This window comes from Leptodactylus fuscus, chromosome 4 (assembly GCF_031893055.1).
Source record: "Leptodactylus fuscus isolate aLepFus1 chromosome 4, aLepFus1.hap2, whole genome shotgun sequence".
Taxonomy (NCBI): domain Eukaryota; kingdom Metazoa; phylum Chordata; class Amphibia; order Anura; family Leptodactylidae; genus Leptodactylus; species Leptodactylus fuscus.
The window spans coordinates 69,081,718-69,225,896 of record NC_134268.1 but is presented as its reverse complement, the minus strand read 5'-3'; the positions used below and the strand labels follow the sequence as shown (position 1 = coordinate 69,225,896).

At 42.1% G+C, this 144,179-nt stretch overlaps 1 protein-coding gene across 2 annotated transcripts; it reads left to right on the top strand.

The window, feature by feature from the left end:
- The first annotated feature begins 27,616 nt into the window (after window positions 1-27,616).
- Window positions 27,617-92,451, top strand: MIB1 (MIB E3 ubiquitin protein ligase 1). Of its 2 annotated transcripts, XM_075270612.1 has the most exons (22): window positions 27,617-28,070; window positions 32,285-32,456; window positions 36,151-36,280; window positions 40,505-40,609; window positions 45,798-45,864; window positions 49,267-49,471; window positions 50,625-50,808; window positions 52,536-52,680; window positions 52,802-52,935; window positions 54,213-54,320; window positions 54,904-55,101; window positions 58,746-58,897; window positions 75,194-75,326; window positions 77,347-77,433; window positions 78,756-78,917; window positions 79,165-79,346; window positions 80,426-80,618; window positions 82,102-82,180; window positions 83,483-83,596; window positions 86,925-87,025; window positions 88,191-88,324; window positions 88,804-92,451. In XM_075270612.1, the coding sequence occupies exons 1-22, from the start codon at window positions 27,842-27,844 to the stop codon at window positions 88,820-88,822; spliced, it is 3,033 nt and encodes a 1,010-aa protein (XP_075126713.1). In that variant the 5' UTR covers window positions 27,617-27,841; the 3' UTR covers window positions 88,823-92,451. The 2 variants fall into 2 exon arrangements, with proteins under 2 accessions (XP_075126713.1, XP_075126714.1); XM_075270613.1 differs by lacking the exon at window positions 88,804-92,451 and having other exon boundaries at window positions 88,191-88,775.
- Window positions 92,452-144,179: the final 51,728 nt, after the last annotated feature.

Below are 144,179 nucleotides of genomic sequence, written 5' to 3'. Positions count from 1 at the left end.
GAAGACAAGAAAAAAAAAAAAGGAATCATACAGCTATTGTCTGTAACAAGATGATTTTATTTTTCTAGAATAGGGTAGAAAATGATCTACTTGCCAGTTATGGGAATATTTGTATTCTGAAGAAAATGTTACAGCCTCACCCTAATATATGTGTATGTGCCAGCCACAGCACAGCTAATAATCATAGGAAGGCAGCATACACCCAACCAACGGTTCCACTGAATATGAAGTACAATATGTATGTTAGAGAGCAAGAGTCTGAGCAGTTTTATGTTGTTATATAAGTTTCAGCATGGCTTGTATTTTCTTCATGAAATCATTGCTCATCCTGCACCTAAGAGTCCAGTGGGTGGCCCATATGAGTTTGCATAGAGGAATAGCTGTCAGTCACCCATAAAGTGCTACCCGCATAACAAAACTATGTATCACTCTATTCATCTCCGGCTCTATAACATATGCCCATACATACATAACATATGCCCAGGTACGTACCCCCTGACCTCAGGCATCATCAGAATGGAGGTCCTCAAGTTCTTTGTGTAAATGAAGCTGCAAGACCACTTCTCGATTCATTTCTATAGGACAGAATAGCATCTGAGGATAAGTGTTACATGAGCTTTAGAGACACAATGCTCCCTATGTCACAGAACAGGCAGGACAACCCTTGCTGATCTACACCCTACAGTGGGAACTTGTAGAGACTTCATGAATTTTTGAGAGAGAGAAATGCCCACGAATTAAAGTAAAGGCAGTCTCAGCGCAGGAAACGCACACTGCAAAATGAGAGCGCCAACTACTAGCTCAGCCCTACAGGGATCCATTATAAGAATGGTACGTCCAGAATTGGAAGCTGTTTAACTGTTCTACCTCAAGTAAATACTGCAAAGTTATGCTGCTTCTACAAACCTCTTGTCTTCTGAGTTTTATTTGTGCATGACCATCAAGGGCACTCCAACCTCCCTCAGGTCAGGAAGGCTGAGCAACAAGAGCGTGCACTGGGGGAAACACTATCACCGCCATCAGGTACGCTGCAGGTCCTCTCAGCCCCGCACCAGCCCAGGAGGGGAACTAAAAGATTTAGTCATTGCAAGTATTACTACTCCAAGCCTCCTGCCCCCTTCCCTACAAAGGGTTGCTGCATATTGTGATCAATATTATATTTGTAAGCCAAAACCAAGGTTGAGACAAAAACCAATGACGGATATTGGGAAGAAGCGCACTTTAATTGTGGATTGAACTCAATTCTGATTTTTGCTTACAAATATTGATGCAACACATGCCTGTGTGAATGAGACCTTTGCTTGTCATTCATGGTGAGTATGGTTATTACTATTTTCATAGGGGGCGTTCACAGTACCGTCGGTGTCCGACATGTAGTGTCCGCTCCTAGTGTCCGCTCAAAATCTGTCACGGACACTAGGAGCGGACACTAGCTGTGTCCGTGACACCTGTCATTCACTTGAATGGGCATCGGGTGCGTTCTTTTGCACTCCGTGCCCGTCCTTTCCTGTCTGCAAGTGAAGATGTCCGACTTCTCAAGCGGACAGAAAAACCCTACATGCAGGGTTCCTCTGTCCGCTTGAGAAGTCGGACATCTTCTCTTGCGGACAGGAAAGGACGGGCACGGAGTGCAAAAGAACGCACCCGATGCCCATTCAAGTGAATGACAGGTGTCACGGACACAGCTAGTGTCCGCTCCTAGTGTCTGTGACAGATTTTGAGCGGACACTAGGAGCGGACACTACATGTCGGACACCGACGGTAGTGTGAACGCTCCCATAGAATTTATTTTCAGAAGTGTCTTGGAAGGTCGTTCATAACAATTTTGCTATCTAACATTCTAATAAGAGAATAGCAGTGAGTAAAGGGAAATGTAGTCAAGGAATAAATGAAGCTGCTCGCTGACTTAGTACCTTATTAGTGCCTAATATTAGTTGTGGCCATGGGTCAGACCATAACCAACTATCAGTAGCTATATCTGATGGGAGTACAGAATGTTCTGAGAATTGTGCTGTCTAGTGATAGTAGAAGAATACAATTGTAGAGCTGCTGTATAAATCTCAAAGTACAGTCTGCACAAGAAAGACTATGAAAGTTCAATGTCAGAACTAGTATCCCTTTGTTCTTATGTAGAGATGAGCGAACACTAAAATGTTCGAGGTTCGAAATTCGATTCGAACAGCCGCTCACATTATAGTCTATGGGGAACATAAACTCGTTAAGGGGGAAACCCAAATTCGTGTCTGGAGGGTCACCAAGTCCACTATGACACCCCAGGAAATGATACCAACACCCTGGAATGACACTGGGACAGCAGGGGAAGCATGTCTGGGGGCATAAAAGTCACTTTATTTCATGGAAATCCCTGTCAGTTTGCGATTTTCGCAAGCTAACTTTTCCCCATAGAAATGCATTGGCCAGTGCTGATTGGCCAGAGTACGGAACTCGACCAATCAGCGCTGGCTCTGCTGGAGGAGGCGGAGTCTAAGATCGCTCCACACCAGTCTCCATTCAGGTCCGACCTTAGACTCCGCCTCCTCCGGCAGAGCCAGCGCTGATTGGCCGAAGGCTGGCCAATGCATTCCTATGCGAATGCAGAGACTTAGCAGTGCTGAGTCAGTTTTGCTCAACTACACATCTGATGCACACTCGGCACTGCTACATCAGATGTAGCAATCTGATGTAGCAGAGCCGAGGGTGCACTAGAACCCCTGTGCAAACTCAGTTCACGCTAATAGAATGCATTGGCCAGCGCTGATTGGCCAATGCATTCTATTAGCCCGATGAAGTAGAGCTGAATGTGTGTGCTAAGCACACACATTCAGCACTGCTTCATCACGCCAATACAATGCATTAGCCAGTGCTGATTGGCCAGAGTACGGAATTCGGCCAATCAGCGCTGGCTCTGCTGGAGGAGGCGGAGTCTAAGGTCGGACCTGAATGGAGACTGGTGTGGAGCGATCTTAGACTCCGCCTCCTCCAGCAGAGCCAGCGCTGATTGGCCGAATTCCGTACTCTGGCCAATCAGCGCTGGCCAATGCATTCTATTAGCGTGAACTGAGTTTGCACAGGGGTTCTAGTGCACCCTCGGCTCTGCTACATCAGATTGCTACATCTGATGTAGCAGTGCCGAGTGTGCATCAGATGTGTAGTTGAGCACAGCACACACATTCAGCTCTACTTCATCGGGCTAATAGAATGCATTGGCCAATCAGCGCTGGCCAATGCATTCTATTAGCTTGATAAAGCAGAGTGTGCACAAGGGTTCAAGCGCACCCTCGGCTCTGATGTAGCAGAGCCGAGGGTGCACAAGGGTTCAAGTGCACCCTCGGCTCTCCTACATCAGAGCCGAGGGTGCGCTTGAACCCTTGTGCAGCCTCGGCTCTGCTACATCAGAGCCGAGGGTGCGCTTGAACCCTTGTGCACACTCTGCTTCATCAAGCTATTAGAATGCATTGGCCAGCACTGATTGGCCAGAGTACGGAATTCGGCCAATCAGCGCTGGCCAATGCATCCCTATGGGAAAAAGTTTATCTCACAAAAATCACAATTACACACCCGATAGAGCCCCAAAAAGTTATTTTTAATAACATTCCCCCCTAAATAAAGGTTATCCCTAGCTATCCCTGCCTGTACAGCTATCCCTGTCTCATAGTCACAAAGTTCACATTCTCATATGACCCGGATTTGAAATCCACTATTCGTCTAAAATGGAGGTCACCTGATTTCGGCAGCCAATGACTTTTTCCAATTTTTTTCAATGCCCCCGGTGTCGTAGTTCCTGTCCCACCTCCCCTGCGCTGTTATTGGTGCAAAAAAGGCGCCAGGGAAGGTGGGAGGGGAATCGAATTTTGGCGCACTTTACCACGCGGTGTTCGATTCGATTCGAACATGGCGAACACCCTGATATCCGATCGAACATGTGTTCGATAGAACACTGTTCGCTCATCTCTATTCTTATGTAATGTATTTCATACTTGCAATAGGGGAGATCCTAAAAATGACCCTCCAGCATACTGGAGTATTTGTTAGGGAAACAGATCAGTGGCGTAACTAGGAATGGCGGGGCCCTGAGGCGAACTTTTGACATGACCTCGACCGACCCCCTCCTACGCATTCCTGTGCGCTCTATTATGCCCCAAAGTGGCCCTTCACCCATAAACAATTACTATACTCTGGGGTCTTTTCAGACCCCAGAGTATAATAATCGGAGACTCAGGGGGAGAAAAACATAAAAAAAACTCTGTTACTCACCTATAATAATAATAATAATAATAAATTTTATTTCTATAGCGCCAACATATTCCGCAGCGCTGTACAATTTGTAGGGTTCAAATGCAGACAGATACATTACAAAGAAAGTCATTTCACACAATGGGACTGAGGGCCCTGCTCACAAGCGCTTACAATCTATGAGGTAGAGGGGGTGACACAAGAGGTAGCAGGGACGGCATTGCTTATACAGAGGTCAGACACTTTTGTAATAGAGGTGACTGTCATTACACAAACATAAAACTATATGAGCCGTCAACAGTCGTTTCCTTTAACATGTGGATGGAGCTTGGACCTATAAAGTTATCCTGAGATGACATCATATCATGTGGGGAAACGTGGGAGCGGGGACAGAGGAAGGTTAAGGGTTTACGTTAGAAATTGTGATAGGCTTGTCTGAAAAGATGCATCTTTAGTTTGCGTTTGAAGCTGTAGAAATTGGGAGTTAATCTGATTGTCCGGGGTAGAGCATTCCAGAGAAGTGGTGCACCTCGGGAGAAGTCTTGTATAAGAGCGTGGGAGGTTCTGATAATAGAGGATGTAAGAGAGCCTTGTGGATGAGAGTGATAACTTTATATTTTATTCTATAATGAATAGGCAGCCAGTGTAGTGACTAGCACAGACCAGAGGCATCGCTGTAGTGTCTTGCCTGATAGATGAGCCTGGACGCTCCTATCTCCCGTCTCCTACGCTGACGGCCTCCGAAGTAGTTGATCTTCATTGACGTCAGACGTCACATGACCCGGGACGCAGGCCGGGGTCATGAGACGTCAGATGACTAGGCCTAATGTCCCTGGCCCTGTGGCAGCTGCCTCTGCTGCTATGGCGGTAGTTACGCCACTGAAACAGATGCAGATCTGTTTCAAAAGTGAGAACCAGCACCAGATGCACTGATCAAAATGGCAAACACGGCATTGTGTGTCCAACACATCCCCCCCCCCCGAGCCACATCGACTCCAACCCCACAATGGTGTTCATCAGAGCCCCAGATGGTGGACTTGGCTGCACTGCTGGGTAGAGTGGTACGGGTCAGGAAATGCCAAACACACAGCGCACTACAAATCACAGTAGAAGTAGACACTGAGATCTCTTACCAGGAGGTGTTTCGGGTAGCGGTGTAGGTCCAGTGATCCAGAAGGCTGTGGCGAGTGGTCAGCAGGTGGCAGCAGAGAGTAAAAGTCGTATGGTCAGGGTCGTCAATAAGAGAGCAATGCAGTACAGAGGGAAATCCAAAAGGAACGTCAGGCAGGCCAAGTCTGTAATAGGAGAGGTAGAGCACTACAAAACGGTGTTCAGGAAGTGGAGGTCTAGAGGCAAGCCAAGGTCATAAACAGGAACAGGTACAGTATACAAATCAGGAGGCAAAGGCAGGGTCAGAAATCAAGGCAAGGAGTCAGAAACATAGGCATTCAGATAACAGGAGGAACGCTTACTACCAGGACATGAAGTTCAACTGCATAGCCAGCAGCGTTCCGGAGCCAGAGCTCTCCATAAATAGGCACCGGGCCACTGCTAGGCCAAAAGCTGAAAGCCCCGTGTCTGACTCAGGAGGAGACCGGAAACCCCTACACAACACTGCAGAGGTTCCGGCCTGACTCTAAGACCTGGAAGTGGGGAGCTTTAGAGTGCAGACTGGAGAGGGCCAGCAGCCTCTGCACAGCGCTGTGGAGACTCTGGCCCTGCTCCTGACAGTATTAAATATATTTAAGGAGGAATTCACCACCTTTATTATCTTTTTTTGGACCAATCAATATGTTGCAGTCTGGCTGTTACCCCAGGTCATGTGATTCGGAACAGCATATTACCCTTGAGTCTTTCCACCTCTTTCCTTCTCTCTCGTGTTCACAGGTAGTTACCAGTATTAGGGAGCCTTCACACAGAGTTTACGCTCGCTCATTCTGAACGTAAATTCGTTCAGAGTGAGCGGCGTAAAAAACAGATCCCATTGACTTCAATGGGTGCTGGCATACGCGCGCTACCCATTGAAATCAATGGGAGGCTTTTTTACCTATTGCTTTCAATGCGATATGCGCGTGTCACGCGTTTCATGACAGATATCAAGCATCTGTTATTTTTTAACATTAAACTCTATCTGTAAATGCAGCCTTCTTAGGCCTTAATCATTGACTTTAGTAACGGCCATCACACAGCCATTTTTAGGACACATTGGGGCAGATTTACCAATGGTGTTTTAGATAGTGCAAATAGTCTAGACTGTCCTAAACTGCGTCACCTCATACTGACAATGCATATGTCGTGTGTATGGGGAATTATACAGGAATTGTAGCTCCTGTCTGGTGTAGACTTTCTTTCTGATGCATGGGTATGCACCTGATTTATTAAGAAGAGCCTCTTAATAATACAGACAAACCTTGCACCAGCCAGACCTGGCATACAAAATGCCAGACTTTATACATCTGCCCTAGTATATCCATTATCCTCTTTGGTATCATGGAAAATTCTATTTGTGCTCTTTGAATCCTTGCTTGAAATGTTCATCTTGAGGCCTCATCTCATTGGAAATGCTCAAACATGAGAAGAGAGTTTTGTTTCTTTTTTCTTAGAATGAATGACATTGCAGTTCTGTATTATAAAGGAAGTGCATAGATCTCATGAAACAGAATAACTCAGAACTCCAGCATTTTACATTCAAAGCATGTACAGAAAGAGCTTTGTATGCGGCCCAGTGTGGGAATAAGAACCCAAGGGTCAGTGATACAAGTGGGTATAACAGCAGGGTCAGCAACATTTAACTGGGCTTAAAAGTATGGGGGGGGGTTTCAAATAATATTAAAAACCTGTAAAATGAGAACAAACACATAGAGAACAGTACTAGTGTTTTTTATTATGTGGACGTGAAGCTAGCAAAGCAAAACAACATTAGAAACTTAAGAAACAAGTTTATTAAAGACACAATAATTCCCACCTGTTCATGTTTCATGTTCCATGCCGGTGGAGGAACTGTTATAAATATCCATACTCATATTTTGAAAAACAAGGTTAAGATACAAATTTGAAGATGTTGTCACGGGGTCTAGTCCAGTGGAAAATGCTGAGAGCAGCGTAAAGTTGCATAGAGCTCTAAAAGTTGTGCCTAAGCGTTTACCTGGATTCCCACCGAAACTGTGGTTAGGGCATTGTTGTGGCTTATGACAGTGTGTGTAGGTCCAATGGGCTGCAATACACACTATATGGGCAACATTACACAGACACACCCCTTCATCATTGAAGTCAAGAGTTTCTTTTAGGCTAAGGGTTGGTTCACACTAGCGCTTGTATTCCTTCCACAAGGAGTCCGCATGGAGACCCCCCCCGAACGGAATACCAACGCTAATGCAAGCGCTGTGCAGTTAAGCACACGGAGCCCATAGACTATAATGGGCTCCGTGTGCTTGCCGCGCACTGCCCGCACAATTCATTTGTGTGGGGAGTGCGCTGCAAGCACACGGAGCCCTTTATAGTCTATGGGCTCCATGTGCTTTGCAAGCACATCGCTTGCAATTGCGATTGCATTCCGGCCGGGGGGGTCTCCATGCGGACTCCTTGTGGGCGGAATACAAGCGCTAGTGTGAACCAACCCTTAGACCCCATGTTGCAGAACATAGCTAAAAAAAAAGTAGAAACGCGTCACGTTTTTTCCCCACAGCATTTTCTTTGTGTTTTTCCCTACAGTCTTTCCTCACTTTCCATTTTTCTATAAGGAAAAACAAGCATTTGTGCATATGAAATTGACATGTTGTATTTTTCAAAAATATTTTTGTTTTTAAAACAAAAACAAAACATAGGTTTTCCTCAGTGATTTTTTTTTACCCGCAATGTATGGATGGGATCAGCCAGAATCTCATTCTACTCATTTTACTGGTACTGTAAAATGCAGCATTTATTCTGCTGTCTTTCTGCAAAGTGGGGCCTCAGCCTTAGCCCCGTTGCCACAGGTCACAAAAATATTGGGTGAACAAACCTACTGCTACATTAGAATGGTACAAAGTCAGTGTAGGACTAAACACATAAAATATAACTTTTAGTAATAACACTTAAAAGTTTATGGCCGCTTAGGCTAATAAATGAATAAACCTTTGTTAGGAAGGAATTATGTTGTCTACAAGTGCAAGGTCCCCTAGGCAATAGACTTTGCATATTAGGTGTACAAAGTGTGCAACATAGTTATGATAAAATTACAACACTCAGCAAGATCAACTATATTCAGGTGATGTTGATCTCTGTGGTGAGTATGCAATCAGATAATAGTTATAAAGATGCAGTATTGAGTTACGCTAGGTTCACACCTGTGTTCAGGGTCTCCGTTCTGTGGTTTCCGTCTTCTGCATACCAGAAGATGAAAAGCACAGACCGGGTCCGGCCGTGAGCGGCGGTGAGCGTTTTGTGCTCTCCGCCGCGAAACCGTTTTTTTAAAATCCGGACACAGAGTACTACATGTCCGACTCTGTGTCCGGATTACAAAACCCGGTTTCACGGCGGAGAGCATAAAACGCTCACCGCCGCTCACGGCCGGACATCTTTCTCACCCATTCATATGAATGGGTGAGAAAGACTCCTGCAGGTTTCCGTCTCCTGCTCTGTTTTATGCAGGAAACGGAAACCTGAACTACGGAGAGGAGAACGCTGATGTGAATGAGCCCTTACCAGTGTGGTTAAACCATATGATCACTTATAGGCAAAATCCTAAATAAATGTTAGATAGAGCTTAAGGAATATACAAAAGCCGCCATACAGTATCCTCTATAGATGTACGGGTAGGCTAGACTCTAGCTTTTAAGTGTGTGTGCTATAGCCTGCGTAAGGCCACTGTAATAACTGACAATGCTATGTTCTGCATTTGTCAAAAGAATCTTTGCTTTTCTCTTCACATTTTCCGCCCTTTTTGGGTGGAAACTGAGCGGCAACCATAAACCGAGCGGCAGCCATTATAGTCTATGGGATCTGCAGGTTTCCTTAGCTAACCACTTTTTATGCTGATTAGGTTTCCATTCGGGGGTCCCCAAGTGAACCCCCTGAATGGAAACCTGACACAGATGTGAACCTAGGTTTAGCCCATGAAGGTTGCAGTAAAAACTGCAGTTCCTGGTGTCATCATGGTGGACAACAGTACTGAAATACCTGTCAGGTGTATAAAACCCGTACCCAGCCATGCAGTCTTTTTCTACAAACATTTGTAAAGTATTGGGTTATTCTAAAGAGCTCACTGAATTCTAATGTGGCATTGTAAAAGAAAGCCAAATCAGTTTGTGAAATTTCTTCCCTTTAAGATATTCTATGATCAACTGCTTAGATGTCAAAGATGTTCTTCTCTCCAAAAGACACCCCCCCCAGGAGGACTTTAGGAATGGAAGCCATAATGGGGGCAGGATAGAGTGGAGCATGATGAAGACTACATAGACTCTTATTCAGACTAGTGATCAGGAGGACGGAACACTAAAAGTGTCCCCTAAAGCTTCCTTGTGAATAGAGCGCCAGTGTGCTTTTGTTACTGGCACTCCATTCACTGCTATGGGCTGCTAGGACTGTAATCTCCGGCAACACCTGCAGCCTGATAGAAGTGAATGGGTCATTGGTCATGCAAACATACAGTATACGTAGGTTATGGTCATCTGAATAAAACTGTTTTTCCTCTTGTGACTTGGTACTTCCACTGCTTAACTAAAGATATGAGCAGGTTCACTCTCATTGCTTCAAAGGGCTCATTTGCACATTGACAAAAACATGGATATATTGGCACTGGCTCACAAATGGAAAACACTGATTCAGGTGACCCAAACTTATCTATCTGCAGGGGAGGGTTGATATGCAGCATTCTCACCTTAAGGACCAGATGCATTTCTATTATGTCATGATATATATACCTTCAATATACTTTAGGCTGGTTTCACTCTACAGTTTTTCTGTCCATTTTTGTAATTCATCAGAATATCACAACTATAGACATTACAATGGCCAGAATGATGGATACAAACAAATGACTTTCCATTGTATCTGCCATCACATACTGCAATGTCAGAATATAAACAGCAGGTCCCTTCTGCCAACTTTAGCTAGTTGTGTTGCCATTGCTAACAGCTACAAATTTGGTCTGATGGAGCAGAACAACAGACAGAAAACCAGTAGTGTGAAAGTAGTCTTAGTTATTTATCTTTACAAAGTTAATGAATATAATGTTATGTCATTATATGTCAGTAGGTAGCTGTGCCTTACACTATCAGTAGCTGGAAATTCTGCATTCAGAATACAGTGTGTATACAGTATATGTACAGATAAGTTATCACAAACCTCTACACAGTCAATATATTTTGTGCTGTTGGACTTCAAAGGTTGATTTGTATAGCTTGTCCGCAACTTTACATATACTATATCTGCCTTGCTAAGGCCATCTCATGATTTTGTCAGTAAGACCAAAGTACATTTGTTGTGCAGATTATATGAGAAACTTGCAGTATATGTCTAATGCAGGACAGAAGGGATATTAGACTTTCCAATTCTGGCATGAGAACATTATTAGATAGCAAATAGAAGGTTGGCGCCACATGGATGCAAGTAACCGCAATGGATCTCAAAATGGCACATTAATTGGCCACAAATGAAGTCGTATAAATTAATGATGCTATTTATTGTATCACAGATTACTATATTTGTTACTGGCTGATGAATGTGCACATATAATACAGAAGTTTTGTTACATTTTTTATGTTCAAGCACGAGGAGAGTTTCCACCTTGGCATTTTCCAAGTTTCCACCATCTTATAGCTCAGTGATGGTGTGTTTCTTCAAACATTTCACTCCATGTCTTGGAATGGTGAGAACTTCATTCTCAGCCATTTAACCTCAATAGCATCTGTGTTACCTATGTGGTTTTTATAGTTTATGTAAGCCCAGTTTAACCTGTTTTTTTCTTATTTCTGGTTCCCTCTAGGAGCAGAAAACCAAAAATGATAGAGTATTGGATTTATCACCCAACACAATGATTCTGTCTAGCAACATTTTGCCCATAGAAGTCTATGGAAGGGGGAGTGGGTAAGAGAGGCAGATGGAAACACATAAACTGTTAAAAGCTCCAGTAAGTTTAATAAGTAAAGTTACTCCAGCACACCCTCCGAAGTGTCATCATTGTGGGCATAGCACACAACTGAGCAGTCTTACTTGAATATAGCACTGAAGTAAGGTGGAAAACCTACTAGAGTAAACAGCAGGGTTTCTGTTTGTATCTACCTCTCTGTACATAGGTCCTTATCTTCACTCGTACTATTGATTTGTGCAAAGTTGTTAATAATATGAGGTACATTTTTAAAAACACAACATACAAAAGACAAACAATAATTGAGCTATTCTAGTAATACATAAAGAAAAAAAAGCTGCAACCAAATGAAAAACATAAACCAAAAATCTAATTTATTGTAAGTAGAAAATATGATGGAAACGTTCATAATCTAAACCAGGGATACTCAACTAGTGGACCCCTGCCTCCCAACTCTTTCATAAGACACCAGTGACTGTCTCTCTGCTGTCTCAAATATCATGTCTTTGCTCTATCTGAAACTAAATCTCTCTAAGACTGAACTTCTACTGTTTCCACCATCTAATAGATCTGTCCCTGATATATCCATTGCAGTCTCAGGCCTTACTATAACTCCTAGGCAGCATGCCCGCTGCCTCGGGGTCATGTTTGACTCAGACCTTTCCTTCACCCCTCATATTGAATCACTCGCACACTCATGTCACCTCCACCTCAAAAACATCTCTAGAATACGCCCTTTCCTCACCAGAGATACACTAAAGACACTTATTGTCTCTCTGATTCACTCTCGCCTTGACTACTGTAACTTTTTCTAATCGGTCTTCCCCTCACTAAATTCTGCCCTCTACAATCTATTCTGAACGCAGCAGCCAGGCTCATCTATCAGGCTAGACGCTACAGCGATGCCTCGGGTCTGTGCCAGTCGCTACATTGGCTGCCTATTCATTATAGAATAAAATATACAGTTATCACCCTCATCCACAAGGTTCTCCATAATGCTGCACCTCCCTACATTTCCTCCCTCTATCGCCCAACCCATGCTCTCTGTTCACTCAATGACCTAACACTTACATCCTCTATTATCAGAACCTCCCATGCTCGTATACAAGACTTCTCCCGAGTTGCACCACTTCTCTGGAATGCTCTACCCCGGACAATCAGATTAACTCCCAATTTCTACAGTTTCAAGCGCAAACTAAAGACGCATCTTTTCAGACAGGCCTATCACAATTCCTAATGTAAACCCTTCCGTACCATCATTAGAATCCCTAAAATTAACCCTTCTCTGTTCCTGCTCCCACATTACCCAACATGATATGATGCTGTTTCAGACTACCTTTATATGTCTAGGCACCATCCACATGTTAAAGGACACGACTGGTGACGGCTCATAAACTTTTATGTATGTGTAATGACAGTCACCTCTATTACAAAATTGGCTGATCCCTGTATAAGCAATTCTGCCTCCAATGCCACCCCTGCTACCTCTTGTGTCACCCCCTCTACCTCATAGATTGTAAGCTCTTGAGAGCAGGGCCCTCAGTCCCACTGTGAGAAGTGACTATTTTGTTGTAATGTATTTTTTTGTCTGTACTTGAACCCTACAATTTGTACAGTACTATGGAATATGTTGGCGCTATATAAATATATTTTTTTTTTAATTATTATTATTATTGTTATAAGACAGCAGCCAGGATAAGTCTTCATCTCTCACCCACTGTCCCCAAGCTCCAATCCCTTGTACCAGTTGCAGCAGGGTCGGTAATCATTCCTGTTGCCTTCACATGTGAGGGCTCTTGCACAAGCAGCAGAATAACCTGTCGCTGCTGCAGGTAGTGCAAGGGAACGAAGCCTAGGGACTGTGGGAGATGAATGTTCCTCCTGGCCATTGTAAATATTAATGATATGTTGGGAATAATGGCCTATCATACTGGGAGCCATTAAGAAGCATTATACAGTGGGTGGGGGGAACTAATGACCAATTATACTGCGTGGGGGGTACTAAAGAACATACTATGAGGAGGCACAAAAGTGGTGCATTATACTGTATGTGGGCACTGCACCCAATGCCTGCATGCACCCAGCGTATAATACTTCTTAGTATCCCCACCCACATTATACTGCTCCTCAGTGCCCCCATGGAAACAATATAATGCTCTTCAATGCCCCCACTGAAACAATATGCCACATTAGGAAATATTTTTTCCTAATTTTATTTTGTGTGTCTTACAGTCAGACACGTACTTTTGTCCAAAAAATACTGTAAATACTGGACATGCTCGGCTCGGACCTTTACTTGATGGTCAATGGACCTCTGCTAAAAGTAGTTGAGTTCCTCTGATCTAGACAATAACTATTTCTAAAGCTTGACCTGAACGGCACTAGAGATTGAAATTACTTAGAGCTGCTTTACTTTGTGCCACTTTCTAGAATGAATTATGGTAACCCTGTTGATCCCATGGGAGGCCGTCTGTTAAAGGGGCTCTATCATTGGCAAAAGTTATTTTTAGATAAGTACATCCTTTAGAAAGGCTATTCCACACCTGCCTTTTCTATGTAAATTGCCTCAGTAGATTTAGAATAAGTTCGTTTTTATTCATGTGCTAATGAGCTTCCACTGTGCTCTGTACTATACACATAGAGCAGACAGTATCTGTGTGCACAGCCTGCTCTATATGTATGTATAGCAGAGGCTGCTGTGCTGAAGACTCATCTCTGCTATACATACACATAGAGCAGACTGTGATCACAGACACTTCCAGTGCACGATGGAAGCTTATTAACATGTGAATAAAAACGGACTTATTCAAAATCTACTGAGGCAATTTAAATACAAAAGGTAGGTGTGGAATAGCCTTTCTAAAAGCTATGCAAGGATGGGCTTATCTAAAAATGACTTTTCCCAATAATAGAGCCCCTTTTAATCTGCCAACTCTAAGTGAAATTAAGTGAAATCTTCACAATTTTCTTGCCAAATGTGGGAACAGGCTAAAATATCACAAACTTAGGGTGCATTCAGACTACGTAACGCCGGGCGTGTATGAGAGCCGTACACGCCGGCATTACGGCAGACTGCCGAACACTTCCCATTCACTTCAATGGGAGCGCTCGTAACAGCGGCGTTTACGAGCGCTCCCATTGAAGTGAATGGGAAGTGTTCGGCAGTCTGCCGTAATGCCGGCGTGTACGGCTCTCATACACGCCCGGCGTTACGTAGTCTGAATGCACCCTTAAGGGCAAATATTGTGTACACCAAACATCTACACAGGCACAAATGGCATTTTAAAGTCTTTGTTGGTTATTTAACACGAACTTCCTATTATAATAATCATCATCATCATCATCATCATCATAATCATAATACATATCAATAGTAATTTTACATTTCCATATTATAACATTTGTATTAACATGACATTCTAACTCCAGAACCTGACATGTAGTCATCAGAGATGTATTGTAGTACACAGAGCTAGGAACAGAGAGATGGCAAAGTGATGCAGTGTAGAAATCTACCAAAGTTTTACTATACAACAAATAAGCTTTATTTGCTAATACAGGAAAACACCAATGTTTCAGATTGCTGTTAAAAGTTCCAATAATGACCCAAGTGGCAAGATGATTTTTTGCTACTAATGTGCGTTGTATGAATACATATATGTATGTAATGCTCTGGTGCCACCTACTGACCACTTGTGGAAGTACAAAAAATAACATTTTATTTGCACCCCATTAAACACTTGGTAACAAATACTGGAAAAACGCTACATTTATATCTGCTATACTATTTGTCCAAACACATTCAGGCTAGGTTCACATTTGCATTCGATCACAGTTCGGGGATTCTGTCCCCCATTCCACTTGAAAAATATGGAGAGAAAAGTCCTGCTCATCCCATTATAGTCTATGGGGTCAGTGGGTTTCCATGGGTAACCACTTTGTAAGTGAATTGGGTTTCCGTTTTTCGGATCCGGATCCCCAAGTGGACCCAAAGAATGGTAATGCAAGCACAGGTGTGAAGCTAGAGTAAGCTGCCCATACAAATTAGATGATTGTTAGCCAAACCCACTGATCTCTGCGGGGCTGCCTGAGTGTCTTATGTGTATGGGGCTTCCTGATTCTCCCCTGATGACAAATATTACGGGAGATAAGAATTGTTTAGTTGGAGTTCCAGAGGTGTCTGGTCAAAGCTTTCTCCCTTCTTCCAGTTCAGTGCACATTCTTGGTGTGGCCAACAGGTATTTAAAGTGTATGGCCAACTTAAGATATCTGGTAGGCGACACTTACTCCCTCATAACTATGCAGTATGTGCTGGTATCAGATTATTATTATTAGTTATTTATATAGAACCATTAATTCCATGGTGCTTTACATTATGAGCATGCCTGTATAGGGAAAGGGAGATAAATTACTGCAAGAGTGTAGCGCTGGCAACTTGCGACCATCAACGTATGCATATATCGCCAGTCTCTTCTTCACTACTAGTTTGGACCTCTGAAATACCCCAGGTGCACTCATGTCCGGAGTGTACCCTATGCATTCAGGTACCTGCTGCTGTCCCTCGCATTGTCTTAAAGGGCCAGCACATCACTCTGCTAATGTTTCCATAGCCAGTCCCTGAGCCTTCTGGGATATTTAGGTTTTCTCAACCCCCTCATCTGAGTAATTAGGTTCCATTAATTGCTTCTAGGCTTTGACCATTGTTTTTTCTCTTGTGCTTCTTCATGTATTCTTATGTTTTGACCCTGGCTTGTTCCTGACCTTGCTCCTGTTGTGTTGGATTTTTCTGGCTGACCTTGGCTTTACCTTAACTACCACACCTACCTGAATGCCCTGACTCTTTGGCCTGTCCTGCACTACAATTCTGCTTAACCCCTTGGTATACAGGTTAAAGGGTGAACATTGTGAGGATTGCTTCAACAATGCCCTTGGGAGTAGGCCAAAGCCAAGCCAGTTAACCAGAGTGTGACAGCAGATGTGAGCATAGCACTAGATTCGATTACATCAGATAATCGTGAGATTCCACCAAAGCCAGTCAATATTCATCTATCATGATATATAACCTGCTTAGCATTTACTTCTAGAGTTCATTATGCTACAGAATATATTACAATAAATCTAAGTACTGTTACATAAGCAAACATTATAAGCAGGATATGATAATGCATACCTCCCACCTTTTGAACAACAGAAAGAGTAGGTGCAGCACGCATAGCTGCGTGTTGTTGGTGTCGATGATCTGCCTATATTCAGCAAATTGCTGCCGTCGATGGTTTGTCTGCTCCGGCGTTTTGGCAGCACTCAAGTTGCCCTGCTGCTGCACTTGCTCCTCACGCCGTGCCTGTGATTGTTCTGGCATCTCAGCAGCTCGCTGGGACGCCATATAATGAGCGTGTTGTTGGCGTTGATGATCTGCCTGCTCCGGTGTTTCGGTAGCTCTCAAGCTGGCCTGCCGCTGAACTATTTCCTCACCCCATGCCTGTGATTGTTCCGGCATCTCAGCAGCCTGCTGGGACGCCATATAATGAGTTTGTTGTTGGAGTTGATAATCCCTCTGAGCTCCGCTTGAGAAGAACTCTGTTACTTCTGACAACCTTCATACTTCTCGTTGTTTTAGAATTTTGCTACAAATTAGATTTTCTTTTTCCCAGCATATTTAAAATTAGCAAACTGCCAATTTGGATTAAAGGTGCCAATTTGGATTAAGTGTGTCAGCATGTAGCCTGGAGCTGATCAGATAATATGCAAATGCATGTACACAATCCACTGAGGATTAGCTGAGTGCTTACATAGAGAAATAGCAGACCTGACTTTATCAGAACCTGAGATAAGCTGCTGCCAAGAGCAGTTTAATATAGTATGTGAACATAAATTCATAACAGTTGTGATGTCATGTCATTTACCGGGATAAAAAGTAGCCTATGTGTTAATTGAGGTTACAATCTATTTATGTGCCAAATTTCATCCAAATCCAGTCAGCTGTTTTTGTGTGATTGAGTAATAAACATCCAAACACACAAACTTTCACATTTATAATACTACTAGTAGGACTAGTAGGAGTAGTAGGATACAACAACAACACGCAGACAGAGACTATTATATATATGCATATATGTATATATATATATATATATATATATATATATATATATATATATAGGATATATGTATCTCAATATGATATATATATATATATATATATATATATATATATATATATATATATATAGGGTTAGGCAGGGAGGTATGGATGATTTGAAATAACAGTTAGACACTCATTTTTCAACGAAACACAAATTTAATTTTTTCAACGTGTACCTTGGATGTTGCCATTACAAATATCGTCAGTTATGTTTTCCAACATTGTTTCTGCAAATCTGAATCGTCTTTCATAGTCGCTTTGCTGCAACTGTTGGACAACCATCAGCTTATAGGGATGAAAATGCAGGTCCAGGTGTAAAATCTGGTGAACCTCCTCGTGCAGTTCCGGGTCTCAAAGAACCTGTTCATTGAAAGTTATTCACCCATTTCATTATCATGTCAAACTTCGGAACACGACCATGATGGCCAACATTGAAATGATTCTGGAAACGTCTCTGTGTTTGAATGACAGTACGGCCCATTTCAATAAAGGTGTTGTACACGAACACACGATGCTCTATCTACCACGTTTCCATTGCTACTAAAATGGCAGCTCCTGACGGGCAGATACCCCCACTCTTTATCCACCAAGGTTATCCCCACCTTGTGTGGCGCCCCGTTCTAATCATCCATACCTCCCCTCCTAACCCTATATAATATATATATATATATATATATATATATATATATATATATATATATATCATATTGAGATACATATATCCTATTAATATTATAAAGGTGAAAGTTTGTGAGTTTGGATGTTTGTGGGTTTGTGTGTTTGGATGTTTGTTCCTCAATCACGCAAAACCCGCTCCACCGATTTGGCTGAAATTTTTCACAAACATAGTCACTACACTCGATTGCGCAATAGGCTACTTTTTGTCACAATAGCGCACATACGTTTTTCCCAGGACCCCCACAAAACCCAAACTCACATCACTATTTATGCAATCTCACACACTTTCGACCATACGATTTGGCTGAAATTTTCCACAAACATAGTCACTACACTCAATTGCGCAATAGGCTACTTTTTGTCACAATAGCGCACATACGTTTTTCCCAGGACCCCCACAAAACCCAAACTCACATCACTATTTCTGCAATCTCCCACACTTTGGACCATAGCAAGCCACAAAATTCATATTACCCTCTACAGCAGAGGTCAGCATGCCAAGAGTGGCACTCCTGCCATATTTCACTGGCACACCAGCAGCCCAGGACCTGCAAGAGTTAAATGAAGTCCGAGTCTCTTCAGTGGGCTGCTAGAGCTCAAGCATAAGGACACTCCCCTTTGAGAGGGGTGCAGGAAACCCAGGGGGTGAAGCTTAATCGCTCAGGTCTGTGCCTGCTATAGTGGTCTGCATCCTGCAAAAATTCCCCGAGGAGAAGAGGAAGCTGCTAGCAAAGTGACACTGAAAAACACACAGGTACATAGGATTACTGTTCTCATTAATGTCCGGCATTATTAGTTTAGTGTTAGTAACTCCATGTGCCTCACATTAATAGGAATAAACCCCATCATGTCCCTCATATTAACCCCTGTGTGCCTCATATTAATAGGAATAAACCCCATCATGTCCCTCATATTAACCCCTGTGTGCCTCACATTATTAGGAATAAACCCCATCATGTCCCTCATATTAACCCCTGTGTGCCTCACATTATCCTATCCTATTAATATTATAAATGTGAAAGTTTGTGGGTTTGTGAGTTTGGATGTTCGGATGTTTGTTCCTCAATCACGCAAAACCCGCTCAACCAATTTGGCTGAAATTTTCCACAAACATAGTCACTACACCCGATAGCGCAATAGGCTACTTTTCGTCACAATAGCGCACATACGTTTGTGCCACGACCCCCACAAAACCCAAACTCACATCACCATCTCTGCAATCTCACACACTTTGGACCATAGCAAGCCACAAAATTCATATTGCCCTCTACAGCCTCGCCCCTAACCCCACACAATCACATATACATATACTTTACCACTTTGCCCCTCACCTTAACGATACTCCAGGAGGCGCTCTTTAACGCCCCGGAGCAGCCATATTTGCCCACCCCCACCGCTCTGACAATCTTCGACACCGCCCACCCATGTCAAAACCCCTAGGCGGTCTAATAAATGCAAAAAAAAAAAGTTTATAAAAAGTAAAAAAAAATAATAAAAACAAATAAAAAGGATTAAAAATTCAAATCACCCCCCTTTCCCTAGAACACATATAAAAGTAGTTAAAAACTGTGAAACACATACATGTTAGGTATCCCTGTGTCCGAAATCGCCCGCTCTACAAAGCTATACAAATATTTTTCCTGTTTGGTAAACGCCGTAGCGGGAAAAATGGTCAAAAGTGTCAAACCGCCGTTTTTTCACTGTTTTGATTCTGATAAAAATTTGAATAAAAAGTGATCAAAGCAATAACATTTCCCGAAAATGGTACAACTACAAAGTACACCCGGTCCCGCAAAAAAAGACGCCCTATACATCCCCGTACACGCACGTCTAAAAAAAGTTACGGCTGTCGGAATATGGCGACTTTTCAAAAAAAAAATTTTTAACACAATTTTGGCATTTTTTTAAGGGGTCAAAAGGTAAATAAAACCATAGAAATTTCATATCCACGGAATCGTAACGAAACACAGAATACAGGGGACATGTCATTTGGGTTGCACAGTGAACGCCGTAAAACCAAAGCCCGTAAGAAAGTCGCAGAAATGCATTTTTTCTTCAAATCCACCCCATTTTGAATTTTTTCCCTGCTTCCCAGTACATTATATAGAATAAATAATAGTGGCATCATGAAGAAAAATTTGTCCCGCAAAAATTAAGACCTCATATGGCTCTGGGAGCGGAGAAATAAAAAAGTTATGGGGTTTAGAAGGAGGGGAGTCAAGAATGAAAAATGAAAATCAAAAAATGCCATCGGCGGGAAAGGGTTAACTTCAAATACTTCTGTCCCAAAGTCACTATGTAAAGTTTCTCACAACACCGTATATATAGCAGCTCAAATACAAAGTAACTTCAACACAAAAGTCTCACGTATTCTCTGAATTACAGCAAAAACAAGATACACAGTTACATTTCATATCCCATACCTTATACACAGTACGAAAACCTTACCCGCGCCTGTATATACCCACTGCTACAATCACCGCAGACAAAGTCGCGGGTACCAGCTAGTTAGGAATAAACCCCATCATGTCCCTCATATTAACCCCTGTGTGCCTCATATTAATAGGAATAAACCCCATCATGTCCCTCATATTAACCCCTGTGGGCCCCATATAAGGGTTACTAATAAACCTCAATAATGAAGATACTTAACTAACAAATCATACAATGTCGTATATTGAAGTATATTAACCTGAAATACCTCTGTCCCAAAGACACTATGTACAGTTTATACCAACACCGTATAGCAGCTGAAATACAAATTACATTCAACACAAAAGTCTCATGTGCTCTCAGAATTACAGCAAAAACAAGATACACAGTTACATTTCATATCCCATACCTTATACACAGTACGAAAACCTTACCCGCGCCTGTATATACCCACTTCTACAATCACAGCAGACGAAGTCGCGGGTACCAGCTAGTATATCATATATGTGTATATATACATATACACTCACTGGCCACTTTTTTAGGTACACCTGTCCAACTGTTCGTTAACACTTAATTTCTAATCAGCCAATCACATGGCGGCAACTCAGTGCATTTAGGCATGTAGACATGGTCAAGACAATCTCCTGCAGTTCAAACCGAGCATCAGTATGGGGAAGAAAGGTGATTTGAGTGCCTTTGAACGTGGCATGGTTGTTGGTGCCAGAAGGGCTGGTCTGAGTATTTCAGAAACTGCTGATCTACTGGGATTTTCACGCACAACCATCTCTAGGGTTTACAGAGAATGGTCCGAAAAAGAAAAAACATCCAGTGAGCGGCAGTTCTGTGGGCGGAAATGCGTTGTTGATGCCAGAGGAGAACGGCCAGACTGGTTCGAGCTGATAGAAAGGCAACAGTGACTCAAATAGCCACCCGTTACAACCAAGGTAGCCAGCAGAGCATCTCTGAACGCACAGTACGTCGAACTTTGAGGCAGATGGGCTACAGCAGCAGAAGACCACACCGGGTGCCACTCCTTTCAGCTAAGAACAGGAAACTGAGGCTACAATTTGCACAAGCTCATCGAAATTGGACAATTGAAGATTGGAAAAACGTTGCCTGGTCTGATGAGTCTCGATTTCTGCTGCGACATTCGGATGGTAGGGTCAGAATTTGGCGTCAACAACATGAAAGCATGGATCCATCCTGCCTTGTATCAACGGTTCAGGCTGGTGGTGGAGGTGTCATGGTGTGGGGAATATTTTCTTGGCACTCTTTGGGCCCCTTGGTACCAATTGAGCATCGTTGCAACGCCAAAGCCTACCTGAGTATTGTTGCTGACCATGTCCATCCCTTTATGACCACAATGTACCCAACATCTGATGGCTACTTTCAGCAGGATAATGCGCCATGTCATAAAGCTGGAATCATCTCAGACTGGTTTCTTGAACATGACAATGAGTTCACTGTACTCCAATGGCCTCCACAGTCACCAGATCTCAATCCAATAGAGCATCTTTGGGATGTGGTGGAACGGGAGATTCGCATCATGGATGTGCAGCCGACAAATCTGCGGCAACTGTGTGATGCCATCATGTCAATATGGACCAAAATCTCTGAGGAATGCTTCCAGCACCTTGTTGAATCTATGCCACGAAGAATTGAGGCAGTTCTGAAGGCAAAAGGGGGTCCAACCCGTTACTAGCATGGTGTACCTAATAAAGTGGCCGGTGAGTGTGTATATATATATATATATATATATATATATATATATATATATATATTAGATTTAAAAAAAAAAAAAAAAGTATATATCTACACTCACTGGCCACTTTATTAGGTACACCTGTCCAATATATATAAGAATGATATATATATATATATATATATATATATATACAGGGTGGGCCATTTATATTGATACACCTAAACAAAATAGGAATGGTTGATTATATCAATTTCCTGTTCGTGGCACATTAGCATCTCGGAGGGGGAAAACTTTTCAAGATGGATGGTGACCATTTTGAACTCGGCCATTTTGGATCCAACTTTAGTTTTTTAAATGGGAAGAGGGTCATGTGACACATCAAACTTGTTGAAAATTTCACAAGAAAAACAAACGGTGTGCTTGGTTTTAACACAACTTTATTCCGTCACTAAGCTGCAGTCCACCAAATTGCATATTTCACTAGCACTACTAAAACTCTTCATGTAGCTCAAGCAAGGCTATACCTACAGGAGTAATCCTAGCTATCTCTATGACTGAGCGACAATTCATTTGCATACAGATGGATAACATTGCACACAATTTCCAATATGCAAATAATGCAAGCAACCTTTTTTATCTCCTCATTCTGGGATTTGCAGGGAGTTTCATCACATTTCAGCAACTAAAGACGCTACAGGACTCTTATAGGACAATATGGCCTATCTTATAGATAGGTAATCAATTTTTAGACCGGGGCACCACATGGCATGATTGCCACAGTTTGCCCACGACAGAAATGCAGTGGAATAAAAACGTGGCATTTTACAGTCCTTGCAAAGTGAACATTGCGGGAAAATACACGCTGAAGACACACTGTGATTTCCAAAACCGTTGCATTTTTGGAAAACGCAGCTTGCCGATTACACCTACAGAAACGCCAGCGGTTTTCTTATAGGTATAGCAGGAAACCTCTGAGAACTCTCTGTGAAAAGCAATGCGATGTGTTGCCGCCGCTGTTGTTTTTCTTGCAGTGGTTTTGCTGCGGCATGCTACGTGGGGCCTAAGCCTAAGGCTGGTCTTACACGACCGTAGTTTAAGACCGCAAATGGCCCGCAATTGAGGGTTTTCAATTGCGGACCATTTGCGGACACATTATACTCAATGCGGATATTTTATCCGTGGTGTGCGGGCCGCAACCGAGGTCCGCACTCTTTAGAACATGTCTGTAATGGCCACAATTTACGGCACTGCATGGACTCGCCCATAAATCTCTATGGGCGAGTGCGGCAGTTTACAGGCATCTGTGGAGTGTATGTTGCTGATCAGCAACATGTGGACCGTAAAAGCATTACGGTCGTGTAAGACCAGCCTTAATGTGGGATAAGAGTCCTGTAAGATGCCTAAGTAGCTTTTCTCATGAGCAATGCCAGTTAACTTTATCAAGCATGACAGACATTAGTCACTAGTCCATAAACTGCTGTGATGGCAACAGATTATATCAGACATATAGATACTAGCCATATATCATTCATCATGACTTCTGTATTAACTGAATTTATGAACCTTTTTTTCCCCAAAATTCATTAACAATAAGTCAAAAAAGCAAAGTCAAAAAGGAAAATAACACAAGTGTGAACAGAGGCTTAGCAGAAACTGCAATCTGTACATAATTATCTGTAATACATAGTTCGGTAAATTTATTCTGGTCTGTATAAAATGCAGTTTCTTGAGATTATGTTTGTGTTACTTCTGTGGTTGTAGCACTCTCTAAAATTTCCTAACTCATTATAGTGACAGCCTGGAGATTAATAAATGCCCCAGTGCTTTCTTGTTACATCCTTTTTGACGGGTCTGATTAATATTTTTTCCTCTAATGCATAAATAAAAACAAAGATCTCCTGGAGGGACAACAAGCATTAAAGTTTTATTAATACAAAAAAGTTGCAAAACTGAGAAAAATGAATAAATATAATAAAAAGTGTTTGTTACATAAAGGATATTGGTTATCCGTTTTCAGACTAATATTATTGTTTGTGTAATGGAGAGTTCTACAATATTCTAATATAGTTTCTGTATCAATTCCTCAGTTTTCTAGATCTCTGCTTGCCTTCATTTATTCTGCTTACTTACAGTGCATACAAATCAGTCCATGGTCATGTGATCTACAGTCCATGGTCATGTGATGAACACACAGGTGCACAGCTTACGGTATTACCAGACAGATGTCTGATTACTCTGCTGTGAGTATAACGAGTTGTGCACCTGTGTGTGCATCACATGACCATGGACCATATATCACATGACCATGGACTGTATATCACATGACTAAGGACTGTAGTTCACATAACCATGGACTGTATATCACATAACCATGGACTGTATATCACATGACCATGGACCATATATCACAAGACCATAGACTGTATATCACATAACCATGGACTGTATATCACATGAGCATGGACCATATATCACAAGACCATAGACTGTATATCACATAACCATGGACTGTATATCACATGAGCATGGACCATATATCACATAACCATGGACTGTATATCACATGAGCATGGACCATATATCACAAGACCATAGACTGTATATCACATAACCATGGACTGTATATCACATGAGCATGGACCATATATCACAAGACCATAGACTGTATATCACATGACATGGACTGTATATCACATGAGCATGGACCATATATCACAAGACCATAGACTGTATATCACATGAGCATGGACCATATATCACAAGACCATAGACTGTATATCACATAACATGGACTGTATATCACATGAGCATGGACCATTGGAGTTGAGCCGATCTTGAGATTTCAGGATCGTTTTTAAAATCCGATTTCCGATCATTTTCCATTTGAACCCGATCCCAATGCAAGTCAATGGGATTTTTTAAATAATCGGAGATCGGATTTTAAAAATGATCCTATTCACTACACAGCGTGGAATCCAAAAATTGAACACTTTAATTTTTAGACTCCACTCTGTGCAGTGATTAAAGAATCCCCCGGCTACTTAAAGTCCCCCCTGCTGTCCACTTACCTGCACAGAAGCGCTGCTGCTCCACACTGCTCTCGCTCCTCTTCTTTCTACTGTGTATGTCTGCAGAGCACCGTATGTGCCCCGCCTCTCAGGCTAGTGTTACTGATGCTGGGAGTAGGCAGGGCTTGTTGTGGCTTAGGAGAGTGTGGGCGGGTACAGTACCCACCCACACTCTCCTAAGCCACAAGCGCCGCCTTCTTCCTAGGTCTGTAACACTAACCTGGAAGCTAGGGGCGCGCACGGACCAAGAAGAGGCGAGAAGAGAACAGACAGGGAGTGGCAGCGGATCTGTGCAGGTAAGTGGACTTGGCTATCGACTCTTCTGCTTCGTCCCTGCTTTATCGTATACTCAGCTCTGCTACATCTGAGATGTAGATCTCAGATGTAGCAGAGCTGATGAGTATACAGTAAAGCAGGGACGAAGAAGAAGAGTAGATAGACAAGTCAATGTACAATAATGCAGAGTCGAGGATATGGCACAGCAGAGAGGAAACAGAAGATTAGATACCATCTACTCTTCTGTTTCCTCCCTGCTATGCCGTGGAATGAATGGATGCAGCCGGCGCGCAGGGGGATAAGCGGTCGGACGCCGGCACAAGCTGTGTGCCAGCGGCATCCATTCATTCCTAACATTGTTAGCTTTTCCAGCTAACAATAGCTGGCCAGTAGCAAAGCATTATGGGAAATAACCTTCAACCTTGATCCTGCCTAAAAAGATCGGGATCGGAATTCCGATCGTGATATTTACTCGATCGCCGATTGGAATTCAATCATTTCTGATCCCAATCACAAGACCATAGACTGTATATCATATGACCATGGACCATATATCACAAGACCATAGACTGTGTATCACATAACCATGGACTGTATATCACATGACATGGACTGTATATCACATGAGCATGATTTTTATCTACTGGAAGTAGACAGAGTGAAATACAGCAAGCAAAGATAAAACAATAACAAAATTAGTAGTGGAGCACATCAGGTCTGTGCTTCATTATTTTGCTTTCAACTGACGATGTCTCACACCGCTAATGAGGTGAGGCAGCCGCCTCAGGCAGCACTTTCGGTGGGGCGGCAATTTGACCATTTTTATTTTTTTTAACTTTTTTTTTTGTTTCTAAACTAGCCCAAGACAGGCAGCTCTGAAAACAAAACTGAGTGGACCTCTGCTGGCCTGGCTTAGACCTCTGTGTCTCAGCAAAGGTGGCAGCTGAGATGCAGACGTCTTATGCACGGCCAGGTGAAGAGGCAGCATCGGTGGCAGCACCTGCATCAAAGGATCGCAAGGTAGGGGAGTGAGGATACTTTTTTTTTTTTAATAGGCTGCTACGTGCTGGAGTATCCCCATCAGCTAGCGGCCTATTTACCTACCTCCCTGGTCCTGTCCATGGCTGCCCCCCCCCCTCCCATTTCCCCTTCTGCTATAGGACTCATAAGAGGGGAGCAGAAGTGGCTGTGAGCAGGGCCTGCGAACCCCAACATCTACCGCTATGATTATACTCGAGTATAATAATCAGAGAACCAGGGGAGGTGAAGAAACAAGCTTCGGGCCTTTATGGTAATGTACTTTGTGATCTACTTTCCTATCCGCATGACTTGTGTGGGCAGCGTGCAGAAAGCACACAGACCCCATTATAGTCTATGGGGTCTGTTTGCTTTCATTGCTCACTGCTTGTCAGTGTGTTCAGTATTCTCTTCAGGGGGGTCCCCAGAATTCTGAGCGCAGATGTGAGCCAGGGGTTAGGCCCCATGTTACGGAAAAACAGCTTTCTTTGTTTCAGATTTTGCTTTGCTTTTTTGAGCCAAGGCCAGGAGAGGATTGAGCAAACAATTGACGTATAAGTGCTGCCTGTATATTTCCCATTGCATTTGTAGAAATTCTTGGCTTTGGCTAAAAAAAAACCGCAACAAAATCTGCAACAAAAAAAGTTGCATTTCCGCAACATGGGGCCTTAGCATAAAAAGTGTATAGACTAAAAAAAACAAAAAGTGTTCATGAACTAGGGAAAAGGAGATAAAGCAGCCCCCGCTTTCCTCCCCAGATTGTTGTCTGCTTGGCAGAGTGCAGGTACTGGGCCATATTCACATGGCAGAAATCTTCCTAGCTGAGAACTGAACCACCTTATGGATTATGTACATGAGAACAGCACAATGAAGATGCTGCCATTCGCTGATAGGGCGCCCCCCTGGTGAAGCCTGCAGCCTGGGGACTAGCAGAGAGTCCTGAGCACAGTGCTGCGCGCTCCCGCGCCTCCTTCCCTCCGCGTCCCCGCCTCTGTCCGCGCAGTCGCCGTAGTAGTCGGGTGTTAGCAGCCGCTGGAGCTCTGGCCTTGTCCTCCTAATTCACTGTCTGAGGGAAACTTTCCTCCGTGCACACCGCGGACCGCTGCAGGGACTCCGCGCTCTTTTCTCACTGCTCCGGTACCTGCTCGGTGCTGGGTCGGCCAGAAACCAGAGGGAAAGTGAGGCAACCGGGGCCTGGGTGTCTGAATCCCTCCCGGGGGATGAGCGGCTCTCGCAATAACCGGGTGATGGTGGAGGGGGTGGGGGCCCGAGTGTCTAGAGGCCCCGACTGGAAATGGGGGAAGCAGGACGGGGGAGAGGGCCATGTGGGCACCGTGCGCAGCTTCGAGAGCCCAGAAGAAGTGGTGGTGGTGTGGGACAACGGGACGGCTGCCAACTACCGCTGCTCCGGGGCCTACGACCTGAGGATCCTGGACAGTGCGCCCACTGGTGAGTGCCCACACACCGGACACGAATGTGCGACTGCAGGGGAGGCCTGTGTGTATCATACGTGTCATCATGTGATGTGTGTGTCATGTAAACATATGCACTGTCATGTGTATCATATAGTGTGTGTGATACATCATGCCCATAGTAACCTGTGTGTGTATATCATAGAGCATTTGTGTGTACTGGCTGTATCATGTCCATAGTCTTCTGTGTACTATTTCCATAGTCTCCTGTGTGTCATGTCCATAGTCTCCTGTGTATCACGTCCATAGTCTTCTGTGTACTATGGCCATAGTCTCCTGTGTATCACGTCCGTAGTCTTCTGTGTACTATGTCCATAGTCTCCTGTTTATCATGTCCATAGTCTCCTGTGTATCACGTCCGTAGTCTTCTGTGTACTATGTCCATAGTCTCCTGTGTATCACGTCCTTAGTCTTCTGTGTACTATGGCCATAGTCTCCTGTGTATCACGTCCATAGTCTTCTGTGTACTATGGCCATAGTCTCCTGTGTATCACGTCCGTAGTCTTCTGTGTACTATGTCCATAGTCTCCTGTTTATCATGTCCATAGTCTCCTGTGTATCACGTCCATAGTCTTCTGTGTACTATGGCCATAGTCTCCTGTGTATCACGTCCATAGTCTTCTGTGTACTATGGCCATAGTCTCCTGTGTATCACGTCCGTAGTCTTCTGTGTACTATGGCCATAGTCTCCTGTGTATCACGTCCGTAGTCTTCTGTGTACTATGTCCATAGTCTCCTGTGTATCACGTCCATAGTCTCCTGTTTACTATGTCCATAGTCTCCTGTGTATCACGTCCGTAGTCTTCTGTGTACTATGTCCATAGTCTCCTGTGTATCACGTCCATAGTCTTCTGTGTACTATGGCCATAGTCTCCTGTGTATCACGTCCATAGTCTTCTGTGTACTATGGCCATAGTCTCCTGTGTATCACGTCCGTAGTCTTCTGTGTACTATGGCCATAGTCTCCTGTGTATCACGTCCATAGTCTCCTGTGTATCACGTCCGTAGTCTTCTGTGTACTATGGCCATAGTCTCCTGTGTATCACGTCCGTAGTCTTCTGTGTACTATGGCCATAGTCTCCTGTGTATCACGTCCGTAGTCTTCTGTGTACTATGGCCATAGTCACTTGTGTATCACATCCATAGTCTCCTGTGTACCGTGTCCGTAGTCTCCTGTGTATCATGTCATATGTGTATTTATCTTCTAGCATTTGCGTGTACCCTAGGGATTGTGGTTTTCATGTACATAGTAAACATATGTGCTCATTGTGACATACTAGCAATTCTGAGTACTGTATAATATCTGTTGTGTGCATTGTGTTATGTGTATCAAAGATCATGTATATAGTAATCATGTGTGCATTGTGTTATGTCATATAGCACTTGTGTGTATCATAGGTCATGTGTGATCTTGTAAATGGATGTTATGTCAAGCTTGTAAGATGGAAATATTGACCATGTGTGTAATGTTCTGCTTGTGTACAGACGTGTGGAATGTGTGATGTATGTGTATGAAATAGTGACTGTATCATTGCGGTGTCACATGTAAACATTGTGTGTATCGTGGCAAGTTTGTATTAGGAAGCCAGTTGTGCGTATGAAGTAAATGGTAGTTTGTGTACTGTATAATGCTGTCAGTGTGTACTATGGGGGTAGATGTGACTTTTGTTTGTACATTTTGTATGTCTTTGTTTGTACATTTTGTATGTCTTTGATCTCTGCCTATACTGCTGCTCTTGCAGCTCGACCATGACATATGTCACGGATGTAGTCCTGATATATGCCCGCCATATGTACACACCTCCCTCAAGTGGTACGTGTTGGTCACTCAGGATATGTGAGGAGAGTTGTGTGACAGCGACTTCTCATGAACTCAGTAGATATTTGCACAGTTTGTAGTGTAGCTTTTATGACATCTGAGGTTTGTAGTGCATGGACGGCAGGGTTATAGTAGACACAGCCATTCATTCAGTTCTTTTGTATTTGGAAACCTGTCGGAGCGCTTGTGATTCTGTCATCGGCCAGCACCATGGAGTAGGCCATGGCATCATGTGTCATATTGTGCTAGTCTAGTATATTTCTCAGATGTCTTATTACAGTATATACATACAACCTCTAGGACTATGACTGTATAGACTGTCTACTAATCCCATTAGTGTTACATGTATCCCAGTTCTTGTATCTGAAGGCACAGTATATAAATAAACAATAATAATAAAAAAGTATTCATGCTGTATTTAGGAGCAGAGACTTTCCCTTAGACCTATGAAGGTGACTTCTCCTTATTCTGTAAATGACGTGTGACATTAGGTGTACAGAACACTAAAGTGTCATTGTAGTCTATTCAGTGGTCAGCCTGCATTAGTACATGGCCTAGTTGTCCTGAGCACACAATAGGGACTGTATGACCCCTGAATATGAAGATTTGCTGTACAATTGGAATAATTCAGATGGTATTACTCATCCAGACCTCGGACACTCGAGTGCCAGTCTATGAGAAAAAGCCTTGATCGACACTTGTTGGCCTTATTGCAGCGGCTGATGCCAACTAAATGGGGTAGAGTCATTCCCCCTCCATCCGGCTGTATGGATTATCGGCAGCGCTGCTCGGACTACACCGGTGATGTGTTCCCGATAATCTGTATCTTCTATATTGCCTATAAGATACGATTATCTAACCAGTGAGTGTTAGCTGATCTGCAGCTCTACTTAGGCGGCATTTTTATCGCCAGTAATGGCCCTGAATATTGGGCAGTCTTGTTAGGACCTTTAGGCTAAGGCCCCATGTTGCAGATTTTTGCTGCTGAAGGGACAAGTATGAGAACTTTCTTTATATTTCGCATTCATTCTATTGCGCCACTTAGCCTTGGTTCCAAGAATAAAAATGCAGCAAAATCTGCAACCAATATTACTTTTCCGCAATACGGGGCCTCAGCCTTAGTGGTGAGAAGATGAACATCCTTGTAAAGTTATCAGGCGTGATCTAGTTGTCTTATCGATTGGCACCTTTTGGGCAGAAAACAGAAATTCCTTGAATACACCTTGACAAATACCTCCTGAAATGGGTTAACACTGCAGTGAAAACCAGCGACATGAATTGCCATGCTTTGTCATGAAAACCTACAACACAAGTCTTTTTATGCGTCAGGTTTTTTTTGCTCAGTTTATATATAATATTTTCGGTACAGTGGGGTGCTATGGCAAGGTCACGTTGAGTAATACCCTGTGAGTACGTCCCTTGTGGACAGATCTTTATGAGTCCCGTTCTCTTTGGTTAGTATATACTGTATGATTCTTTGATGCATCTAGTTTGTAGGTGATCTTCTATACACCTTAGGTTTGTACCGTTTACATGGTTTCTGCAGTTGCTTGTTTTATGTATAAATTCATCCAGGTCTCGGCCTATAGCTCTAATTCACTGTAAGCTTGGGATTATGGGATGGTGCTGTGCTTAGGGTTGCAGTCTCGTGGCTTTATCCTCTCCCTCCATGCTATGGATAGGAACAGCTGGCCGCTGCTTCATAGGGAACAATGGCTGCAGTTTGAATTGTAATGACCAATCCTGTGTGAGCAGCCGGGGACGCCGGCAAGGATGTCACCTATTGTCCTGCTCACGGCACAGTGTGGGGGAGGTGGGGGTTGAATATGTAATGTAATAAATCCTTGAATGTGGGTTATACAAGGAGTCAGGATTATTAAAGATAACTCAAGTTTTCAATGAAGTTTGCAATCGTATTACTAGAGTATTACTAGGGGAGTAACATTTTTTAGGTTTAACTTCTGACAAAGGCATTTGAATATGATTGAGCTTCTCCTATACTTGGCACTGTCCTCCATTAGACAGCCATAGAATGGTTGCTATCTGCATTATTTTAGTCCATTCTTCTGTTCTGTCAGAGAAATGAAAGAACTGACTATGAAGGTGGATTGGTCTAATGACGGACGGCGTTGCAACCTGAGGGACCCCATTAACTGTATTGGGCTCCGTCATGTCTGAGCACGGAGTTGCCAAGTGAACACACAGTGCGGTATAAATATATGCAGGATATAATCCTACTTTTCTGTGTGTAATACATAGCCATTGATAGGGGTTATCCAATTTTCACAAATGACTGACCTATTCTTAAGAATGTCTTGACATATGATGCCATTGTTTAATCTCATTTATAAGATTCCATTTTTGTTTTAAAGGTGTCAAACATGATGGGACGATGTGTGATACATGCCGACAGCAGCCCATTATTGGGATCCGGTGGAAGTGTGCCGAGTGCACAAACTATGACCTGTGCACTGTTTGCTATCACGGTGACAAGCATCACTTAAGGCATCGCTTTTACAGAATTACAACTCCTGGAAGTGAGCGGTAAGATCAGTTATTATTGATAGGAATTATTGGCCTTCTTCACAATAATAATTATGTTAGGACTTTATGGGGGCACACGTTCTGGTGTTTGAAGCCAAACCCAGACAGAACAGGTAAAGATTAGAGATGAGCGAGTACTGTTCGGATCAGCCGATCCGAACAGCACGCTCGCATAGAAATGAATGGACGTAGCCGGCACGCGGGGGGTTAAGCGGCCGGCTGCCATCAAAGCGGAAGTACCAGGTGCATCCATTCATTTCTATGGAGCGTGCTGTTCGGATTGGCTGATCCGAGCAGTACTCGCTCATCTCTAGTAAAGATTCCTGATTTGAATCCACCTCTGGTTTTGGCTTCAAAACATGAATTAAAACTGTGAATACGTATCCTCCCCTTAAATATTAAAGCTTATTTTTTAGAATAAGCCTTCAATGATTGATTGGTGGGGTTCCCCCTCTCAGGGCCCCTCATTGTACTGATTGGTATAGGTGCTGTTAGACTGAGTCTCTGATCAAACTAAAGATAATCATATCCTCAATCTTTTGGTCCAGGAGAGGTTTTCAGATGTAACATGGACTGTTCACAGACACTTTAAAGGGGCTTTCCAGATTTAAAATACTCATCACCTATTCTAAGGATAGATCCTCACACTCAGTTCTTAAAACGGAGCAGGAAGCAGACAGCTCTAAACTCTGTGCCATGGCTGAACTGAGTCACTGCCACTTAGCTTCTGTTCATATGAGTGGAAACTGATGTGCAGTACCTGTTCTGGCCACTACATAGAGGACTGAGCTGTCTGTTTCCTGCTCCATTCTGTGTATCAGCTGCTGAGAACAGCTGACTGTCGGGAATGCCGGGTGTCTGGTCTCTGCCGATCTGATATCAATGACGTGTATGTATATGTGTGTGTATATATATATATATATATATATATATATATATATATATATATATATATGATAAGATATTGATGTTTTGAAATTCAGTTTTCCCTGTCTGGTTTACTTTTAAAGGGATGTTACCGTATTCCACTTATCTGCAGCAGCAAGGGTATGGAGGAATCGCTGACCCCACTCCAACTGTGAATGGCTTCAGCCATCACTTCTATGGGTAAAAAAAAGCTATTCTGCCCCCATACACTTAGGGAGAGTAGTATGAGCTGCTACCAGACACCTCTGGTGGCGACTTATTCTTTCCCCAGCACCATTTCTTGGGGGAAAGTCAAGAAGTGCCTATACACATAAGGTAGGTGGCTCGTCCCGGTGATCAGCAGGTTTTTTTATGTGTATAGGTTTTTTTTCTTGTGTATAAGGGCTTTATGGATGTTAGTTACAATCAAATGAGCTCACTTGGCTACTTCCCATAGAATTATATGAAGGCACAGCAAGGTCATTGAGCCAATACGCCATAAAACTATCTGGCGGTCGTGACGGAGAGTGACTCAGGATAGTGATCAGTGAGAGTAAAGTCTGTGTAGGCAACGGAGTCTGACTAAGAGATTTTTTGTGTGTTACAATAATTTCTTAATATATGACATTCATGAAGTGAAGTTGGGGTCAATTTTCGGTGATGTTGGAAAAACGTTACCGGACTCAGCTTCAAACTAATTTTATCATTAATTTTATAGAATTGATTCAATGCAGAGTTTGTTACATGTTTTCTTTCTTTTTTAGAAATTCAATCATTTGATACTTTGTGAGTTAGAGGATCTGTACTGCTTCTGTATGACCATGGCTGCCAGCCATTTACGAAGGAGTCGGAGTCAGGCTGTGGAAATATAGGAGTTGTTGGTTTTGCCCACTGACTACACAACCTAGTGAGATGAAAAATTTGTCTAAGGCTGGATTCATATCTGGGCAGAAACTGCCGTAAATCAGGGGAGAAAAAAGTCCTGAACGGAGGACCTTTCTCTCCATCGCTTTCAACAGCAGACATTCGGAGGACACCATTATAGTTGTGTTCGGCCAGTGTCAATGATTAGTCGCTGTTTTTTCAGATCCCTTGGCATAACCGAATGATGGAGAGCCCGGGGCAGATTTGAACCTAGCATCATTTTACCTAGTTAGCTGAACCAAATTTTTTATGTTCCATGCATCATTGTGATAAGCTTAGTACTGTTGTGGCTGTTTGATGCTTGCCACCAGAGTATTGATAAACTAGATAAAGCACGGATTGTGTTTGGCTGCATATACTATTTTCTAAGTGGCACATGTCCAATAGTCGCAGATGCAGTCACTTGGGTATCTATTGTTTATATTAACAGTTTATAGTTTTTTTTTGTTTGTTATGAAGTAAATAATCTGTAAGGTGATGCTTGTAAAGGTAACGATAAGTACTGTAGGGCTGGCCATATCTACTGCAGCGTCTGAAACCCCCTCCCCTGCAGTGGGTCAGTGGTTAGCATGGGTGAACAGGGCTGCCGAGACAACAGTGGATATGGTCGGCGTCAAGTTGTTTCGGAGTCTGCAGCAGAGACTCCCACAAATGTGGATGTTGCCTGACTCCTATTAGGGGCTTCTGTTTATGTTTCTGACGTTTTAAAGGGAAGTGGTCAGCAGGAAAGTTGGTACCAAATTACTGATAGTACCTTGTATCGCGGATTCTACACTTTTTGAAGATGCCTTTCGTATTCTACATTGCAGCTCTATTTCCATGAAAATCTGCGTCTTATTCTAAAGCAAATTGGCTGCAATGCAGAATAAGAAAATCATCTTTGGAAAGTGTAGAAATTTACTTACAAGGTACTAGTATTAGGGTTAGTTCACACGTGGGCAAAGGGGAGGTTTTTGACAGCGGAATTCGCTTCAAAAACCGCTCCTTTAACATGGTGGTCTATGTAGACCACTAGCTTTTTTTTTCCTCCTAGCGTTTTCCGCCTGAAAAAGCGACATGACCTTTCTTCAGGCGGAAAACGCCTGAAGAATTGCATAGAAGTAAATGTGAGGCGAAAACCGTGCGGTAAAAAACCGCGCGGTTTTTTGCAAAAAACCGCGCGGTTTTCGCCTGCGGTTTCTATAGCACATATAGGAAAAAAAAAACCTAGCGAAAACCGCGTCAAAAACCTCGTCAAAAACCGCGTGGAATGCAAAAAACAGCGTCAAAAAAACTCCCCGAGGTTTTTTACCTCGCACAAATAAGCTAGGCGGTTTTCACGTGTGAACTGACCCTTAGTCTGATACTGATTTTTCTGCTGACAGTTCCCTTTAATGGAAAGAAGAGCGATGCTTGCTGTGCTAGTCTTGCCTTCAGAGGTGGCTGCCTGCACAGGTGTGAACGTAGGCTAAGAAATTGGTTAAAGTGTTTTTACAATCCATCGGAGAAGCCAAATGTTTAAGGATTTGTGCACACATGAGTGTCAACATTTATTCTGGGTGTAGAAATATGGAATTGTCAACTATAAACAATTTATAAACAATATCATAGGGGCCACACGGTGGCTCAGTGGTTAGCACTGCAGTCTTGCAGCGCTGGAGTCCTGGTGTTCAAATCCCGCCAAGGGAAAAAAATCCATCTGCAAGGACTTTGTATGCTCTCCCCGTGTTTGCATGGATTTCCATCCCATAAAAGACATACTGATAGGGGGGAAAAAAAAAGTACATTGTGAGCTGTATGTGGGCTCACAATCTACATTAAAAAAACAAAAACCTAAAAACAATTTATTCCTATCATTCAATACACATTATTCATCAAATCGTAGTGTCCTTCTGGAGTCCCGACGGAAATCAAAGAAGATAACAGCAAGAGGAATCTTTGCTGGCGCTAGAGTAGTGCGAGGCGTTGACTGGCAGTGGGAGGACCAAGATGGTGGCAATGGCAGGAGAGGCAAGGTAAGCTTCTTCCCTGATGCTGCTTTCTTACTGTACCTTTATGTGCCCCCCCCCCCCTCTCCTTTTACAAATTGGTAATAAATTGGGATAAATGACATGATGCAGATCAGATGGGATCATATAAAATCCTGTTTGGAAAGTGTGAGCAGAAGTTGTGTGATTCTTGGAACATGAAATTTTGTTTGGAACCGCAGTTTACCCTTGTTTTCCATAAAGTACTTTTTTCATGTTTGTGATGGCAGATTTTTGTGTTATTTCTCTCTTTAGACTGAATTTTAAACATTTGTGTCAATGCTTGGATACTTCACTTCATTTCTGTAAAACTTCTCAATGCCCATATGGTTGTAATCTCTTACACTTAGATGACAGGTTAATGAGGTCAGGGAGTGACAAAAATTGGGATATTTGTGACCACTATCATCATTGCCCATAGCAACCAATCACAGCTTTTATTTCTTCTATTGCTTTGTAAAATGAGCTGTGCTGTGATTGCTTCCTATGGGCAACTGTTTTCAGAAAACTGCCCCATTGTGTTTAAAATGGGTCAGCATGGTGGAAATAAAAAAAAGGCCTCACCTGCACCCCATTACTCCCAGTTTTTCGATTGGTTGCAGCGGTTTCTGTCACCATCTTACACCTGTTGGTGGACATTGGTGAATATTTGATGCCATTGGGAAATATGTAACCATAGCTAGGTCTTGATTCTGTTTATTTTTAAAGAGGACCTTTCACCACTTTTGGGCACATGCAGTGTTATATACTGCTGGAAAGCTGACAGTGCGCTGAATTCAGCGCACTGTCGGCTTTCCCGATCTGTGCCCGGTGTAAAGAGCTTACGGTGCCGGTACCGTAGCGCTTTACAGTCAGAAGGGCGTTTCTGACCATTAGCCAGGAACGTCCTTCTGCCTCGCGGCGCCAATCGCACTGTGCTGTGGAGCGGGGAGGAACGCCCCCTCCCTCTGCTCACACAGCTCGTCCATAGACGAGCATTATCAGGAGAGGGAGGGGGGAGTTCCTCCCCGCTCCACAGCACAGCGTGATTGGCGCCGCGAGGCAGAAGGACGTTCCTGGCTAATGGTCAGAAACGCCCTTCTGACCATAGAGCACTACGGTACCGGCACCGTAAGCTCTTTACACCGGGCACAGATCGGGAAAGCCGACAGTGCGCTGAATTCAGCGCACTGTCAGCTTTCCAGCAGTATATAACACTGCATGTGCCCAAAAGTGGTGAAAGGTCCTCTTTAATAGTGATCTCTTGACCAGATTAAAAACTTTTTCGACTCAGTTTTGAGGCATGATTCTATTAAAGGAGATGGAGTATATTAATGAGAAAACTGCTTGTGAAGTTCCTCCTTAGCATAGTGGCTGAAGTTACTGTACATGCACAGGCTTTTTCCTTCCTTTGCGTGACCAACATCTACATTTCCTATTCTGCTGTATGGCAGATCATTGGGCCAAATTTATTGCATTATCATTACTGTCATCTCTGTATTATTGCAGTGGCAAACACTGCTGTGGTGTATGACATCAATTGATAGATCAATCAGGATATAAGAAAGTGTACTGACCTAGTGGCAGCTAACAGAGACATTGTTTTCCTAATTAGATCCTGGAAAACAGATTTGCATATTCCCCAGAATCCCCCAGTGGAGCATAAATGGCTTGTAAATCTCCATACACCTGCAAAGGTGGCCTGAAAAGGTGCTCTCCTTAAGGAGTTTTCCTAGTCCCTTATGTAGAATGGTAGGCAAACGTGTGCGTCATGGGGTTACTTTGTCTGTGATTCACCGTAAATAGTAGTGAAGGATTCATGCTCCTCATTTTAATTCATGGCATGCAGACTGACTACGCTGAGATGAGGTATTTGTCTACTCCAAGATATAGGATATGTACAGTCCGGATATTATAACCCTGCACTGTAAAAGGCACATGACCTTTGCAGACACAGGACATCAGCTCGCTGTGTTGCTTTCAGTCTGTGTTTCAATGACACAGTAAAACCTCAAAAAATCTAGTTAAAAATGTCCCGTATGGTTTAAACTGCCTGTAATCTCCTCCTATGCTACATGGCATTCTACATTTTTACTATTATGTTGCTGACTTGTCAGGCTAGGACGACACAGTGACCTTGACTGGCCAAACCTTACTCGACCAAAGTTCAGTGTAGCGCTGCCATTTTTGGAAGTGATGAAAGTGAAGGTAGGCGACGTGTAACTCACAAGTCATCTCAACATGATGATTGCAAGAAACTCATCAGGTTTGGATTTCTTTTGGCCATCTTCCTGTGGCACTTGCCAGTTGTAATGTGATGAAGGCATCGCAGTCTATGGACAACCCATGTGTCATGGCGGAACTGGCTGTGTAGCTCTACTATTACACAGATGCAAGTTACAGTGGATTAACATCTGAGATGTTTTGGTCTTTTTGTTCCTTGTTTGCCACCTTTACTGGTATAAGGAAAAATATCTTTGTACCGTGTTAGCCAGTGGATATGAAATATAAAAAAATTAAGATCCTTCAGTCGTTGGTACCTTTTTTTTAATGGCTAACTAAAATGATGACAGATTGCAAGCTTTCGAGGCTCTAGGCCTCTTCCTCAGGCATAGTTTAAAAACAATTTCTGAAGGCATGCGTATTTACGGTATGCAAAAAGATAAAATATGAATCCTTCAGGAATTGTGTTTAAACTATGCCTGAAGAAGAGGCCTAGAGCCTCCAAAGCTTGCAATCTGTCATCATTTTAGTTAGCCATTAAAAAAAGGTATCAACTACTGAAGGCTCTTAATTTTTTTTAATATACCTTTAATGTTTATGGGTTTTGTCAAAACTCAGCCGCCCCCCTTTTCTTGCACTACTTCCTGATTTGCTATTGCTACCTCTGAGATAAGGCAGTGTGTGAGCTGTCTGCGCACTTCTTATTGACATACATTTATACACATTTATGACAAGACCATTAAACGTTCCCTGGCCGCCATCTGTCTAGCAAGGTGTGTGTCAGTATGACAAGTAATCTAATAGCCTTTCTAGAAAGTCTTTCTGTCCATGCTTTGTGTTAGCATTGTAGCACTTTTGTTTGTTTCATTGAGATGTAGGCGGCAAGTCTGGACAGAAAAGGAGGTCTTTACATTGTTCTACACATGGGAGTAGAGGAAGCCAAGACCTCAGAATCAGATTCAGGCGGCCATGATAGGGAATAGAGCGCTTTGATGTTTATTTCCATTGTGATAAATATGTGCTTTATTGGGGTCCTACTAATTTATAAAACGAAGCGGCAGCCTCTTTTGTCTCGCAGCTAGCAATATGCCATGATTGGTCTTGTTATAAGTAGAAAAACCTTGTATTCATGAGTCCGTACGGCTTTACTTGCCTCTTCTTCCGTCTCCATTGCTGAGTACGGCTTCAGTCAGTTAGCAAGGCCGGAGATTGGCTAAAGCTCTAGTAGTTGTCAGGCTGCTGTGCTGCCAACAGGGTTTGGTGAGGAGCACCGGAGCCTCCGCTCTGCAACGCAGGAGTAAATATAGCTGCATTTGTATACTATACTAGAAAAGTAAGACCCTTACTTATGATCAGAATATAATGCAGTGTTTTCACTGTGACAAACGTTTACTTGCAGGATGGAGTTGAACAATAAAGGGTTTTTTTTTCCTCCAATTGACAGCTAAATCCTATGTAGACTGACCGTATAAAGGTTGCTGTACACCTTAGATAGTTGTGAGCTATTTCTTCCAACTTACCCCCTGCACGTGGGCACTTAACTAATCTAATCGTGCGTGTGATCTATCAAGTTTACTAGCTGATGCACTGATATTATATGGAAAGGGTCCCCCTGCATAGTTTGCTATTTTTGTACAAAATAGATGGTGTATTTGTCTTTGCTTAGTCTGAGATATACCAACCACCCCCCTTCTGTCTGCGATCTTCAGACTGGCAAACACATTGGTAGAGCAGAGTCTGCTGATCTTTACAGCCACAATTCAAGTGACAACTGACACGTTGAAGTAGAATAATACTTTATTAATCTTGATCCCCGAGGGGAAATTGGAGGGTTCCACTGCCATGTATTGGACGCAATAATTATATGATACATAGCAGTGGCAAAAACAGTCAAAATGATGACAAATATATAGTATCCAGCATCTTATCTATGTTATGTAGCTCTAGCTATCATTCTACTACCATTCAGCTGATCAATCCACATTTTCGTTTTATTGAATGTCATTTTAGGTGACTGAGATCCAGGACTGGAGTGCATCAAGCCCACACAGTGCAGCCTATGTCCTTTGGGACAATGGAGCTAAAAACCTTTACAGAGTTGGATTTGAAGGCATGGTAAGTAGCTAAGAATGGAGAATTCCTAGAAGAAGGCAGGAGCAGGGGTGACAAGGTCAGGAGAATGCCTTCTTTTTTAGCATCTTTCTTTTCACTCTTTTGTTTTGTGCATGTGCAAGCCCGGGTGATTTAGTAAAGCTCTTTTGTGACACATCTGAGGCCATGATGCATTGACAAAAGGGAGGAATTGGTGTGTATTGGTGCATTCTGACCCTTTCCAGCTGTTCCAGTGTTACTTTTGATCTAATTCCAGGCCTCTCTGGTTACAGCCACATATTATATGTGCAGAAAAAGCACGCTTCCTTTTAATGTATTCAGGCTCTAGACCATCAATAGATGGCTCATTGTTATACAGTTTTTTTTTTTCTGTTGGCTGTCGCCTGCCTGTACGTAGCTAATTGAGACTACAATGCTGGATAAGAGAAGTTGCTTCCTACTTAGGCTTCATGCACATGACTGTTGTTTTCAGCAGTGTGCTTTATTGTTATTATTATTATTATTATTATTATTATTATTATTATTATTATTATTAGTCACTATGGGGTCCTTGTGTTTAAGGCAAAAAATTCAGTCCAGATTATATTTTTGTCCATTTTGCAGCTGAGGATCATACACTGTGTGACTCTATGACACACATACTATCCATGAACTGTCTGCGTTTTGCAGATCCGCTATTGTGGCCATAAGATAGACACAGTTGTGTGTATGAGGCCTTATTTTATGCAGCTTGACATAATTGCATTATAACTTTTTAAATTTTTTTTATCTTTAATAAACAAGGATGTAATATTAAATAACTAGCACATTTTCTTAAAATAAGTCATTTTATTTATTTCAATACCACATTGTAATAAACAGTGTTTATAAGGGAAGCCACAGCACTGTACTAAATCCATCACACAACAGACAACTGTGGTGCCCCAGAAATCCTAAATTAATAATGGAGTCTGTGGGTTTGTGCTCACTTGTCTGTCGTTTTGATGGAAAACTAGTGTTGCTTGCAGTGGAAAGTGTCATGGAGATTCCTAGCAGATTCTCTGATGCATGTATGAATATGAGCCTAAATATTTGCATAGCAGTCAAAAGAACCAAGTAAACTGTTTGACCTCTAAGGGTAAGACCGAACGCAGTCTGGTACCTTGGCCAATTTGCTTAAGATTATAAAGGTAATAAGTGACAAAAATATAACGAGTGGCGCATGGACCGTATAGCATGGACTCAGGACATGAACCCACTTATCTTCAGTGGGTGCTGGCTGTGTTATACAGATGACACCTGCCTGCAGCGGCCAGGATTGGAGGTAACCATCATCCTATCAGTAGCCACTGTACCATCTGAGCGAGGGGCCTGAGGGATTGTCATGGCAGCTGGAAGCCTAGTGAAAGCCCCTAGGCCTACCAGTAACATCCTAAAATAGTAATTGGCCACCTCTAATTCCATAATGTTAATTTTGATAAAATGAGAATGTTCATCTCCAGTAGTGAATCTTTTATGCAGTGTTTGGCCTGCTAACACTTACCAAGTGTTCTGCATTAGATCCACATAAAGCACTGTGTGTATGATCTTTAACTGAAGACCAATTGGGGCAGAATGTATAAAGACTAGAGATGAGCGAGTAGTGAAATATTCCATATTCGTTTCGAGTAGCCCCTCAATATTCGACCGAATATCGAATCCCATTATAGTCTATGGGGAAAAAAATGCTTGTTTCGGGGAAACCCCAATTCGACTAAGGAGAGTCATCAAGTCCACGATGACACCCCAGAAAATGATGCCAACACCTCTGGAATGCAACTGGGACAGCAGGGGAAGCATGTCTGGGGGCATCTAACACGCCCAAGTCCCAGGATTACCCCAATATCACAGCCTATCAACTAGACACTTTCCACACTCAATAGAACCTCTATGAAATGGAAAAATACTTGGAAACCTTCTTTCCTCCCCAATTGTATGGACAGAAACACAAATTTAAAGCTAAAGAAACATTAGCATGCACCCAGAATAGTATTGAAATGGTTAACTCACCATACGGCTTTGGAATGCTTCGGAGTGTGAGACCCTGGCTTTGGGACTTGCAAAGCTTGATAAATCATGAGAAAAGAAGTAGGTATCTTCTACGCCCGGCTTCCATAAGACTTTTATTCCATTTGCAGATTAAAAATTATAAAATACAGTGCAAGAAAAAAGAAGAAAATACATCGTGGGACAGACAATAAAAAATCTCAGCTCCAAGCTGACGCGTTTCGGGTTACATATGAACCCTTATTCATAGCATGGCTACAAGACAATATGCTGCGATTTTTTTTTTTTTTATTGTCTGTCCCACGATGTATTTTCTTCTTTCTTTTTTCTTGCACTGTATTTTATAATTTTTAATCTGCAAATGGAATAAAAGTTAAGTCTTATGGAAGCCGGGCGTAGAAGATACCTACTTCTTTTCTCATGATTAGCATGCACCCCTTTAAATCACGTTGCAGATGACAACCACAGATGGCATAGGCAATGGGAAATCCCACAGCCACCACCCTTAACTGTCATTGTTCATGTGTGTGATGTTGTGAGACCTCCAAAAATTACTTTTCTGGCCCTTCACGTGAGCCCTTCCAAATTAAGTTAGAGGCTCTTAAGCTGAGCTACCAGCAGAGATTGAGGCCCTTTAGGTGACTTCAGCCTCTTACCAGCAGAGTTATAGGCCCTTTAATTTAGTTCAGCCTTTCACCAGCAGAGTTTTTTGCCCTTGGGGTGAGTTGAGCCTTTAAACAGCAGAGCTTTCCTTTTTGGCCCTTGGGGGAGCCCTAAAACATTAATGTTTTTTTTTTTTTTTTTAAAGGGGTATTCCCACCTCTCATACTCATCAGTCTTCACTGCTGTAAAATCTTCTTTCTTCCTGGTTTCTTGCATCATTTGGTGGGCGGGGTTTCACATGCAACCTGCCGTTTAGCTCCGCCCCAAATTCGCGTGTAGCTCCGCCCACCCATATTGGACTATGAAGTACAGGCAGGAGCAGCTCCATTCTGTGTTACATACAGAGACTGCCTGTCTCTGCCATAATGAACACAATTTAATTAGCTAGCCTGATAACTGGGAGAACAGGAGAAATGAAAGCAGCTCCTCTCCCCTATCTGACAGCAGGACCTAGGTCACATGGTGCAGACACAGGAATAGCTAGAAACACAGGCTCGCTCCCTGCACTTAGCCCCTTCTCCCTCCCCCCTCAGAGCAGCAGATTGACTCATGAGCAGCTAAGTCAGGGCTGTGGCCACAAAGAATTGAATAAAGTAAGATAGTGGACAGACAAAGCAGTTTTGCTGAAGCAATGTATTTAGGAAAAGTCTTACATCCACATTAACAAGCAGTATAGATAGGATCCTTGTGATGGGACAACCCCTTTAACTATTTATTTATGGTGAAGGTGGTGGTGTTGGAGGAGGAGGACAGGGAACTTGTGTGCTGGCACAGACACATGGAACTGTGTCTCGTCAGTACTGTGTACTGGACATGCTGGTTGCAGGTCCACAATATCTGTTATCCACCCTGGTATAGGTTCCTGGTGCTTGGGCCTCGTCAGCACTACACCCTGCACCCCGGTTGATGTTGTGGCACTGCTGGCTGCCCCTCTCCAGTATATAATTGGAATCGAGCTACTGCGGCCTGGATCCCCAGCTGGATTTCCTCGTCCACTTCTGCTACTGACGAGTGGCAGGCCCTCTCCAGTAGCTGGACTGTGGACTGGATCTCCAGCTGGATTTCCACATCTATGTCCTCGTCCCATTGTTTGTTTTTTTTTTGTTTGGTTTTTTTTGTGGAGGAGGGGAGTGGCACCCCCCCCCCCCCCCACGCACACCATCCATCACCACCCGCCTATATTGTTTCTACACAGGTTAGTCAAACATTAAAGCCAGATACCCTATTATGTCTGGTATAAAACTGTTACAAGGATTTACATTAGGGTTATAAAAGCAACTGGTTATTCTTGTGAGTTTATTTCAGGGTGACAACCAACCTGCCACAAGTCCAGAAAAATGTTATTTGCTTCCCTGAAGGTTTCTCTCTGTTACCATGCATTACATGTGCAGTGTGTTTTATGTTTCTCGTTTCTAGTTACATGCAGACGCTATATAATAGGTGTAGCATGTAGATGGGGATAACTCCATGCCTTATTACTAATCCTGGAGTATATATAAATTTATATTCTGTTCTCTGTCGCAGTCTACGCTGTACTTCATTGTATGTTCAATAAAACGAGTTTAAAAAAAAAATGCATATGTCACACAATTAAACCCAAATGAAGAGCATGTGATGGTAAAGTAGGGGGAAAAGTGGGGTGAAGCTTCTGTATTGTGTGCGGAGCTTCAAAAATAATTCTATTATATGCTTAAAATGACCTGTCTGTCGGTATTTAACATGTCTAACTTGTCTTGAGAAACTGTTGCATTTCTCACTTGAAGGGAAGCTGCTCTTCAGTATCTTGGCACAGACACTACACAATGGATAAAGTTTTCTGCTTTTGGCTTCATTCACTGAATAGTTCAGGAGCCAGCTGCTGCTGAGAATAGCTGATCTGTGGAGGTGCTATCAGATCCTCACAGATCTGATATTGATGACCTATTCTAAGGATTTCTCATCGGTATCAAAAGCCTGGAAACGCCATTTACACTTAAGTGACAGGTCAAGACCTAAACCCATAAAAGATGACATGAAATTAACAGATTGCTCGAAAACCTATATGATACACATGACAGTGCATATGTTTACATGACATACACATCACATGATGACACGTACGATACACATAGGCTTCCCCTGCAGTCGCACAGACGTGTCCGGTGTGTGGGCACTCACCAGTGGGCGCACTGTCCAGGATCCTCAGGTCGTAGGCCCGGAGCAGCGGTAGTTGGCAGCCGTCCCATTGTCCCACAACCACCCACCACCACCTTGTACATTACATCTTTACATTGTGACATCTGCAGTAACAGTTACATATACAGTTGTGGCAATGTACTATAAGCGAACAAGAATCCCCTCAATGTCTTGTTCATTTGTCTGAGTATAGTACGTACAGAGCATATTGCTTGTATGGTTTACATTAAGTAAGTGTGTGTGTATCTTGTCATTCTGTTATATATTATAATAATCTAGATATTATTTACTTATATCATGCATTTACTAGATGTAATATTTATTTTAGTCTGACCTGAAATGTGTGCAAGATGCCAAAGGAGGTTCATTCTACCGAGACCATTGTCCTGTTCTGGGTGAGTATTCTGGTTATTTTCTGTTGATATGTTACTATTGGGGAAATATTTAACAAGAAATGTGCCTTTTTGCTTTCCAGCTGCTCATGTGCATAGGCTTTCTGCACTGTTGGCTCCTCTTCTGGCCTGTAGACCACAGGACGGACTCTATGCAGGCTCCATTACAGACTGTGTCTATAGTTAGAAGCTGTTCACATGTACACAACCCAATTAGGACTGTCAGTGGTGGAATCCTGACCTTACATTTCCAAATGACATAATACTCTCAATTTTGGAAGGATTATTATCAAACACCTTGATTGTTTTAATCCAAGGACATGGGAACTGTTTTTTTTTTTTTTTTTTTTGTGATTTAAGCACTTGTGGGATTTTTTTTTCTTTTTTAGCTGAGTTGTATTTTTGACAGACTACATGTAGGGGTAAATATATCTTTTTGGTTAAATGTACAGTAAATACTCTTGGTGGTATGAAGGAAAAAAAAAGATACTCTGTTTAATTTAACCCTTTATTGCCGTCTTCCATACTATTACAGCAGATGTTGCTACTTAAATTGGTGCCTGCCAAGAACCAGGCACCATAACACCAGGTCTCTGCCATTTCTGGTGGTAGTGCCCACGATCAGAGTCTCCTTTATTATTGCCTCTGGTGCCGCCTCCACCCATTGTTTCACTTATATTTTTATTTTACTTTCTTAAAGCCAGGGGTCCACGTGGCATAAAAATCGCAGCATTTTACAGTCAGTCTAGTGAATCCCATGCCCACTTTGCAGTAAAAACTGCGCAGCGAAATCTCAGCATATCAATTATACCTACGGAAATGCCGGCGTTTACCCCATAGGTATAAATGACACAGTCTACAGAGGAAACCTCTGCAAATTTTGTCTAAAGCACCACAGGAAGAACCGTGATGCGTTGCCACCGTGGTTTATTCTTCAGCGCTTTTTTTTTTGCTGCGGGACGCCCCATGAGGCCTTAGCCTAACAATGGGGAGCTATGTTATGGCTCGCAGACCTGTCATAGTATTGTATATGCTAGTGAGCCTGCCTTGCCTGTAGCAAGCACCAGTAGATACAAAGGCATTTTGTCATTGACCAATACTGTTGTATTGCAGGCTATGGTACAAGTGATTAGTTGATCACGGGTTCAAGACCCTTAGGGTGCTTAAACTTAATTTTTTAACTTTTTTTTTTAATGAAAGTTATAAGAAATATATATATATATATATATATATATATATATATATATATATATATATATATATAAAAATTGAGTTCAAATCACCCTACCCTTCCTTTCCTCTAGATCACAAATTATGCATCACTTCATCTGAAATTGCTGAATTATAAACATAAAAATTATTTTCCCCCATACAGTCAACAATGTATAAGGAATAAACATCAAAATGGACGAACTGCTCTTTTTTTTTTTTTTTTTTTTCCCCCGTTTAAAACATAACAAGATCTATATAAATTTGTTATCCCTGTAATCCTAGCAACCTCCAGAATATAGGTAATGTGTGAACACAATGAAAAAAAAACAAGAAAAGAACATGGAGCAAATGCTTTTTTTTTTTCGAAATCTTTCCCTATTCTGAATTTTTTTTTATTTTTTTTTTGACAGCTATCAAGTACAATGTACAGAATAATAAATATCACACTTACAACTCTGTGAACGAAAATGTAAAATAGTTATGACTTTTTTTTTTTGTAGAGTGTGAGCCCCACTTGGGGCTCACAATGTACATTTTTCCCTATCAGTATGTCTTTGGAGTATGGGATGGAAATCCATGCAAACACGGGGAGAACATACAAACTCCTTGCAGATGTTTTTTTTGCCCTTGGCAGGGTTCGAACCGAGGACTCCAGTGCTGCAAGGCTGCAGTGCTAACCACTGAGCCACCGTGTGGCCCCAGTTATGACTTTTTTGGAAGAAGGGGAGTAAAAGAAAATGAAAACTTGGTCAGTGTGTTGAGCAGATTTACTGGCCTGAAAAATTTTCTGGGAGAGGGACTCCTGGCAAAACGGTTATCTATGCTGTTAGGAGTCCTTGTACTATAGTTGGTGTGGGACATATGTCACTGGTGAGCAGGGACTCTGAGCATCATAGATAACTGTGTTGCTAAGAATTCCTGTCTGTAAATCCAGCCACACATGGACCGAGTTTCATGGGTGAATGCGGGTTTAATGTGGGAAATCCTTTTAGATGTTCACTACTGATCTTGGCAACTAAAGGGTTAAACACCTGGAATCCTTATACTGTAGCTTGCATCACAGGTGTTTGCAGAGTGGACACCTGTTAGTAATTTCGGCTGTTTATATTCTGAGTGGGCGCCATGTCCATAATAGTATGTCATGGCAAGTTGTTCCGTAATGCATCATGCCATACCATTATGTTACATGAAGACCCGGTTCATATTTGCGTTCGGTATTCTGTTCAGGGGTACCCAAGCGGACGCAGTTGTGAACCAGGCCTAATACGTTAATTCTATGTTTTTGGTTTTTAAGCTTCCCTATTGTATGCAGTAGCAAAACATGAAACAACAACTTTAATTTTGCCTTTCAGATTTTATAAATGACTCCTTAAGGTGGTTTTCCAGCCTTTTAAAATCAATGGTTTATTTTTAGGACAAGTCTTCTATATTAGATTAATGAATAGCATAACACTGCAGTACCCTGCACTGCTGCTACAAAAGGTACAGTGTACATGCATGAGACATTGAAGAGAATGTAGCCCCCTGACACAACTGGTTGCTGGTGTTGCCGTGAGTCAGACCTTCACAATCTAATATTGATGGCTTATTTTAAAGATGGCCCAGGTGGCCCAACACTACTAAATGTAATAAAATAGTAAAAGAAGTTATGCTTATCAGTTTTCTCCTCTGCCACTTCCAGCTTTGCCCTTCAGTTCTCCTTACTGGTATTTGTCTTATCCTTATACACCACAATGGCGATGCAACCAGTCACTGGCCTCATGTGCCATTGTGCCTTGTGTAATTGGCTGCACAGTGGTCTACATGAGCACATCGTCGCCCTAGGACTGGATATGGTACTGAAAGTGATGGAGGAGAAAACAGGTCCTAAATGTCTTCTTTTTTGTGATTTTATCATGTACATCATAAACCCCCTCTTAAAAGGTAGTCTGTCCCATTCATTTGAAAGGGAACCTATCTGCAGTAACTTGGGGTGGCCACTGTATAGTGGATGGATAGTGGTTATTCCTAATCCTGATACTCAGCTGGTTAGGAGTGTGCTGAGTGTTGAAACCCCCCCCCCCCCCACACCGATCTGCCACTGGTTATCAAACCTAACGATAAGTCATCAATATCTAAGCTGAAAAAGTATTGCCCTTAAAATAAAAATCGTACAGTTGTGAGGATTGTGTAAATATTTGTTATGTTGTTTAGGTGAGCAAAATGGTAATCGTAACCCTGGCGGCTTGCTTATCGGAGACCTCGTGAATATTGATTTGGAGTTGGAAATCGTCCAGTCATTGCAGCATGGCCATGGTGGATGGACCGATGGCATGTTCGAGACATTAACAACCACGGGCACTGTCTGCGGCATTGATGAAGATCATGATATTGTTGTGCAGTATCCCAGTGGAAATAGGTGAGTAAAGTCATACAGAATATTTAACATCTCATGGAAACTGAGACTGAAACGCAAAACTGTGAAGATGGCCACAGATATAAACGTTCTTATTGGTGTCAGTCCTATGGCCAGTGTTTCTTAGTCCTTAAGATCACAGGGACATATGGAAAACGAATGAATGAACAGGTTGAATGAGGCAGTGGTCCGCATTGGTGCTCGCCTCCTTCTTCTATAGGCCTCCAAGGACTTTGATCACAGGCAGTAGAAGTAAACAGTCATGTACTAGTTCACCATTGCTCCAGTCACATGGGATATTCTTGGGTCTGCAAATTCTTGTTATGGGTAAGGGTCTTGATAAGCAGGCATTTATTTATATAATTTTTATAGAAGGATCAGCAGGCAGTCTCTTGTCTATGGAGATGGCGTATTACTCGATTTGGGGCCGTTAAATTTTTCATTTGTCATGTGATCCTGAAAAATATAGAAATATCACTGGTTAAAGTGGAGGTGCATATACTCGTACTTTCGGTTTAACTGGCGTGTAGGAGAACATGTGCAGCTGACAGGGAAGTGCAGGGAGAGGAGAAAATGAGTGTTATTCTCCTGATAACTCAAAGGTAGGGGACTTTTGCTCATAACATCACCCCCAACCCCCCCCCCCCCATCGTCAAAGTGATTCGTACTTGCCATTTAGCCCCCCTATATTTTTTGGCAAAGTCATTTTACAGAAATAAAATAAAAATAGACTTTTTTTTTAACCTTTTTTTTTCGCCTCCTTTTTAATGAGAAAAAAGAGTCATATAGCATTGGCAGGCCTGGGAGGCATCAGAAGGCTCCTGACTGCTGTAGCAACATCTCCAATAATCTCCCACCAGGAGAGCCCATCCATAGCCAAACAGGAGGCTGAAAGTAAAAGTAACATCTCAGTTGCCATTGTCAGTATTGACTGCAGCATTTAAGGGGTTAATTGTCCGTGATTAGAGCTGTCTCCAATCACTGAGACTGCTGCCAGGTCCTTGCTGTATAAAACAGCAAATACCCAGTGGTTGTGCAGCTCTGGTGCAAAACACCATGCAAAAACTTAAAGCCTCTTACTAAGGGACATATATATACCTCGTACTTATTGTGGTTTTTAAGTAATTAATAAAGTGATTTACAATTCATTTCTTAGATGGACTTTCAATCCAGCTGTTCTTACCAAAGCCAATGTTGTCCGAAGTGGGGACGCTGCACAAGGTGCTGAAGGAGGAACTTCACAATTTCAAGTGGGGGATCTTGTACAGATCTGCTATGACCTAGAGAGAATAAAACTACTCCAAAGAGGTCATGGAGAATGGGCAGAAGCCATGCTTCCTGTAAGTCATCAAAATATTCTGTTTTGCCTATTTATTACATTTTTGCTTGCTTTTTGAATAGTACTACTAAGAAACATGTTGACAATGGTACTTAAGAGAGTTATTCTTCAAAAGTTATCAAAATGATGATCTGTGCCAGATTATACAGTACTGAGCGAAAGGTTTGAGCAAAAATAAGAATACCTTCAGAAACAGAAGTGTTAAGTTTGTTTTTGTCAGTTAAAGAGAACCTTTCACCACCTGGGGCACATGCGGTTTTATATACCGCTAAAAAGCTGACAGCACGCTGAATTTGGCTTTCCCAATCTGTGCCCCTGGTGAAGAGCTATCTTTGTCGGTACCATAGCTCTTCACCGTCAGAAGGGCGTTCCTGACAGTCTGTCAGGAATGCCCTTCCTCACAGCAGCGCCTATCGCACTGTACTGTGAGAGCGGTAAGGAACGACCCCCCTAGTACTCGTTTATGGACGAGTACTATCAGGAGGGGAGGATTCTTCCTCACAGCGCTATAGGTGCTGCTGTTAGGAAGGGCGTTCCTGAATGACGGTGAAGAGCACAGATTGTGGAAGCCGAATTCAGTGCACTGTCCGCTTTCTAGCAGTATATAAAACTGCATGTGCCCCAGGTGGTGAAAGGTCCTCTTTAACAATTTGGAGGAGTCCTAAAAAAATTATGATATGGCAGAGCCCTGATCTCAACATCACCCAGTCTGTCTGGGATTACATGAAGAGACTGAAGGATTTGAGCAAGTCTACATCCACAAAAGGTCTCTGGTTAGTTTGCCAACGTGCCCAGAGAAACTTCCCTGTTGAGTTTCTTTAAAAACTCTATACAAGGTTTTTTGTTTTTTTTTCCTCTAAAATCACCAAATGAAAATTTCAGTCTTGCAGGAATTTTTTTGTCCAATGGATGGCTCTAGTCCGGAGGAGGGCGTGTCTTCAGGTCGAATCGCGAGGCGACTCGGCCTGAAGAATGAGCATGTCGCTTCTCTTTGCCGGGAGCCGGAAGAAACGGCACCCGGAAAAAAGAGCTGAGCAACTCCCATTGATTTCAATGGGAGCCGTCTTTGTGGTCAGGGTTTTGAGGCAGATACGGCCTCAAAACCCTGACCAAAAAAACGTGTGTGAACTTACCCTTATAGTTTAGAAGGCATGTAATTATTATTTTTTTTTATTTTATTTGGTATTGTATAAGAGGGTTTGAACATTTTCTTAACCTATTTAGCAGTAAACAGACTAAGGGGGCATTCACACTACGTATACTGAAGCTTATTCTGAACGTAAAACACGTTCAGAATAAGCGGCGTATAAAGCAGCTCCATTCATTTCTATGGGAGCCGGCTTACGAACGCTCCCCATAGAAATGTATGGGCTGCTTCTTTCACTGCGAGCAGTCCCATTAAAGTGAATGGGAAGTGCCGGCGTGTACGGCTCGGCATGAGCAGAGCTTGCCGTATACGCCGGCACTTCCCATTCACTTCAATGGGACTGCTCACAGTGAAAGAAATGAATGGGAAGTGTTCGGTAGCCCTGCTGTAACGCCGGCGTGTACGGCTGTGATACACGCAGGGCGTTACGTAGTGTGAATGCAGCCTAAGGTTGTAACATAAGTTTTGCACATAATACACAAACACACCATATAACTTGAAATAGTATGTTTGATCTGTTTCAGTAAATATTTTTTATTACTACTAATAATTTGGTACTTTCATGCTTTTGTGTTATGAAGACTCTAGGTAAAGTTGGAAGAGTTCAGCAGATTTATTCAGACAGTGACTTGAAAGTGGAAGTTTGTGGAACATCTTGGACGTACAACCCAACTGCTGTTTCCAAGGTGGCTTCTGTAGGATCGGCAATCAGTAGTGCAACTGGAGGTAATCCTGCATGGCTTATTGTCAGCTCTGTTCTCTAGCCTCCCTGGCCAAGGTAATGACTATAATACATCTGCACTGAGCATTATTAAGTTTGACACTCCTAAATCATTCATTTCCTTAGAGAGACTGTCACAACTCTTGAAGAAACTGTTTGAAACACAAGAATCTGGAGATCTTAATGAGGAACTGGTGAAAGCAGCTGCAAATGGGGATGTCGCTAAAGTAGAGGATTTGCTGAAGAGGCCAGATGTGGATGTAAGGAAGTTTTATTTTGGACTGTGTTTCACTGGCACCATTGACACTATTGCATACAGTTTTTAATTACAATTCTGAGTAGTGCGTTTCTACTATGCCGGCTAACCAAAGATTTTCAATTTAACCCATTTAAATAAGGCGACCACTGTTTGGTGCTGATACCCCCAATCAGTGTTTGCACTGATCATTGGCATTAACTTCAGGAACGCCATTTTTGTAGTAGTGCATGGGTGTTGCCATTTTGCCATGTATCACCAGCCCCCAGAATGAGATCCAAGGATGGTGATCTGTTGTCAGTTCAGTCAGGAGCCTATGAAAGGTTCCTAGGCTTGTCTACCATTTATTTGTATCACCGCCTGCTCTATACTGCCTGTATTACAAATGTCAATATTTTGTAATGCATTAGTGACCAGACCCGCTGGGGTTTAAGGCCCCTAGGTGGTCTAATAATTACAATTAAAAAGAAAAATTAAATTACAAGCACTTCCTTTTCCCTAGAACATATATAAAACTAAAAAAAACAAAACTACGTGAAACACATATATGTTAGATATTCCTGTGTCCAAAAGCAATCGGGCCACAAAGATGTTTAAAGGAGCCGAAGCTGTTTTTTTCTCTCTTTTGCCTCATAAAAATTTGAATAAAAAGCAATAAACATTCCCCAAAATGATAAAAATAAATATAAATCTGGAAATACAACACCTTACACATACACAGAAGTATAAAAATGTTATAGGTGTCAGTTCTTTATTTTGCAAGTTGTAGGTTGTTTTTTCCGGGGGGTGGGGGGGGGGAGGTTTAAATGTAATAAAATAAAACTATGGGGTTTGTAAGATGGGGAGTACCTCTGGCCCCCATAAAAAAGACGCTTTATGTTTCCCCATGCACTGAAATTTTAAAAGGGTACGGAGACCAGAATATGGCGACTCCAAAAGTGTATGTATTTATTTATTTTTAAGTATGGGGAATTTTAAAATGTAAAAAACAAAACCCTGAATAGTTTTGGTATTGCTGTAACTGTACTGACATTAAATGATACAGTATAATAACTATTTTTCTATGTTGAAGCCTTTTTGGTTTATTGACCTGATGCCATCAGATACGATGTAGAACTGCTGACATGGCATTGTGTGCAAAGTGAACAAGATTTTACTAAGTCTTGTACACAAAGTGTAGAAAAAGTGCAGTTATTCACTGTATTGAGTGCTATATTATTATTATTATTATTATTATTATTATTATTATTATGATTTATGTGTGTTTGTCATTTTTAATAGGTGAATGGGCAGTGTGCCGGACATACAGCTATGCAAGCAGCAAGTCAGAATGGACATGTGGACATTTTGAAGTTGCTTCTGAAACACAATGTAGATGTGGAAGCTGAGGTAATGCCGTAAAAGTGTTTTATGCTATTATACTGCATAACTGCGACTCTTACCTAATTCTTAATATAACATACTTAGAAGTGTGTGTTATTTTAGTAAGGTGGTTGATTAGTAGTAAATGCTGTTAGTGTCAGATCGGAGTTTGTTTCTATGCATATGGCTTACAATACCAAGAGAAGGCTTCTTGTATGCAAGGTATAGGAGTAGTGCTACAATTCCTTTGAACCACTGCTATAGAGTGGATAGGGCTACAGCGCTGCTCTATTACTTGAACACGTCCACTATAGCAGCTTCAGGCGTCTGATAGATGTCAGAACAGTTGATCTGCAGGGGATCCAGATATTAGAATTCCACATATCACATGCTGTGGATAGATCATCAGTATGAAAAATACATTTGGAGCCGGAAAACCCTTATAAATGATATTGTACCTTTAGCCACCACTAAGAAGCTTCTTTCATATAAATGTATCTAATGAACTTCCTTTGCCTAAACAGTCAGCCTGCCTTTTCTTTTATCATTTTTTTTTATATTTTAATATTCTTTGATGTTTGTGTATTGACATAATTTATTAATCTTATAGGATAAAGATGGAGACCGGGCAGTGCATCATGCAGCGTTTGGTGATGAAGGCGCTGTTATTGAAGTCTTACAAAGAGGTGGTGCAGATTTAAATGCCCGAAATAAGCGCAGGCAAACGCCACTCCATATTGCTGTGAACAAAGGCCACTTGCAGGTTGTAAAAACGCTGCTGGATTTTGGTTGCCATCCAAGCCTACAGGTAATTCATTTTTACTTATGGCATATTTTGCCAAATAACTTTGAAGACATTAAATAACTGAATGGTAATCGTTTGTATTTGCAGATTTTAAATCTTACTCTGTGCTTTATATGTATATACTTATTATGTATTTCTCTCCTCAACTCAAATTTTTTTTAAGAGGAGGATAGAAATGGAGGCAGACATAAGTGAAGGCAAAATCTACGCCAGACCGTTCTACTTTGTTTTGTTTTTTGTCTTTTTTTGGATGCACTGCAGTTCTGTACATATGCAGGGTTATAATATCTTTTGCTGTACTTTGTCAGCAGCCTGTCTCATAGAAATTGATGGGATGAGGAATTCCTCTTCGTTTTCTGCCGACAGCATTTTCGCTGCAGTCTAGCCGTGACAGGATTCTGATGTAGCGCATTGGCATCCCTGAATAGGCCTAATCTGCAGGGAGTCTTGAGTCACTGAATCAGCAGCGGTATCCACAGCAAGATTAAGCAGGATGCTTCTTTTTTCCGCGTCCTACTGTGATCTTTGCCTCCCATTGAAAAAATATGAAAGGTGGACTCTGAACGATGCACATTTTCATAACTCTGATTGGCCCGGGGCCTCGCCCATCTTCACACCCATTCCCTACAGGAAACTGACGAGAGTGGAATAAAACAAAAAAGTTGCAAGTCTGCCCTCTCACCCAAGCATATTCATCTTTCACCACTTCATTACAGACCACATTTCAGTGATGGACAATATTCCTTTACTGTGTATGTCACATTTGTAGGTTTGGAGAAAACCAACTTTGAAGTCTGGGAGTGTTGCTGTTATTACTTAAGTAGGATGGGTGATGTCAAAGCAGTAGGAGAATTCTGTCTTACTGCATGGGGTGGCGTGCAGGAAGGAGTCTGAGTGGCAACTGCCTCATTGTTGTTTTCAATGTTGTTTTTTTTTTTTTACAAATCTGCAAATGCAATGTATATAAGAAAAGTATAATGTTTATCATTGTAATGTGCTCTGTAACATGGTGCTTGGGGGGTTGAAGTTTGCCTTTAACCCCTTCCCGACATCCACCGTAATAGTACAGTGGACGCCGGGTGTTTAACTATGGTGGCCGCCATAGCTGCCGGCTGTCTACTGTTTTACACAGTAGACACCCCGCGCTAATGCCTCCGGTCGGTGCCCGCACTGATTGGGAGGCATTAACCCCTCAGTCAAAGCTGACCGAGTCGCCATTTTTCCGGCGGCGCATGGGCGCCGCCATTTTGCCGTTGATTATGCTCCAGGGCCGACGTCATGTTGGCATGACAGCCAGGATCCTTGTAAAGGATCTATGCAGCCTGCAAAAGAAATGACGATTTTTTGCAATGTATTGAAATGCATTAGCATTGTAATGCATTGCATTAGTGATCAGACCCCCTGGGGTTCAAGACCCATAGGGGGTCTAATAAATGTAAAAAATTATTTTAAATTTTTTTTAAAAAAAATATAAGAAATTAAAAAGTATTAAAACTTCAAATCACCCCCTTTCCCTAGAACACGTATAAAAGTAGTTAAATACTGTGAAACACATACATGTTAGGTATCCCTGTGTTCAAAAACGGCTGCTCTACAAAACTATAAAAATATTTTTCCTGTACGGTAAACGCCGTAGCAGGAAAAAAAAAGTAAAAAGTGCCAAACCGCCATTTTTCACTGTTTTGCCTCTGATAAAAATTTGAATAAAAAATGATCAAAGCAATAGCATTTCCCCAAAATGGTATAAATAAAAAGTACACCCTGCCCTGCAAAAAAAGACGCCCTATACATCCCCGAACATGGAAGTATAAAAAAGTTATGGGTGTCAGAATATGGCGACTTTTAGAAAAAAAAAAAAATTGGCACAGTTTTGGATTTTTGTTAAGGAGTTAAAATGTAAATAAAACCATATAAATTTGGTATCTGCAGAATCGTACCATAACATAGAATACAGGTGACATGTCATTTTCACTGCACAGTGAACGCCGTAAACACGAAGCCCGTAAGAAAATCGCACAAATGCACTTTTACTTCAAATCCCCCCATTCTGAATTTTTTTTTTACCAGCTTCCCAGTACATTGTACAGAATAAATAATGGTAGCATCATGAAGAAAAATTTGTCCCACAAACATAAAGACCTCATATGGCTCTGAGAGCAGAGAAATAAAAATGTTATGGGTTTTGGAAGGAGGGGAGTCCAAAACGAAAATCAAAAAATGCCATCGGTGGGAAGGGGTTAAAGAGGCATTTCTGTCTGGTTCTTTTATGGCTACCGTATTTTCCGGACTATAAGGCGCACATAAAAACCTACGAATTCCTCAGAAATCGTAAGTGCGCCTTATAGTCCGGTGCGCCTTATATATGGATGGAAGCGGCGGCAAAGTCTGTGTGCCGCTTCCATACATACATAAAAGGCACCGTAAGGGTGCATTCACACTACGGAACGCCGGCGTGTATCACAGCCGTACACGCCGGCGTTACAGCAGGGCTGCCGGACACTTCCCATTCATTTCTATGGGAGCCGGCATGCGAGCGCTCCCCATAGAAATGAATGGAAAAAAGCAGTCCGGCAGCCCTGCTGTAACGCCGGCGTGTACGGCTGTGATACACGCTGGCATTCTGTAGTGTGAATGCACCCTTAAAAGTTATATTAAACTACCCCCCCCGTTTTAAAATAAAACCCTGAAACAGAATGTGAAACTTACCGAACGGTGCAGGGTGGGCGGGCATTCAGGCCTCCTCTTCCTCCGATGTCCTGACCACTTCCTCCGGCGATCGCAAACTGATAATGGCCTGGACGCATGCACAATATCATAATGCTTCTACTACGGCTACTGCGCATGCGCCCAGGCCATTATCAGTTTGCGAGCGCCGGAGGAGGAGGACGGAACATCGGAGGAAGAGGAGGCCTGAATGCCCGCCCACCCTGCACTGTTCGGTAAGTTTCACATTCTGTTTCAGGGTTTTATTTTAAAACGTGGGGGTAGTTTAATATAACTTTTACGGTTGGGCTCTATCAGCATGATTTTGCTGATAGAGCCCCTTTCACTCCTCGCCTGCCGAGCGCTTCCAATAGAAGCGACTGGCACGCGGGGGGTTAAGCGGCCACTGGCAAAGTCTGCGTGCTGCCGCTTTCAATAACATATAATGCGCAACGGACTGCACCTTATAGTCCGGTGCGCCTTATATATGAACCGAGATGGACTATAAGGCGCTCATGGGCAATGCGCCTTATAGTCCAGTGCTCCTTATAGTCCGTAAAATACGGTAATCCACAGGATATGATGTACGCGTCTGACAGATACAGGTTCCACCTCTCGCAGCCACTGTGAGTGAAGACTTACTTAATATTGGAGCCATGGATCTGCTCCCCGCTCTTCAGACGTTTGGGCATAAACCACTCTATTTTAATTGCATGATAAACGTCACCCAGAATCCCCATGCAGGCTGAAGTACTCGCGGCAGATGGATGTTTCTAGCTTCAGAAGATTTCAATTTCTGTTTTTACCAAATTAGTTTCTATTGAATATTTTGCAGTTCAGTATTTTAGTTGGTAGCTTTCTTTCCTTGTTACTATTAAGCACTTTCCAAAGTATGTAATGGTAACCGTAGCTCACTTACCAATACTGTGTTATTTGGTTTTAAGGATTCGGAAGGCGATACTCCTCTGCATGACGCCATCAGCAAAAAGCGGGATGATATTTTGGCTGTATTGTTAGAAGCAGCAGCCGACGTCACCATTACCAACAACAATGGATTTAATGCCCTTCATCATGCTGCGTTGAGAGGAAATCCCAGGTAAGGTCCCAGACATGAATTCCTCTGGTATTGTGAAGTGTAATGGTCATGCACATGGCTGTGGGGATTCGAGGGTTGAGCAGGAAATAGAGATGTATTATGCCAATTTACCAACCACTGTCAGTGATTGCAAAAGGAAATGGAGCTATTGATGTTTTCTGTGCTATATCACGGAGCAATGTAGGCCTATGGATTATGTTCTCTTTTAAGATGATACGTTTTTAAGGACTATGAAGTCGTAGTCACGGAGTTGGGCCAGGTTTGGGTGGTTAATAGTTACAGATTCAATTTATTTTTACTCTTTGTATAAATATATTAAAATTGTATATTCATTAGATGCATTGATTGTTTCTTATTAACTTTCATAGGAATAAAATAAGTAGACTTTTCAGAAATTAGCGGAGCGTTAATCCGTCTGACTGACATTGGCTGTTAGTTGTGTATGAAGGAGTCTAAGTCAAGCTGTGGAAAAATAGGATTTGGAGTTCTGTGGTTTGGTCTACCAACATACCAACACCACAGCCTTGACTGGGCTATAGCACAATTTTTTCATGAAGGCGATTTTCAATGTTGCTTTACTTTTTAGTTTAACTGCATTGGTGGGGAAAAATGGTCTGCAGAGGTGGACATGGCCTTTAAGCAATGTCGATTCAAGAGTGTCTATGCTAATCTTTTCTCATATATAGTAGTGTACAGATGGTTATAGATGGTTTCTCCCTTTATGCCACGAAAAGTATTTGTCCTCTTTCTACAGGATAGAAGATAAATTCCCGATTGGTGGGGGTCTAACCACTGAGGTCTCATTGGTCTTTGAGAATGGCGGGTGCTTTCCCCCTGATTGCACATTCAGTCTCTTCACAGCCAGGCTGAAAGTAGGTGTGACTGGTGGTGGATAGTATTCCCACTTATTTCTCAGGCAAAGTACAGCATCAGCACTCCCTTTGAAGTGGCGCTATCCACCACCAGACATGTCTGCATTGAATATGGCTGCAGTCAGACTGAATGCACAGTGGAGTAAAAGGACACCCTGTTTTCAGGATCGGTGTGGGTCTCTGCAGTTAGGCACCCACTGATCAGGCATTTATTTTCTATCCTATTGATAGAAGATAAAGAGCTTAGGCCACAAACAGTATTTAAGATAAGGGCTACATGGTGACTCTATGATGACAATGCTGTGCCACTTTCCTACACATAGGTAATGTGGTCATGTTTCAACGAGGCAAGTTGTCTTAACCACTACTTTGAGAAATCCAAACCTGATGTATTTTTATTGACCATTTTTGTGGAAGCTGCAACTTAGAAGTCACAGCATGACCACATTTAATTTTGTTTCTTGCAAGTAAGGCAGTACCACACTACGATCTTTATCCATGTGACGTGTCCTGGTCAAAGTTGCCATGTAGCTGATGCCTGAAACTGCTGGATTTCCACCTATCTTTATGTTTTTGCAATTATATATTTGAAGATAAATATTTTTATATTTTTTTACCTTTGGAAATTGTACTTTTAACATTTTCGTATATTATATGAATGTGGTATTTAAAGGGTTTTTATCAGGAGATATGTTGATGAAATGTGAATTTGCCTGATCATTCGAGATCACTTTTGGCTCATCTAGTTTGAGCTACAATTTTTGTGAGTTGCCTAGACTAGTGGATTCAGGAAAAGAGAACATGACTTAAATGTGACAAAATCTGCTCAAATTGTGCCAAAATTTTGGTGTAAAATTCTGGTTCAAAATAAGCCAACTAATAGGTGGTATAAACTTGGACTAGATACACCTGATTTATCATCCAGCATTAGTCACTGTGGTGAATCCAGCACATTTTCAGACTTCCTGTCTAAGTTTACACTGAAGCTGAGTGATTTTCTAGAAATGTAAAATCTACTGTGGATGACGGCTCTGATGGAAGGTACATAAGAGATCGCAGGCATGAGCTCAGGCATCTCCACTGTAAGAGATACAGCGGAGATGCCCTCCGGAGACATCCCCCCCCCCCCCAATAAAAAAAAAAGTTTAAAAATAGCCCCGGGATCGGTCCCCACCGGCCCCATACCTTTAAAGCTGCAGGCTTCAAGTCCCCTAGGTGGGACTAAAAAAATATAATAAAAAAATAAAATAGAGGCAACATGGTGGCTCAGTGGTTAGCAACATTGCAACGCTGGAGTCCTGGGTTCAAAGCCTGCAGAAACAACATCTGCAAGGAGTTTGTATGTTCTCCCTGTGTTTGTGTGGATTTACTGATCGGAGAAAAAAATGTACATTGTGATCCCTATATGGGGCTCACAATGTACATACAAAAAAAAAAAATCTAAATCACTCGTTTCCCTAGAATACATATAAGGGCGGGTTCACACCAGCGCCCGATCTCCGTTATGCAGGTTTCCATTTTCTGTCGGCAGAAGATGGAAACCGATATTCACTGTCCGCCGGTGAGTGCCTTCTGCTGTCCGCGGATAAACCTTTTTTTATTTATATATTTTTTTTTATTTTAACCAGACACAAAGTCCTGCATGTCCGACTTCTTGTCCGGTTAAAGAAAAAACTGTTTCGCCGTGAAGAGCAGAAGACTCTAACCGGCGGACACATTTCAAACCCATGAATGGGTTTAAAACTACCTGCTGGTTTCTGTCTCCTGCCCAGTTTCTCGGGCAGGAAACAGAGACCTACATAACGGAGATTGAGCGCTGGTGTAAACCCGCCCTCAAAGTAGAAAATGACTGTGAAACACATACACATTAGGTATCCCTATATCTGAAAGTGCTCGGTCTACTGAATATAGGGGATCTGCAGTGCTCCTATTCCGTCGGGAAGGGGTTAATAGGAGCACTGCAGATACCCTATATTCAGCCAGACTGAATTCCAAGTGGGGGGGGGGGGAATCCAGTCCTCAAGCTCATGGAAGGGGCAGACAGACAACCAAAACACCCCCTCCCCTTCCCCAGCACCTACTCCACCAAAAATTCTGGCCATTTTAATTTTTGAAATTTTCCAGTAGCTGCTGCATCCCCCCCCCCTCCCCTGCTTATACTCAAGCCAATAAGTTTTCCCAGTTTTTTGTGGTAAAATTAGGGGCCTCGGCTTATATTTGGGTCGGCTTATACTCGAGTATATACGGTTTGCAATATTTATATTTGTATTATATAAAATATTTCTTTTAATTTGAGGAGGACTCCAAACTTTGCTAACACTTAATAAATTTGAGTCAGTGTCAATACTCATTTGCATCAGGGTATCGTTGTTCTGGTTCATCGCAGGAGCAGAAGAACAGAACAGACACCAGTGGATCCCGACTTGCCAATAATGGGGTCTGTCGGTAGTCTGGTGTTTTTTCTTTACAGATATCGCCGGACAAAAATTTTCATCTGGATGTTCTGACAGACTCTCCAAAAGGAGTCTCTGATATACACGCGTATGTAGTTTAACGCAGCGCTATTCAAGTGACTCATCTCTCGGTGGCGCTATATTGGAAAATACTTAATAGGCCATAGCAGTGAATTTGATGGTCCATGTGCCATTAAAGACACTTATGCCAAATCCACAGGACAGGGGATCAGTGTCTGTTTGTTGGGGGCCCGACTGCCGAGTCCCCCAGTATCATGTGTGTGCTTGTATTGCTGTAATAACTAGCACATTCATGCAGACGTGTTCCCCATAACTGATGTATGAGTAGGACCGATCTTCTTGTAACGTAGATATGAACTGCAATAAAATATTCAAGCGTAAACTACATTTTTGCTGCATGTAGGAAGTATGTATAGAGAGGTCTCCCACTGTATACCTCTAAAAGATTAGATATATTCTAGGGTCCACAGCCACCCCTTCTCCAAGTTACCTGCTGAGGCTGTAATACTACTGTGACGCTATCCAAGGGGTTTATTTAAAGGGCGTCTTCCACCTCCCCAAACACATTCATCTGCTATCACTGCATTACAGAGCACATTATACCTTTTCACTTATGTCCCTTTTTTTATAGATTTTGAGAAAGAAATACTTTGATGTCTTATACAGATTAGGCAGCTGGTGCACTGGGGGCGGGCCGGACCTTCAGGAACCTGGAGGACTCATCTTGTTGTTCAGATAAGATGGGTGATGTCATAGCAGTGGGTGGATCAACCCAATGGCAATGTTGCTAGGTGGCAATGGACTATGGACATGCTTACTGGGTTTGTCAGGAGTTTTCTTGGTGTACACTTTAAGTGTCGGTTCACATTAGCGTATGTATTCCGTCCGGTTACAGTCCGCATGGAGTCCCCCCGAACGGAATACAATCGCAATTTCAAGCGCTGTGCAGTAAAAGCACACGGACCTCATAGACTATAATGTGCTTGCCGCGCACTGCCCACAAATAAAAAAAAAATTAGATGTGAATGTAGCATACGCTTATGTTCACACAGTCAGAAAACGTACATTGGCCTATGACAAGCCCTAAGGAATCCGCAACCGAAATCTGAGGCTGCTGCTGTGAATGTGCCGGTAAATCCACATGAGATTTACCCCCTGATTGTGAATACAGTGGGTCAGATGCAGTCTGGTCATTTCCACGCAGAATATTTCTGCTGCACCTCATGCAGATCAGATGTCTAATACCTTATTTACTTGGCATGGATACATTGAGGGTTTTGGTGTGGAATCTGTGTCTGAATCCTCATCAAAACCTGAAAGTGTGAACATAACCTAAAAGTCCTTAGTCTGGAGATGACAGGTTAAGAAAGAAGATTGTAAGGAAAGCGCTTCTATTGCTGTATCGATTTTGATATGAATTCAAGAAAATAAGCTAAGCTTAACTAGATTACGAGCTAAAAATTGGATTAACCCTTTCACGGTAGGGTTTGTATTGTACAGTTGGGGAATGAGAAGGCAGGAGAATCCCAGCAAGCCGCGGTGAGTGTACAGATCGTCCCTGTACTATGCCGCATACATGTCTTAAGCAGCCATTTCCTTGTAGGCATATATATTGACGTTGATCACTCATGTGAGATTGCTTTCCATTGTAATTAACTTTTTACAGCTATGAAGATGTGTCACTGAAGACACATTTAGAGGTTGTAAACTACTCCATTGTTCCCGTAGATTAGACACTACTTAAATTGGGTAAATGTTCATTTAAAGTGACCACGTACCATAGATGCATGGTTGCTCAACTAACGGCTATTCCTCCTGAGCGACCCATACATGTGCACACTTGGCTCAGCTTGTGTTCTCAATGAAGGTAGAGGGGAATAAGCCTCTGAGACTCACCTGGCTATGGTTTATCTCCCATGAGAAATCCAACATGTCTGATCTTTCTTGCTGTCAGGTAGAGTAAGAACACTTGCATACATAATGGCTGGTTGAGTGGATTTGCCAGCATGCATCCTCACTGTCTGGGCATGTTGAGGTTTTTCTTAGTGTTGTTTGGAAACTCCAAAATGCTCTCATTGTATAAATGAATCTTGTTTTGTGATTGCTTTAGTTTTACATCTTGTTCCTTTTATCCAGTCTTAGTAATTTTCATTCTAAATAGCTGTATAAGTTAGAATCTCAATAATGGAGCTACTGTATAATGTATCCAAGCGCGCACACTCTCACTGGTAGATCATGTATACTATACCTGATGATGCAATCCACAAAACAAGCGGAGCAGAAATATGTAGATACCATATAAGTCATGATGGTTTTACAATCTCCTTGTCTCCTAGACGTCTGTATACCTGCCGGGGCCGTGTGGTGCTGCAGTCTGGCCACATTTTGCATGTCTTGTGAAAACCTGCTCTTCTTGACCCATTAAGACCTGATTTAGTTGCAAGCTGTCAATATATTTGCTGCTCAAACCTGGCCATGAGCTAATAGTATTCTCATAAAGGCACCTCCAGGTGGTGGCGGCTCAGCAGGGGAGCCATAGTGGTACAAGGCAAAACAGAACATTAGCCTAGGTGTTGTCAGAGGGAATAGAGGTTCTCTAGAGCCGACCTATGCTTTGACGTTTGCTAATAATAAGGATCTTGCACTTGTGAAATGTTTTTAATAATACTGCAACATAACCACTTGTAATATTTGTGTATTTCTGAATGTTTATCTGCATCTGTTTCCTGCTGTTATTGAAGCCACTTTCCTTGTCTTTAAGTAATCGTCTAATATGGGATGTCTGTAATTGGCGTACTTACTGCTTATTGTGAATGTCTTTTATTTGCAAGCTTTCATTTTCAGAATTTAGTCAGTGTACGGTAAACACAAGTCAGGTTATTTATTCATCAACCGATTTATCACTTATTTTGTAGTAATTTGGGATTGTATTGCTTACAATATTGCTTTGTATTAATAGTGTATTGCTTAGAATATTTTTTTACAATTTACCTTACATATGTTTGTGATCTACTGTATATAGGTGTGTTGTTGGGATGCCACACAGATTGCTTTGTAACTTAGTGTTTTACTTTGGGGCATCAGAGGGGTAATATAAGTAGTAATATAGAAATGTAGATGATCCTGCATCCCTTGGTGTCCATGGGACATTGGATTTATTTATTTATTTATTTATTGTCTCTGAGTACATTGATAAAATGGGAGGGAATTGATCCTGAACCTGTTATCAGGTGACGGCTTTATAAGACTCCTTTCACACTGTGAACATATCAGACGTATTCATTCAACAGATCTCCCTGAGGCATAGGCTCCTATTGAAAGAAAAAAAGAAAATGCAGACTGCGCAGTATACTTTTTTTTTTTTTTTTTAAAAAACCCTGGGATCCTCTGCATAGAATGGCTCCATCTGCTGCACTCTTCCATACCCCTGACGTATACTGACCACGAGGACTCTGGTAAATAGGGGCCTATGGATCTGTTTAATGTATGCACAGGGAGATTCTCAGTTCATGCGGTAAACACAGACTGCAGACTCGGTGCTGTGTGCTGCTGTGATGTTCGGGTACGTGAATGGCCTGCATCATTTCTAGTTGGGTCCAAGAGCCGTTTAATTCTTAGCAATGTCCAGGTCATTGGCTTTCATTATTAATAGCTATATGATTGAGGTAATGTGTGTGTATAAGATATACGTACATATATATAGTCTAAGGGAATATACTTCATTGTTCACAGTCTACCTTCATGTATGTGGAGTGAGAACCATGCAGTGTAGAAATGGATATGTATGTTTAATATTTGTCTGATAACAAATAAAAGAACTTCATGTTAATATTAAATAGACCAGTATTCTATGTCTGATAACCTAGTTTACACACCAACACTCAGATTATAGGATGCAAATGTCTTAATTCATATTATTATTGTTATTACTATTAATGATATAAGAAATGACTGCTACATGACTGATATATTGCAAGATTTTATTGCATAATTCACATTAAAGTTACAAATCACATTTAGATGGTAAAAAAAAATAAAAAATAATCCTCCAAAGAATAATGAATTCCACTGCAGTATATTTCCCTAGCAGGCAGCATTTCTTGGAAGTTGTAGTCCTCAATGCAATCCTACAGCTGGTTGAAGGGGACCAAATCCATTGAAGAGGTGATTTGGTTCCATTTTACCAGCTTTAGCAAAGCATTGCAGCGCAGTGGGAGAAAGCTACACAGAGCGAGTGTTCATCAGGAGATGTACTGTACGTGCAGCCACATATAGTCTTTGATGGTCGCGGCAGGGAAAAGAAGAGACTGTATATATGCAGACTGCAGTATCCAGACTTGAAATGTGTGTGCTGGAAAACAGGCCCTGCCTACTATCATTAATACAAGGAGATTTTTTTTTTTAGATAATCTACTTTTTCCTAATATTTAAGACGGTATACATAATATAAACAGCATAAAATGTAATAAGCACAAATGGGTGTCTCCTCTATTTCCTCTAGGTACATTATATAGTGTATGATAGGCACAAGGGCAAGAATTGTGGGTAAATGTTGGCGTGTGGCGTGTCTCCTGCAGTCACTTTAATTTCCGTGTAATAAATTATGTTGCAGTTTGCTGGGCTTCTAATGATTTCTATGATACACTGCAGCATATGGCGCTCGTCTACCAGACTGTGACCACGATCATGTAAATCTATTCCTTACACCATACAAGTCCTAATAGAAACATAGCAGGTGCTGCCTCTCCCTGAACCCAGCCATAAAGTCACCACTAAAACTGGCGGCTATTTATACCAGTTATATGTGAACTCTTCTGCAGATCCAGCTGCTCAAGTGTGCTCTTGGATGGCAATTCCTGTTCATGCATTTGCCATATCAGGGCAAGAAAAGGCCATGGAAAAAAAGCACTGCAGCATTTGATAATGTCAGCATCTGTTCCCCATGTCAGTCAGGCGTTGGAAATGTTTGAGTTACGACCATGTCAGCACATGCTCACAGTTCACACTGTCCTGGGTTTAGAAGGGAACAGCTGATCTAAGTGATGGATTTGACATTCTAGAGTGACTCAATGTTCGTCCGGCCCGAGGTCTTGTCAGTTCACTAGCCACTGCCTCGACGTGTGCACCCCATCACTTCAGTAACTCTCCTCTACGTGTAGGTTACCCATTGAATGTCTGCAGTTCGTCCATTAGTGAATGTAAAGCCTCTCTGGCAGGAAGTGCAGACGCTGCTGGTGAAACACTATTCATTACACTTCCCAGCATGTTTCTTTAAAAACCTCGGCAAGGACTTTTGAGACGCTTTATACCCCTTTTAAGGGAAACTCGAGTTTAATTTGTTTTACACGAAGCTTAACTAAATAATTCTGTGTCAGATGTGCCCATCTGCGTCTCATCAAAGGTACATAATGTCCATTTATAGTTTTGCTCCTCTGAATACTATTGTTTTGCTCTGTTTAACTCTGTGAGTGCTGGCTTTGGCCTGCAGCAGTGCTGTGGTGTCTGCAGATTTCTGCTATAAGGACTGGTGGTGTAGTCATGGACAGAAATTTTAGATGGCTATGGCGTGTAATGTGGCCTAATAGTTTGTGCCAGTGCTGCATTTTACCGAGGAGGAGATTTATCAGGTCATTTACAATATCTGTGTGTGTATATATGTGTAAAATATATATATATATATATAATGTGTGTGTGTATATAGGTACTGTCTTATCAGTGTTCACATTAGTAGTTTGTGTCCCTTATCTAAGGCAGCATATGTGATTTATATAAGCACTATATGTATAATATATGTATGTGTGTGTGTGTATATATATATATATATGTATGTGTGTATATATATATATATATATATATATATATATATATCCTATTTGTTCATGTAGCATTAGAACATCGTACCTACAGTATGACAAAAACAAATGTAGAACATAGCCAAAGAAACATAAACTATTATACATAAATATAGTGGTAAATGTCACAAAACACAAACTTTTTTCTTTCTTAAGTAATAAGCTATTCACGCTAGTCACACATATATAAGATGAGCAGAGGGCATATTACTTGGCATCTTAACCTTTCTTTGTACCTGTCTGCAGTGCTGTAAGTCCAGTAAATATTGCAGCGTAAGGAGGTGACTTTCTTGCAAGAGGAGTTTGCACCTGGTGAAAATACATACTTCTTTACATTCCATAGCATTGTATGTCCATATGGGTACATAAAGAAGTATGTACTCGACACAGGCTTGTCCACAGAAGAAGCTGGAAGGGAAGAACTTTTGCACGGCTATAAATTCAGAGCAGAAATTGTTACATGTGGCCTAATAGTGCTGCATTGCCATATAATATCTGGAGTAAGAAAGAAAGGCCTAAGACACAATGTAAAGTAAGATTGCTTAGTAAATAGTTAAATCTTAGGTAAAAAAACAAACAAAAAAAAAAACTAAACTAAATAAAAGGAATATCTGTTACATAGAACTTAGCTGCAAGCCTAGCAGTGTTTAAATACCTAAACATGCAGGTAAATCGTGTTAAAGCTGTAGTGTTTTACACCACAAGGACATTGCTGCTAAACTTCCATACAATGTGAGCATAAGACAGGCCGGGTCCACATATGCAGCTGCCGGTGCCAGCCTTATTATTAATGATCCTTGTGACTTACCTCCACCTGCCGCCACATAGCACTCAGCAGTCCTCTCCATCTTTATTGATGACTGCAATTGTTGTATGTTAGCCACGCTCACCTAGACCCCGACTTGCATTCAGTAATCTCAGAGGCAATGCAATGACCGGAATGATGTCACACTGCTGGTGAGCTCTCCTTTCATCTGGGTTTCGTGGAATTAGTGTATTTGCAATGCAGAGAACAGGCTCCTATTTCTAGAAGACTCTCACAATTCGCAGCACCCTTGCTTAGGTGTCCCGAGAAAAGGAAAGATGAGCCAAAGTAAAATTCCTGCAGAGCCTGACAAAGCTAGTGCATGCAGCTGATAGAGAGCAAATCAGAGAGTAGCTGGTGATATAGCACAGTAATACAAGGAAAAACAGCATTGCAGCATTACTATTACAGCATACACTGTCAGGATTAAAGAGTTAGCAAACTACACAGGCTGCATGCTCTGCCCACACAATGCAAGTCCCATTTCTCTTTGCCATAAGTTAGCTCATGGCTTAAGGTTGTGTAAAAGGGAATTTATTGTTAAAGCTGATTGTTGGAAAGCCTTTGTGCAGAACCTTCCGGTAGCTAGAGCTGGAAAGGTTTGTGAATTACATGTACAACTTGTATAATTCCAGCTGGATATCCCAGTCACTTCTCATGTTAATATTCCAGCATGCATTATAGTGTTAGTACGGTTAACTCTGTCATTGCCGTCTGTCTGTATAGCCTGAAGCACGCATTTGCACATTTTTTATAGCATTGTATATGTTATAGCACTGAGCAGTAGCTTTTATGTTTTAGGTCACTTTTTAGTAGCATTTTAACTGAGCAAGGGAAGCACACAATAACTCACCTTCTGTAAGTGCTATGGATATAGATATCTAGAATATAGATGGAGCAGGTGCACTGCTGCATTAACCTATACGCTGCAAGTGCTTTGCTGTAAAGCCAGACTGGATGCTGTCAAAAAATTCAACAACTTTTCCCATATGGACATGAAATGCATGGGAAATATATAAAAAATAAAAAAAAAATTAAAGAAAAAAAAAATATAGATAGAGAAATGTCTTTCCTTGTGTAACAATGCATCTGTCCTTGAGGATTTTCCTTTTGTTGAAGTTCCCAGACAGGACTGCAATCACATCTGTGGCAAGCTACTTCTCCTTCCTTAGGGTCAATAAAGCCCAATATGAGGTCAGGACTCCCACTTGCAATTATAGAGACGAGCCATATCCCCCCACTCAAAGGGCACAAGCTAAACTGTAAGAGCTTTATAGGCAGCTAAGCATTTGAAACATGCAATCCCAGGCAAACGTTCCCTCTAGTGCCTCTCTCTTCCCTGACCATATTTAGTCAACCATAGCAAAAAATAGTCTCTCAGCTGTCGATTGTCGATCCCAGAGCTCTGGGAGCTCCTATCATGCTTTCTGCTTATTGATTGTTCATCCTGCGAGCCCCAACACTGCTTTGCCATTTGTTCAGCTATTTTTAGCCATGCCAAATAAAGCGGTCTCTCATGTTTCCACTTATATTACCCATATTTTCAGTGAACGAGCGCTCCTGCTCCCGGAGCCTGTTGTGGCTGTCACTATACTTAGCAATTTTGTAGCGAAAACTCCAAGCCTGCCCTGATATGAAGCCAAATAACCTGACACCAATAGACATTCTGTGGAATCAGATGGGTCTATTTACCTTAGTGCTGTGCTCTTTATGATCACTTTTCTGGTTACACTACTGTCCTACTGTATACAGTTTGCATTTTATGTCAGACTTGACCTTATTTTGCAGTACTTGCATACAAAGCCCCGTTTGCTGTGTACTTACACCCCCTCCCCCAAACCGGTGGTTAATCATTACCTGATACTTTGTAGGCTGCCTAGGACAGATGGGATACTTGCAGTGTTATAGTAGTTTTCCTGTGTCCTTTCACATTCTGTAGGCAAAAGGCCACTTAAAGGGACAGGGTCACAAAAAAATTGTGTCAGATTAATCGAATTTTGTAATTTAGCCCTACTATTCTGTACAGGCTGATTATTTATTTTATTTCCTATTCTTATAGCAGCACCATATTTATTACTGATTTCCCCCAAAAAATGTCTAAATAATTTCAGTATTTCTGATTTTGCATCCTGTCTAGTCGATTCTTGTTCTGTATATAAGTATGCTGAATATGTTCTCTAAGGATACAGGGAAGCTCTAGTATGTACTGTGAGACAGGGGCAAGACAGACTTCCGAATGCGGTGTCTGGGGTTTGGTTATTTTTGGTCCAGCCAGCAAAGAAAGGGTAAATGAGCCCCTCAGTCATGCAGGGCTATGAAGGAAGTGAGGGCAGCTGGCACTAAGCAAAAGCACAGGTTAAGACCTCTCATTTCACAAGATCCACACTTAGATATAGTATAAAATCTCTTCAGGGCACCTACAGACCATATCATTCTAGAAACATCTATGAGCACCTGCTATATTATAGCTAACTATGCAGTGAATGGGTTTGGCTGCAGGAAAAGAAATTTATTAAAAGAAACAATTTCTGGGAACTTTCCATTCCAATAGTTTCAACATTTACCTGGTTTTGGCTGGTCTCCACTTCATGGTCCCATCCAATGGTTTGGCTGAGTAGCCATTTCCTATGTGTGGAGAGCAGAGGAGCCTTGTATCATTACAATGGAGTGGCAGGGAATCGCTGAGGTGAATATTCATTATTTTAGGTTAAACCCACTCGAAGACTGTTTTACATTTGGGCCACATGTGGGATAGAAGCAGTGGGTTAGCTGTCAGCTAATCCGCTGCGATATACAATACCAGTATAGTGGAAACGCAACATATCAATGTCTTTCTGCAGGTTTGGTGCAGTTTTCAACTATTATAATGTAAAGGTTAAAAATCAGCCAAGCTTGGCTGGGGAAAACTTTCCACAAAAACATCCAATTTCAGCTGCATTTTGTCCACTGCCATATGATACTCACTGCAGCCTTGTTATATGAGCTGTGAACCTCAGTACGGGAAGATGGACAGACCTAGCATTATTATAGTTATGTGATTCTCCCCATGAAATACTGTCCCATACTGACCGTACCGTATAATGCTAGGCGTCTATCACTGTATACTGCGCAGACATCTGACGTATCACTGGTTCACTACCATGACTCAGTCATGAAGATAAGCCCTCAGTCTTCTGGTGACAAAAACTGACAGAAAACTGAAAATAAAAGCAGCATGAGGTGTGCATGAGGCCTAAGATGTAAAATGTTTCCCCAGCTGGACAGCCTCTGTAAAATAAGTAAAATATATGCAACCATTGTTCGATCTTGAAGCTGATCGCTCTGTCATGACACAGTTCATACCCATACCTCCAACAGTAACGCAGTATGGCCTTCATTTATTTTTTATTTTTTTTCAGCTAGGCTATACTTTTCGGACAGTGTTGATAAATGAGATCACTTTATATAGAGGCGCTCCAAAGTGATGGATGAGCGGATGTAAACCAATGTAGCACATCCAGTCACCATCCTGAAGATCTCCACTGCATGTAGACAGTGTTTCCGCAATGTTATTGTCAGGTTAACTGCTAGGGCCACATCGCGACTGTTTCTGAAACTCTAACTAAATAGTAATCAGAATATTAATACAGTTTCATATTTATTTGTTTTCCTAAATATCCATTTATTTATTTTTTTAATTCGCAGCTTCTCATTGCTCGCACTGCCTTTACAACACACTAGTAAATAGGGGGTTAATGTGCACATGGGTGAGATAACTTGTGTATATTTGTCCCTGTGTCATTAGTATAGGCCATGGCGCAGGGGCCGGGGGGATATAAATAGAAGTTTTAAGCTACACCTCTTTTCATTACACATAATGTGAACACTTTGGTTAGCAAGGTCCCAGTGTCACTCTGAACATCTGTCATTTTCTATAAGTATACATGTAGGGTTTGTGTCTACATACTGCAATGAGATGTATGTGTACATAGTAGAAAAACACGTCAATGGCTTCTGTCCTATGTGCATGCATTGTGGAGTACTGGTCATTAAAATAGGGAAAGTGCTTGGTGAGCCATTCCTTGAAGGACTGAATGTTATTTCATTGAATAAAATATAGTAGAATGTAGAATTGGAAATGCCTATGTACAAACTCCTATATACTATTCAAGTCAGAATAAGGCTAGGTAAGGAAGGGGACACTGGCCAAAAATACAGCAGGAGCATCCATTTCAGTTCTTGGGTCTCGTACTCCACCTGACCACCTTCGTAGAATATATGGGATACGCATATGGTTCTCTTTACTTGAAGTCTGGTGTGTGTGTGTGTGTGTGTGTGTGTGTGTGTGTGTGTGTGTGTGTGTGTGTCAGAATCGGTGTTTGACATACCCACTCCATAGTCTTGTGTAAAATGGACGTGACATTGGTGATTAGTGAATTTTTAACTTGAAAGTTGACATGTGTATAAGAGGGGGACCCTCACAACTAAGGGCTCGTTCACATCTGCGTCGTCGGTCCTTATTGCAGGTTTCCGTTTCCTGCATAAAACAGATGCAGGAGACGGAAGCCTGCAGGAGACGGAAGCCTGCAGGAGACTTTCTCACCCATTCATTTGAATGGGTGAGAAAGCTGTCCGGCAGTGAGCGTTTTGCGCTCTCCGCCGCGAAACCGGGTTTTATAATCCGGACACAGAGTCGGACATGCAGTACTCTGTGTCCGGATAAAAAAATCCGGTTTCGTGGCGGAGAGCCTAAAACGCTCACCGCCGCGCACGGCCGGACCCGATCTATGGTTTCCGTCTTCTGCCATGCAGAAGACGGAAACCATAGTACGGAGACCCCAGACGCAGGTGTGAACCCAGCGTAAGAGCCCACTCACTTATAACAGTGGTTACTTGCAGACTCCATAGACTATAATGGGGTTTATCAGGTTTCCGCCGTTTTTGTACTGAAACTGACAGAAAAGTCAGACCTTCAGGACTTTTCTCTCTTCCTATTTTCATCGGATTTTGCAGCAGATGCAGATTTGAATCTACCCTAAAAGAAAAGAACCACACACGTATGTGGCCACCTGTCCACATCCTATTGCTAAACTTCCCATATATATAAAGTGACTACTCGAGTATAAGCCGAATTTTTCAGCACAGTTTTTGTGATGAAAAAGCCCCCTTGGCTTATACTCGAGTCAGCAAAAAATAAATAAAAATCCGCAAATAACTATGACCAGCCGCAATATTAATGTATAGAATTTCCCATAAAATAGTGGGGAAAAAAAGAAGCTTTAAAAAAAATAAAAGTTGTAAATCCCTCCTTTCTCTAGAAGACATGCAAAAGTAGAAAATGACTGTGAAACACATACACATTAGTTATCCCTGTGTCTGAAAGTGCCCGGTCTACTGAATATAGGGTATCTGCAGTGCTCCTGTTCTGTCAGGAAGGGGTTATCTCCGACCATTTTAATTTTTTAAATTTTCCAGTAGCTGCTGCATTTCCCTCGGCTTATACTCGAGTCAATAAGTTTTCCCAGTTTTTTGTGGTAAAATTAGGGGCCTTGGCTTATATTCGGGTCGGCTTATACTCGAGTATATACAGTAATTGGAAAATCACAGGCCTTATAAGGGAGCGTTCACACTACCGCCGGTGTCCGACAGCTAGTGTCCACTGCTAATGTCCGTTCAAAATCTTGTGCGGACATTAGCAGCGGACACTAGCTGTGTCCGTGACATTTTGCATTCATTTCTATGGAGATCGGGTTCGTTCTTTTACTGTCCGTGCCTGTCCTTAACTGTCCGTTTCCAAACAAGTCCAACTTTTCAAGCTGGCAGCAAAACCCGACAAGTAGGTTTTTTCTGTCCACTTGAAAAAGTTGGACATCTTTGGGAACGGACAGTTAAGGACAGATACGGGATGTAAAAGAATGCATCCAATGTCCATTTAAATGAATGCAGAATGTGACGGACACAGCTAGTGTCTGATGCTAATGTCCGCACAAGATTTTGAACAGACATTAGCAGCGGACACTACCTGTCGGATACCAACGGTAGTGTGAACGCCCCCTAACAGATATAAAAGCTGAATGTGGCCTACATAGTCAGTCGCATGGTGAGCAGCTGGGGGCTCATGATCTGGTTACGACTGAAACAAACTGATTGAAGAACCAGTTTAGGCAAAGATGATGGGTAATGATGGTGCTGGAGCTGTGCGCTCTTCCCATAATTCCACTGTTATAAATCCTCTATAGTAAAAGCTTTTATGGAAGACTGAAATGACAGTATAATGTATTTTAAACATGTATGGATATTTTTTTCTCTCCTAGTGCCATGCGTGTGTTGCTTTCAAAACTGCCACGGCCATGGATAGTTGATGAGAAGAAGGATGACGGGTACACCGCATTACACCTGGCAGCACTCAATAACCATGTGGAAGTGGCAGAACTTCTAGTTCATCAGGTATGACCTCACACTTACTGGATTGGTTTTCTAGACAAATGACATTGATGACCTATCTTTAGGAGCGGGGTCCAATGCAAGAGACCTCCTATTAGCTGTTCTCAACACTATACAGAGAACGCAGTCAGAAGCAAATAGTTGTGTCCTGTGTAGTGTCTGCACTGACTTACTGTGCTCAGATCCTACACTAGAGCTGCAGTGACTCAGCACAGCCACTACACGGAGAGCACAGCTCTTTACTTCTGACTCTCTTCTGAGAAAAGCTGAACTCTTACTGATGACAAATCACAAGATTAGGTCATTCATATAGTTTGAGAAACCCCTAAAACATTTTTAAAACTTGATTTTTTTTTTTTTTTTTTTTTGGAGGGGCGGTCAAGTGATGGATATATTATATTTCAGTTCATCTGGTCTTAAGATATAATAGGGGGGGGGGTTATAATTGTTCAAACGTGGACTTAAACTTTCATATTCTATAACATCTAGTTAGTTGTCAAATCGTATAATGCTCTCCCCAGTGGTTCCCCCTAATACATTATGCTCTCCCCATTGCCTCACCCCATAGTATATATAATGCTTTACCCGGTGGCCCTACCTTTTATAATGCTCTCCAATCACGTAGACCAAAAATATACAGTCAGGGAGGCTGCGCTGAGATCTCCTCCATTATAGGTGTGTGATATGAGCTGTCTTATATTAGCAGTGGCTATAGCACTGGTTGACAACAGATTTTGTCCCCGTGAGGACTGTCTGTGAAGTACAGTCCATGCTATGAATCCTACAGAAAGGTCTTGTACCCATCCCATTCCCACAGGACTCTCTGCAGCTCTCCTCCTTTTGTCTCCACCTCCAGAAGGCCTGCCCGGATTTGCAGAAATTACTGGCAAATGCCTGAATAGCGGGGCAGAGGCAGCATGGTGGGGCTAGCCGCAAATAGCACCAAGATTAAAAAAAAAAAAAAATTGTTCTGGTAATTTTTGGTAGCAGTTGGTCACAGTAAAACTGTAGTTTTTCTCCAAAGAAGAAAAAGTTGCAGTGACTTGACAAAAATGAAAGCAACCTGCATGTTCTCTTCATTGCTGTGCAGTAGTTATATATAGTTGTATAGTAGTTCTATTAACCTGCGCCTTTGCCATGATTATTGTGTGCATTAGAGCTGCCATAGAGCCCTAGCTTATTGGTCTTCTCTCCAATTCTGTACTTCATGCACTCACAGTCCACTCATGAGCAGCGCTTGTAAGATCAAGTTGTTTACCCATTATCTCTTATTGGTTGTTTTGAATATTTTTCATATTTTCCTTAGAGCTTTATATACCCCTGACTCTCGTCACCTCCCCCTCCCATACACATGTACGCTCACATGTCTGTCCTGCTATCTTAGTTACGCTTTGTTCCCTGTCCCTTAGGGTATGAGCACGCTACTGTTATTAATGTCCATTGCTATCATCCATCATAGTTGACACATAGGTAACTGTAGCAGAGTAACACACACAGGCGAGGCACCCCACAGTCTATTTCTGTTTCCATTGACTCTGATGTAAACAACATGACGGATGCTATCTTCCGCCATGTTTGCTTATTTTTGTAACGGAAAGAAAAAAAAAAAGTCCTGCATGCATGACTTTTTCTTCCATAAGAATAGTAGAAAACATGGAGGAAAACTTCATTCCTGCTTTTTACTTTGGGATGAATGCAGACAGACACCAGACTGAGGGGGTCCATGTGCACCTGTCATTTAATGTCCATTGCTCCCATGCTGTGACCGATGACCGCAACGGACATTAACTGCAGAAGTATGAAACTACTCTTAGGCTCTATTCAGATTTAAAAAAACTGGTCTGAATGGAGCCTTACACTGTCCAGTAACACATACACGGTAAGTTTGTGAACCAGTAATATGTGTATGTTTACCTATTTGATATCTGCAATGATTGATGCTGGAATATGTTTATACAGAGGACTGAATTTTAGTGAGATAGTTCCTGTTGAACACTGATATCAAATTGTTCTTGCCTTTCAGGGTAATGCAAACCTGGACATCCAAAATGTAAACCAGCAGACGGCTCTTCATCTGGCTGTGGAGCGTCAACATACACAGATTGTCAGGGTAAGATCACCTCAATGCTCAGGTCCACCTAATTTTTTGACCACAGTTCTTTAGGAATCCAGTAGTCAAGGATATCTACTATCTGTAAATGCCTTCTATGTGAGTGGTTGGGTTTTTGCTCATAAGCAAGAAATAACCACATCATAGTGACTACAATTCCGCTAATAGTTTGCTTCCACCATTATATGTACCAGGTTATTGGAAATGTTTGAAGAAAACAGATCTGTACCTCCCGAGCGGTGGTGCCCTGGAATAAGCCCTAAATAACTATGTGTTCATTATTCATAGCCTTTCCAAGTGTCATTTATTAGGTGTAACTACCTTAACCTAGCTTTTGGTGGGGATGGCCCAATTGTCCTGTGATTTGGCTTCTGAGCATATACCTGTCCCTTTGGCCTATCCTTGACATAAGTACTTTGTATTAATAGTGTTTTGCAGGTAGACTGATTTTCTCCATTAGTTCCTTTATACTAATGGCATACAGCAGGTTACCTCTATCCTTAATAATCCTAACATCTGCAGGACTCTGTGCACCTTCAGTAAAGTCTGCCATCATTTACATTACAAAAGTGGCTTAAATGGCGTGGATTCTTAATGATGTGTTTAGGTAGCTCGGTAAGCCCTTTGCTATCAGACAGCATTGCCATACAGCCTCTATCCCTTAATGTTTCCTCTATGGCTCAGACTGGTACTTGGCATTATGGCCAGCATTAGGTGGCAATACCTGCTTCTTCTCACAACCTTCAAGAGTCTTAACTTGTTGAAAAACAATCACATCCCTAGCCCATCCTCAAGGACAGCTCTCCTGACAATGTTGTACAACTTCTATCTCCTCTGTGTAACTGAGTTATTTGAAATTGCTGTTCTTGTCCCTGTAGCTACGTAGTACATCCGAGCTCGCCCTGTGGACGCCATGAATAGATTGTTTAATGATAAACCCCAACAGTATCTCTGCAATAGTCCCATTTTTTATTTATTGAGCATCTAGTGATGGTTAAATTGGCCTTCTGTAAAACGATGAGCGCCTGTATTGCACATCGTCCCTTGTGTGTGAAAAGCACATTACAAATGTTTTGGCTTTGTCATTCACTTTAGTTAGAAAAGCTTTAACTACATGTCTGAGTAAAATGACAGCAGTGGTGATGGTGGCACTATGTAGGTGTGCCCGAACAATGACAGCAAGATAATGATTATATTTATGCTGGATAGCTGACTTTTAAGCTTTTTTTCCATTGGCTATATGTTGTTACAGCCCTACATAGCTAAGAAATGAGGAGATTAGATTTTCCTTAAATTGTTTTACCTTTGTTTTTCTTATTAAGTTGTTAGTTCGTGCAGAGGCCAAACTGGATATTCAAGACAAAGATGGCGACACCCCTCTTCATGAAGCGCTTAGGCACCATACTTTGTCTCAGCTGCGCCAGCTACAAGACATGCAGGATGTTGGCAAGGTAGACACTACATGGGAACCATCAAAGAACACTGTAAGTATCGCCAGAAATTAAGTTGTTTTTTTTTTGTTAATTTTTTTTCCCTTCGGTTGTATTTCTATGGATGTAAACCTCTCAGGCATGTTTTCATAGATGCATGAAATATGTTTTATCCAATGTGCATATATGTATCTAGTGATAAGTGGCCAATATTAGCTGCATGTGTAACTTCAGCAGGACTTTTCTTCAGACTCAATTCTTAGTTTTGAAAACTCTACAAAAGATTTTTCTAATATTTCAGCTCATTATGGGACTGGGAACTCAAGGTGGAGAGAAGAAGAGTGCAGCTTCTATAGCCTGCTTCCTTGCAGCTAATGGAGCCGACCTCACCATTCGCAATAAAAAAGGCCAATCTCCTCTCGATCTCTGTCCTGACCCCAGCCTGTGCAAGGCCCTAGCGAAATGCCACAAGGAGAAATCAAGGTACAATTCAATATATTTTTCTTTGGATTAGTTTATAATGCACTATATAATGTAACAAACTTAGAAGACTTTTCTGTATTCGTTGCAGAGATATCTGTGATTTTAGTTTGGTAACCATTATTACTATGCTATGAAGTGGGCCGTCTGTCCAGTTCTCCATATCCCAGCAACTGCCCACCTTGACAGTATAGTGATATCTGTATCCAAGCTAACAGCACTGATATCTATGCAATAGGGGCAGCTACTGACAAAATAAAAACACCTGGGAAGTTGGTGGAGCAGTTGAAATCTAATGGCGTACAAAGCTTAAAGAGGTTGTCCGGGCGAAAATAATCTTTTATTAAATAGGTTGTGAGAAGCGAAAAAATAAAATCATACTCACCCGTGCCTGGTGTCCTCCCAGCGCAGTATGGTCCTGCTGCTCATCTGTCTTCTTGAAATTCTTTGCCGGGTCCCTTCCACTAAATTCACGGATTGGCCTCAGTGGTCACGTGACTGTTGAAGCCAATCAGTGACTTTAGGAAGGGAACTGAGACGTCACAAGACGTGCGGTGAGGACTTCCACCGAACGACAACGGACCGGCAGAACAGGACCACGCTTGGAAGCATCAGGGACAGGTGAGTACGATTTTTTTTATTTATTTTTTGTAAACCTACACTGGCCTATTTAAAAAATAACAATTTTGCCTGGACAACCCCTTTAAGTGGTTTGAAGATATGGTGTGACCCGTATAGAATCTGAGCACATTAGCGTAAGTTCATATTCATGCAGGAAGTTGCTCTGTTATTTCAAAGGGAAGTTCCATAGGAAAATAATAGAAATCCGCTTTTAGACTCATGACAATTATATTTGTGGTTACTTTGATATTCTTGATGTGACATCACCACTGAGATGTAGATACCATACTGTCAGGCTAAAACATGAGTATTTCTACAAATGGTTTCCCTGCAAAAGCTAGAACTAGTCCCAGGAACTTCTTCAAGCTACTGCTACAGATAACCGCCAGCAACGTCTTCTGCGCAGTCTTCATTCTGATGACACCCTTTTGTTTCCTAATTTATGTTTTACTCTTGTCTAGTGGTCAAGTAGGGTCTCACAGTCCATCTATGATTAATAATGACTCGGAGACTCTGGAAGAGTGCATGGTGTGTTCAGATTTGAAGAGGGATACGCTATTTGGTCCATGTGGCCATGTAGCAACCTGTTCATTATGTTCTCCTCGTGTGAAAAAATGTCTCATCTGCAAAGAGCAAGTACAGTCTAGAACAAAGGTAAATACAGAAATAAATAAATGCCTTTTACATTATTGTATAACACCGTGTAGCCATGTAATACAAACCACTATATCAGGGGTACTCAACTACTTTTAGTAATTGTCTGTTGAACGGGGTCTGCCATCAAGTAAAGATCCTAGCTGAACAGCAGCTGAACATCTCCAATATATACGGTATTTTTCGGACAAAAAGATTCGTCTGACGCACAAGTAAAATAGGAAAAAATATTTCCTAATGTAATGCATTATACAGTGTGTGGGATCACTAAAGAACATTATACTGTGAGTGGGGATACTAAGGAGTATTATACTGTGCGTTACGGTACTAAGGTGCATGATACTGTGCGTGGGGGCACTAAGGAGCATTATACTGTGCATGGGGGTACTAAAGAGCATTATACTTTGGGTGGTGGGGGCAGCACTAACGAGACATTAGTGCCCTCACACAGTATAATGCCTTATGCTTCCTCGTGGTATGCTCCTCACCACCTCACAGTATAATTGCCCCTTAGAGCCCCCACACATAAATAATAACAATGGTTGGAAGAAACCTTCATCTCCCATCTGCTGTCCCCAAGCCCTGATACCTTACGCTAAGAGGCAGTAGGGATCGGTAATTGTTGCTGCTCCGCAAGAGCCCTCGCGTGTGAAGGCAGCAGAAATGATTTCCGATCCCTACTCCCACTAGTGCAAAGCATCATGGCTTGGGGACAGTGGGCATGAGATGAAGGTTTCTCCCAAACATTGTCTTAATGAGAAGGCCGAGAGGCAGAGCTTCGGACAGTGGTCCACCCGTTGAGTATCCCTGCACTGTACGGTCTCTGATTTCACCACATAGGTGAACACATAGGACTTCTCTGTGTTGTTATGAAATCTATTCATCTATCTTCTGGTGATTGAGGGGAATCTCAATTCAGTTTAAAGCAATGACCAAGTGATTTTTTTTTTTTTTTCTACGAGCTTTTCTGCACCTTTTTGAAAGTAGCAGGTATCCAGTTCTTTACACATCTATTATGTCGCTGGTAATTACTTCCAGTTCACAATTAATACATCATACATAGTAATAAAATGCCCGTTGCTCTTATTTTTCTTACTGGCCCTTCTTCATTTTGTGAAATGGCCACCAGCTTTTTGGACTACTGCATGCAAAGCATGCTCTGGTAGTTGAAGGACCCTGATTTTGGATAGACCGACTAAGATGGGGCATGTCTCTCAGACTACTAAAGAATAGTTTGCGTGGGGTAGTCTAAGATGGTGGTGGCCCCTTTTCTCAGAAACTAGGTGAGGATGGGAATTGGAGGAACTGTGCCAAAAGATTAAAAAGGAGACGCCGGGTATTTTAACTATGCATTATGTATTTCTTATTGGGAGCAATAGGGTCACTTTCAGTCTTTTACATTTTCCATGTGTCTGTATCTCTGGTCTTTAATGTTTTCTGGTAGTTGTGTACATCTTTTTTTTTTTTTTTTTCTTTTGTACAGATTGAAGAATGTGTTGTGTGCTCAGACAAAAAAGCAGCTGTGCTATTTCAGCCATGCGGACATATGTGTGCCTGTGAAAGTAAGTGTAAAGCATTCTTGTGCACATGTACGTATATCTTCCTTATTAGATAATCTGTGTATATCATTCTGCTTTCTGATAACCAGCAGTTGGCCTATTCTATAGCTGGCTATACGGTGTAATAAATAACAGCCCTCCTGAAAGCTGGATATGCATTAAGCTAATGTTTATACCACTGGTGGATGTACTTGCATATCCAATTTTAGGCTGCTGACATATGTGTTCACACTATTCAAGTTCTCTGTGACCTTGGCAATGCATTACTAAAATACTACCCGCTCCATAACATAAACCCTTTTCCCAAATGACACATGTTCTCAGAAACCCCTATGAAGTCTTCATGAGCAGCTCTTCAAAGTTCTGCTTTTTGTTCCTATTGTAAGTATGCACCAACCAGCCATAACATTAAGACCACTGATAGGTGAAGTGAATAACATTGATCATCTCAATAAAATGTCACCATGAGTGGGATATATTAGGCTGAAAATGAAGAGTCCATTCTTGAGGTTGTGGCTTCCATGCTGCTCTCAGGTCTCAGAAGACATGGTGTGTCACAGCTTCTGCCTATGGGACTGTGTAGCTGCAGACCAGTCCTAGTGCTTTTGCTAATCCTTATGCCTCACCAAAAGTACCTACAATAGGTAAGTGAACATTAGAACTAGACGAAGTCTGGCGTAGCAATGGAAGAAGATGGCCTGCTCTGATAAATCACATGTAATTTTTTTTGTCTGGTTGGCCATGTGCATGTGTTGCTTACCTAGGAAACAGAAGGCACCGGAATACACTATGAGAAGAAAGCAAAGCCGGCTAAGGCACTGTGATGATCTGGGAAACCTTGCTCCCTGGCATGCATTTAGATGTTACTTTGACACATACACCTGGTTCATGACGATGGTATTCTCTAACTGCAGTGGGCTCTATAGCAGGATAATGTTTCCTAGCAAACCACAAATATTTTTTAGAATGGTTTAAGAAACATGATGAAGAATAGAAGGTGATGACTCAGACACTATATTCCTCAGATTTCAATCAGATTGAGCATCTGTGGGAAGTTATGGGAAAGTCTATCCATGAAAACCCCATCCTGCAGCAGGCAGGACATAAGGGATCTGGTGCCAGATACCGCAGAGCTTTTGTGCAGTCCATGTGTTTTTGGGTTGAAACTGTTTTGGCAGCACGAGGGGTCCACCCAACGATAGGCAGCTTGTTTTCACGTTTTGGTTGCCCATGTTAATAAGGTGTTGTATCCATGCTTGTTCATATACGTAGTGTGTAACTTCCATTTTGCTCTTTTCTTTCTAGACTGTGCAAGCCTTATGAAGAAGTGTGTTCAGTGTCGTGCTCTGGTAGAACGAAGAGTGCCCTTTGTTATATGTTGTAGTGGGAAGGGCACAGAAGATGTCACAGATGACATTGGTAAGAAGGACTGGAAAATGGTGATATAACACAACATGTAAAACTGAAAAAAATGAGTTACCAAACGGCAATATCAGGTGCAGATATATAGATAGTTAGGGCTCGTTTTTGGCGCGGTTAGCCGTGACGAGATGCCAGATTTTGAAGTGGATTCCGCGCCAAAATCCTCCTGCAAAAAACTGAGTGTGAACATACCCTACATTCCCTTCTGGGGAAAGTATTGGCATTGCTCTCGCTGTCTTTCAGCCTTTCGGCAGAGGTACTGTTTACCCCAGTAGTATTTCCTGACATGTACCTCCTACAGAGGGCTCTGATGTTTGCTTTGGTATTGGCATTTAATGCGTCTGTATGTGAAAATGGGAAGCAGACTATGGTTTTCTATCCAAATGGTTAAAATGTATACTGGGATTAATTATGTCAAAAAAGATTTTTGTGTATGTGATGCCTGCCAGTGGTTTTTTTTTTTTTTTTTTGTGTAAATGCACTGTGCAGTGTGAACATGTCCTAACACAGTTGCAGCATGCTACCATAACACATACATTAGACTATTACCAAATAAAGGGGAACTCTAAAATCTAAAAATCTAGAGCTTCCTATCGTAATTATTCAGTATACTGTTGTATAACCACACTGGTAAGAACGTAATTGACCCTGTATGTTGCTAAAAAAGTAACCCAAAGTTTTCTTGTTTATTTGGAAAATTTTGTGTAAACACAGAATTTTTTTACTTTTTTTCTTCAGAAACGATTAACTTGATTTCTGAAATTACTTGAGGGCGCAGGTTAAAATATTTAGATTTAATACTTTGTACTTAATTTTTTTTTCACAGACGATGGTCTCCTGTAAATTGCAGTTGACAGATACTTTGGATTATGGTTTCTCAAATGGGCTGGCAAGGAATTGGAGCAATCTGTTAGGAGGCCAGGGGAGTTGTAAAAAAGAATAAAGCTAACCTAACTCCAGTGTCTGTTTAGTCTCATGCCGGTGCCGCAGTCATGGGTAAAGTGTGACATCACCTGTCACACACCAGCGACAGCTGAGGCGACTGAGTGTTCAGTCATATGAGGCTGAGGACTTCCGGCAATGAGGCAAGACCAAATGGACAATGGCGTGTAAGGGGTAGACGAGTAAGCTTTATTATTTTATACATTCCTTGGCCACCTGATTGGTTGCGCTAAATCCTGGACAATCCTTGACAATCCTTTTAAGAAATGTCTCTGTAAATCCAACATTGCAGTGGGCCCCTGTACAAGAACAGTTTATGGCTTCTAAAATTCCAACTACTAGTTTCATGGTTCGTGTATGGTATGTCCACACCTGAACTTAGCTGGCTGAAACTGTTGAAACAAACTAAGGGTAACTGCATTTGGGCAGCTTGTATGTTTGACAACACACTTTTATGTTTTGGCCGACCTATAACCACATTGGGATTTGTGATGTCACAGCATATCACCTGGTTGAACACACAGTTTAACTAACTGACTAAAACCCGCTTGTAATATGAAGGTTTACCTGAATGAAACTTCAGCAACTTACTTCACAGTAACAAATTTGTGATATCAGAACAGCTTACCTCAAAGAAACACCGTGGTGATGTCACAGTAGATTTCCTGTTTGAAAATAACTTGTGATGTCACATCCCTTTCACTAAAAGAGCCACAGTCCACAGTTTTGTTGTCATAGCCACTCATCTGACAGAAATATATTTGTAATGTTACAAGAGCTTATGAAAGAAAGGCCTAGTTACATCAAAGCAGCTTACCTGACTGAAAGTTGTGATATCGCAGCAAGTTAACTGTTAGTAACCGTATTGTGACGTAACCACTTATCTCACAGAAACACAGTTGTGATGTCTCAGCAGCTTCCATGACTGAAACCTATTTGTCGCCCAAAAGAAACACATTTGTGATGTCATGCCACTTTTTCGACAGAAATATATGTTTGTGATTTCACAGGAGGTTATTTAAAGAGGACCTTTCATCACTTAGGGCACATGCGGTGTTATATACCGCTAGAAAGCCGACAGCGCACTGTCGGCTTTCATGATCTGTGCCCCCGGTGAAGAGTTATCGGTGCCGGTACCGTAGTTCTTCACTGTCAAAAGGGCGTTACTGACAGTCAATCAGGAATACCCCTCCTCACAGCAGCGCCTATAGCGTTGTACTGTGAGAGCGGGGAGGGGGGCGTTCCTCCCCCTCTCATAGTACAGCGCTATAGGCTACAGTCAGTCAGGAACGCCCTTCTGACGGTGAAGAGCTACGGTTCTGGCACCGATAGCTCTTCACCTGGGGTACAGATCGTGAAAGCCAACAGTGTGCTGAATTCAGCGCCCTGTCTGCTTTCTAGCGGTATATAAAACCACATGTGCCCCAAGTTATGAATGGTCCTCTTTAAGACCCACTTGTTATATCCATGCAACTAGCTTACCTGATTGAAACACTCTTGTAATATCACAGTAGCTTACTCAGACAAACCCCAACTACAAAGGGCCCCATACAAGAACTGTACATTGTCAGCTAGATTTCATGCTAGTTCTGATGCTAGCGGGGTATTAACCATAGACAATGCCATTCATGGCTCTCTAGAAAATTTCTCATCATTGTGCCAAGTCATCAGTAGTTGTAATCCATGGATAGAGAAAGCTTGGCCCTTAACTTGTTAGCTGATATACGGTAGGAGCCACTATAATCTTTTTAAGATCGCATTCACCCCAATTACCTTTAGGGTCACTATACAGCTGCACAGGTTGTATATAGGCTATTTCTGGCCATGATCTAACACTGTGGTTCTCAACCTTACTAATGCCGCTACCCTTTAATACAGTTCCTCATGTTGTGGTGCCCACCAACCAAAATTTTTTTTTACATCCAATACTGCTGCTTTTAACAGAGTAGCACAATGGCTGCTCTTTACACATGTGTGACCGGTCTGCATAAGTACATTAGCAATGATGTCATCACACCAGTTACTTGTATGTGGGCATATCTGCATGTGAGTGGACCCGTCTGGAGACAGATAAAGGAGTGGTGTCTCACTTCCTAAGACCATCGGAAATATGTGTTTTCCAATGGTCTTAGGCGACCCCTCTGATAAGGTTGTTCAACCCCCAAGTTGAGAATCGCTGATCTAACAGAAGGTATGACCAACGGTAAAAGAAAAACTCAGGAATTGTTAAATAAGCATTTTTTTTGGATATATTCATGAAAGTGGCTATAAATGTAAGTATCCATTAATATAATTAATACAATATATTTTCAGATCGGACTACTTGTTTGCATGTGTTTGTTACCTTTAAGATGAATTGATTATTTTTTGTTTTATTTTGTAGCAGGAGGAACCATTCCAGCTTTACAGAAGGATAAAGACAATACCAATGTCAATGCAGATGTGCAGAAGCTGCAACAACAATTACAGGATATAAAAGAACAGGTAAAGAAGGAATATACATTGAGTCTATATGAAGTACTAGTATTCATCTGGTACAATAAATGTAGACAGGTGAATATTACCATAGCCATAACATATAGTATTCTGCACTCCACACTGATAACTTGTGTGAATATTAGCCTTTTGCACCTTTGGAGCAGATTATGTCTTGGAGGTGTATAAAATCTGACTTAGTACAACCAAACCTGTCCATTCCCTGTTTTCCTCATAGACCTCAAGGAATGGGGCCTTTGGTGAAACATTATTGATATGTTTGATGTTGTGTCATGGCAGTTCCAATGACAGAAATCTCATGTCTGCCTGTGTTCCAATTTCATTTGAGCTACTGGTGCATTCTCACACCATATACGGACTTAAATAAATCCTATGTGTAAAGATAGTGTACTATATAGACCATAGCAGGACTGGGTTCCATATAATGAACACACATTTGATGTTTCAGCTTGCAGTATTTCGGTAGATAAAAAAAGAAAATGTAAAAGGTAATCTGTCAGTGCAGGCCTCAAAAACTGTTAATAGGTTTAAAGGCGGAACACCTTGCAGTGTATATGGTCAAAGCTTATACAAGGAAAAACTAACCACAAGAACAAGTGGGCACCATGTGAAATTAGTTGGGGAATGATACGAAGCGATGTCAGGAAATATTATTTCGCTGAAAGAGTAGTTGAGGCTTGAAAAAACTTCCAGTAGAAATCTACAGTAAGTGAAGAGAGGACTGTGTGTCATATACCACTAGAAGGCTGACCCAGTGCACTTTCAACTTTGCCAGTATGTGTCTCTGTTGCAGCGATATCAGAGCCATTAGTTTGGGATCTGAATTCACTGCACTGTCAGGGGGGCCCGGCCTTACAGCTCGGCATAATCTAGCTGTATATAACACCTCCAATGTCAGAGAACATGAAAGATCATCTTAAAGCGTGTCTAGCCTAAGATAAATTGGAAATAATACAAGGGCAGATTACATGTCATCTTCTTCAGTCCTGCTAACTTGTATTTGTTGCAGTTGGCATAAAGCACTTTGTGAATAGGAAATACGTTGTCTTTTTAGGCAAATTTCTTTAAAATAAAGTTAAGTTTGATTCATAATACATTCCGTTTATTACTTCTGAAGCTAGAGTTTGAATGCCTTTATTTTTTCCTTCTGTAGACCATGTGTCCAGTTTGTCTGGATCGACTGAAGAATATGATCTTCATGTGTGGACATGGAACCTGTCAGCTCTGTGGTGATCGGATGAGCGAATGCCCAATTTGTCGGAAGGCCATTGAACGAAGAATCCTATTGTACTAGTCTCACAATTGCTTGTTTTTGTAGTCTTTGCTTTCTGTACATATTTTTTTTTAATACTCTGGGTTTATTAGTGCAAACTGCGTTCTCTGCTGACTGGTTTGCTGCTAAAGTGTATGCTTGATCTTGCCACTTTATATTCTTGGCAGTTTCTATGTACTGTGTTTTATCTGCAGACTGCTTTTATTTTTCTGTGCTATTTAATACTGGAAAGAGTCATTGTAACCGCACTTAGTATAATGTGGTTGTTAATAAAGCAGTGGCAGGAGCAATTATACATTTCATAATGTAAAAACTTTTTTTCTTTGGCAGTCACTTGTGTGCACAGGTAGTGGACATTGCCCCACATGTGCCCGAGAATTGATTTGCTTAGTAGAAGGCCTGCTGGTAGTCCATGGGCTGGAGATTGTATTTGCTGCATTAGAGCTTTATTTTCATTAAAAGAAGTAATAGAATTTCTTTTATTCATTTACAGATTCAGTATGTCATGTTAGGAGGGAGAATCTGAGAGGTTGTGCTCCCAAAGGCAGAACAAAGAAGCTAACTTGATGTCTTTTCTGATACTGAAAAATGAATGTAAACCTTACAAGTGCCCACAACTACAATGCTCACTTTTTCTTAACGCTCTGATCGTCCCTACACTACCAGTGTGTCTGCTGGATATTGATCACTGGACATTTATTCAAACACTATTTTTTTTATTTTTTTTTTTTCTCTCTAGTCACCATTTTTTATATATATATATATGTGTCACAGTATATTTATGGTAAATTATCTTCTAACATTTCTGTATGTAGGAAGACTAAAAGGTTCTGGCACCAAGGAGCTGCCTCTACGTGACTTCTTTTACATGCATTTTGTATATGTGTTCTATGTATTTCCTTCAGTTGCTAAATTTTAGAAGGTGGTCTCTGCAATCGCGTGATGTCACCCATTATAAATTATTTGAAGTGAACCTGAGAGCAAGGTATGATAGAGGGGAAGAAGCTGAGCTCTGAGATATATTGGTTTTTATGATGGAGGAGCTTAGCTTTGTGACATATAGATTTATATGATAGAGGGTGAGAAGCTGAGCTCTGTGATATATAGTTTATAATTTAGAGCAGGATTATTGAGCAAAAAAAGGTACATTCTTACAGGACTCCTAGGAGAGACTGTGAGAGTCGTGCTTACCTTCCCACACAGTGGTTGACAGCATTCCCTATATCAGTGTGTCTACTTAGAAGGCTGTCAGTCTCTATGGGTGGGATAAGCCGGATTCACTGTGTCTCTTCTAGGAGTCCTGTCAGAATTTATCCTTCTTGATCAGAAATACTGCTCTATATGATATAAACCTTTATTTCTTGCTTATTACATTGAGGGACACAGCACCATGTGTATAGACCTGGCCACTAGCAGTCTAACACTAGGAATAACAAAAGATGTCAGCTCTGCCTCTGAACTATACCCTCTCCACATACGCTATGCTACGCAGTTTTAGCCTAGCGTCCAACGTCTTATCTTTTTTCTCCTTTCCACTTCATTAAGGACGTTGTTTGCCCGGACCCCAAGCATCCACATTCACGCTCTCTGGATTTCGTTCTGGCGATTTGAGTCTGTTTTCCCAGACCCCTTCTGCTGATTTCTCTTCTGTTTGTTCTCTCTGAGGGCCCTCTTAAGAACCAGGCTGCTTTTCGGGCTTCCTTTCCCTGGTGGTTTTTGGTCTGGTATCAGGGAGGCCTATAGGGCCAAGGGTAGGCTGCTGCCTCCCTGTATCCCAACTCATTCCACTAGTCTTCTGGGTTGTTCACCATCAACTTCTGCCACCCAGGTCTACAAGGCTGCCACCTGGGCTCCTGCTCATACTTTTACTCAGTTCTTACAAATCCATTCTGTGGCCACTGCCGTGTCTCGCTTGGGTCATAAGGTTCTGCTTGTGACTGTGTGCTAAGTTGTCGCATGGCTGAATATTCTCACTCTTTGGAACTGCTGTAGGACATTGCATGGTAATGTGTCCCAATGAAATAAGCGAGAAAAATGGATTTTTATGTACTCGCTGTAAAATCCTCTTCTTGTATTCATTGGAGGACACAGATCCCACCTTTTTTTTCTGTTGGTCCTGCCCCTTGGGCTGTTATTTGGTTGGTTTTTGGTTTCAGGACATGGTAGTGCTTGTTGGTTCCGTTTTCTGCACTCTCTCTTCTCTGTTTGTGTCTCTCCTACTGCTGTGGTACAAACTGACTAGCTTAGTATCCGTGGAGAGGATATAGCCAAAGGCAGAGCCAACAGCTTTTCCTTTTTCGTGTCCTCTTCCTAGTGCCCGGATCTATACCCGTGATGCTGTGTCCCCCAATGAGTAAAAGGAAGAAAGTATTTTATGGTGAGTGCAAAAATCCATTTATATTGCAGAACAAAAACCTGGGCATAATAATCCATATTTGACAAGGAACTAAAATAGATATGACTTTATTAAAAAAAACATTCAAATTCCTTCACCCAAACATGGTGCATTTTATCTATGGATAAAGCCACGATTATTGTAAACCCTTCTCACCCCATCACACATCAGTGACTGCATCCACTGTGTATACACTGTGGTACAAAAGACAGTTTAGGCTGGTAATTCTTATATAGAAGATCCCTTCTAGAAACCATTCATTTCCAGTTCTAATTATAGTGTATCTGTATAGTTACCTCTGTTTAGCTGGAGAGACGCCTGATCTAAATAGGACAGAAAATCTACATATAGCTCCTATAACTAAGCGGAAATGACATACAGTTAATGCTGCAGAGACATCTGAATGGTCCTATCATTTCTAGCAGCGCTGTGTTGCTTTTCTTACTAATCTTAGCATCACACGCGCCAGAGTAGGGCAGTAACATCCCGATGTATTTACATTTACAACAGACTAAACCATAGCTTTAAGGATCGTGCCCCCTGACCTCTTGTATTGTATATGTCCATAGACCAGCTTTTCTATGCTGAATTACCTGCTTTTATGTTTTTTCTATTACTGTAACTCCTTCTTTCAAAGATAATGGTACCATTACGTTTGTCTAACAATATAAGTGTACTGTCAAGTGGTCAACCATTCACTACCCAGCGTTATATTGTGTGACAGGAGTCGGCCACGTGACGCTACAGCTCTTATTTTGCCTTCCATTGTATTCAATTGGCGGCACATATGGAAGCAAAAAAAATAAAAAAATAAGCACATTACTGGATCTTGCTGCTCATGAGTCCCATTCATCTGAGTCTTACAGCAGGTAAAAACTGGAGGGGCATCAGGTTCCTCTTTCATTTCCATCGTGTGAACGAATCCTTAGTCTTCAATTCTGTATCCATTAGTTTGAGGGGTCGCTTCTTCCTCCCACTTTTGTCCTATGCCCCTACATTTTTCCCATAATTCATTGGATTTATGACCAGGTTTTAATCTTTTTCTCCTATGGGCACTCCATCAACAACACATTTACACTTCAGCCTCACCAATAGCCAAAATTCCTGGTGCTATTAGAATGTCCCTTTATTGTATCTTTAATTTGCCGCCTGAACCCAGTATAACATTAGAATAAGCACAAAGGGGATCAATGCTTGTAATCCGCTGATGGCGGCTACCAGAGAAAGCTGTACAAAGTATCTGATCACTCCTGTCACCATCTTCTAGCAATATTTATTTGATTTGCTTTAATGTCAGATTTTGCAGATTTGTTGAACCTTCAAGTTACTTTACATATTCATATCCCAACATAAAATCTGCTAAAGCCAACACATTATAAATTGGCATCTGGCAAAACATGTGAAATTCCGGGATGTTTCTTCTGAGACCCTCTTTCTGAAAGAAAAGGCGGGAATGATGAGGAGGAAAGATAGAACAGATGAATGGTTAATATTGTAACATTATGATTCAGTATTAAAGGGGTTTTCCATTCTAGGAAAATTAAAGTTAATGGTGCATATTAAACTTATTACTCACCTCTCTGCTGCTCCGCTCCACCGGCTGCTCAAGTCTCTGCTGAGGTCTGTGGAAAGGCTCTCAGATGCCAATCCAGCTAGTCAGTGGCCAGAGTTGTGACTGTTCTCAGCCAATAATTGGCTGGATAGGCATTTAAAGGGGCTCTATCAGCAAAATCATGCTGATAGAGCCCCACATATGCGTGAATAGCCTCTAAAAAGGCTATTCAGGCACCGCTAAAGTTATATTAAACTACCCCCCCCCCCCCCCCCCCCGTTTTAAAATAATAACCTAAAAAAGAATGTGCTCTACTTACCGAATGTGCACGCTGGGTGGGCATTCAGGGTGTGTCTTCATCCACGCCTCTTCTTCCTAGGATGTCCTCCGGTCCCGTCCTCCTCCGGCGCTCGCGAACAGACTTTGATAAAAAAAAAAAAATGACCTGGGCGCATGCGCAGTAGCCGTAGTAGAAGCCGCGTGCTACTGCGCATGCGCCCAGGCTATTTTTTTTTTATATCCGTGTCCGCTCACGAGCGCCGGAGGAGGACGGGACCGGAGGACATCGGAGGAAGAAGAGGCGTGGATGAAGATGAAGACACACCCTGAATGCCCGCTCAGCGTGCACGTTCGGTAAGTAGAGCACGTTCTTTTTTAGGTTATTATTTTAAAACAGGGGGGTAGTTTAATATAACATTTACGGTGCCGGAATAGCCTTTTTAAATGCTATTCACGCATATGTGGGGCTCTATCAGCATGATTTTGCTGATAGAGCCCCTTTAAGGGCTCATTCACACAGGGCAAGAGGGGGCAGATTTTGGCGCTGAATCCACATCAGAATCCGCCCCCTCACAATAAAGGTCTGTGTAGACCGCTAGCTTACTTTTGTCTGTGAGCGATATATTCCTGCTCACGGATAAAAGAAGCAAGCTGCCCTTTCTTCAGGCGGATTCCACAGCTGAATCAGCCATGGCGTCCGCCTTGCAGCAGCACGCTCAACACTAGGCCCATTCATTTGAGCCTACTCTGGAGCGGGAAACCACAACAGTCGTGGCAGGTGTATTTTGGCTTCCCGCGTCAAAATCAGGACCAATATACGCCATCCTTAGCCCTGTGTGAACTAGGCCTTAGAACTTGGGCAACCTGTGGAATGGACCAGACGGGAATTGTGGAGGGGTGAGTTACGTTTTGTTACACGAATCTGCCCCATTTTTTTCAGGGCTGGAAAACCTCTTTAATAAATTTCCACAACTTTCTGCTTTGTGCCTTGTACTTGCAGTATTATTCTCTCTACATATTTAATGAAAAATAACACAATGAGAATACATTTGCAGTGAGCAGCAGGAAACTTCACACACAGTTCAGTTTTTTATTTTTATCTTATGTTTTTTGGCCATGACAGATCTGGTTTGTTAAAGACTTGTCAGCTTGGCTGACATGGTATATCTTTACATTCCTCATAAAATTTCTGCAGCATTTTTATGCAGTGTCGCTCCTCTGGCTGTTCCTCCTGGTAATCATGAATACAGTGGCAGTGATACTGTCAACACTGATCGAACCACAACCATGTATATGGGGACACATCCCTAACCTGTAACACCCAGAAGGAATAACAGAGGAACATCACAATGTGGCGTACTCGGAAAAGCTGTTCCAGAATTATTGTTTCATGGGGAATACAAGTATTTGTTAAAATAGCCATATCAGGACTGCAGGTTATTTTCATTAAAACAGATTATGTATATTTAGGCTTCTCTGAAATAATATTTCGGACCTTTCTAAAAATGGAAATATTAATAAATACATAGTAAGCTTTTTGCTGGCGAACATATTGTATCCTATAATTCAAGACTAAGCTTTTCATGCTGACTAGTCTGTAGGTGTCCATTATTTCCTATCAGAAGGCATGTGAAAGGCTTGTTACTTAGTTTTGCTGCTTATGTTATTTTTATATGGCATAGTATGTAAAAATGTTTAAACTTTGTAGAAATTTAGTTTTTTTGTTTATATCAGCTTTTTGTGTGAATTATGTTACCCCTTAACATATTGTACAAACTGTTGTATTTTTTGAGGTTCTCAATACTACAGCAGGTATTCAATGACCTATACAGAACTAGTGACTGTAAGGCCTGTTTTATATGGCCTTAGTATGGATATCATTTAGGTTCTGCATTAAGGCCATGACACCCGTATTCCTTCGTGGTTCTACACTGCTGAGATATAAGGTGCTATGATGATGCACATGTGAACACTGCCTAATATGAATATTGTTAAGTCAGATTCACACTGTGCATTATTTATATAAAAAAAAAATATTAAAAAATTAATGTGCAGAGGTTTAAACATTTTCTTTAACCATCTTCATGGCGTCTGTCTTTTGCCTTGACTGGTTGCTAATGGATTTGACCGTAAATGTAGGAATTTCTATGGGTTAATCAAAAACCCAACCATTTATTTCTGTATTGTAGCTTTTATTGTCCCTGCCTGAAAACCTGTCCACAATAAGGAAGTCATGGCTGATTTTCTCACAAGTTCCAAACCATAGAAAGTTCCTGTATTTGTGGTCGTATCCATTGGCAACCGCTCATAACACAAGATTGTTAGAGAAAATCTTCAAAAAAACGGTAATGTAAAGATTCATCTGCAGATTGCTGGCAAATTTCAGCATACCGAAGGAACATCTGCTGTTAGTCTTCTGTGTATGACCACCACAAATATCAGGTTCTCTGCAGTTTACTAAATTTAAAGATCTGCAGATAAATATCCTATGGCTAGTTCACACAGGGATTCCGCGTGTGCACATTCCGTTGCGGCTGCCGCGACGGGATGCCGGTGCAGTGTACGGCATCCCGTCGCGGCTTTCTGCTCCGGATTAGGCCCAAATGAATGGGCCTAGTCTGGAGGGTGCTGTCGCGCCGCGACTGAATCAGCTGCAGAGTCTACCTGAAGAAAGGGCAGCTCGCTTCATTTTTCCGCTAGCGGAAAAAAACACTAGCCGTCTACATAGACCTGTATTGTGAGGGGGCGGATTTTAAGGAGGATTCTGTGCCAAAATCTGCCCCCTCTTGCCCCATGAACTAGCCCTCATGTATATGACCAGCTTTAGCGATATCTCCATGAAAAACCTACAAGCCATGTTTCTTAAACACTGGATTACATGGCAGCCGAAGATCACACATCTGCTTTGTCGGCACAGTTGGCTGAGAATGGTCTGCAGCTGGACGCCTTATTTAATTCTGCGCTCGGTTAGTCTTTTTTTATTATTTGCTTATTATTCTGTTTCAGATACTCAATGTAGAATGTTTTGTTTCTGTATCAGTTTGTTCTGTATTTCGAAGATGAAATTAACCGTCAAGACCTGCAATCATTTTGTACACTACTGGAAAACTCCATTGCTTTGTTGTATTACAGCATGGCTTATGCTTTAATAAACACTAACATTTTACACCTGGTAAGATTATGAGTGATAGCTTCATTGTGGGAAACCTCCCCATAAACCTCTTCCTTTATTCAGGCTGGGTTTACTATGACAGATTTTCATTTCTGTCTTATACTATGTGTACTGACCATCGTCTTTGAGAGGGACAACCCTGTGGAAAATCAATTTTCAGGGCAATTTCAGTTCACATCGAAGAAGTTTCAGTGTACATGTGCGAAAAAGCATTTCTCAACAGAAAAATAGTCGATGGAATATTGGTGGCCACTGTGTCGCTTTTAGCAGGCAAAGATGAACCACTGCTTGCTGCAAATAATAATAAAAAAAAAAAAGTCCATAAACTAAAAAAATAAAAACATAAATCTAAAAGTTTAAATCAACCACTCTTTCCTAAAAAGCAACGGAAATAAAAAGACAACCTCCCTCCCATCCCACCACCACCAATGGCCTAGACTATTAATATTTTTCTTATGCAGTGAACGCTGTAATGAGAAAAAAAAATCCAAATGGCCGGATCACCATTTTGCCTCCTAAAGAATTAAAAATAAAAAGTTATCAAAAGCTGTACGTACTTCACAATGCCTTAATAGAGAGAAAATGGCCTCTTTGTATTCTGAGTGTCATAATTCATAAAGGGAACCACAATTCGGATGTGATTGGAGGTTATTATAAAAAGATTTTGTTGCAGATTTGTCAGTCCTAGCTTGGCTGGAGTCTCGCCATGCTGATTCCTGTATGCCGCCTCATTCACAAAAGCATAAATGTGAACTATTATCTTTCCATTATAATTCCATAGTCATTGGGGCTACTCCTACATCTACTGTATATTTCTATATGGCACTACACCTACCTCCTAATAGAAGGTATAGGAGCCTTAAAAATACTGATCCTTATTTAATATTTGTAATAAAGGGTAATTATAGTTAATATTTTTGTTTATACAATATGGGAGAAAATTGAGATCTGAAGAGTTAAATATTGGTATGATTAAAGAAAAAAAACTGACAAAATTAAATGTTTTTGTTGCGGTATTCACCTCCATACTTTTATCATGTGCTTTCCTTTTTCATTTGTAGTACTATCTCTTGAGGCCACAAGATGGCAGCATGCACTGTGCTCAGGTACTGTCCTCGCATACACCCATGTGTGTTAGTTTGGTTGGTTATGTTAGGGCCTAAGTTTTGTTTCTGCACTCGAAATACTTTTCTCATCATTGAAATTATTGTTCCACTTACAATTAACAGTGACCTGTTACTTAAACTATGTATGAAACACGTGTAACTTTTCAGAATAATTCACTACTTTATTGATAAATGGGTATGGATGAGGCTTTGAAGCAGCCTGGCAAATTTTACACTAATTTATGCCATAAATTATTGCTGAAATCTATGCCCACTCCCACTCCTGGTATAGATTTCAGTTTCTGGCTCTTTGTCCATTATCCTATGTGCCCAGAAATTAAAGGGATTCTAATATTGAAATGAATTTTTTGGGCGATCACACGTCGGAATAGCCTTTAGAAAGGCTATTCGTCTCTTCCCTTAAGAGGTGGTCTCCGCTTTGCCGTTCCTTAGAAATACTGGTTTTTACTGTTATGCAAATTAGTTCTCTCGCAGCGATGGGGGCGGGCCCAAGCGCTGAAAAAGCAATGTGGGCGTCCCCACTGCTGCTCGAAAACACGCTCCAGCAATGCCTCTATCTTCGGCTGGATCCTCCCCTTCATCGTCTTCCTTTGCGTCACCTTCAACGCCTGCGCAGTTGGCTCTGCCGGTGTGACACCAGCAGAGCCGAGTGCGCATGCCGGCCTACGGCCATTTTTGGGAGGCCGCTCCTGTATTGAACTACAAGAGCAAGAGCAGCCTCCTAAAAATGGCCGCCCGTCCGCATGCGCACTCGGGTCTGCTGGTGTCTCACTGGCAGAGCGAAGTGCGCAGGCGTCAGAGGTGACGCAAAGGAAGACAAGGGGAGGATCCAGCCGAAGATAGAGGCGTCACTGGAGCGTGTTTTCGAGCAGCAGTGGGGAGGCCCCCATCACATTTTCAGCGCTGGGACCCACCCCCATCGCTGCGAGAGAACTAATTTGCATAACGGTAAAAACCGGTATTTCTAAGGAACGGCGCAGCGGAGATCACGTTTAAAGGTAAGAGACGAATAGCCTTTCTAAAGGCTATTCCGACGTGCGACTTATTAAATTTGATGGATCTTACTAAAAATGCCATATAGGAAACAACGCATCCTTCACACTCCCTGCCCTGCCCACTCTTTGTAAAAGTCCGTGTGTATATCAGATACGTACTATGTACTGTGTGCCTAGCCTGAAAGGTCACCATATATACAGTATTGTGCAAATGTTTTAGGCACACGTAGAAAAAAAATGCTACAAAGTAAGAGTGCTTTCAAATATAAAAGTATTAATAGTTTATTTTTGACAATTCGCAAAATGCAACGTGAATTAACAAAAGAGAAATCTAAATCACATCAATGTTTGTTGTGGCCACCATTTGGAGAAGTCCTAGAAGTGATGATATAGCCCCCACAGAGTCCAACATCATTAAGTCTGTGTGGGATTACATGGAGACCTAGAAGAACTAATTCTGTTATGAAGGCAAAAAGTGTATTCTTCCATATATTTTAACACCTGCAGACATCCACCGTAATATTATTATTATTATTTATTTATTTATATAGCGCCATTAATTCCATGGTGCTTTACATTTGGGGGTTACATACAATACACAGAATATACAGGTAGATACAGTCCTATGAAAAAGTTTGGGCACCCCTATTAATCTTAATCATTTTTAGTTCTAAATATTTTGGTGTTTGCAACAGCCATTTCAGTTTGATATATCTAATAACTGATGGACACAGTAATATTTCAGGATTGAAATGAGGTTTATTGTACTAACAGAAAATGTGCAATATGCATTAAACCAAAATTTGACCGGTGCAAAAGTATGGGCACCCTTATCATTTTATTGATTTGAATACTCCTAACTACTTTTTACTGACTCACTGAAGCACAAAATTGGTTTTGTAACCTCAGTGAGCTTTGAACTTCATAGCCAGATGTATCCAATCATGAGAAAAGGTATTTAAGGTGGCCAATTGCAAGTTGTTCTACTATTTGAATCTCCTCTGAAGAGTGGCATCATGGGCTACTCAAAACAACTCTCAAATGATCTGAAAACAAAGATTGTTCAACATAGTTGTTCAGCGGAAGGATACAAAAAGCTGTCTCAGAGATTTAACCTGTCAGTTTCCACTGTGAGGAACATAGTAAGGAAATGGAAGACCACAGGGACAGTTCTTGTTAAGCCCAGAAGTGGCAGGCCAAGAAAAATATCAGAAAGGCAGAGAAGAAGAATGGTGAGAACAGTCAAGGACAATCCACAGACCACCTCCAAAGAGCTGCAGCATCATCTTGCTGCAGATGGTGTCACTGTGCATCGGTCAACTATACAGCGCACTTTGCACAAATAGAAGCTGTATGGGAGAGTGATGAGAAAGAAGCCGTTTCTGCACGTACGCCACAAATAGAGTTGCCTGAGGTATGAAAAAGCACATTTGGACAAGGCAGCTTCATTTTGGAAACAAAAATTGAGTTGTTTGGTTATAAAAAAAAAAGGCGTTATGCATGGCGTCCAAAAAGAAACAGCATTCCAAGAAAAACACATGCTACCCACTGTAAAATTTGGTGGAGGTTCCATCATGCTTTGGGGCTGTGTGGCCAATGCCGGCATCGGGAATCTTGTTAAAGTTGAGGGTCGCATGGATTCCACTCAGTATCAGCAGATTCTTGAGAATAATGTTCAAGAATCAGTGACGAAGTTGAAGTTACGCCGGGGATGGATATTTCAGCAAGACAATGATCCAAAACACCGCTCCAAATCCTCAGGCATTCATGCAGAGGAACAATTACAATGTTCTGGAATGGCCATCCCAGTCCCCAGACCTGAATATCATTGAACATCTGTGGGATGATTTGAAGCGGGCTGTCCATGCTCGGCGACCATCTAACTTAACTGAACTTGAATTGTTTGTCCAAAATACCTTTATCCAGGATCCAGGAACTGATTAAAAGCTACAGGAAGCGACTAGAGGCTGTTATCTTTGCAAAAGGAGGATGTACTAAATATTAATGTCACTTTTCTGTTGAGGTGCCCATACTTTTGCACCGGTCAAATTTTGGTTTAATGCATATTGCACATTTTCTGTTAGTACAATAAAACTCATTTCAATCCTGAAATATTACTGTGTCCATCAGTTATTAGATATATCAAACTGAAATGGCTGTTATAAACACCAAAATATTTAGAACTAAAAATGATTAAGATTAATAGGGGTGCCCAAACTTTTTCATAGGACTGTATATACTCACAACAAATACATACACAGTGGGGTAGAGGGCCCTGCCCGCGAGGGCTTACAATCTGAGTAATAGTATGACGGATATCAGGTATTTAAATATGACAGCCAGTCAGGAGCTGAGCAGCTGCCATAGCCACCTGGTCTATGCTGTATTATACTGCAGAGACTGGGCTTTAAATCAGTGTCTGCACTGATCTGTGGCATTAAGGCTCCTGGTGCCTTGGTTAAAACTGACTGAGGCATCATTTTCCCAGAGGTGCATTGGTGCTACTATTTTGGGAAGGATCTCCAGAACAAGATTCAGGGCCAGCTATTTGTTGCCAAGACAGCCAACCACCAGCCGAACCACCATTTTTTTTTGCTAATAAAAATTTGAATATAAAGTGATTTAAGCAATAGACATTATCCAAAATGGTATAACTAAAAAGTACCACTGGCCCCGCAAAAAAGGCGCCCTATGCATCCCTGTACATGGAAATATAAAAATGTTACGGAAGTTAGAATATAGCGACTTTAACCCCTTAGCGACCCTTGACGTAACTGTACGTCATGGGTCGCATGGGGATGTATGGAGCGAGCTCACACGCTGAGCTCGCTCCATACACGGCAGATGCCGGCTGTATAATACAGCCAGGACCTGCCAATAACAGCAGCGGTCGGTGCCCGAGCCGATCGCTGCTGTTAACCCTTTACACACTGCGGTCAAACGTGACCGCAGTGTGTAAACGGCGGCACGGGCGCCGCCATGTTTTGCCGATCGCCGCCCTCCTGAACGTCACATGAGGGCGGTGATCGGTTGCTATGACAGCCGGAAGCCTATTGAAGGCTTCCAGGCTTGTCTCTGCCCGAGATCTATTAGACGATGCCAGAGGCATCGTCTAATAGAAGTGCTGGGATTTTGCTATTCACTGCAATACTGTAGTATTGCAGTGAATAGTATGAGCGATCAGACCCCCTAGGTTTCAAGGTACCTAAGGGGTCTGATCATAAATGTAACAGAAGAAAAAAAAAGTTTTTAAAAGTATTAAAAAAATAAAAAATATATAAAAGTTCAAATCACCCCCCTTTCCCTAGATTAGCTATAAAAGTAATTAAAGAACATTAAACATAAACATATTAGGTATCCCCGCGCTCCAAAATGCCCAAACTATTAGAATATTAAAACATTTATCCCGTACTGCGAACGGCGTAGCGGCAAAAAAAATAAAAACAGCCAAAAAGTGTTTTTTTCAACACTTTGCCTCCTATAAAAAATTGAATAAAAAGTGATCAAACCATCAGATCTTTCCCCAAATGGTATCAATAGAAACGTCATCTTGTCCCGCATAAAAAGACACCACAACCAGCTCCATACATGGAAATATGAAAAAGTTACAGGTGTTAGAACATGATGACACAAATTTTTTTTTCTATTTTGCAAAGTTTATCATTTTTTTAAAAGTATCAAAACATTTCAAATACTATATAAATTTGGTATCACCGCGTTTGTACTGACACGTAGAACACAGGTAACATGTCATTTGTACCAAACAGTGAACACTGGAAAAATTAAACCCAAAGAAAATGGCGCAAATGCATTTTTTCTCCAATTGCACCTCGTTCTGAATTTTTTTCCAGCTTCCCAGTACATTGCACAGCATATTGAATGGTGCCATTACAAAGTACAATTTGTCCCGCAAACAATAAGCCATCATGTGACTCTGTGAACTGAAAAATGAAAAAGTTATGGCTCTTGAAATGTGAGGAGGGAAAAACGAAAATGCGAAACCAAAAAATGGCCTGGTCCTTAAGGGGTTAAGAAATTATTTTTTTTTTTTATTTTTTTTTTGCAAGGTCTTGGATTTTTGTAAATGTAAATAAAACTACGGTATATAAATTTGGTATCCCTGGAATTGTAGCAAAACATAGAATACAGATGTCATTTTGGCTGCAGAGTGAACAACATAAAAACGAAGCCTGTAAGGGCTAGTTCACATGTAGTTTTTTGGTCGCGTCAGAATCTGGACCAAAAGCGTCTGGCATGGCATCCAACAGTTGCGGCTTTTCGCTCCAGATTAGGCCCAAGTGAATGGACCTAGTCTGGAGGGATTGTCCTAACGCGGAATCCGTGTCAAGATATGGCAGATTGCGGAAAAAGGAAATTACCAGCTCCCATTGAATTCATTGGGAGGTGGTTTTTTGACTCGGATTTTGACACTGGTTCTGCGTCAATACCTGGGCCAAAAAACTACGTGTGAACTAGTCCGAAGAAGGTTGCACAAATGCACTTTTTCTCCAATTCCACCCCATTCTGAATTTTTTCCCAGCTTTCCAATACATTGTACAGAATAATAAATAGAACAATTTGTTCTGCAAACATTAAGCCCACATATGGCTCTGACCAGCAAAAATAAAAAAAATGTCACAAGCAGGAAAGGGTTCACATTTATTTATTTTTAAGACCTTGGTGGTGATGTTTTTAATTTCCCATGATATATGAATCCTACAATCCATATCTTGCCACTAACCCTAAAATAGTCTGTGACTTTGTTTCCTAGAGATAAACCCTGGGTTGTAGACACAATAATGTGGAACAGACCCTATTGACTTCTATGGGAGAGATTTCTAGGCATGCTCTGTGCCCGGGGCAGAGGTCATTGCACTGATGGGAGTAGATAAGCTGTGAAATCACTTATTGTGACTGGTGGATTCTGTCTCTTATCTTCATATACATGATAGCTGTGATCATTACTGTGCTGATAAGTGAGGTGGATGCTGCAAAGAAATCTATAGAAAACAGGAAGTCCCTGCATATTATTTGCCTTAGTGGCCAGAGTCAGAACTGTAGCACTTTTAGGAATTTATCTTAAATATGAGAACATGGAAAAACCTATAATTAATTGAAAATATTTTTATATAACACTTGATGAAAAAAATAGGTAATGTTATGTTTAATTGACAAAAACTTTTTTTTTTTTTTTTTTTTTAGCATTTTTACTGTGCAGCATTTTTACCAAACCTACCTTCTGTATGTTTGCACAATACTGTACGCCAGCAATTCCTTGGTGGGTTGCCTCAAAAACCGACCAGAGGGCCATGATACTCTGGTTGGGAAAAAGACCACATACCTTCACGCAATATTAACTTCAATGTTTTTTTCTTGGAAATTGGAAAAGGTGAAAAATAGAAACCAAGACATACTCACCTGTCCCTGATGCTCCTGAAGTCCTTGCCGTCAGGGCTGCTTTATCCATAGGACAGTGAGACAGTCCTGCATTTTCTGCCCACTGTCCAGGGCAGTGGGTCCTCTGGACACTTATGAGTTCAAGCCAGTGATGAAATAGGGAGCCGTCTGCTCCCTACTTCATCACCCAGCCGCTGTCTTTGTTCCCAATGTCTTGGGAGCAGGAGGCACAATGTAGCGACATCACTTACATCGTGCTTCTTTCTCCTTGTAGGTTCCGGGACCAGAGACAAGAGTGAATGGGGAAAGGTGAGTAATAAGGTCTGTTTTTTTATTTTGATTATATACAGTGGGGGGACATGATACTGTTGGGGCAACCTGAAGGATGGGGGGGACATGATACTGTGGGGAGCAACCTGAGTGGGATCTGATACTGTGAGGGCAACCTGGAGGGGGACATAACAGTGTGGGGGGACATGATACTGTGGTGGCAACCTGAAGTGGAAATGACCGTGTGAGGGCAACTTGGGGTGGGGAGAGGGGATCATGACAATGTGGGGGCAACCAAGGGGGTGGTGGATATGAATCTGTGAGGGACATGTGAAAATTTGTGGGCAACCTGGTAGGCAGGGGCGTAACTACCATAGAGGCAGCGGAGGCGGCAGTCACAGGGCCCGGGCCGCTGTATAATGATCGGCGGATCGGGAGAGGCAAGGGAACATAACAAACAGTGTTACTTACCTCTCCACGATCCTGCTTCCGGCCTCCTTTCTGACGACTCATGAACCCGGCCTGTGTCCCGGGTCATGTGATGTCTGACGTAATTTCAGAAGGACGGTAGCGGAGAAGACAACGTAGGAGCCGGGGACAGGTAAGTAACAGTATTTGTTTATGTTTTTGTTCCCCCGGGTCTCCGATTATTATACTCTGGGGTCTGAAAAGACCCCAGAGTATAATAATTATTTATGGGTGTCCACTATGGGGTATAATACTATGTGCAGGGGACACTATTGGGGATGATACTGTGTGCAGGGGCCAGTAAGGGACAAAATACTGTGTGCAGGAGCCAGTAAGGGACAAAATACTGTGTGCAGGGGCCAGTAAGGGACATAATACTGTGTGCAGGGGCCACTATGGGGCATAATACTGTGTGCAGGGGCCACTAAGGGACATAATAGAGTGCGGAGGAGGGGGCCGGTCGGGGTCTTCGACGTCGGTTGGGGGGCCATGTCAAAAGTTTGCCACGGGGCCCCGCCATTCCTAGTTACACCACTACTGGTAGGGGACATTATAAGGGGCATTATGGGGCCACTAAGGGGCATTGTACTATGTGGGTGCCATCGAGGGGCATTAGAATTTGTACAGGTCAGGTATTTCACAAGACCCACCAATGTGTTAAAATGGCCCTGCAGTGACCAATGTTGGCTTAAGGACAGAACTCGGGATGTCACAGGTGATGTGAGTGTCTTGCAGGCCCTTTCCTTAGTCTGCTGAGGCCACTGATTGGCCTAGGTCATGTTTGGCAAGGACTTCAACTGGAACAAGCCCAGGGCGCCGCAGGATCAAACAGCGTCCTGGGACACCGAGTGCTGTGGAAAGGCGAGTATAGTTTGTATTTTATCTCCACTTTCCCTTGCCTGTAGGAAAAAAAAACTGTTCTTTCTGGACAACCCCTCTAAGTCATTTTTTATATTTTTTTTTTTTTTTTTTTGCCCAAAAATGTGATTGAAACCCTGTAGAAAACATTTCCAGAGTCAGAGTACTACTCTGTAATAACTGATAGATAAAAGCCCTGTATTCTGCCCCTACATGGCTTTATTCAACTGGATTGTACTATAGCTATATATATTTACATATATAACACATTCCTTGGTGAAGACAGAATTCTGCTAGAAATAACCTCCCAAATCTAAAGCAGAGTCAGAGGACATCAGTCAGTAGTGTGGCTGTCAGCAGGGGGCGCTAAAAACCTTTGCTACAAAATAGGAGGCAGTAGGAACGCTAAGGTGCACTTGGTTGAGGCTAGAGTAACTAGACAAGGAAATAGCTGACAATGTTGTCCATGCGCTCGGTGCCGCAGCCTCCTCTTGTACTGTAGCTTACAATTATTGATGAGGGCAAAGTTCCAGCCATTAGTGCAAAATCTGCCAACTTGTAGAAGCGCTGCGGTGTTAATCTAATCTAAATTTAGTGTATGCTTAGAACACAGCAGCAATACTACATGAATGACTAGTTTCTGACCCTAATCTTATCGGGGTTAATTTTCTGTTTATCTTAGCTGATTTAGACTTTCTCATATCATGAATGAGATATGTGCATTGAATATTTACAGGATCATTGGCGCTTCTTTTACTATATATAGAGATTTATTAGGCTATTGCTATTACCAAGCTTATTGCACAACTGAAGGCCAAACAGCAGGAACGGCTCCTATGTGTCAATTATCTTATGTGGCCAAATTAGATAAGATGTAGTTCTTCAGAAGGAAGATGCAGGTATGAGCGCCTGACTGTATGGTGAATTATGGATCAATATATGGAAAGATATTCAAAAGAGGTCGAATTTGGATTCCTGTTAACAGTGCACAGTCGATAAATACAAAAGAGCTACACAAAACATGAAAATCACAAAAAGACGTCACTCGTGGGTGTATTACATGTGCCATGCTGGCATAGATACACAGTGAAATGAGGTATCCACAGATCCCTTTCAATAAGGAGTGAAATAAATGCAAAATCTGTCCTTACCCCCTCCATGTGTCATTGATGAAACGTGTTTATTTGAGTGGCAGAGGGGTATTTTGGCCCAGGTTGGACTGTACTTTTGCACCCTGTATAGCCTCCTCTTCAAAGGATACAAATATCGGCCATTGTTACACCCTGTTTATATGTGGCAGTTTTAACCTGATTTTTTTTTCTAGAAAATCACATAATGGACTCAAAATTTTACTCTATCTCTGTATAGTCTCCACAAATGGTTTTATCTTGCAAATACTGATGCAAAACACTGATTTGTGAATAAGGCATTTGACTTCAGAGGGGATCCCAGCAAGTTAGACCCCTGGCCATCAAACATTTACCAGCGTGTCCAAATGACTGTGGTGGGAAAGTTCCTTCCACATGAGAACAAAATAATTTCTATTTGGTGTCACTATTTAACTTGGTATTTCAGTCTGAAGTATTAAACATAAAGCAAACTATAGAAAAGATTTGTAATAGTCCAATGTGAAAAGACAGTCCTTAAAATGGTTGCCTATGATAAAAAAAAAAAATTAAAAAAAATTACCATTAAATTAAACACTCCCCTGCCCCCATCCACTTTATAAATTACTTTTATTAGCAAAACTTGATATTTACCAATATCGCTGGGGTGGTCACGTGACCGCCCCAGACACATTTGCTGGAGATGGGGGTAACATACTACATTCTCCCCTCCCATCCCCTCACTTCCCATCCCCTTCCCTCATTACAACCCTTCCTTCCTGCTGTCCGATTGCATCATGAGCGACGTGCGTACAGTAGTTCTTCATCTCAGGCATGCGCAATAGACTTCCCAAGCGATTATGGGCTATTGCGCATGTGCAAGCAGTCTGGCGACGTCATGAAGATGGCTGTTGTCAGTGAAGTGTGTGGGCTAGCTTGGAAAAAAGGGAGAGGGGCAGTGAGTGTGAGAGGGAGGTGTGGTGATTGAGAGCTAGGATTCTAATAATGGCTGCTGAGGGTGTAATGGGCTGGCTAGCTAAGGAAACAGGGAGGAGGAGTGTGTGAGAAAGGGAGGGGGGCAGTCAGTGAGAGAGGGAGGAGAAGTGAGACATCCTGAAACTTGTAGGAAACACAGAAGAGGAAGATAGGGATGTAAACAAATGCAGAAGATGCAGTGCGCTTACTGAGAACCCCAGAAATCACTCAAAACACTGCTAAAGGTATTTGGTGGCATTTATTAACCCATTAATAGCACTAACAGACCTTTTTTGCCTGGAAAACCCCTCTAAGCTCCGGAGGCAATATGAAGTATTTTCCTCTATTATACACATTGCAGTTGTAGAATTTACGCCAGAGGAGATAATATTCTAGCTCCAGATGTTGTCCAGTTACATCACTATGTTTTACCATTCACAGATAAGGTGACAACAAGGGGCAGAAACCTGTTAGACAGGAAAAGGTGATTTTAATGTACTATAAAAGCAGTTCAGGTGTCACATAAGTGTTTATAAGCTAGGTGGTATTCTAGTAAAATAAAACCTAAGAAAAAACATATTTATTTGCTTAACATAAAATCTGTCTTAGAAATCATACAAGAGGCCTGTATGGACGAAGTACAGACTGTAAAGTGAGACTATCCAAATATACAGGAAACTGTAGGAAGTCTGGGCCGCACCTGTCCCTGACAGAAACTGGTTACTGAGTAAAGCAAATGGAAACGAAAAAAAAGACGCCTTAGACTGGCCATTCACATGAGATGCCTGCCGGCCAAACACTTGATAAGAGACCTTTTCAGATTCCCCCATTTGTATGAACTGAGGGTACATGTACCTCAAATAGCTGCTTATCTCCCCAAGAACAAAAGCAATGGGCATGTCTAATGCCAAGGTGATCAACCCTTCTATCCTTCAACATCTGCTGTCAGGGAGCACATCAGATGGTCTTGTTGAAATCAGAGGGTAGGCCAACATGTGTATTGTGAGTTTTGCAGATGGTTCCGCCTGGTGTTGGAACTGGGCCTGCACCCACAATGTGATGTCAGTACTAGCATGTGGCCTTGCTGTATTTCTGTGCACCTTTCTTCACATGGACATTTACATGGAGAGGCACAAATCTCCATCAAGACTGAGTGCATGTCATTGGTTGGCAAAATGCAGTGACATCCACTAACTGTTATGGGAGCAACTGCAATGCCAGTAACTTGGTCAGGTGCAAGAGAAAATTGCAAACCAGCCGGATGACTGAGCACATATTGATGTTTGTTGGAAACATATTCCTTTGTGGATGACTGACATTGGTGTGGAAGAGGAGGAGGAGAAGCAGGCGGAGATGATAATGATAACAACAATGGCCATGTTGTGGTGTGGATATGGCCTGCCTTGAGTTGGTGATACCATTTTATGTGAGTATAGATAGACGTGGTTCCTACACGTGTGCTCGCACAGCCATGGCTAAGTTTGAACATCAGTCGAATAGTTCGTGCAAATTTTATGGTCCAATGTTCTGGCTAGAATTAGTGAGTTTGGCTGACATAAGTCTAGTGACATGGAAAGCTGGTTATCCACTTTGCTAACCAATACCCATCCAGGACATATCGTTTTAGTTCCTCCAGTCTTCATCAGCATCGGGAAGGTATCTGGCGTATATATGCGTAGCGATAGAAGACTGTAAAATGGAAACAAGAGTTTAGTGTTTGGTCATACATTACTTCCTGACTTACTTCCGGTAGAACTAGTAGCACACACAGTTAGGCGTATTGGTGTCTCGCCATACTATGTCTTACTGACATTTATTTGGTTATAGTTATTGCCTAGTAATCCTGAACTATGCGCTGGATTGCCTGAGTGTTAAGACACATTTTTGTTTTTTAATTTTTACTTCTATTGCTCTGCAGAGGGAAGTTCCAGAGGTAAAGTTACGAATGCATTGCAAACTATATTTTAAGTTTTTAACTCCATACTACAAGTTTTTGTACATAAAACCATACTCAAGGTTGCAACTATGCAGATAGTAAATCTTAACAGACTAAGACCAGTTCTATGCCAATATTTCCTTCATAAACTTCCAAACCAAATGACTCTACTATTGTATCGTTCCTAAAGGCTGCATTAAAGAAATCAGGGGAATAATAGGTGATAAAACCATGAAGAACATTTAGAATATGGAAATGTTTTTATATTCCCTCTCTCCCATGTCTTTTTCTACTTCCCTTGTCTCTTATTTGTCCATTATTTGCAGATTTTTACCTTCTTATCCTACCCAACCAAGTTCTCTCTCATCCTCTTCTATAAAGAGTACAGCTGCAATAGAGAACATGCCATAGGTAGGCTATGCAGCTGCCATAGATCCCTTATTCTCTGGGTGGACTTATGTAAAATCCAAGAGAAACTGCTTCACTTGCTTTCTTCAGGTGGAAAACGCCTGAATAAAGGTCATGTCGCTTCTTTTTTTCTGCTAGCATAAAAAAAGCTAGCAGTCTACATAGACCACCATTGTATGGAGGCGGATTATGAGGCGAAATCCGCCGTCAAAATCAGCCTCTTTGCCCCCGTGTGAACTAGCCCTTAGCTCCCTGGACTTCCTGCTTCTTCTATCTGTTGCTTTGGTGGTGGGACACATACCTCTGCTAGCACCAGCACCAGAACAGGGAAGAAGTGGGCAATTTGGAATAGGTTATAGCAGTGAGTATGAAATCCCTACTTACTGCTCACTCCCATGCAATCACCAATGTACTTCCATCTGTATTTCTGGAAGTGCTCACTGTGGATGCAGGTGGCCCTGCTTGGTGTTTTGGCCCCCGACACTTGTCTGGGTTAGCCAGGTACTGGTCTTGTTGATTGTTTTATGGGGTTTATAAAAATCTTTCTCCTTAAGTATCCGTTTATATATAGGTAAACAAGAGACGTGACTGGAATTGTCTATAGTTGTAGGTATCTTCTCCTCTGCACAGGCCAGGGCTGAATGGACTGTGCACCTTATCATGTGGATTACAGGTTAAACAGGCCTTATCACTGCACAGTCAATCCAGGTTTATGAGGAATGATAACAATGTCACCTCACTTCTTCATGGATTCATTTAGATATATTTTACAGAAATAAGCATTATAGAAATGTATAGGGTTTCTATTTATTCATGAACTATAGCAGCAGAGTACAATATAACTGATATAAAACCCCACATCTAATGGCCATACGTTTCTCTCTATGTTTCGTTTACCCGTCTTATCATTATTGTTTACTTAATAATTCCATAAATGTCTCTTGACTTTGCTTCATCTGACAGTAAAACAGATTATGTTTCTCTGATAATGATAACACAGAAAACTGCGTCAGCAACGTGGAAACTTACGGTATGGTGTATTTCCTTACTACATAACTACAAGTGTTATAAGTAACATACTGGTCAGATACATTGTTTTATTTCTTATTATTACTATTATGTACAATTGTATTTACCTATCATGAAATATGTACACTCACCAGCCACTTTATTAGGTACACCATGCTAGTAACGGGTTGGACCCCCTTTTGCCTTCAGAACTGCCTCAATTCTTCGTGGCATAGATTCAACAAGGTGCTGGAAGCATTCCTCAGAGCTTTTGGTCCATATTGACATGATGGCATCACACAGTTGCCGCAGATTTGTCGGCTGCACATCCATGATGCGAATCTCCCGTTCCATCACATCCCAAAGATGCTCTATTGGATAGAGATCTGGTGACTGTGGAGGCCATTGGAGTACAGTGAACTCATTGTCATGTTCAAGAAACCAGTCTGAGATGATTCCAGCTTTATGACATGGCGCATTATCCTGCTGAAAGTAGCCATCAGATGTTGGGTACATTGTGGTCATAAAGGGATGGACATGGTCAGCAACAATACTCAGGTAGGCTTTGGCGTTGCAACGATGCTCAATTGGTACCAAGGGGCCCAAAGAGTGCCAAGAAAATATTCCCCACACCATGACACCACCACCACCAGCCTGAACCGTTGATACAAGGCAGGATGGATCCATGCTTTCATGTTGTTGACGCCAAATTCTGACCCTACCATCCGAATGTCGCAGCAGAAATCGAGACTCATCAGACCAGGCAACGTTTTTCCAATCTTCAATTGTCCAATTTCGATGAGCTTGTGCAAATTGTAGCCTCAGTTTCCTGTTCTTAGCTGAAAGGAGTGGCACCCGGTGTGGTCTTCTGCTGCTGTAGCCCATCTGCCTCAAAGTTCGACGTACTGTGCATTCAGAGATGCTCTTCTGGCTACCTTGGTTGTAACGGGTGGCTATTTGAGTCACTGTTGCCTTTCTATCAGCTCGAACCAGTCTGGCCATTCTCCTCTGACCTCTGGCATCAACAACGCATTTCCGCCCACAGAACTGCCGCTCACTGGATGTTTTTTCTTTTTCGGACCATTCTCTGTAAACCCTAGAGATGGTTGTGCGTGAAAATCCCAGTAGATCAGCAGTTTCTGAAATACTTAGACCAGCCCTTCTGGCACCAACAACCATGCCACGTTCAAAGGCACTCAAATCACCTTTCTTCCCCATACTGATGCTCGGTTTGAACTGCAGGAGATTGTCTTGACCATGTCTACATGCCTAAATGCACTGAGTTGCCGCCATGTGATTGGCTGATTAGAAATTAAGTGTTAACGAGCAGTTGGACAGGTGTACCTAATAAAGTGGCCGATGAGTGTATATACTGAACAAAATTAACACTGTTGTGTTCATTGTCGCTGAGAATTTCCCTTCAATGGTTTAGCACAGTCTGTGTAAGGCTGTATTCACACTGAGTAACGCTGGTGTTTTTTGTGCTTATTTTTGCACATAGCGCCGCGTTAACGCCGGGCAACGCCACCGCAAAATAGTGCGGCGTTAACGCGGCTCTACGCAGCGTTAACGCGGCGCTATGTGCAAAAATAAGCACAAAAAACGCCAGCGTTACTCAGTGTGAATACAGCCTAATGGTGTGCGTGATTTGTTGTGTGTACTTAGAATGCGCAGGCTAAAGAGGGAGAACCAATCCCAGGTGATAATTCAATTATAGTGAACCTAATTAGCATTGCAGGGGTACTGACTACAGATGAGACAATTTTTCAAAATGATTCGATCCAAATTAATTTGGGGCAAAGCGTGTTCAAAAACAGCTGCAAAGACCCTGTATAGTGGTGTAGAACACTGTGCCTTGCAGTAACATACATGGGGAGTCTGCTGTGGTAGTGAAACAATACAGTAAGTCAGTATCTATTGCAAACCTGCAATGAGCAGCAGTATAATGGCAGTCAGTGCAGCAAGGTGCATTAGGATTGTTCCTATTACCCAGGCTGCAAACACCCCAAATGAACCCTGTTCTACTTCAATACTCTGTATAAATTCCTCCCTATCCTTTCCTTACACTTCTAATGCTCTTTCCCTGAACTTCGATTGAGCAAAATATCAGTGTTTATGTCTTTTCTACCACTTTCCCTGATGTCTCTCCCTGCACTAAGTACAATGGAAAATACCTGAATCCAAGATGGCGGAGGGTATTTATAGGGCTGTGACATCACAGGGCTGGCTGACTGGTGATTGGCTGCACACATGGCATTGTGGGTGATCCCGCATTCCCAGAGTTCCTTACCCCATGTCCTAACATGTGCAGCAGCCATTTTAGGAAAAAATATGATTTTTTACTACGAAGCCTGAAGAAATCCAGATTTGATGCAAACCGAATATTTCCTGAAATTCGGATCAAATTCCTCTTCGTCAGCTTTGATTCACTCATCTCTAATACTGACCAATGCAGACATTGCAGCAACAGACCTAACTGATTAATAAGTCTGTATATTGATCAAACAAATATTATGTCATCATAGGTGGGAGGTCCATAAAAAAAAACATGTGGTAGACCCTGGTGTCAGAAGTACAATTTAAGGTAAGCCCACTAATGTTTGAAACTGTTGCAAAGGACAGCATGAGACCCCTTCATTGTTTAGCAGACACAGCCCCATACTTTTGGTGGCCACTGTGCCTGGTATCCAAGAAAATGAGACTGAGCTACAATACCATAGATATACAATACATCATTCTTTGAGCAATATATGTATGTATATTTTTTGCTAAATTCACCAAAGCTCTACGCAACATTTTTGTCACCTCCAAGTTTTTGGAATGAGATCGATAAGAGGAAGAGGTGCATGTTGGGATATTTTATACCTCTTTATATTTGATTCCTAACCATATCGTAGAATTCTCAGAAAGGATCTGAAGACTGAAATAACTACCAATGCATTAAATCAAGACAACACGTGTGATCTGTAAGATTTTACACATGTATGCATCCTTATTTTTGAGAAGGTCGGTTGTAAGTTCCTCTTCTTGAGTAGAGGTCAGCTAAGGGGGCGTTCACACTACCGTTGGTGTCCGTTATGAAGGTGTCCGTTTAAAAGAAAAAAAACGGACACCTATCATAACGGACATTAACGGACACTAACTGATGTTAATGTGTCCGTTTTTTTAACTGATCCATTTAATGGATCAGTTAAAAAAAACGGACACATTAGTATCAGTTAGCATCAGTTAGTGTCCGTTTTTTATACTGTCCGTTTTTTTCTTTTTGCTGTTTATGCTTTCTGAGCATGTGCAGAAAATAAACGGACAGAAAATAACGGACTGTAACTGATGGCCATCAGTTACTGTCCGTTATATGTCCGTTGCCCATAGACCTCAATGTTAAATAAAAAACGGACACTTTCTGTCCGTTTTTTCAAACGGACAAAAAAATCCTGCATGTGTGATTTCTCTGTCCGCTTGAAAAAACGGACATGGTTGTTAACGGACCCTTAAGGACACAAACGGACACAAACTGACAACAGATGAAATTCCATTGAAATGAATGGAAATTGTAACGGACACAGCCAGTGTCCGTTGCTAAAATCTTGAACGGACAGTAACAACGGACACTGCAGTCGGACACCAACGGTAGTGTGAACGCCCCCTAAGTCTAAATACTTAGGCAAAATATAAAGGGCCATTATCAAACAGGTTTGATGCTTTATTGGGAAAATATCTACTGACTGACCCTGTGATGAGAAACATAACAGATGTTTAGTAGTGAAATTATGGAGGCCCTTATTCAGTAAATATTATTTCTGAACATACACAACCTGGTTGTAGCCCATATAGATAACAATGATGCAACAATATGACTATTTTCCAAGAAATTGCAAAATTATTGAATGAATTTCCATGTGGTGTTGAGTGTGAACACGCTACTGGCAGGATCCTCAGGTTTTGGCACGGGCTGATGTCTCGTCCTTCTCCTGTGTGACTTTACCAAGACAGAATATTGCTTCAAAGAAATGGCCAACAGTATGTCAGATCAATGTATCATGTGTTTTTTATGTTCTAAAAGACCATTTTAACCGATTGGATGATATTTTGGCAAAAATGGATTATCTACTGTTACGTATGAACTCAAAGTATGACCAATAGAGATGAGCGAACACTAAAATGTTCGAGGTTCGAAATTCGATTCGAACAGCCGCTCAATGTTCGTGTGTTCGAATGGGTTTCGAACCCCATTATAGTCTATGGGGAACAGATACTCGTTAAGGGGGAAACCCAAATCCGTGTCTGGAGGGTCACCAAGTCCACTATGACACCCCAGGAAATGATGCCAACACCTCTGGAATGACACTGGGACAGCAGGGGAAGCATGTCTGGGGGCATCTAACACACCAAAGACCCTCTATTACCCCAACATCACAGCCTAACAACTACACACTTTACACACTCAATACCACATCTCTGACAGTAGGAAAACACCTTGAAACATGTGTATTTGGCACTTGCAGTGAGGAGAGCTTGTCACCAGCAGTGAATTTGGCCCTTGTAGTAAGTTGAGGTTGGCACCAACATTTGTTTTGAAAATCAGGGTGGATTGAGCCTCTAACCAGCAGAGTTTGGGCAAATTCATGGTGGAGGGAGCCTCTAAACACCCCAGTTTGGGCAAATTCATGGTGGAGGGAGCCTCTAAAAACCCCAGTTTGGACCAATTCATGGTGGAGGGAGCCTCTAACCAGCCCAGTGTGGGCAAATTCATGGTGGAGGGAGCCTCTAAAAAACCCAGTTTGGACCAATTCATGGTGGAGGGAGCCTCTAACCAGCCCAGTTTGGGCAAATTCATGGTGGAGGGAGCCTCTAAAAAACCCAGTTTGGACCAATTCATGGTGGAGGGAGCCTCTAACCAGCCCAGTTTGGGCAAATTCATGGTGGAGGGAGCCTCTAAAAAAACCAGTTTGGACCAATTCATGGTGGAGGGAGCCTCTAACCAGCCCAGTTTGGGCAAATTCATGGTGGAGGGAGCCTCTAAACAGCCCAGTTTGGGCAAATTCATGGTGGAGGGAGCCTCTAAACAGCCCAGTTTGGGCAAATTCATGGTGGAGGGAGCCTCTAACCAGCCCAGTTTGGACCAATTAATGGTGGAGGGAGCCTCTAACCAGCCCAGTTTGGGCAAATTCATGGTGGAGGGAGCCTCTAAACAGCCCAGTTTGGACCAATTCATGGTGGAGGGAGCCTCTAAAAAACCCAGTTTGGACCAATTCATGGTGGAGGGAGCCTCTAAACAGCCCAGTTTGGGCAAATTCATGGTGGAGGGAGCCTCTAACCAGCCCAGTTTGGACCAATTCATGGTGGAGGGAGCCTCTAACCAGCCCAGTTTGGGCAAATTCATGGTGGAGGGAGCCTCTAAACAGCCCAGTTTGGACCAATTCATGGTGGAGGGAGCCTCTAAAAAACCCAGTTTGGACCAATTCATGGTGGAGGGAGCCTCTAAACAGCCCAGTTTGGGCAAATTCATGGTGGAGGGAGCCTCTAACCAGCCCAGTTTGGACCAATTCATGGTGGAGGGAGCCTCTAAACAGCCAAGTTTTGGGAAATTCATGGTGGAGGGAGCCTCTAACCAGCCCAGTTTGGACCAATTCATGGTGGAGGGAGCCTCTAAACAGCCCAGTTTGGGCAAATTCATGGTGGAGGGAGCCTCTAAAAAACCCAGTTTGGACCAATTCATGGTGGAGGGAGCCTCTAACCAGCCCAGTTTGGACCAATTAATGGTGGAGGGAGCCTCTAAACAGCCAAGTTTGGACCAATTCATGGTGGAGGGAGCCTCTAAAAACCCCAGTTTGGACCAATTCATGGTGGAGGGAGCCTCTAACCAGCCCAGTTTGGGCAAATTCATGGTGGAGGGAGCCTCTAAACAGCCCAGTTTGGGCAAATTCATGGTGGAGGGAGCCTCTAACCAGCCCAGTTTGGACCAATTCATGGTGGAGGGAGCCTCTAAACAGCCCAGTTTGGGCAAATTCATGGTGGAGGGAGCCTCTAAACAGCCCAGTTTGGGCAAATTCATGGTGGAGGGAGCCTCTAAAAACCCCAGTTTGGACCAATTCATGGTGGAGGGAGCCTCTAAAAACCCCAGTTTGGACCAATTCATGGTGGAGGGAGCCTCTAAAAACCCCAATTTGGACCAATTCATGGTGGAGGGAGCCTCTAACCAGCCCAGTTTGGACCAATTCATGGTGGAGGGAGCCTCTAACCAGCCCAGTTTGGGCAAATTCATGGTGGAGGGAGCCTCTAAAAACCCCAATTTGGACCAATTCATGGTGGAGGGAGCCTCTAAACAGCCCAGTTTGGGCAAATTCATGGTGGAGGGAGCCTCTAAAAACCCCAGTTTGGACCAATTCATGGTGGAGGGAGCCTCTAACCAGCCCAGTTTGGGCAAATTCATGGTGGAGGGAGCCTCTAACCAGCAGAGTTGTGGGAAAGCAGGGTGGAGGGAGCCTCTAACCAGCAGAGTTGGTGGAAATCAGGGTGGAGGGAGCCTCTAACCAGCAGAGTTGGGGGAAATCATGTTGGAGGGAGCCTAGTATTAGCAGAATTGTGCAACGCTTATGGTGGATGAGTATGAGGATGCGGAGGAATTGGAGAGGTTGAGTACAGACATGGAGTTTCATGTTGGGGTGCTTTACACAGGTGGGCACAAAAATGAAGGCTCTATCCAGTGGTGGTTCATTTTTATCAAAGTGAGCCGGTCGGCACTCTCAGCTGACAGACGGGTGCGCTTGTCAGTGATGATGCCACCGGCTGCACTGAACACCCTCTCAGATAGGACGCTGGCGGCAGGACAGGACAGCACCTCCAAGGCATATAGGGCAAGTTCAAGCCACAGGTCCAACTTCGACACCCAATACGTGTAGGGCGCAGAGGGGTCGGAGAGGACAGGGCTGTGGTCGGAAAGGTATTCCCGCAACATGCGCCTATACTTCTCACGCCTGGTGACACTAGGACCCTCCGTGGCGGCACTTTGGCGAGGGGGTGCCATCAAGGTGTCCCAGACCTTAGACAGTGTGCCCCTCGTTTGTGTGGACCGGTGAGAACTTGGTTGCCTACTGGAGGAACTGCCCTCCCTGCCGCCAACGTCACATGCTGGAAACATCTCCATCATATTCTGCACCAATTGCCTGTGGCAAGCATTGATGCGATTGGCCCTCCCCTCTACCGGAATAAAAGAGGAGATGTTGTTTTTATACCGGGGGTCAAGGATAGCAAAGATCCAGTACTGGTTGTCCTCCATGATTTTGACAATACGCTTGTCGGTTGTAAAGCACCCCAACATGAACTCAGCCATGTCTGCCACAGTGTTAGTTGGCATGACTCCTCTGGCCCCACCGGAAAGTTCAATCTCCATTTCCTCCTCATCCTCCATGTCTACCCATCCGCGCTGCAACAATGGGACGATTCGAAGTTGCCCGGAAGCCTCCTGTATCACCATCACATCATCGGACAACTCTTCTTCCTCCTCCTCCTCCTCCTCCTCCTCCTCCTCCATTAAACGCAGTGAAGCGGACAGATGTGTGGACCTACTCTCCAGCTGTGACGGATCGGATGCTATCCCTAACTCCTCTGTGTGATCTGAGTTATCCCTGATGTCAATCAGGGATTCTCTCAGAACACACAAGAGCGGGATTGTAAGGCTCACCATCGCATCCTCAGAGCTCACCCTCCTTGTGGACTCCTCAAAGACCCGTAGGATGTCACAAAGGTCTCTCATCCATGGCCACTCATGGATGTGAAACTGAGGCAGCTGACTTTATGGCACCCTAGGGTTTTGTAGCTGGTATTCCATCAAAGGTCTCTGCTGCTCAACCACTCTATTCAACATCTGAAACGTTGAGTTCCAGCGTGTGGGGACGTCGCACAAAAGCCGGTGTTGTGGCACATGCAGGCGTTGCTGGAGAGATTTTAAGCTAGCAGCGGCTACTGTCGACTTGCGAAAGTGGGCGCACATGCGCCGCACTTTCACCAGTAGCTCTGGAACATTGGGGTAGCTCTTTAGGAAACGTTGCACCACTAGGTTGAAGACGTGGGCCAGGCATGGAACATGTTGGAGTCCGGCAAGCTCCAGAGCTGCTACCAGGTTCCGGCCGTTATCACAAACGACCATGCCTGGGCCCAGGTGCAGCGGCTCAAACCATATTGCCGTCTCATCGAGGAGGGCATCCCTCACCTCGGAGGCAGTGTGCTGTCTGTCCCCCAAGCTGATCAGCTTCAGCACAGCCTGCTGACGTCTACCAACGCCAGTGCTGCAACGTTTCCAACTCGTAGCTGGGGTCAATCTAACAGCGGAGGAGGAGGCGGTGGCGGAGGAGGAGGCGGTGGCGGAGGAGGAGGCGGTAGAGGAGGAGGAGGAGGGGGGTGTTCTTCTCGTGTCCCTGCCAGGAATGTTAGGCGGGGAGACGAGGTACACCGGGCCAGTTTGGGAAGCAGTCCCAGCCTCAACTACATTCACCCAGTGTGCCGTCAGTGAAATGTAGCGTCCCTGTCCGCATGCACTTGTCCACGCGTCGGTGGTCAAGTGGACCTTTGTGCAAAGCGCGGAACTAAGGGCCCGCCTGATGTTGAGTGACACGTGCTGGTGCAAGGCGGGGACGGCACACCGGGAGAAGTAGTGACGGCTAGGGACGGCATAGCGAGGTGCCGCAGTTGCCATCAGGTCCAGGAAGGCGGGAGTTTCAACAAGCCGGAACGCCAACATCTCCTGGGCCAGCAGTTTAGCGATGTTGGCATTCAAGGCTTGCGCGTGTGGGTGGTTAGCAGTGTATTTCTGCCGCCGCTCCAATGTCTGAGAGATGGTGGGTTGTTGTAAAGAAACGCCTGATGGTGCCTTTGATGGTGCAGGAGAAGGAGATAAGACAGGACCAGGGGAGGATGAGGTAGAAGTCAACAAAGTGGCGGAGGCAGATGAAGTGGTGTCCTGGCTCGTCCTCTGGAGTGCATCGCCAGCACAGTCAGCAGTGGCAGTGGCAGAGGCAGAGGCAGTGGCAGAGGCAGTGGCAGTGGCGTGAACGGCAGGCGGCCTTTGTCCTGCCGTTGCTGCCTGCCACTGATTCCAGTGCTTGGATTCCAAATGACGGCGCATTGAAGTGGTGGACAGGTTGCTCTTCTCAGAGCCCCTAATCAATTTCGAGAGGCAAATTGTGCAGACAACACTATATCTGTCCTCGGCGCATTCCTTGAAAAAACTCCACACCTTCGAGAAACGTGCCCTCGAGGTGGGAGTTTTTCGGGGCTGGGTACGAACTGGAACATCTTGGGAGATTCCGGGTGTGGCCTGGCTTCGCCTAAGCTGCTGACCTCTGCCTCTGCCTCTAGCTACCCTTTTTGGTGTTGCACCTGCCTCAACATCCACACTACTTTCCCCGCTTGACATCCCCCCTGTCCAGGTCGGGTCAGTGTCCTCATCATCCACCACTTCCTCTTCCAACTCCTGTCTCATCTCCTCCTCCCGCACAATGCGCCGGTCAACTGGATGCCCTGACGGCAACTGCGTCACATCATCGTCGATGAGGGTGGGTTGCTGGTCATCCACCACCAAATCGAACGGAGATGGAGGAGACTCTAGTGTTTGAGCATCTGGACACAGATGCTCCTCTGTTAGGTTCGTGGAATCGTGACGTGGAGAGGCAGGTTGAGGGACAATGAAAGGAGCGGAGAACAGCTCTGGGGAGCAGGGACAGTTTGGGTTATTGTTCTGTAAAGCTTCGGAATTTTGGGAGGAAGGAAGACAAGACTGTTGGGTAATGGGAGGAGAGGAGGCAGAGTCTGACTGGCTGCTGGACAATGTGCTGTAAGCGTTCTCTGACAGCCATTGCAAGACCTGTTCCTGGTTCTCGGGCCTACTAAGGTTTGTACCCTGCAGTTTAGTTAATGTGGCAAGCAACCCTGGCACTGTGGAGTGGCGCAATGCTTGCTGCCCAACAGGAGTAGGCACGGGACGCCCTGTGGCTTCACTGCTACCTTGCTCCCCAGAACCATTCCCCCGACCTCGCCCACGGCCTCGTCCACGTCCCTTTCCGGGAGCCTTGCGCATTTTGAATTCCTAGTTAGAAATTGGCACTGTATACCAGTAGTAAAAATTGTGGGTGCACGTAACCACAATATATTCTTTGAATTACCAGTCAGACACTGGCACTATATGGCAGTAGCAAGAAATGAGGGTATTTGTATTCCCAATATATTCTTTGAATTCCCAGTCAGACAATGGCACTGTATACCAGTAGTAAAAATTGTGGGTGCACGTAACCCCAATATATTCTTTGAATTCCCAGTCAGACACTGGCACTATATGGCAGTAGCAAGAAATGAGGGTATTTGTATTCCCAATATATTCTTTGAATTCCCAGTCAGACAATGGCACTGTATACCAGTAGTAAAAATTGTGGGTGCACGTAACCCCAATATATTCTTTGAATTACCAGTCAGAAACTGGCACTATATGGCAGTAGCAAGAAATGAGGGTATTTGTATTCCCAATATATTCTTTGAATTCCCAGTCAGACAATGGCACTGTATACCAGTAGTAAAAATTGTGGGTGCACGTAACCCCAATATATTCTTTGAATTCCCAGTCAGACACTGGCACTATATGGCAGTAGCAAGAAATGAGGGTATTTGTATTCCCAATATATTCTTTGAATTCCCAGTCAGACAATGGCACTGTATACCAGTAGTAAAAATTGTGGGTGCACGTAACCCCAATATATTCTTTGAATTACCAGTCAGAAACTGGCACTATATGGCAGTAGCAAGAAATGAGGGTATTTGTATTCCCAATATATTCTTTGAATTCCCAGTCAGACAATGGCACTGTATACCAGTAGTAAAAATTGTGGGTGCACGTAACCACAATATATTCTTTGAATTACCAGTCAGAAACTGGCACTATATGGCAGTAGCAAGAAATGAGGGTATTTGTATTCCCAATATATTCTTTGAATTCCCAGTCAGACAATGGCACTGTATACCAGTAGTAAAAATTGTGGGTGCACGTAACCCCAATATATTCTTTGAATTACCAGTCAGAAACTGGCACTATATGGCAGTAGCAAGAAATGAGGGTATTTGTATTCCCAATATATTCTTTGAATTCCCAGTCAGACAATGGCACTGTATACCAGTAGTAAAAATTGTGGGTGCACGTAACCCCAATATATTCTTTGAATTCCCAGTCAGACACTGGCACTATATGGCAGTAGCAAGAAATGAGGGTATTTGTATTCCCAATATATTCTTTGAATTCCCAGTCAGACAATGGCACTGTATACCAGTAGTAAAAATTGTGGGTGCACGTAACCACAATATATTCTTTGAATTACCAGTCAGAAACTGGCACTATATGGCAGTAGCAAGAAATGAGGGTATTTATAACCCCAATATATTCTTTGAATTCCCAGTCAGACAATGGCACTGTATACCAGTAGTAAAAATTGTGGGTGCACGTAACCCCAATATATTCTTTGAATTCCCAGTCAGACACTGGCACTATATGGCAGTAGCAAGAAATGAGGGTATTTGTATTCCCAATATATTCTTTGAATTCCCAGTCAGACAATGGCACTGTATACCAGTAGTAAAAATTGTGGGTGCACGTAACCCCAATATATTCTTTGAATTCCCAGTCAGACACTGGCACTATATGGCAGTAGCAAGAAATGAGGGTATTTGTATTCCCAATATATTCTTTGAATTCCCAGTCAGACAATGGCACTGTATACCAGTAGTAAAAATTGTGGGTGCACGTAACCACAATATATTCTTTGAATTACCAGTCAGAAACTGGCACTATATGGCAGTAGCAAGAAATGAGGGTATTTATAACCCCAATATATTCTTTGAATTCCCAGTCAGACAATGGCACTGTATACCAGTAGTAAAAATTGTGGGTGCACGTAACCCCAATATATTCTTTGAATTCCCAGTCAGACACTGGCACTATATGGCAGTAGCAAGAAATGAGGGTATTTGTATTCCCAATATATTCTTTGAATTCCCAGTCAGACAATGGCACTGTATACCAGTAGTAAAAATTGTGGGTGCACGTAACCCCAATATATTCTTTGAATTCCCAGTCAGACACTGGCACTATATGGCAGTAGCAAGAAATGAGGGTATTTGTATTCCCAATATATTCTTTGAATTCCCAGTCAGACAATGGCACTGTATACCAGTAGTAAAAATTGTGGGTGCACGTAACCCCAATATATTCTTTGAATTACCAGTCAGAAACTGGCACTATATGGCAGTAGCAAGAAATGAGGGTATTTGTATTCCCAATATATTCTTTGAATTCCCAGTCAGACAATGGCACTGTATACCAGTAGTAAAAATTGTGGGTGCACGTAACCCCAATATATTCTTTGAATTACCAGTCAGAAACTGGCACTATATGGCAGTAGCAAGAAATGAGGGTATTTGTATTCCCAATATATTCTTTGAATTCCCAGTCAGACAATGGCACTGTATACCAGTAGTAAAAATTGTGGGTGCACGTAACCACAATATATTCTTTGAATTACCAGTCAGAAACTGGCACTATATGGCAGTAGCAAGAAATGAGGGTATTTATAACCCCAATATATTCTTTGAATTCCCAGTCAGACAATGGCACTGTATACCAGTAGTAAAAATTGTGGGTGTATATAGCCCCAATTCTATTGCTAGGGGACTTGCAGGGTATTTCTGGGGTGAAGGTGGGGGGGCACACCGTTGGAACGGGTATCGGGGTATATATCGGGTATACGGGAATACACTGACAGTGTATTTCATTCAGGATCCTGGGAAAGCTGGGTTGCGGCGATTGAGCCCGTCAGTGCCACGTTACACTGACAAGCTTCTCCCTGGAATTTAGCTCTTATAAGAGCTGTTGGTTGTCTTCTCCTTCCTATCCTAGCCTGTCCCTGCCTACCCAGAATCTAAGCCCTAGCTAGCTGAACGGAAACCTCCGTCCTCGGTGAATTGCAAGCTCAGAATGACGCGAACCTGGGCGGCGCTGTTCTTTTAAATTAGAGGTCACATGTTTTCGGCAGCCAATGGGTTTTGCCTACTTTTCTCAACGTCACCGGTGTCGTAGTTCCTGTCCCACCTACCCTGCGCTGTTATTGGAGCAAAAAAGGCGCCAGGGAAGGTGGGAGGGGAATCGAGTAATGGCGCACTTTACCACGCGGTGTTCGATTCGATTCGAACATGCCGAACAGCCTAATATCCGATCGAACATGAGTTCGATAGAACACTGTTCGCTCATCTCTAATGACCAACATATGTCCATTGATAGTCTGAAGTTTTACCAGATACAGATCCAATCTAGTCATGCAATGGGATACAAAGCAGCTTAGAATTTTCCTTCTGGTGGTCTGAGCAATCCAAAACTCATTTTGATGCATAGTATAAAAAATGCTATCAATAATCAATAAAAAAAAAAAAAACTCAAAAATATTCATTGGCTTTATATATGTATTGAATTAATACCGCTACCATAATAAAAAACATTATCACCAAATTAACCATGTAGCTTTACAGCAGTAAACTAAGAGCGCAAAGCTGCGAATTGCGGCTATTTAATGTCACTTCCAGGTTAAGTGTCACTTTATACTCTATGGGGTCCGTGTGCTTTCATAAGCTCACCACTTACCAATGCATTCGGTAGTCCATTTGGGGGGGGGGGTCCCCATGGTGACTCCACCGAAAGGATTACCGACACAAATGTGAACCAGGCCTGAGGGGTCAGTTTATGTATGAATGAGTCTAAAGGCTGGAGATCCATTTGTGTCTAAGACTATACTGAACTTAATATGCTAATTGACGTTATCGATCAATAGGCTAAAAAAAATCCTATACTGTAAGAGAAATGAGCAAGTGCATAACCCAAGGTGAACATTATTAAACATCTATTTTACTAAAATACATAGCGTTCAGGACAGCTAGAAAGTAAGTAACCAGGAGGAAACCAGTGACATGAAACAGTGTTTAAAACATATGTTTCTATAATGATAGCAAAAACATACAAAATGGCATTCAAGTGACAGGCACATGTTATATAGCAGAGAAAAAAAAGACTAAATTAAAATATAAATGAGCAGTGTAACTGTTGGACACATCATAAAATGCTAAAGAAACTAAAGGGTGGTACGAACGCAAAGAAGTGTTGTTTATATACTGATAGCACTGGAGGTGAGCCAGTGTATATACACCACTCACACTATATGATTAAGAAATTGGGGCTATTCAGAATTTCTACAACTTGAAAACAAGCTTAACCTATTGAAAATAATCCATGTTTTCCACAAGTTATTGTGTCTTCAAAAATGCTAGTGCACACCCTTATTATCTCTCACCTAAACAACATCACCCCCTACTTTATAGATACATCTACGTCATGGACTATCCGAAATAATTGTAATTGTTATGCTCAGTAAATCCACCATTCTGCATTTCTCCTCTTCCTGTCCCCTCTACCAGTATCTTCATTGGCCTAAATAATACCCCACAACCTGTCTCCATACATCTCTGACTTACTCTACCACTACCTTCCTACATGAAATCTCCAATCTTCTTAATCTGTCAGGGTTCATTAGCGGAACCCCACACACATCAGCTGTTCTAGAAGCTTCCAGGTGCCAGACGCTGCTTGTGGACAGAATGCCGCACTGCTCCTATTCAAGCAATAGGAGCAATGCTGCAATTACCTAGAAACACCACTATACAGTGGATGGTGCTGCTGTGCCAGATTTATTTCCCAGAAACACTACGCAGTGGATGGTGATGCTGTGCCATCCACTGCGTAGTGCAATCCACTGTCTACTGGAAGATTTCTGCACATGGAGGCCACCAGAACAGTCGGACCCCAACAAATCACATACCTATGTCCTATCAGTGATCTAATAATACCCTTTTCTGCCCCCAGTAATAACAACCCCCTTTTTGCCCATATGCTATAGAAACCACCACCTCTTTATCAACTTATGAGTTATTATACTGCCCCCTTATAAATCAATCCCCCTTACTAATAAAAGTTCCTTCTTACAAATAATACTCCCCCTTTATCAGTAATAGCTAGGGTTGAGCTGATCTTGAGACTTCAGGATTGATTTTAAAATCTGATTTCCGAACATTTTCGAGCCGAACCCAATCGTGAAATTTGCTCGATCGCCGATCGGGATCCGATCTTTCCCGATCCCGATTGCTCAACCCTCCCGATTGCTCAACCCTATTTACCATATATATATATATATATATATATATACACATGAATGCGGTTAAGCCCATTCTTGCGATAACCTCTGACCTCGATCCCGCCGGAAAAGATCGGGATCAGAATTCCTATCGCGATCGTGAAATTTACTCGACTGGCCTTATTAATAATAGTTCCTCCTTATATATCCCCCCCCCTATATAATAGGTCTCCTAGCCTTATTAATAATAGATCCTCCTTAAGAATAGCCTCCCTTATTACCGGTAATAATAATTCCTCCTTATAAATATATGTACTTGAGGGGGCTATTTATTCGAAGGAACTATTTTTAATAATGGGAGAAGGCTAATAGTTCTCCTAGCTATAGATAGATAGATAGATAGATAGATAGATAGATAGATAGATAGATAGATAGATATGTATGTATACAGGAGCATAACTACCATAGAGGCAGCGGAGGCGGCTGCCACAGGGCCCGGGCCATTAGGGGGCCCCGCGACAGCTGCTACCGATGCGTTTTTTTTTTTTTTTAAATTGGCCGTTACGGGCCCTATTTACTTGCTGATCCTGGACATAATACTGTGTGCAGGGGCCACTATGGGGGATAATACTGTGTGCAGGGGCCACTATGGGGGATAATACTGTGTGCAGGGGCCACTAATGGACATAATACTGTGTGCAGGGGGCACTATGGGGACATAATACTGTGTGCAGGGGCCACTATGGGGGATAATACTGTGTGCAGGGGCCACTAATGGACATAATACTGTGTGCAGGGCTTACTAAGGGAAATAATAGAGTGCGGAGGAGGGGGTCGGTCGAGGTCTTCGGAGTCGGTTGGGGGGGTGGGGCATGTCAAAAGTTCGCCACGGGGCCCCGCCATTTCTAGTTACGCCACTGTATGTATATATTTATTAAAGAAAAATAATTGCAGCAGCACCAGCAAATCTGGGGATCATCCCACAAATTGCACGGCAGAAACCCCTCTCCAGGCAAATGGGCTTGCAATTGAAAAAACTATCCGGTCTGTCAGCAACTTGTATGGATGAAAAATGTCCTTTCATTGGAAAAAGCAGTACACCATGTATCGCTCCACACTGGGACCTTTCTCAAGTGCCAGTGTCCAATAAAAGGATATTTTCAAGTTAATGACCGGATTGTTTTATATATATATATATATATATATATATATATATATATATATATATATATATATATATATGCATACAGAGTGAGAGCTATTTATAAGGTGTAGCTATAATGAAGTTGGGGGAACAATTATTAATGAATTTTCATAAGTCCAGGGTAAACATTATTAGGGGAGCTATTTATAAGGTGGATCTATTATTAGCTAGGGGAACTATTACCCCCCATTAATAATAGTTCCCCCAGCCTTATTAATAATACCCTCTCCTTATAAATACATATATAAATATATGTATTTATGGCAGAGCTATTTATCTATTTATAAGGAGACAGTATTATTATAATAAGCCTAGGAGAACTACTATATAAGCGGGGATTTATAACTTTTAATACTAAATCCAGTGGGGGAACTATTATAATTATGTACTCCACTTTTTTAGCAATAGCGCCCTCTTATTTCTCATAAAATAATAAAACTTTTATTGGCCTATCCCTGCTCCCCCGCTGAGTCCTGATGCTGAAGTCTGTCTCCTCCTTCTTGTGGACTCCAGAGCAGGTCTGGTGCATGGGGCGCGATGCAGTAACGTCATCACGCCTTGTCTTCTACATAGTCATCTATGTCAGAGCAGGGACTTTTTAGCTCCCTGCTCTGCATAGACTTCCATAGTATTGGCGTGCATAGCACACTGATACACTTGTTATTAAGACTGTCCTGATCTGGGTCACCAAACATTTGACCAGTTTTCCCCCTCCCTAACGCTGGTCCTAATGCTACCATATGAGAAGTTTCTACCATCATCTATTCTATGTCCACCTTCCCATCTTAGATAATAGTCCTGCAGTACAGTCATGGCCAAAAGTTTTGAGAATGACACAAATATTATATTTTCCCATGATCTGCTGCCCTCTGGTTTTTATGTGTGTTTGTCAGATGTTTTTATCACTTACAGAAATATAATTGCAATCATATTATGAGTAACAAAAGCTTATATTGACAGTTAGAATGAGTTAATGCAGCAAGTCAATATTTGCAGTGTTGACCCTTCTTCTTCAGGACCTCTGCAATTCTCCCTGGCATGCTCTCAATCAACTTCTGGACCAAATCCTGACTGATAGCAGTCCATTCTTGCACAATCAATGCTTGCATTTTGTCAGAATTTGTAGGTTTTTGTTTGTCCACCCGTCTCTTGATAATTGACCACAAGTTCTCAATGGGATTAAGATCTGGGGAGTTTCCAGGCCATGGACCCAAAAAAACTCTATGTTTTGTTCCATTTAGTTATCACCTTTGCTTTATGGCAAGGTGCTCCATCATGCTGGAAAAGGCATTGTTGATCGCCAAACTGCTCTTGGACGGTTGGGAGAAGTTGATCTTGGAGAACATTCTGGTACCATTCTTTATTCATGGCTGTGTTTTTAGGCAAGACTGTGAGAGAGCTGATTCCCTTGGCTGAGAAGCAACCCCACACATGAATGGTTTCAGGATGCTTTACAGTTGGCATGAGACAAGACTGGAGGTAGCGCACACCTCGTCTTCTCCGAATAAGCTGTTTTCCAAATGTCCCAAACAATTGAAAAGGGGATTCATCAGAGAAAATGACTCTACCCCAGTCCTCAGCAGTCCACTCCCTGTACCTTTTGCAGAATATCAGTCTGTCCCTGAAGTTTTTTTCTGGAGAGAAGTGGCTTCTTTGCTGCCCTCCTTGAGACCAGGCCTTGCTCCAAGAGTCTCCGCCTCACAGTGCGTGCAGATGCACTCACACCTGCCTGCTGCCATTCCTGAGCAAGCTCTGCACTGCTGGTAGCCCAATCTCGCAGCTGAAACACTTTTAAAAGACGGTCCTGGCGCTTGCTGGTCTTTCTTGGGTGCTCTGGAGCCTTTTTGCCAACAATGGAACCTCTCTCCTTGAAGTTTTTGATGATGCGATAGATTGTTGACTGAGGTGCACTCTTTCTAGCTGCGATACGCTTCCCTGTTAGGCCATTTTTGTGCAGTGCAATGATGACTGCACGTGTTTCTTTAGAGATAACCATGGTTAACAGAAGAGAAACAATGATGCCAAGCACCAGCCTCCTTTTAAAGTGTCCAGTGGTGTCATTCTTACTTAATCATGACAGATTGATCTCCAGCCCTGTCCTCATCAACACCCACACCTGTGTTAATGGAGCAATCACTGAAACGATGTTAGCTGGTCCTTTTAAGGCAGAGCTGAAATGATGTTGAAATGTGTTTTGGGGGATATAGCTCATTTTATAGGCAAATATTGACTTTGCAAGTAATTGCTGTTAAGCTGATCACTCTTTATAACATTCTGGAGTATATGCAAATTGCCATTAGAACAACTGAAGCAGTAGACTTTGTAAAAATTAATATTTGTATCATTCTCAAAACTTTTGGCCATGACTGTACATGGTTCTCTCTACCGCCATACTAGTTCAATCATCTGGTTAGTTCATGTTTTACCATTTCTTGTATAAGTAAACCCTTTTATATTTATAACACCATGGAATTAATAGTGTTCTACAAATATATAATAGTAATATTTTATCTGACAATATATAGGCAAATATTCTTTTGTTAGGTTTCACTTACTTGCTGTTAGAATGTGAGCATTTTCTTTCTTTGCTCTTAGACCCCAGCAGGTAAGCAATGCATGCTATCATGTCCTATTATCACCTACTAATACATGTGCAGAATATAAATCATAAAAGGATACAAAACTTCACCTACTCATGTCATTCCATAAATAAAACACTTGTAAAAAATCTTTTATTTTCTTGTGTTGACCATCTTTATGTCAACCTGACTGACATCCCATATAGAACACTTTGTGATCTCAGTATCGATTGAGTTAAATTCAGTGCTAATTCAGTAAAATAAACATGTTAACTATTAACTTTATTAGAGGTCACCGGTGTATTTCTCACAAGCAATATGAAAAAGGTTCCACAAATCCTGGACCCTGGAGTATTGATTTTTCCATTCTTTTAACTAAAGATAAATGATCTGCACATTTACTCTAATGTATTCTCTCTTGCCCAGGTGACTGTCTCTATATGGAGAACATCTGTAAAAGAAGGGAAGTTTCTAATGATCTAAACTCAAAATACTGAATTGTTGTTACTATACAAATGCATAGGTAGAAACATTTCCTAGAAATTACAAGGGGTAAGGATACACATTTGGGTTTTATGAAGCAGTTTTCTTATTTTTTATAGGTTCTCACCCTTTAAGATTTATACCAGGTTTTGGTTTAAAAACTGCTTCAAAAACTTTAATATGTGTTCTAGGGATGGGCAAACTGTTATGGCACGAGTTGGGTTCGACCTAAATATCCCAAATTGTTTGGGTCTTCAATGAAAATGAACAATTTGCAATTCATCTCGGTTGAACTGAAATGACCACCGCCACATGCATTGCAGTAAATTATTATACTGTGGGTTGTCTTCGGAAGGTCCATCGGAGGTGAAAAATTAAATATAATTTATACTCACCTTCCCTTACCTCCATTGGGCTCCTTGCAGCCCTTTCCTGGAGGTGTCACACATCCGGGGTCTCCGATGAAGTGTGTGATTGGGCCACCAGCAGTCACATGGCCCAATCACAGATCTCAGTGTGACCATAGGAATTAACACACTACATTGCAATGGTTGAAAGTCACGGGCTAAACCCACACCTTAAGTGATCATGTTTCTGGTTGAAAAGCTGCAGTGCAGGTTATTTTGTGTTGTAAGTTTTAGTTATCCACTATGCTGGTTCACCCACTATGCTGATACAATATAATGCTGCTGGCGAATCTACTGGGTGCTAACTTGTACCCTACATATGACCTCAGCCCATCAGAAGTGTATAACAGAGATATTAGCTTTTAGCCAAATAGTTGGTCTCCATAAAGGATTCATCCAAAAGGGGTTTTCTGCACATTGGTGATTTATCCTTAGGACCTGTGATCCTCGCCGGTCAGCCGTTAGAAAAAACTGCAGCCTCTTCCCTGTGCTGGTGACGTCATGATCATCAGTCACATGATACAGCAGCAGCTTAGTCCCATTCAATGGCGCGGAGCTGCAATACCAAGCACAGCCTATACAATACGTATTGTGCTGTGACTGGTATTTAGTGAAGAGGGCACAGTGCCCACTTGAAAATATACTCAATAATGTACATGAAAACTGACACAAAATCCTAAATATACTTTGAATTTTACAGTTCCAGGAGTAATTACGTAGGCCTTATGAACATGGCTGTGCCATTTGTCATGAATCTAGCACATGGCTCTTATTCACGTGGCAGTAAATAATGACCATGTGACAACTGTTAAAACGGCCGTCCCATGGCCATTATTTAACATATGATTTTCAATGGGTCTATTCACATGCCAATATCTATGTCAGTTTTCAAAGACTAACACAGTGCATGTAATTTTTTTTAATGCAAAACGGATGGTCAAAAAACAGACTTGTGAATATGTTCTCAAAATGGACCTGTGACAGGTGTTGCAAAAAATGTGTGAATAAGCCCTAATGTTATATTTTTCACACTACTGCCTGAGGACTAGTGACCTGATGGGAAAAGGAGTTAATCTTTTCTCAAAAAGCACCTTTATTATTATTTCCTGTACAATATGGCGTCATTGTCATGACAATGACAGCATTCACCTCTAATATTTTAATGGTAAGCTGACATGTGAGCGAGTTAAGTCTCACCTGTTGTGTTAGAGTCGGTGAAAGAGACTGCTAAGCTCTTCTTTCACTCTAGTAATATAGTCACAGGATTCAGCAGCCTCCATTTGCCAAGTCGTTGCTCTAGCAGAGTTACCATTCATGTTGGTGTAACAATAAAGCCAGTGTGCTAGGTGCTGAGAGGCTTAATTTATATCCTCGTGTATAAATAAAATCTGTTTAACCGCTGTCACACCTAATAACTTTCAATAACAAAACCGCAGGTGACAAGTCTTTTGTAATGAATCCCAGTCCAGCGCTATGCCAGAGCATCTCTCCACTTCCTGTGCTAGATTTCTGCTTGCGTTAGCCGGGAGTTTGGCTCCAGGCCAGCAATTGTGTTGCAAGGTCCATTATCTGTCTATAAAACTGTGACACGATTTGTTTCTATGTCAGTCATTTTTATAGAACGTTGAGCACATTCCACCCTCACTACCATTTCTACACATAGCAAGCAAACTGGCTTTACCAGTATATAAAATGGAATGGACAGAGCCTTCAGGTCTGGGCAACTACAGCCGAATCTCACTCACAAACCATTGAAATTCTCCTGGCTATTTCTATGAGTTACCGCTTGTCTGTGTTGTGTTCTATTAGGGCAGGTTCACACCTGCGCCCGTTCTCTGCTTTAGCCAATACGGTGGGTTTCCATCTTCTGCCCCGAGAAACTGGACAGGGGACGGAAACCCAGCGGTCAGTTTTCAAACCTATTCACTTGAATGGTTTTGCATAGTGACCGCCAGTGTGTCTTCTGCCTTTCCGCGGCAAAACTTTTTTTTAACCGGACACAAAGTCCTGCATGTCCGACTTTGAAGGTTAACCATTGGGATACCGAGGCAAGAGATTATTATTGTACTTGGCTACCAACGTAATCCCTAATTTCCACCCAAATGTGGCTGCTCAAAACTGGACAAGTAAGTGCCCTTCATATTCAGCGGTCCTTTAAAGAGGACCTTTCATGTACTCGGGCACCTGCGGTTTTATATACCGCTAGGAAGCCAACAGTGCACTGAATTCAGCGCACTGTCAGCTTTCCCGTTATGTGTCCCAGGGCAAGAGCTATCGGTGCTGTTACCTATAGCTCTTCACTGTCAGAAGGGCATTCCTGACAGTCTAGCAGGGAACGTCCCTCCTGCAAGTACTGTGTGTAGCTCTATATTGGGAGGGGGCGTTCCTTACCGCCCAGCCATGACGCGTCCATAGACAAATTCAGTGCACTGGCGGCTTTCTAGCGGTATATGAAAATGCATGTGCTCAAGGTCCTCTTTAACATCTCAAAGTTCTTTTACAGTGCTTATGTGCTTTTCGTATTAACTTATCAGTGTGTGACTGAAAACATTGCATGTAAAGTACTGTGTGTACTCTAGCCATATGGTGTCCCTGTAGTTCTCTTCTATAGAGCTGTAGACAGTGTTCCATATGACAACTTACTTGGAGTTATTTAGACGCATAGAAGCAAAGCTTTATACCAAAGTATCCAATAGAAGATGCCGCATTACTGTATTAAATAGCATTTATAACAAGGTTCTGTGGGCTGACATACAAGCAGGAGTTTTGCCTTGTTATTTATGCTAAACATCTATCTATCTATCTATCTATCGATCGATCTATCTATCTCTCTAGCTGTCTATCTTTCATAAACATGAAAAAGGGCAACGTCCTAAATCTAAGATGAATTATTCCCAATTTTATGTCAGGAACACAATACATAAAGTTACCTTTGTATAGTATAGTATGTTATGAATAGAGATAAGCGAACCAACTCGTACGAAAACCAAACAAATGGAGATTCGTTCCAGTAAACTAAGAGGCCACCATGTTATACTCTGGGGTCCGAAAGGACCCCAGAGAATAATAGGTGGAGGTCCAGGGGAGGTAAAAAAAAAAAAAAAAAAAAAAAAAAGCAAAACATTCATACTCACCTTACCTCAACTTACCTATTTTGGGGCTCATCACCCATGTGACATCATGTGACTAGTGACCCTCGGCACATGATGTCACCAAGAGAGTGCCGGACACCACAAGGGGGACAAAAAGAGGGAAGCTGAGTATGAATGGTTTTTTTTTGTTTTGTTTTGTTTTGTTACACCTCCTCTGAGCCTCCACCTATTAAATATTTTTTCAGACCCCAAAATATAATAATGTCAATTTCACTTTTGACATAACTTTGGCTGTGTTTGCCTTAGAGAGATAAAAATTGGATATATAGATTCCTAGGAGACCTAAGAGAGTTCCAGACAGTTTTAAGACAATTTAAGGTTTTGTTCGTAACCAATTTGTTTGATCAGAAACAAATCTTGGACCTGAGCCACCCGAACCTGAAACTAAATAAATGTTGAGAAGTTCGTCCATCCCTAGTTATGACTATGACGATTTATTACTAACTGATCTAACTGAACTCCATTGATGTTCCAAGCTGGCCTGTTAGATCAATAATAGTAATAAAATATTCTGACTACCTCCAGTACTAGGTTGAAGGGAGTTCCACCACTAAACTCTGGCCCAGATCTTCCCGTCACTCCCTAATCTGCCCCGACCTCAGGAAGCTAATAATAATACTAATAATGATCTTTAGAAGTGTCACGTCAAAGTACAATGTCTAATGACCTCCATTAGTGCTTTTGCTCTCACGCTATTTTCTTGTGACTATGGTTTTGTTTTCCGATCTTCTACTTTGTACATGGTCCACGTCTTTCACTTGGCTTGTATTAACATTATGGACACTGTTACTAGTCAGCAATCACGAACTGTCACTAAAGTCACTAGAAAAGGTGACAGTGATGAATGGAAAGCCTGATTCTGAGGAGCCATATCACTGAGAGCACAATAAAGTTTATTTAGGCACAAAGTAGATAATGGCTCCTCAGCCCTCAGATGGGACGTAGCAAACATTCCCTGACAGGGCGGCCTTTCTGCTCCAGGCCTGGCTTACTAGTCAGATAAGGAACAAACACAAACTACCTCTTTTAATATGGTACCAGGCCATGGATATTTGCACTTTTTACATAATAATCTTATAGTACCAGGGATGCATTGTGTCTCCCTGGCCCTCTTGTCTACCTGTGGTTATAGATTAGTTTCTGAGGTAATGATTTAGGGACCTTGATAACATTTATAAGGTGTTCTGTAAATGTGGAGCACACAGAAACTCACACATTGGTAAGTGGGAAGTCAGCGTGTTTTCTATGTACTGTAAGGAGGGAAATGGCGCTGAATTTGGTGTGGAATTTCAGCGCTGAAAAAAAAAGCTTTCCATTGACTTCAATGGGTTTCTGCTAGTAGAAAAAGGAACCCATTGAAGTCAATGGGAGGCTTTTTTTCAGCGCCAAATTCGACACAAAATTCAGCGCCATTTTCCTCCATGTGAATGCACCCTAAGGGCGTGTTTACACGATGCAGCCGCAAAATTACGGGCCCAAAATAACGTGGCGTATACGCTCGTAACTCCCATTGAAATCAATGGGATCTTTTTGAGTGCTCAAACTCTGACACACCGTATACGTACCAGATCACGCTCCATTTTACATCGTGTGAACGCACCCTAAAGAGTCAAGCTAGGAAATATTTTTGTGCCATACCTCTCCTCGACTTACCCTACTACTGTCATAGACAGGCCTAGCTGTACTAGGTAAATATGAAGAAAATATATAGGGTGTGTGAGAAATAAGGCTTTGTCGGGTATCCGTCTGCATTATTGGACATTGTGGATTAAGCTAGAAGTGGCTCTCCTTTTATTTCGCCCACAAATGTACCTTTAGTTTATTGTAAAAGTCAGGTTTTCAGCTCCTTTTACTTTTATTGCGTGTCTGAACTATGCTGTAATTGGTGCCGGGCCATTAAAAGGTTGCCAGAAGGAGAAAGTAAACAGCCCACATACCAACAAAAGGCATTATATAGCTGTGTGCTTTATGGAGGTTATATTATATGTGAGTCCTGGCAAACACAACTAAACCCAACACACTTTTAATCTCTGGCTGGCGACGAGAATGGAGGGGACATAAAGGTTAGAGATGAAAACTTTGGGTCGGAGCCTTGAGGCTGAAGATAAACAAATGTGCCTGGTGAGAGTGACCAGCAGTAGGTCAAGCGAAGGGTTATTCAGAGGTCAGGCTGACCTGGAGAATACACTGCAGACAAGACCCAGTAAAACCTCTGTGAACAGGCAGGAGGCAGCAGAGGACTCCCTTCACCCTGCACCGAGCCCTGGAGTTTCCGCACACTATACTACAGTATATGGTATTTTTCTGGAAGGACATACATGAGCATTCATAGAGCCTGCACACATAAATGATATGCATGGAGACGTAACACTTAGAACTATCCACAAATAATTTACAATTCCCTTATATGATATTATCAATGCCAGGCACAGACTGCTCTAACTTGTTACAGATTTTGCACTGTGGCCTAGGATCTTCACATTATACCTGTGACTTGTACCATCCTTGTTCGCCTAATGAGAGACAGCAGGGAATATTGTAAAAGACAAAACATTAGACAGCGCTCCATAGTAAAATAAACGTACACAGGTGCATGCTGCAATGCAAGAAACACAAAAATACAGCAGTACCTTCTGGAAGACATGCCCAAATATTAAAGGTAGTCTGTCAGCAGTAAACTGGTTATAAAGGTAATTCCCGTACCTTGTAGAGGTGAGTCTACAGTTTCTTTTTGCCTCTGTTATTCAGCTTTGTGGCTCCAGTTTCATGCACATTGCTGGTTTATTCATATACAAATGCAGAGGAAAGTGTTTTGGGGCGTCTTAGCTTGTCTGGGCTTTGGTCCCAGCTTTAGATTTTGGGGCAAAGCACTTTCCCCTCATTTGCATTTGAAAATTTGAAAACCAGGCTCCAAAGCTGAATAACAGAGGCAAATTTGGAAACTGTTTAATTGTTTATAACTAGAGATGAGCGAACACTATTCGAAACAGCCGTTTCGAATAGCACGCTCTCATAGAAATGAATGGCAACGGCCGGCACGCATACTTTGCCGGCAGCCGGACGCTTAACCCCCCGTGTGCCAGCTACGTCCATTCATTTCTATGGGAGCATGCTATTAGAAACGGCTGTTTCGAATAGTGTTCGCTTCTCTCTATTTATAACTAATTTACTGCTGACAGACTCCCTTTAAAGGTTGTTTGTCACCAGAACCCAGCATATAGACCCGACACCACAGATAGATAGGTTAAGGTCAGATAGGTTGTGAATCGGTGCCTCCTTTGTAGAGATATCACCGTCTTTTATCAATATGCAGATGAGCTCTTTGGAGCAAGAAAGGCATTGCCTTTGCAACAGTGGCAACACTCTTGTTGCTTCAAAGAGCTCATTTGCATATTGACAAAATGATGATTTCGCAGCAACAGAGGAACCAATTCAGAAGGTGAAAATACCATTGATTGAACTGACCCTAACCTACCTATCTGCGCAGCTGGGATTATATGCTAAATTCTGATGACAGACTCCCTATATGATGTTTAAGTTGCGTTACTGCTAATGTCATAATCTGTTTATGTTACTGAGGTTTCCAGCACACTATCTTATAAAATTGTGAGAGCCCACCTGTCTTCACACAGCGACCTCATTCACATGTCTTAGCACCTTCTGCTGTATTTTTTTGTGTTCAGACTGTAGAGAGCAGGCATCCTATCTCTATACACATGGCGTTACATGCTGAATAGGTTACACTCATTTACAAATTCAGAAAATAGATTAAGGGTATTTGTATGACCTCTATAACCCCCGCAGATCCCACAAACAGGTCAGTTTTAGTTCCATGTCATTTACTAGTGTAGCAGGGCACGTATGTACTTTTTCTCAGACTACATTTAATCTTTTAGAAACTGACAAGTGAAAAGCGGGTCAAAGATCAGAAAACATTACGTTATCCTATATAAGGTCTATTGTAGTGATATACAAACATACGGGGCTAATACAGCAAAGTCAGGCCTGATGCTGATTTACAGTGTTAATGAAATAAGATCAATTATACAAAATAATCTTTACCAACACCAATTCAGTTATAGGTCACATGTTCTTTTAATTTCTAAGCTAAGGTTCATATGGTCAAAGAATTTCCTATAACCAGGCTGAATTTTGCATATTTACCCCCTAACATCATATTACGCCTTGTTTTAGTATTTTTTGCATTGAAATGCCCATATAATGCTCAGTTCATGCCTTGTGCATTTTATGCTGCCATTCTCTGTACAGTTGATGCTACTATATGGTACACAGATAGTTCCACTATAAATTTATTGGTTCTTGTCCCTATACAGTGCTTAGGTAATACTTCATTGCCTTGTATAGGTAAAACTAAAGCAAAGAAATGCCCCATTTATTAGTTTGGACAGTTTTGTTTGTATAATTCCAGCCCCCTATTACAGTAATATTGCTATAAATTCTAAAAAAATAATAATACTACCATATACAGCCCAAATAATATGCAATGTTTAAAGGGATTCTACCATTAAAAACTTTTTTTTTCTCCCTAACACGTCGGAATAGCCTTAAGAATGGCTATTTGTCTCCTACCTTTAGATGTATTCTCCACGTCGCCGTTCGGTTAAAATCCCGTTTTCTGCCAGTATGCAAATGAGTTCTTTCACAGCACTGGGGGCGTCCCCAATGCTGCAAGAGAACTCTCCAGCACCACCTCCATCTTCTTCAGGAACAGGGTCTTGATGAGTCTTCTTCCGGAGGTTGGCTTCAAACTTCTAGGCCTCGGGCCTAGGGCAAAGCCGACTGCACATGCCCACCGGCCACAAGAAAATGGCCACTTACAATAATGTGTAAACCTTTCTTAAAGCTATTCTGATGTGTTAGGGAGAAAAAAAAGTTTTTAATGGTAGAATCCCTTTAAATGAGAGAGACTACATAATACTGCCATATAGAGAACACACAGTACTACAATTCAGTCCCCAGTTCTGTGAGCTAATTGTAAGTGTAACAACTGAACTGGTAGAACAGTGAAGAGTCAGTGAATCCCACCCCTGGGTTATTATCACAGTCGCTTTAAAGAGGACCTTTCAAGTCCTAGGGCACATGTGGTTTTATATACCGCTAAAAAGCCAACAGTGCGCAGAATTCAGTGCACTGTCAGCTTTCCCATTATGTGCCCCGGGGCAAGAGCTATCGGTGCCATTACCAATATCTCTTCACTGTGAGAAGGGTGTTCCTGACAGTCTAGCTGGGCTGTGACAAACACCCCTCTTGACAATACTGTCCATAGCTCAATACTGTCAGAACGGGCATTCCTTACCGCCCAACCCTGATGCTGTGAAGTCAGTCTATGGACGAGTACTGTCAGGAGGGAGCGTTCCTCACAGCTTAGCATCATGGCTGGGCGGTAAGGAACGCCTCTTCTGACAGTACAGGGCTATGGACAGTACTGTCAGGAGCGGTGTTTGTCACAGCCCAGCTAGACTGTCAGGAACGCCCTTCTGACAGTGGAGAGATATTGGTAACGGCACTGATATCTCTTGCCTTGGGCTCATAACGGGAAAGCTGACAGTGCACTGAATTCAGCTTTCTAGCGGTATATAAAACCACATATGCTTGAGGACATGAAAGGTCCTCTTTAAGTGCACTAAAGCCAGGGAAGACAGTAAACTTCTACTGATAATGAAACAAGAACAAGTCTCAATACTTTGCCCACTAAGGCTAGCTAAAATTTATTGAAGCAGTGGAAATTGTAAGGTTACAAAATTGGAAACCATCAAAAAAAAAAAAACCCTAATTATTTTTAGAAGATTGTTTTCCTGTAACTATAACGTAGAACAAGGATGAATATAATAGGCCAAGGTCTGATGGTTCTTCAGTTTTATGAAGTATTTCCTTTGTAGGACACAATATAGGTTATTTACAGTCCATATGACATAACCCTCAGCTTTGTCCAGTATCGCCTGTTCCTTTACGTATATAGAGCTGACACGTTATTCCTTACAGCTGAGCAGTGAGGTATAAGGCTCTGGCAGATTATCTATCGTAGAGTAAAGTAGATTATAATTGAGTCATTCATAAATACTCCCAGAAGCCATTTGTGGTGGCGTGAGAGGCAAAAGTGTAGGAGGTGTACTAGGTGGAGATACCCTTTACCCATCCAAAACTTCCATCATCCATCAAGTCAAGGCACAAAACAATCTTGATTTACTGTTCTTCATAACAGGAACTTCTATTGTACGGCAGTAGGCGGAAGATTGTTGTACTAGCCAACAAGAACCTAAAGCTTTGCAGCTGGGAGGAGAAGGGACTATGGCATACTTGGACCCAAAATGTTCTTGCTTATGCATTTCCTTCTCTTGTATGCGTCAAATTATATATGCGAACAACCCTTTAAAATAATAATATAGAGGCAAGTGGCTATGTGTATATCTGATACTAACTTTCTACTACCTGTTGAGTATTAATGTGCATTTATTCTTACAATACTATTTTATAGTTCTAGGATGAAGCTAGGCTTTCTTTTACTCAAAAAAAAATCAAATTGGTGTGCATGCAAACCACGCTATGTCAACATGTGTATATGGCAGGTCAACCTGGGACACCACTTTACAGAGTGATACCTGGCATGGCCAAATGAGAAGTGTCCTTTATAAGGGGTGAGGATAATATAAAAAAGTGAAGTATTGCCTCCAAGGAGCCTTCCTGGGACGGCATTGTAAACACATACCACTGTTATATAGTTATATACAGATTGTTATAGCCATGGGCAGGACCCAGACAAATAAGGGGGTCGAATTCACCTGGGTTTTATCACCCACCTGCCACTCAACAGACACCACATGGGAGCTACAAAGTATTAGTAACATAATGAATAGGCATATAAAGCAAATGGATCTACGCGTACTCAAAAGTATTTTGATCGCGTTTCTTTGTAGCAGAAATTTCAACAAAGAACAAGCACTGATACAACTAAAACATAACATTTAATGGATATACCTTAAAATCATGCTATAGACATGAAATACATTCCTTTTTTCTATAATGAATAGGCCTCAGCTAATAGATTTCAGTTGCCAAACCTGGTTCTTAAAATGGTGCCCATAACTTCACATAAGATACATGTATAGGACTGGATTAATATATTGTTTTTTCTCCCTGATGAGCCTACTAAATTTATGGTATGGGATCCAGAGGGTACATATACAATATATCGTCCCTCTTCTGCTTAAAGTCATTAGATTTCTGTGTTTTGATAAAGATGTAACAGATTTCTTCATGTGCCCAAAAATGTACAAATTGGAGAAAATAGGGTACAAGATTGAGATTGATGGATGTAATATAGTCCAGGAACCCTGACCTTTAGCTTACACGTAGCATAGATGTGTGTGACGACAATCCTACATGCAAAGGTTGATTTGTCATTTAGGGGTCCAGACATCAGTTTGCTCTACAATAAAACTACTCCTGCTGAGTGGTGACCCTGCTCTGCTGCACCATTGAAAACGGCAACTCTACACAGAGTATCTGTGGCACATGCCATGTTAGGTCTTTTCTGCTTTATTCCTGATTTATATGTAGATACAGGGACGTAGCTACAGACTGATAAGCCTGATATAAAGGTTCAGCTTGTGTCCACATGCCCCTTAAAACTTCTTTCATGGCTTCCTGCCTGTAAGGCTAGGGCTACACAGCCACTTTGGTCACAACTCCTGTCATACGACCAAAGATCTCTTTGTTGCCTGTGACTCGTTCACTAATACAAGTGAACAGAGTTGGGATGGGATGTTGTAACCACAACTAATCACAAAAAATCAAGCACTGCTCAATCTTTTTGTGACAGGCAGTCACAGTCTCAGCTCCCTCTGTGTCACAATAATACTCCATTCACTTGCCTTGGTGTTGGAGTCACAGGGTAACATGGTGATCTTTGGTCATGCAATGGGAATCAAAGCCAAAATTACCATGTAGCTTAATTTCAGCTGCACCCCTGGATCTCTTAAAAGACCCATTGATTCAGCACTAATAGCAAGGGCCCCCCTTACACCCTGCAATAGTTAATTGTGCACATGGTAACAGGGCCAACCACAATTTAATAGTTTCCCCCACACAACTTAGTAGTGCCTTTCAAGACAGGTAATATTGTTAATATCCCCCCTCACAAGGGTAATAGTGTCCCCCATAAATAATAGTTATAACCTCCATCTGGGAAATAGTGCCCTTCACATAGGTAACAGTGCCTCAACCACATATCATTCAGGCAACACTACCCTTCTTTACTCAATTGTGTAATGATATTCTGCCTATGCTGTGCCAATGCAGCATGGTGCAGATGGTTTTGAGAACAGGAATCAGGGTAACCAGGAGGAGAAGAGAAGGTACACACATGCTTCCTTGAGTTGCATTTGCACAGTGTAGGCAAAACATAATTATACAATTCAGCAGAACATACAATGGTAGTGTGGCAAGTGGGGGCTGTGGGTCCACTGGGTTAGGTGCCCTGTGATTCGTGTGACCAATGCAACCACTAAAGCTACACTACTGTTTAGATACATTGTACATAAAGCTTTGTAGATGCATTTCCTGCCTTGTGCAGGTCCAGGGTTACAGTCTGTGTCATATTTCACTGCAGCATTCAAAATGTAGCTGGTTGTTACTTTATATCTGGAAACAGTAAATAATATTATTGTCAGGATCTTTATGAGTAGTTTTTCTGAACTCCTACAATGCAGTGGGAGTGTAAAATACAGTATCACACGTCCTGATCTAAAGTCTCCACTATCAGAATTAAGTAGTATAGCAAGTCCTGTGAAGGCAATAAGTCAGCAAGAAATGTTGGAAAATTTGAGCTTTGAAGCTTACATATCTGTGAATGCATCTGGGTTTTTATATTGGAATTACTCAGTGTTACTACAATATAAGCAATGCTATGTTATTCAACTTTACAGATACAGTACAATTTTGGTGTCACATGGAAGTCATGAAGAAGACTTCCCTGCTCAGTACACTAATGTTAATAGACTTTCTTGCTCAGTACACTAATGTTAATATTAACATTTGCAATGATTTCTACTGTGATACTACTTTCTTAGTTCTATATAGATGCTCAATTTGCTTTAGGACAAATATATTCTAATCTAATCTAAAACTCTAGATCTCAACGATCAACTTGCTTATTGAACAATTGCTCTTCTACCTCTTCACCTGCCAAGAATACATTTCCATATTCTGCCTCCTCAAGAATTAGCTGAATTTCAGTAGTTATGAATTATTCTTTATATTGTCATTTTAAAAGAAAATTGCTCAAATTTTTAAGAAAACATTCCCTAATTGTCATTGACATGTTAAGCAATTGTGTACTTAGCAAAGGTAAATCACAATTATTGGTGTGAAGGAAAATTGTGATATTCTGTTTATCACGTCACCTCTAACATGAAGCCATAGTAGGAACAAGACAAGTATTATCCACCACAGTTATTTTTGTGTAAACCTGGCATGGCTGTGGTAACCCAATACTTAAAGCTGTTTCACTTCCCTTTCTTCCACCCTTTAGGTAAGCCATAAATAAACACTTATGTCTTTGTTTGTGTACTCCTTGGCTAAGATAGTGGATGAGAAACGTTATGGTGTGATTTGCTAGTATAAAGTGACTAGACAGTTTGGACCAGTATTTAGGGCTTAAGAAGTTGCCAGGATGTCACTATGCGGCTATGTACTACTGCTGTACTACTAATCCTTTAATACTTGCACGTCCCTGATATGTACTAAATCTACTTAACATCTTATAAGGCTGTAATGGTATCCGCTCATTTGAACACACTGCAGTGAGAAAGAAAAATCAAATACTGAGAAAGCATATGGCGGTGAGTATTGTGGTGAGACAACCTCTCTGATAAACTCCCTGTAATACACCGTGTCAATACACATCAGAAATGTCTGCCAAACCTGACAATTTTAGTGACCATTCAGTGATGGTGGTTGTAGGGGGCATTAATAAAGGGAGTCTATCAGATTGATTCCAGATGCTAAACTACAGAAAGGTAGTGTCCTAAATAGCCCTGTTGTACGGCAGTATATGGCCACGTACCGGGACCATCAATGATGAGTCAAATGAGACTCATCTCTAGGTAAGTATAATGTGGTCATAAACAGTGTTACAGGGCTATTTAGGGCACCAAAATATGGGTTCATAACAACCTGTGTGTAGTTTAGTGTCTCAGACTGATCTGACACTTTCACATGGACAATGCAGTCCAATATGCAGGAAGCATGTAAAGGGGCATTCACACTACCGTCAGTGTCCGACAGGTAGTGTCCACTCCTAGTGTCCGTTCAAAATCTTGCACGGACATTAGCAGCGGACACTAGCTGTGTCCGTGACACTTGTCATTCATTTAAATGGCGATCGGGTGCGTTCTTTTGCACTCCGTGCCCTTCCTTCACTGTCCACATGTAAAGATGTCCGACTTTTCAAGCGGACAGAAAAAACCTACATGTCGAGTTTTTCTGTCCGCTTGAAAAGTCAGACATCTTTACAAGCAGACAGTGAAGGAAGGGCACGGAGTGCAAAAGAACGCACCCGATCGCCATTTAAATGAATGACAAGTGTCACAGACACAGCTAGTGTCCGCTGCTAATGTCCGTGCAAGATTTTGAACAGACACTAGGAGCAGACACTACCTGTCGGACACTAACAGTAGTGTGAATGCCCCCTTACAGAATGAAAGAAGCTGAGCAGAATGATACATAGTGATGTGAGAACAGGTTCCAGAAAACTTGTCATTTATAAATGTCATCTTCCTATGCTTAGCAACGATCATCTAGTCATGGGACCTGTGGTGTAACTAAGGTCTTGTGGGCCCTGGTGCAATTTTCTGTCTGGGGCCCCC

Bases quoted from the DNA above. Each gene is read 5' to 3' on its own strand.
- MIB1 (XM_075270612.1), top strand. From the start codon at position 27,842: ATGAGCGGCTCTCGCAATAACCGGGTGATGGTGGAGGGGGTGGGGGCC. The intron at 40,610-45,797 runs GTAAGTAGCTAA...TATTTATTTTAG, and splicing joins GAGTTGGATTTGAAGGCATG to TCTGACCTGAAATGTGTGCA. The intron at 54,321-54,903 runs GTAATGCCGTAA...TTAATCTTATAG, and splicing joins ATGTAGATGTGGAAGCTGAG to GATAAAGATGGAGACCGGGC.